Consider the following 109,944-nt stretch of genomic DNA (forward strand, 5'->3'; position numbering starts at 1 on the left):
TTGTGTGAAATGTTTTGAGAAAAAAATATGCCACAAAAATAAAATCTTGGAAGTCTGTTCAATCTATCCTCATGTGTGGCATCAACGCGCAATGTCAGAATACGCCGATTCCTGAATTTTCACCTGCCCCTTCAATCAATATTTTTAAGTCATGAATAGTTACACGCCCGTGGAATAAAAATCAGCACAAGAAGGCACACACTGTCATCATTATACAGACTCGTCAACTTTACTACTCCATAAAGATGTTCAAAACTTGACATTGAGTAGATGCTATCACATCTCTTTCCGGCTTTCATCAATAATTCAATGAAATTAGTCTGTCATCCCCTTGATTAATGTAAATTTTCTTCTATTTTTTTAATGTACAACTTTGTTAAACAAGGGCGAACCATTAATGGAGGAAATTGTACAGCATTGTGCTTGTTGTAGGCCGCATGCTGCCACATAGAAACACGGAGAAGCAGTTAAACCAACGAAGAAGAGGGGCGTGGCATACTCACACAGAACGAGAAAGTAGCGTAACTTTGGTGAAATAAATGACCAGTCGACTCAGCACAACTCTTAAAATAAGATTATAGTATGCCTACTAACCTGATTAATCACTTCCGAATGGAGATGTGGTGTCCAAGTAAAGGAGTTCCCTGTCTTTGACATGCTAGCACCAGTGTTAGTCATGTCCGACCCTTGGCAGTCCAGTCAAGTCACAATCAAGCAAGGAAATTATGACTGGACTATGGCAATAATGAGCCTGCCAAAAAGATAAAGTAGCCCTAAGACGGTTGCTCAACTGTAATGCATGCACTGCAAGAGAGTATTAGTTCACCACACTTGGATTGTATGAACATTGAATGAAGGCTAATTTAAGTGGACCAACAATATTGTTTTGGGGTAGCATCTAACTCAAATAAGCATTTTCAAGGCACTGGCCGAGGAGCAACTACTAATTTATTTTTATTTTAAATAGGTTGAAAAAAAATAGTATTGACTAAAATGAAATACTTGTATTGTGAGACATTTTTCAGCCTTATCACCCAGCCCCACTAAGAACAATATGTCTAAAAAGCCATTTCTTGAATTTTTATATTGACCTGATTGTTTGACTTTTTCATAGCTGCGTTGACTTCTTAAAGATTAAGTATTATTTGTTGAAATGAATTTACCTAACTTCAGCCTTTCATAATATATCGATATCGGCCAATATGAAACACTTGCGGTGATAACAAAATTTAAATTAAGATAAATGAAAAAAAAAACAGATTTGAAACGACAAAGTATATTTCCAAAACAAATTGTAACAAAATATGCGTATTTATGATGAAAATATCGTTAACGTTCAGCTATTCGATACATGAATTTTTTGGGTTGCTTTTAAATGCATTATTTCCGCTCTGTCTGCTTTATGACAGCTTGTATGGTCCCACAGAGCTGCAAGGTCCGACTGTGACATAGAAAAATTTGGACCGATGAGGAAAATAAATCCTTGAACGATGGCGATGGCAGAAGTGGTTTCTTGGAGCAAGTGCTTTGTAGGGCACATGGAATACCTCTGAATGGGAATAACTCCACCAAATCTGAAAGGGGAGGGGCAACTAATGTTGATTGATTTACAATACGGGTGGTTTGAGTTACAAGTGTGATCACGGATTCAAAATCTTAACTCTAGTCAGGCACAATATTGCGTCTACTACAAGTAGAAACTGTACTCTTTCTTGAAATGAACCCAAATGCGCACTTCCCAGGACTTGAGGCAAACGTGCAGACGTCATGCCTCTGTTTGGTAAATCCCACAAGACTCCGGTGGAGATCGTCAAGACCCTCAAGGAGAACTTGGCCGTGCTGGTTAAACAGGACAAGAAGACAGACAAGGTCGGTGCAGCTATTTGTGCATGTGTGGCTCCACCATCTCACTTGCCAGTACCAAGTTGAAGTTCCATTCAACCACCTTGTCCTGCAGGCATCTGAGGAGGTGTCCAAGTGTTTGGTGTCCATGAAGGAGATTCTATATGGGAGCAACGATAAAGAGCCACACACGGAGACGGTGGCCCAGTTGGCCCAGGAGCTCTACAACAGTGGCCTGCTGATCACACTGGTGGAAAATCTGCAGGTCATTGACTTTGAGGTGAGAAAAGAGAAATGTTGCAGCTCGTGGCCAACGAAGCATTACCTCAATGCTCACTTAAGTCTGATTTGCTGCATGTGCTTCCAGGGCAAGAAGGACGTTTGTCAAATTTTTAATAACATCTTGAGGAGGCAGATCGGAACCAGGAGCCCCACTGTGGAGTACTTCTGCTCCCATCAAGAGGTTCTCTTTATCCTGTTGAAAGGGTAGGTCTCCCTCTCTCTCTCTCTCTCTCTCTCTCTCTCGCTCTCTTTCTGTTTTTTTGCATGCACATAGACACAAAGCTTGGGCATGCTTCAATGGCCTCCAGTGATTCATGTCCGCTTTGGATTTAAAGGTATGAGGCACCCCAGGTGGCGCTCAACTGTGGGATCATGTTGAGGGAGTGCATCCGCCATGAGCCACTTGCCAAGGTGGTTCTGTATTCGGATCATTTCCATCGATTCTTCGGCTATGTCGAGATGTCCACCTTCGACATCGCCTCGGATGCCTTTGCCACATTCAAGGTACCCCAGGCCTTCCCTAAAGTCAATTTGCTTCCATTTGCCGTATATAAAGCAGCTAATTCAGACCGAAAGTCAAAGTCGGTTTTTGGTATTGTTGTTTTTGCTTGCAGGATCTCCTGACAAGGCACAAAGTGCTTGTAGCAGAGTATCTCGAACAGAATTACGACGCGGTGAGTGATTGTGCGATCCAATGGCGAATGTTTTGGAGCTAAATATGAACTGTGTTGAACTTTTGTGTCACTGCAGGTGTTTGCAGACTACGAGAAGCTTCTGCACTCTGAGAACTATGTCACCAAGAGGCAGTCACTCAAGGTTTGTATACTAGCAGTTGGTGACGGTACCCAGTCATTGTAGCCGCTGCAGGTCATCATGTGACGTGTGGGCCTCTCCTGCAGCTATTAGGCGAGCTATTGCTGGACCGACACAACTTTACAGTGATGACACGCTACATCAGCAAGCCGGAAAATCTCAAGATGATGATGAACCTGCTCAGGGATAAGAGTGCCAACATCCAGTTTGAGGCCTTTCATGTCTTCAAGGTAAAATTAAGACACAAATACACAATAGGTGTGTATCCATTCATGGAGAAGTGATCCTCTTAAGCCAGGCAAATGTATACCATTTTTTTTAACATGTTATTTGTGAAAATGTAAGCGAACTCACACTGAATAAGGGGAAAAGTGTAATTACTGCTCTGTACTCGAGGTGACCCACACAACACAACACACTATATTTCGGATAGCTCTACAGACAATTACGAGTCCCTTCAACGCTGACTGGTGAAAGGCAGCACACTGCCATCAAGGCATTTGGAAGATACAAAGACTAGTTAGAAGATAAGAAATGGAGGAAGACAGGTCAACACTTTGCTTACCTGGTAACTACATTGGACTGACTGTCATTTTGATTGACACTCCGCACAACCTTTTGCTTCTCTATTTGCGTCTGGCAACAGGTCACGTTCAGATCATTGTACAAACATAGACACTGTGGAAATATTGAACATGTTTAAAATGTACAATTGTCGACCTTGACCAGTTTCCGTCAGATTGAGACAGGAAAAAAAAGAAACATAAATCACTGTTAGCAAGAGATTTTCTCAGGATCGTTAACTGTAAAAACATCTTACATCTATCTTACTTTAATCGGAAAGGAACAAGCTAAATTTTGCCTGGATTATATGTCGGTGGTTTCCCCTCTTTATGGGGGTGTGGTTGAGGCGACTGCATGGAGGAAAATGAGCTTGCCTTGTATCTGCAGAAGGAAGGCTTGAGTGAAACACTGGTTGTTACCAAAATTGGTTGACCATCGCGTGTCTTTGTTTTGACGCGTCTTTTCACAATTACAGGGAGGTATTTGGGAAATTCGCTGACAGCTGACATGATATTGGCTCTTCGACAGCTAGCGTTAGTTGCTGCCTTTTCAGATGGTGATCATGCTTTTGTTATTTTTTAGCACTGCTGCTTGTTTGCTGTGCTGACCGACCACGTGTTGAGTTCAACGCGGCGTTTGTGTTGTAAATGCCAAAAAAATGCTTTTGGCAATATAACACAAAATACAAGTTATGGTCATCATTGTGTTTGGTAAATAGAACGCATCAATCTTTCAAGTCGGTATCTCACTGAGCAGTGAAAATTTGCGAGTGTTGTGCGCACTACGTGACTTTTGTTTTGAAAGCTCAGTTCAACCAACCACATTCCTGCTTTCAAGTTTGGAGTTGAGCAACATCTAACGCTAGCCAATGACAATCATCTTGCAGAGAGTGAGTGGGAGGAGGAACACCCGCAGAGCGAGCGAGGCATGCACGCACGCACCTGCTTCTGCCTAGACAGCACACATGCAAAAAATCCACTTACATGTCCCAAATAAATATAAATTGTTTTAGGACTATACGTGACCATATTCATAGTTTAAAAATTACCAATGGATAAAATAGCAGAGCGTGTGTTTTGAGATGAACTTTCAGTCACCTTTTTTTTTTTTAACCTAAGCCATTTGACTTCAGACGTTCCATGTGACCTGTGTGAAAGGTTGTGTGTTCAAAAGGTGACTGTGTATCCGGGCTCATCCTCAGGTGTTTGTGGCCAACCCCAACAAGACACAGCCCATTGTGGACATCCTTCTCAAGAACCAAACCAAATTGATTGACTTCCTGAGCAACTTCCAGAAGGATCGCACGGACGACGAGCAGTTCAACGACGAAAAAACCTACCTTATCAAACAGATCAGGGATCTTAAGAAACCGGCGTCCTAGAGAAGGCCCTTCGCCCTCAAGTTCAACTGTTTATCAATTGGAACCTGTAGAGAAAAAACTATTTAAAAAAAAAAAAGCTTTGTATTTTCTTTTTCTGCTTCACAGAAAATGTGTGCAAGAATAGTTCTCAATCAACCACCTTTTGTAAATTTTTTTCAATCATTAGTATGTAGCAGTGCCACGACGCATTTGGTTGGCAGCATCTGATTGGCTGATTGGGGCAACACCATCTTGCGGCAGCGAGAATGTGTACCACCCACGTGTTGACATTTTTTTGCAGTTTATCAAATTATTTTTCTGCACATTAGTTACCCCTCATCACTCTACTGGATGAACTAACCAATTTTTTTGTGTGAAGGATGAGTTTACTGGTTTAAAAGCCTGTGGGTGTTATCGTATGAATGCACATCAGATGTTGCCAACAGTGATGACTCTTGATTTCCAAATGAAGGGGCTTTAATTGGGCTAACACTGCTTCTTCTCGCGGCACCTCATAGCACTTTCTGTATTTTAAGTTGTTTGAAGGAAAAAAGTCTGGGCTAATCAATGTTTTCATGCTGTTTTGTGTTTTTATACAATGGTGCAGTGACTGCGTGTCAAGCCGTTTGGGTCCGATTCAGATGTTGAGTGAAACATTCAGAAGTGCCATTTTAGTTTTGCTGTGTTTTTCTATTTTGTTTACGTGTATCGTTAAAGGGGGAGCTTAATTGTCAACGCAATCTACTCTGGACTGGATTTTTGATGTGATTAATACGCAGTATACAAGTGTAATCAAGAACATTACAAAGTGGAGTGGCTACTGAAAGGCCCCAAAAGACAAAATGTGCAAAATCATTGAGCATGAAAAAGTAGGTTCATAAATGAGAAATTGCATCAGACACGACCCTTAAGCTTTAATAAGTTTATTTCCCAGTAGATGTTTCACCAAGTCTTGTCTGCATTCTCTCTTGTTGCTAGCTTTTCATCTCGTATGTGACGCAGCTTCATTGCGTAATATACTGAGAATGAATAAAAGAATGGAGTCTCAACATTTTGCGTCCCTTCATTTGTCACAAGGTTAGGAGGCAGGATGAATTCACTCACTGCAGACAAAAGCACCATGAATAAAGCATCATTATCAGCCAAGTGAAATTGAGGAACTCTTGATTGGATTCAAAAAGCTGTGGAATCCAGGTGCATCCGTTGTTGCCATTTAGCAAGTGTGCAAATCCTATTACAAATAGAACGATTCCTTATATAATTTGAAAAAAAACAAGTGACCTTTAAAACATACTTTGAAGATTAAACACAATTGACACACATCCATACATAAAAGTTAATTTGCCACTTACATAACAACCAAACCCACATCAGGGTTATATCTTCAATATACTGTAAGAGGATGCTTAATGAGGTCAAGATGGTCATCTCACTTTTCATGTCTCAATGCTGATCCAAAGGGCGTATGTGCAAGTCTTCAGAAGATTTACACTCCCAGTTCAGTTCCAATGTGCACATATGGTGCCGCTGTTCTGGAGGTGACACTCAGCTGACGGGGGGCAAGTTGTAAGATCTGTTGTCGCGGAATCTCTTGATGCTGTGCTTCTCCTGCGCCTCTTCCCTGCTGCGCTTGCCAGTGTGACCGTCTGGAAGCAAACATCTGGCTGTTATGAAATGAGGCAGGTCAAGTGCAGCAATTTCACATTTTGACAAGATGGGAGCTTACTGGTGATGTTGAAAGGAGATACTACAGGGTCTCTTTGCCACTGTGGAAACAGACATGTTATTCAGAGGATTCTTGAGGACCATAAAATTGGGTACTTCTTGGGCTAAACCTCTTTTTAATCAAGTTGCGCAGCGACTTTCGGTTTTAGTAGTACTCAGCTTTTGGACTGAGGAGGGCACAACAAAAAAGGGGAGGAAAGCATAAGTTTGCTCACTATTAACTTTTGGATTCCCTTCAAATTGCTAAATCGGAGGTAGGAAATGTCTCCTTTATTCTTGTCCCGGTCATGGTCGGTGGTGTAAATGTGTGTGATGCCGGCACTTCTTATCAGAGGGACACACTCATCACATGGACATTTGGTCACAAACAGCATGGCGGCTTCCTCTGGGTTGATGTCACGAGTCCTAGAAACATCAGCGCCGTCAAACTGCTGTCAAACGCAACAGCGTTACCACTGCATGGTCGATACCTGAAGGTGAGAGCATTCTGCTCAGCATGGATAATGTAGCGATACTTGCGCCGCTTTCGATCCTCCTGTTTGTCATCCATGAGTGGGTACTCTGCATACTGCGAGCCCGCTGGATAAGCGTTGTACCCACAACCCACCAAGGACAGACGACCATGTCCATTAAGGGCAGCCTGGGACAAGAGAGGGACACTTTTTTTCCCTCTGCACATGTTCATTAGAGCAATTCTTTGACAACGTCCACACAATTAATATGTATTTAAGAAACTAACTTACTAAGTGTCTGTTAGCCCATATAACAGCACCTACACCCACTTTAGGGTCCTCTGAAATGATAACCAGAAGATGGTTACAGGACACAAACTGACACATAGAACAATATTAATGGTGAGACATTACATAAAATGTAATTGTACGTTTAAAAAAAAATGTCTGATGTACCTGCTCAGGGTGTAATTGAAAGAGTAAAAGAAAAAAATTAAAAACTGATTTTTTACGTGAGACGAAGTAATGCGCTATGTATTTTCAATACTTGGGGTATTTTGACAAAAATATTTCACTGACATGTTCAGATACCTGTTTCAAGATGTAAAAAAATGCATTAATCTTGCACTTGCACTGCAAATTTCCCCAATGTGGGACTTTTAAAGGACATCTTTATCTTAAAACTTTCAGCCATTTTCCCTCCCAAAACAAAAGTTGCTAGCTTGAGCACGAGCCAAATTAGAGCATTTTGACTCATCTTTCTAGGGTCACAGATGTGTTTTATGCAAACACAAACTATCAATGCGGCTGGTCTGCTGTCCATGTTTTTTTTTACACTTCCCAGCTAAATGACCAAACCATAGTTGACCAGGCCCAAGACTTTTCACCATCCATTGCCATTAACAAAAAAAAAAGTTCACTGCAACTGACAAGAGTGCACATTAGAATTCCTGTTGATGGCATTTTATTACCGGCGCTTTAACGGAGTTCAAATGAGAACAGCTACTTTGAGCAGACCTGTTCTGTAGGCAAGAAGTCTGGCTTGGATGATGCAATGACGGGCGACTTCTTGGGAGACGCCCTCGTGGTGAGGGGGCGGCGACGAGCTGGTGAGTAATGTCCCAGGGGCCGCAGCTTCCCTGTTGCAAAGACATCAGAATTCTTTTAAAAAAAATAATAGAAGGGCAGGGTTAACAGCAAGCATTTCTAACCGATGAAATCCATAGTGTCGTTGTGGCACCCCGGCCGCCACGGCAGCCAGAACTTTCACCACCTCCCTCATGTTGTCTCGGAGGTTGGAAAAGTAGGGCTCCACGCAGAAGTTCTCCAGATGCATTTGGTTCAAAATCTCTCTGTGCTGATGGGAGTCCTCAATCAGGAAGCGTTTAGAGAAATCTTCAAGGTGTTTCGCCTGTTCACTACAAAAGAGCCCAAATCAATATTGTCATTCTGGGTGCACCGTTTTATCAGAATTGGACAGCAGCAAAACACAAAATTACAACAAATTCAAACACCTTCTAAAGAGCTCCTCTGTGTTCAAGCCGGGCTCATCATCGGACAGTGTCACCATGAAATCACTCTCCCTGGACGTCTCGCCAACAAATTGCACCATGCCAGTCGCCAAAGGTTGGAGCAACAAGCAGATGTGCGAGCGGCTGTTGGACTTAAGCTTCTCTGTAGCCACAGCATCCAGCGCGGCTTCCTCAGGGCTGTGGCCAGCAGGAGCGTGTGCGCCAGATCTCAGCATGCTGACCTCGGGGTCTCCAGGCCAGAAGGAAATCTGACTCACTCCAGCTGTAAACACAATCCACTGGATTGATGTCAACATTAAATCACGGTAGGATTAATACCCTAAAGACACCTGATTAATTACTCAAACTCATGACAGCTCTGCACACCATTGATGATCATCTTCAAGCAAGTGGCACACGGTCGTCGAGAGAAGTACAGCTGACAGTCGGCCAGGCGGGCGGCATGTTGGATGACGGCTGCCTGGCCCGCGTGGAGCTCGTCGCCACTATAGTGGAGACCCACCACCTTACTGTCCCGCACCACCACGAGACCAACGCTGCGGATCTAGAACAACATAGATTAGACAAAACTCATTCTTACTGAAATGTGAACAATCTGCTGCTATTTTTATACCAACCTGATTGTTGTCGTCCTCTGGTTGCTCCTGAGGAAACAGCTCCAACCACAAACTCAACAAGCTAAACAGGTTGATCTTGGACAACCTGGGGCCATGACCTGCACCGCGAAAACATTATTCATATTGCTGCTCTATTTAGTTAATCGCTGGCAAACAGGCCCAACCTTGCACAACGCTGATGGTCTGACAGCTGGAGTCTCTTGTGAGAGGCAATGCCTGATCCGATTCGGCTGGACTCGCTCCGCAGCTTCCTTCCATCCAATCAACGTGCCGCAGACGCCGGCCACGGAGTACCTATCGCGTCCAATAGGGCCTCGGACAGACGCCTTAGACTTCCCACTCGGGTTCCTCGACCTCAACGCCAAGTGAAAGGCGTAGTTGTGCCGTGTTTGTAGAACGTTATACAGACTGGAAAGTACGTGAGCGTCAAACAACCCTCTACGAACGCCTTGCTGTCATGTTTCATGCATAAAAACACTTATCTATGGTCCGTAATTATTCCTAGCAGTAACGTAGCAACAGACAGTAATACTTTGCTAGCTTAAGTAGTAAAGGTCGAAAGAACGTACGATGGCCCTTTCGTGCGCTCACCGTCGTGTGTGTCAACACAACCAAGACGATCGTTCTTACAGAAGGCTTTTCGTATCTGATGTTAAACACGACGTAATATTTTTGGTCTCTCGGCGTTTGCAAAGAACATGGATTCGTTTGTTGATCACCGAGTTACTTCCGCAAATAAAGAATGACGTCATCGCGTGGGCGTCTGTCATAAAACGCGCACACACACACACAAAACTGTTGCAGTACTTCTCCCCAGCTTCGTAGTATTACGACCAAAAATTGCACCGAGAATAACGGCGGTTTACTTATTTATTTAGTTTTACAAGTCAGCTTTCGGCTTGCTGCACCAACAAGGTTTTACTTTAAAACAAGATTAAATCATGGTTTAAATTTAAATTCCGTTGCACTAAACTTTAAACCTTGCTTAAAATTAAGACAGATTAACATTTAAACCTCCCGTTATTCATTACTGTTAAAGCAAGTTTAAATTTAATTCTTTTAAAGTGATAGCTGGGAAGGGTTTTTTTTTCGTTTGTTTTTCTAAGATTGCCTGTATATTTAACTCTATTTAATTCTCTATATTTAATTTCATACAAAGTGTTGTTCACAGAGTAAAAATCAAACAAAACAAGGAAAACAGTGAATTAATAACCAAACCAAAATATCCATCAATTAATATTAACCAACTAATTAAACAAAATTTAAAAAGTATGACTTGTTTGTCTATGTGTGCCCTGGGATTGGCTGGCAACCAATTCAGGGTGTATCCCGACTCATGGCCGAAGTTAGCTGGCATAGGGTCCAGAATGCCTCCAATCCTCATGAGGATACCGTTTTGGATAATGGATAGATTAATTAATCAATTCATGAATCAATTAATACCAATACAAATACAGCAGACACCATAACCTCCAGAACAACATCAAGTCTCATCTTGAGTTAAAAACCAAAGAATGTGTCTTAAGATGAGTTTTAAAACATTTTAGGGGAAATAATTATGTTCCTTGAAGAAAATTGAACGACAAGCTCAATTCTCTTGAATTTTATGAGGAGGAATCTTTGGCGAGATATCAGTTTACTCTGGAAAGAGTTTTGGAGCTGTTGGAATTTGGTCACCAAGCAAATGAGAATTACTTGGTCGATAAACTTAACGTACTCAATGCGTGTTCATTTCTATATTCAAGAAGGAAAATGTTCAAATAAAGACTCAACAACTGATCCAAATAAATTCTGATAGTCTCTTCAATTCTCTGGAGTTCAAGAAATAGTACAAGTAAGATATATTATCCCAAGGCTTAGTGTCTTCCGGCTTTCTGCAATCTTGTCTTGGTATGTGTGGGTGTGTATCAGCGTCCAGATCTCAAATTGTTGTGCATACGTGTTGGTGCCGCAACTGGGCCCCCTTGAGCCGCCATCAGGTCCCCGTTGTGCAAGTCTTTGTGCTCTTTATCGGTGTAGCACAATGTGAAGTGCTGTCACCTGTATAAGTAGGCTGTTTGTGTGTGGCGCAAATGTAGAGCAAAAATCATGGACAATCGACAGAATTCAAGACATTTAAACTAAGAAATGAATAGAACTTGAGAATATAAAACCAGTACACACATCACTTGTCATTACTGTGTACGGTACGTCTGGACTCATTTGATGAATGCTTTTTCTTTCATAAATGTTTAAGACCGGCAGTAAATGAACCTGGTAATGTTAATGATTGACATCCTGCCATGTAAATGCTTAAAGACCAAGTGTGAAGTGAACTTGACCAACCGTATTTTAATAAATCTATTTTCAGTAGACTCACAGTTTTTTCTTTTTTATAAACGCAAACGTCCTAGATTCATAGTGAGACCCGTTGCAATGCCCTAACATCGAAAATGCTTTTGTGCAGCAATCTCCGGTATTCTTCGGGTATAATGGAATTTGCAGAATGACGAGTCCTCAGTCGCCATTGTATTGCATTGTTGATTGGTGAGCTGCTTTAAATGCCATTGTTTTTGCGTCTTTTGGCAAAATGCCTCGGCGCGGCGATGCATTGTTTGCATTCCGGGAAGCGTCTGTGTGAGTGGCCCAAAAAAAAAAAATGAAATTGGGCACGTAAATGGACCAATTTCGTTCTGGCAACGAGAGTGAATTTCAAGCCAATGTCGACGAGTGTTCTTTACCACAAGCACGTCAAAGATGTCCATTTTCTCAATCGTTTGGTTTATTATAAAGGCTTCACCAAAAGGTAGGTGGGATTTACAATCCAATTTGCAAAATGTGTGGTGTGTTGCTTGTATTGTGACAACTTGTGTGTGACTGTTAGCTGTAATTTATCTACATAGAGTGCGCATGTGCTGAAGAATGGTGAGAAAGGAGGAAAAAGGGCGCGAGGGAGATGCATTGATGTTGAGATTTTAAAGCATACTTCACTTTGTCTAACAGATTTCATTTAAGTGATTTCTTGATTCAACAAAAGCTATCCCAAAACTCTGGTTTTTCACATAGGGCCAGATAGTTTTGTATTGTTCTCTCACAGCCAGGCCGAAGTAGGCTGCCTGACAGCGTGGAGGTAGAATACTGCCTGTCACTCATTGTGCTTTAATTTGATCAGAATCAGAATCAGAATCAGAAATCCCTTTATTGTCATTGTACTCAAGTGTGCAACGAGATTAGAGAGCTCCCCTCTCCAGTGCAATACAACAATAATTCAGATAAATATATAAATTAGATAAATAAGAGAATAGTTAGTGCAATGGAAAATAATACTGAATAGGATATGTAAAAACACATCACGTTGCTGTTCTGCAAGGTAAGGGTGGTCGTGTGTGAGAGTTTAGAATGGAGATGGCTCTTGGAAAGAAACTGTTTCTCAGTCTATTGGTCCTTGATTTGATGCACCTGTAGCGCCTGCCAGAGGGCATCAGGTCGAACAGGTGTGAGTTTGGGTGGGTATTGTCTTTGACGATGTTGAGAGCCCTTCTGAGGCACCGGGCGGTGTAGATGTCTGACAGTGAGGAGAGAGGGCAGCCAATAATCCTTGGCGCTGTTTTGACCGTCCTCTGGAGCCTCACTCTGTCCGCGTCAGTGCAGCCGCTGTACCAGGTGGAGACACAGTACATCAGCAGGCTCTCGATGGACGAGTGGTAGAAGGCCAGCAGCAGCTTCCTGTCCAGGTTGAATTTCCTGAGGACTCTCAGGAAGTTCTGACGCTGGTGGACCTTCTTTACCACTGCTGCGGTGTTGTGTGTCCAAGAAAGGTCATCGGAGATCGGTACTCCCAGGAACTTGAACGTGTGGACCCTCTCCACACACACGCCTGCGATGCAGAGGGGGGGGCGGCACCGTCTTGTTCCTCCTGAAGTCGATGACGATCTCCTTTGTTTTTGCAATGTTGAGTTGCAGTCTGTTGTCCTCGCACCAAGCCGTCAGTCTCTGGACCTCCTCTCTGTTGGCTGTCTCGTCACCTTCCGAGATCAGACCGACCACTGTCGTATCGTCAGCAAACTTGACGATGGTGTTGTTACCATGGGCCAGGCTGCAGTCGTAGGTGTAGAGGGCGTATAGGAGAGGGCTCAGCACGCATCCTTGAGGGGAACCGGTGCTCAGCGTACGGGTGGAGGACGTGTAGGGGCCGAGCAACACAGTCTGGGGTCTGTTGGTCAGAAAGTCCTTAATCCAGATGCGTGTGAGGGCAGGGAAGCCGATAATGTCCAGTTTGGCGACGAGGATGTCCGGGATGATTGTGTTGAATGCCGAGCTGTAGTCCACAAAGAGCATCCTTGCATGGCTCTGCTGTTGTTCCAGGTGGCCCAGCACAACATGCAGAGCAGTGTCGATGGCGTCCTCAGTGGATCTGTTAGCCCGGTATGCAAACTGGTAGGGGTCCAGAGTGGGAGGAAGGCAGTCCCTGATGTGCTGGAGAACCAGCCTCTCGAAGCACTTCATGATGACTGGTGTGAGAGCAACAGGACGGTAGTCATTCAGGAGGACTGCAGGTGACTTTTTGGGGACAGGAATAATGGTGGAAGTTTTCAAGCAGGAGGGGATGACTGCTTGAGCCAGGGAGCGGTAGAAGACCCTGCAGAAAACATGTCACAGTTGGTGGGCACATGCTCTGAGGACCTTGCCTGGTATTCCGTCGGGTCCAGTAGCTTTCCTGGGGTTAATAGCCAGGAGCGCGCGCCTCACATCGTGTTCCTCTACGGTGAGTGGGGGGGAGTTGAGGCATGAAGTGCGGGGGTGTGACGGTTGGGGCGAGTCAAAGCGAGCGAAGAAGCAGTTAAGCTCCTCTGCCAGCGATGCAATCGGGTCTACAGAGGTCGTGCTGCTGCCTCGGAAGTTGGTGATGCTCCGTAGACCCTGCCACACCTCCCGTGGTGGCAAGGTGGGCCTCCAGCCTCCTCTTGTAGTTTGCCTTGCTAGCTTGATGCCTTTGCTCAGGTCAGCACGAGCCACCCTGTACTGGGCTTTGTCGCCTGACCTGAAGGCAGCGTCACGGGCCTTGAGGAGAGAGCGGTCCTGGCTGAACATCCAGGGCTTCGCATTTGGGAAGGTCCGTATGGTCCTGTATAGGGACACAGTTTCCATGCAGAACTTGATGAAGTCCAGTACACAATGCGTGTAGACATCAAGGTCCTGATGATCAAAGAGGTCCCAGTTGGTGTCTTGAAAGCAGTCCTGTAATTCACTCATGGCGTCATCACGCCAGGTTTTCAGTCTTTGTGGTGGGCCTGAATGTGCGCCTGAGAGGGGTGTACGCAGGTGCGAGCTGCAAGGACAGGTGGTCTGACTGGCTGAGGAGGGCGAGTGGGAGGGCCCTGTATGCGTGCTTGATGTTCGAGTACACATGGTCGAGAGTGTTGTCTCCCCTCGTTGGGCACTTGACATGCTGGTGGAACTCTGGGAGTAGTCTTTAAATTGGCCTTATTAAAGTCCCCCGCTACTATGTGGACGCCATCAGGGTGGGCCCGCTTATGTTTATTGATGACGCACGCGAGTAGCGAGAGCGCCGTGCTAGTGCTAGCGTCGGGCGGGATGTAAACAGCTGTGACGATCACTACCGTTAGCTCCCTCGGGAGAAAATAAGGCCACCACTTAACGGACATGAACTCTATGTCGGGGGAAGAGTGCTTCTCAACGATCGTGCTATCGCCACCCCAGTTCTCATGCACGTAAGCACAGAGCCCCCCGCCCCTTCTCTTACCGGTGTCCCTCGTCCGATCCGCGCTATGTAGCAAGCGTCCAGCCAGCTGGATGCTAGCGTCGGGGACGTTGGCGTGCAGAAGATCAGCAAAACTAAATATCCATCCATTATCCAAACCACTTATCCCACAAAACTAAATATGCTATACAAATTAATTGCATTAACTTAACTATGAAAAATCAGAACGCATATTTTAAGTGTCTCTAAACAATGTAGATGTGAGGACAGAGCAGGCAGTAGTAATACATTTGCGTTTTTTACTGATGGACGGTTTCCATTCCTGCTTGTTTTTGTTAGGGATAGAGCAATCTGAGGTGTCTGCAAGTCTCATCTCGTCCGTATACAAAGTAACAACGGAATTTTCATTTCTTTTAATTTAAGTGAAATTGAGTTTTCCTTTTTACTCTTTTTAAGCAAGATGAGGAGTCTCTTATTCACCTGCCTCACCCGAATGCACGTCCTTTTAGCCAGATACCCTACATCGCTCATTGTTACACAGGCAAACTACTCCACATTACTTGAATTACAACTACTTAAAATATTGCACCTTTAATTAAAAAAGATAAATGTTGCTGTGATTTTCAGCTTGCCCCTTTAGGGGTCATTACAGCAAGTCCCCTTTAGTCCCTCAAGGTTCATTCAACTTTTTCCCCCTCAAATGTGCAAGTTTCACCTTGGTTAAATAGAAACTTTTCTTCTTTTCGCAGACAACGTTTAATGTAAATCAAAGTATGTTTTTCCTTCATATTTCTTTTTTTTTATCCAAACAAGACATTTTTTTTCCTAAAATATTTATGACAAAAACTAAAGCGATAGAAAAATTTCATCTTCGGTTGAAAGCCAAACAACAACTTAATATTTGATTATCTCAGCATTTGTCTCATTTTCCAGCCCAGCAGCCCAAAGAGGAAAACGCTTTGGTAGTGTATAAAAACATGCACAAAAATTAAAAAAAAAAGAAAAAGAATACATATTTACATTAAACAGGATTTTGACTTAGTTTTCTCACCATGAGAACTATCAGAAGACAGGCTCGGGAAAAAAAGTCACTTATTTTTGCTGACTAGAGTTTTAAAGCTTCATAACATGCAACAAATACTTTTTTTTATTTTTGTACAAAGAGAAACAGCATAGAGCAGTCATGTACTCTGGGCCGAATAGTTTAACTAGCATGCTCTTTGATTAAAAATTGAAAATTAAAAATACATCCCACATCAGAAGTGATCCTAAACATTGACCCAAAAGTGAAATCCATGCAACAAAAGTCCCACAGGCAGACGGAAGTAAGCATAAAAGTCCTGAAAACGTCTCAAGAGGCACCCACTGGCTCATCCAGCACTTTCAAAGTTGCTTACTAAAAGGATAGAACTACTTAGTACCTGAAGGCTCCACAATAGCTTGCTCTGATGATAAACCCTTTCAGCGTATTTCCGTCAACTTGACTGAAGGTTGGTGTCTGAGTCACCTGAGTGAGGTGGTTGATACAAAATCTGAAGCAAAACTCCTCCAGGTCCTAGAAAACAGGAACAAAGTAGAGTTGAGGAGCTTCAACTCAGCAAAATAAAGCTCATAGTTTATCTTTAGTACACCAGAGGCCCTATTTTTGTTCCGGGCGCAGTCTCACTGTGCGCATGGGTGGAGTTTTCTTTCTTTTAGTATTTCGCTTGACTATACACTGGTAATAAGGGCTGGAAAGGGTCTTGCGCTTTCGAGTACCATCGCGGGATCGAATGTAGTGTCTTCCTTGCCATTCCTCATTTGCATCATAATTAGGGAGGTATGGAGCACACGCTCGAGTACGCTGTGCTTGACATGCAGTATCAGAAATTCGCATCACTGCAACGTTTGCATGACATTGACACTGCAATATCTCCCCTTTCGAATGATGTATCGGCTGTGCGTGTAATGTGGAATTGGAGAACGCCTTGCACCTCCCGATCGCGTCTGTGAGTGACCAGTTTGTCAGAGGGTCGTTGGTGTCTTTTAGGGTAAGTACGGCCAATAAGTAAGTCTGACTGACTTTTGGTGATGGCTGAATGAGCCCTGAGTTGAGAGGGCTATCTGGCATAGGCCCCTGTTCCTGGGACATTATCCATTTCAAAGGTTTGCCCCTGAGGCTTTTCTGGGGATGGATGTTCCTCTTGACGGACCTCTAGCACTGAATTGAAGGATGTAACACGAGGTGAGTCTTCACCTGGGCCGGAAGACTCGAGTAATTGATCAACATGTCTCCTCCAAACGAGGTGATCGTAGTATTCCACTGTATATGACATGGGCCTGTTTTTGTTGCAGGCATCCACTTAACACCACAGGCATGGTTCAGAGCAAGAACCTTATCCCCCGCCATGAAGGACTGGAACTTTGCATTTGCCCGTTGTCCAACCTTTCTGTTGGTGAACAATCTTTTGTCTTCTTTTCCCTCCCAGGCTAACAGTAGGATAACGGCACGGCGAACGACACTTAGCTTCAGGTTGTTAAAACAAATGGCGTTAGCGCAACAAAATCAGCACCTTACTGTTCAGCATGCCTCGTCATGTCACAAGGTTTCCTCCCAAACAGTAGCATGTGTAGTCCAACACCACTTACTGCTTTGGCGTGAGAGAGAGTGGGCGTCCATTTCAGATAACGGGGCAGTCGTTAACGGTGCGCATCGCGGCGCGGCATGTGCTTTTAGTCAGGGCCGCTTCTGTTTCCATATATGTAGCTCCACCGGTGCATCTGCTCACTTTCCCTTTTGATATGTTGAAGTGGTCATGATCACCGTTTTTGGACGTTATAAGCAATGAAAGTACAATATTTCCAATGGATAGTTTGTCCGTACCTTCAATTAGTCTGAGGAAAACACGTAGAGAGCGGAGGGGGCCTGGCTATATTGCTCATTAAAAGTGGGCATTTTTCAATAAATAAATACAAAAGTAAGTGATAATTTCAGTTTCCTTATAAAAAAATATGTAAACTGAGCTTTTTAGTGAAAAATGGCCATTCTTGGCTGGACAGATACCTTAAGCGTTCTTGACACTTAAAGGTGATAGGGCTCTCTTCTCCAGACGACATGACGTGACACGACATCACCTACCCCACAAGGCGAAGCATCACATGCAGAGGTAGTTTGGGGTCAAAGTGTGCAAGGGGGTCAGAGTCGACAAGGGCCATCTAAACATTCTTAAATGCTGACTCAGATCGGGCTGCCCACTTACATGGTGTAGTTTCGTTAAGTAGTATGTGTAATGGTTTTAACATATCAGCAAGGTTGCGCACTAACTTGGCATAATACTGTATGCCAACAATGCCAGAGAAGTGCTCAACTGAGTCACAATCCTGGGAGATGGAGCCTCTACGATAGCCTTTACCTTTGATGGCGCTTTTTGGAGTCCTGTGCTGTCAATCACATGTCTCAAGTAATCAACATAGGATCAGAAAGATTCAAATTAGTCTCATCTGACCTTCAACCCATATTCTTCCATACGCTATTGGGTTGCCTCCGGATTTTGTAAGGGGGACTGCTCATCAGGACCGGTGAGAAGCAGGTAATCAAGGTAGCACTGAACCCCTGGAAGGCCACTCAGTATCTGGCCCATTGTACATTGGAACAGAGCTGGAGCAGAGGTGATTCTGAAGGAGAGCATCTGATACCAGTAAAGTCCCGTTTGAGTCACAATAGTCAAAATCTCCTGTGAATCGCATTCCACATTCTTTTGAAGGTATGCTTGTGCCAAGTCAATTTTGCAATTATTTCCCCTCCAGCCAGGCATGCGAAAAGAATCAGTGAGGCGTAATGGATACTTTTCAGTTGACAAAACTGGATTCAAAGTGACTTTGAAATCACAAATTCTTGGAGTTCCATCCTTTGTCATGACAGGAACAATTGGAGTAGCTCGGTCACTTGAGCTTACAGGTGGTATGACCCCCACTCTTTCCAAATCTGTCCTATTCTACTTCGACTTTTGGTTTGATGGCATATGGGACGGGAACTCCGTGGTTTAACCCTCAGTGTAAGTAATGTTTTTTATGCTCCCGAGTTAATTATTAAAAAAACTTTGGAAAGCTTTTTCAGGATCTCCCATAAGCAGGTTGTTTCTCCTTCCCTGATTACGAACACTTGTTGCCAATTCAATTTGTTCTTTAGCCACTGGCGGCCCATCAAAGCTGGATGAGCCCCTTAAACGACTTTTGGAGACTGTGTTGGAACGTACACACATGTACCAGTGTCCACCTGCATGCAATCTAGCACATTCTCAAGTAACGGTGTGACCCACTATCCGTCATCACGGTCGTCAATAACCAATACGACATGTCTTGTGTCTTCCTCTGACTCACAATCACTGCGTTCATCCAATCAATACACAACCGTGGCCATTTCTAGAAATAGCCCCAAACATGCTAGACTAGACTTGCACTGACACAAAAATTAAGTTATGCCCGTTTTTACGGTGAGCGCACAGGTGCCAAGCTACCAAAATATGGCCCAAGGCGTCACCTTCCGCATTTGTAAAAACAGAATAAAGTATTCATAAAAGCAGAGTTTGTTAGTCATTTGTAAAAAGAAACAAAGACTTTAAAGCAATAGAAATGTCCAGAGGTATACTGTACCTCTGCATCAAATCGTTTGGCAGCAGAAAACAGCGTAAATGCATTTCTGACCGTGATTCCTCTCTTGATGATCTGTTGACACAGATGCTTTAAGCGGCTCTCACAGTAGGAAGTGGCCAGGTCCAGCAGGCCTGAAGAACAAACAAAAACAATGCATATGCACATCTTTGGGCAGGCGGAGCATTTACAGGATAATAGATAACCAATGGCATCCTCAGGTGGAAGGTCAACTGTGTCTGTGTAGAGGAACTGCAGGAAGGAGCGGTAGATGGCATACGAGAATTGGCTGATCTCAATCACTTCCTGACGACCTTCCACCCACTGGGAGCGGAACATTGAGCGGAAATGCTCACACCTTGAAAAAATTTACATGAATTAAAGACAACATTGCACAGTGATGGATATCCTAATCGTTTGTCTTCACACGCACACATGCACGCGCACGCACGCACCTGATCTTCAGCACCGCTTTGTGAACATGGATGCATTTGCCTTCAATGTTAAACTTGAGGTCTGCCGTTTCTGGACTGTCAAATTCTTTCCTCAGTGCCTCCGCAACTGTCAGGAAGTCATCATGCTCTAGACCAGCATTAAAACATGCATTGATTTGTGCATCCATTGTAAATACAACAAATACAAATACAATATTTTGGTGTTTCTCACCTACAGACACCAGTCTCCACATAACCGGTGGCGAAGCAAAACAGGCAAACACATCATCAGTGTTTGTAAAGTAGGTGAGTCGTGGGATGACGATTGCTTGACCCCGACACTGACCCCACATATACACCTGGCCACTTTGCGTCTTGGCTGCTGATGTGTTCGTCGAATGGCATGCTGCCACCTCTACAAACCTGAAGGATTAACAAATGCTGTTGGGAGTAATGTGCGTATTTCCCACAGACGCCTTGTTGTCATATTGTTGAGAACAGTGTGTTGTCATGCAATAACCTCGGCAGATCACGAACTAGGAAAATAAGACAAGCAGCAAAGAATGGAAGCTTCATTTTCATGGCAAATCCTCAAAATGAAACAATACCGTACTCTTAATTAAAAAAAAAAAAAAAAAAATTTCCTGTCAGGATATGTGCTTCTGATTGCAATTAATTTGGGTAAAGTTGGCAGGATTTAATCCCTGCAATTTCCCCCAAATGTCTGCTTCTAAGACTAAGTGATTCCAGGAGGGTCGGATGCATGCTTTGTGTTCCCTCTTCAAATACAGGAACTCAGTTCTTGGTTCCACTCATCTTGCCGTAATAATTTGGATTTGTGGCTCCATTAAAAATTATGTGGCAAACGCTAAAACTGGAGCCATGGTAAAATAAGAGAACTCGTGCAGCTCAACGAGAATTCCGCAAAGCCGAACACAGGCAGAAAAAGACAGACTGCAGGTCTCTTATCAAATCCTAAAAGACTGCTGGCATTGTTACCAAAGCAAAGTGAAAGAGTACAAAAGGGAACAATTGTCAAATCTTATTTAGGAAAATCATCGTAATCCGCGTATTCCATTTCAAACTATTGCTTCAAGTTACTTAAGCCTCGTCAGCCGATTTGCACTCTTGACCTGAAATGTGCAGGAAATTTTAAGTTTTTCACAGACAAGGTCGCTACAGACGGCTCTCATTTCGAACGCCATATTTGACCGATTTGTCTCTGTTCCTAGTTCTGCAGTGTCAGATTTCTTTGAGGCGGTTTGTCATTTTTGGAGGCTGTAGTAGGTTAGGCAAGTCCCCTCTCTTGTCTTTTAAAACTTGTTTGACGACATCTTTTGGATTCGATGGTACTATTTTCTGGTGTCTACTGTAGGTTTGTTACTAACATTAATTTGTGTTTTAATTTGCTGTTTTCACTGCTACTGAATTATTGCCGTTTTGTAATGCTGTATGTAAAGTGCGTTGTTACAGCTCTGACTGTTGTAAAATGCACTATACAATAAAGTTGTATTGTACATTGTATTGGACGGTAATAAAAAAACAACCTTAAAGGGACAGTGTGTAGAATATTTAGAATTTTAAAAGTTCACTCATTTAAAAAAAAAAAAAAATTCAATATGCAAAATAAAAAAAAGTTGTTATCTATGTACATTTTTTATTTAAACATAGGTCTAGTAATCGCGAATGTAATTACATGGGTGGCGCCTCACCATACACGACACTGTCATGTCTCGCCAGCAATGTTCTGCTATGGATACCCTAAGGAGAGGATCATGTGTTTGCAAATTTACTGGACCAATGACTACAGCATGTGTAACAATGAGTGCACTTACTTTATCACTTGAGAGAATAATAGAAGTCATTTGTGATTTGCTTGCACCTCTGTTGAAAAAATTTGGGTAAGCTTGGGAAGTGTGGTCTCTGTGAGGCACCGTAGTGTGCATGCTTTAAAAAGAACGGACTTCGAATTTAAAGTTGCATTCTATTAGGTCACCACTAGATGGCAAAAGAAATTGTACCCACTGTCCCTTTAAAGTGGTGTTATCTGATTGATATATATATATATATATATATATATATATATATATATATATATATATATATATATATATATATATATATATATATAAAACAAATGAACATCATTATCTTCCCGCCGTGCACCAACAAGGTACTTTACGAACAATACTTTCCAAACAGTTTTGAGCTTTTTTATAATTATGTAAAATTATTTTGTACTGTACTGGCCGTTTGTGGGATACAAAAAAAAACAGTACAAAACACTATTTGTACTGTAGCTGGGGCTTCAGCGACAACACGAGAAAAAAAAAAAAAAAAAAAAAAAAACTTTGGACAATGTGCTCTAACGGACGACTCCTTCCCCTACCAGTCCGTTTATTTGAGGTTCCACTGTACAAAATGCAGTGTTCTTTTTCTACATAGGAATTCAGTTATACCTCTCTTCATCAGCCAGCACTTGCACAGGGCTAAAACAATTGTTCTTGTCACCAGTTCCCAACTGGCCGAAAGTGTTTGCGCCCCACGAATAAAGCAGTCCTTTATCTGTTACAGCAAGGGAGTGACCATAGCCTGACACGACCTACAGAAGAAAACATTTTAAAAATTTCTGCTGCTGCCTGCATCCATGAGGGAGAATCACAACACACCAGGAGCCAATCATTACCTGCTTTATACAGGACTCCTGCAGAGCTGATAGGCGACAAGGCATAAGCTCGTTTCTGTTGTTACCAACACCCAGCTGCCCATGGCCATTGTAGCCCCATCCATGAATCTAGACGCAAACAAAGTGGTCACAGAGCAGTGTTGACTTTCGCTAATTTCACAACGGGTGCCTCACCTCTCCATTGTCCAGCAGAGCCATGGAGGAGGATTGTCCACATGTGATGCCGATCACATTCTTACCCTGCAACGAGCCGCCCACCTTCATGGGGAAAGCCTGGACAGCTATGGACCCTGAACCCACCTGGCCGCAGTTATTAAAACCCCATGCAAAGACCTATCATTTGGGAAAATGATAGATTCTAATGATAGATGCAAATACTCAAGAATTGTCTTGATGGGAACGCTACCTCTCCATCCTGCGTAAGGACCATGGAGTGATGTGCACCACACGCCACCTTTTTTACTTTCTTGTTCTGAATGTTGGCAGTGACCAGCACCTGGGACAGTTCCTGGTTGGCCGTCCCGATCCCCAGCTGGCAGAATCCATTGTGCCCACAAGCAAATAGCTTCCCGTCTAAGAAAAGGCCATGTTTTAAGTGCAGTTTTGTGCAAAAGTTGCATACCTTCGCAAAGCTATGAATCTTTCACCTGAAGATTTCGTGAGCAAGCTACTTCCTGGTCAATGGAAAATTAACATGCCGGAACTGACATGTATGAGTTTTAGCGCAAGACAGTACAAATCAATTATTTTAGTGTACTAGTATATCTGAATCTTCGTACTATGCATTTAATGAATTTTATGCACATTTTTTATTGTAATACTATACATGTTGAAATGACAGTTGTGGAAAAAGGTTCAATTAAAAAGCTTGTGCTAAGACCTTTTTTACCGCACTTTTATGGGGGGGTTGTTTTTTTTAAATACAGTACTACATCATGAATATGAAGTGACTCACCCTCTGTTGCTAGTAGGATGTGTGGCCCACTGCCATAACTCAGGCTAACCACCTTCTTCCCGTCAAGGCAGCTCAGCTGCTTCGGCACAATGGTGCTAATACCATCTCCTGTTCCTAGGCAGCTACTGCAGTTCAAGCCGAACACAAATACCTGTGAAACATTAATACACAACATCTCAGTTAAATGAATAAAAAAATGAAAGAAATAAAAATAATAAGAATTCATTAACAATAAAAAATATAATTTTCGAAATAAATGTGTTTTACAGAATATCTGCTGTCATTTGGGCAATTTTTACTTTCATTTGCAATTAGGGCTACAACTAACATCCATCCATCCCTTATCTGTACCGCATCTTCTCACTAGGGTCGCGGGGGGTGCTGGAGCCTATCCTAGCTATCTTGGTACACCCAGAATTGGTTGCCAGGCAATCGGAGAGCACACATAGACGAACAACCATCCGCGCTCACACTCACACAGAGGAGCAATTTAGAGTGTCCAATCAACCTGCCAACCATGTTTTTGGAATGTGGTTGTAAACCGGAGTACCCAGAGGAAACCCTCGCAGGTACGGGGAGAATATGCAAACTCCACACAGAATGACGGAATCGATCCCACAACCTCTGCACTGTGAGGCCATTGTGCTAACCAGTCATCCTCCGTGCCGCCTACAGCTAACAATCATTTTAATAATGACATTATTTCAAATTGACACTGCAGACACGTACTAATTATTATTCAGTTTCAGGTTTGGTCCATAACATGTCAGAAAATAAGCGATAATGTGGATCATTCATTTCAAAAGTAAAAGCTTTTTATGATTTTATATTTATTTTTCTTATTTTGATTCAACACGAACAATCCACCTTCATGGAGAACTACAAAAATTGGATAATATTTACTAGTGAGAACGATTAATCAAATAATTTCTAGTCATTTGACAAATGAATAGTTGACACTTCATTTCACCACTACTTGCGGTCATAAATTTGAGATGAAATACAGTTTGGCAGATAATTATCAGTCGTTTCAAATAAGAGGTTGTTTATTTTACAGTAAAACTAAACAAAATAGGAAAATTACACATTGTGTATAAACGCAACCACATACTAGCTTAGGAAATTACAAGGCTAGGGAATAGCATCAGTGTGGTGGAGTTCTAATGCTTAATTAAAAAACAGGTATTTGAACACAAAAGGTGGAACAACACACACGGCCAGACAATATAACTAAGGTAACAACTGAAATTGAAAGACATGGGAATGTAGTGAAGCACCTTCTTGTCGTTAGTAATGTAGATGGCTTCATTAGCAGATGCTCCAAAGACACAGGCCTGTTGGATTGTGGCAAGCTCCTCAGTGCTCAACAAAAGGAGCAGAGGCCACTTGCTAAAGTCCAACATAACTTGCCTACAAACGCCAAGGCTGCAAAGAGACAGGGGGGGGGGGGGCAGTGAATGCATCTCGGCCCACAATTGATGCAGAAGATGCAATGATGACAAAGAACAGATGTACGATTTAAGCCAATGGTGTTAAAAGTCCTCTCAAATTGTAATACAGAGTGTAGCGACTACTATTTGCATGCATGTGTTACAAAAACATGTTCCTTTGATTCTTAGTAATATTTTTTTTACTTGTAAACTACACTGTCAGATGAGGCAGGTTGTGTGGAGTTATTCCTCCGTCATTATAGAAATACATTATCCCTTTGTTGTTCCTGGAAATAGCCCGACACAATACTAGAGCTGTGTAGCACCATTCCACCAACAAATTGTGGTATGGCGAGATTGTCAGTCTTCCAAGGCGCTCTTCTCATTGCTTCCATCTTTCAAGGTAACTAATATTTCCACCCCTCCCACCCACACACTCAGTCTCGTAGATACAAGTATCTTGTCAAATTAAGACCTCTCATTAGAAGCCAAATTCAACTGCATGCATTCTTTAACTCGAAACTGATAAAATAAATCCAAATTAACAAATGTTACTAATTATAGGTGGCTTCTTTGCGAGTTTGTTTTTTAGCTGATGTCAGAAAGCTTGTTTATGTAGCAACTTATAACTAGTTACTTGAGAAAGAATTTGCGAGACTAAAAAAATTAAGCAAGTGTAAACTTCTTTATTTATATTGTGCAGTCACAACAGATGAAGATGCTTTATTTTAATTCATCAATTACATTTTAAATATTTTTTTAAGTATTGCATGTATTTACTTGTATATATAACTTTGTTCATTATCTAGAGGTTTTAGTTACTCGCAGTAGGCTTTCTTTTAATCAACGAACGGAAAGCAACGGTTTTGTTTTGTCCCAATGTCTAAGACTTTGTTTGGAAGTGTGGTTCCTACCTACAACATCGGAACTGGAAAGATGGCATGAACTTGCAGACGGTGAAGCGATGAAGCGAGCCACAACTGTGTGCAAATATTGCGGCTTCTTCGAGTAGAGAAAACGTCTTCGCATATAACCATTTGTAAAAAGATCTCGACACTTTCGTCACCAAACGCCGTCATAGTGATTGACGTTATACGAAGGCCACACCTGGGATGTAATCGAAGTCAGGTGCGTGCGGCTCAATATAAATAACCATTACCCACTCACATTATTTTTGCACCGTGCTTTTAAACGAATAAACACGTTTGTTCCGCGATCTTGCTTGGCTTCTACCCACAGGAAACTATTTAAAGTGGACTTATTTGTTTCAGGCTTAAACGGTTGCTGTGACGAAACAACCTCACTAACAATTTTTCTTGCTGTGTATTGGCGTCAGTGAGTCACATAGTCGCTAGAGGGAGACAAAGTCTGCGTAGGAAACACGGACAATATGTCTTCACCTTATTCACCTTATTCCTAAAGGCGCTCCGTGCGTGCGCATGCGCACCAGGCTTTGGTAGGTCGTCTCGACGTGTAGGAAGGAATTTCAGATACCCCCTTTTTAATTTTTTTAAATAAAACGTTTGATTTAATATGTTAATTGCAGTAACAAATATAATTATATTTAACAATTTTTTACTAAAACAATATAACGCTAGTGGCTAAAACAACACAACAGAGCATAGAAAACAAAACTATCAAATTCGGGCTGTCAAAATTAAAGCGTTAACTTGAGATTTTTTTTTTAATTCACGCGATTAAATATTCAAATTCAGTTTTAATTACTTCCAAATTACTTTTCATATCTTGCTAAGTCAAATTCCAACATTATACCATATTGGCTGTACATCTTTTGCACATCATCTCAGAACAAAACACCCTGCATAAGTTACCATTCCCTAAGTCCTGACTTAAACCCCTTTGACAACATGTGGACAATGCCGAAGAAACAAGTCCATGTCAGAAAGTCGATAAATTTAACTGAACTACACCAATTCTGTCAAGAGGAGTAGTCAAAAATTTAACCTGATGCGTGCCAGAAGCTTGTGGATGGCTCCCAAAATCACAGAATTAAAGAGAAAAAGTCGTAAAGTCATAAAACAACCAAACTTCCGGAATGTTTTTTATATCTGAGAAAATCTGAGTTGGACAAATAACTGGAAACTCATGAGAGCCATGACATTACAAACTTTAGACAACATGAGATGGGCAAAACAAAAAAAATGCATCAAAAGGGGGTGTGCCAATCTCCATATACTCCACACTAACAGCTTAACTCTGGAGAAGGCTGATTGCCAAATGAAAGCCTACCTAGTGGTAGACTTGCTTTGACTGTTGTGCGGGCAGCATAGGTTCAGTTCCCGCTCACTGAAGGCGCATATAGTTGTTCATCTCTGTGTGCCCTTCAACTGTCTGGTGTCCATTTCAGGGTGTAGTCCACCTTTCGCCTGAAGTCAAATGAAATAAGCTCCAGCACACCCCGTGACTCTGCGTGAAAATAAAGGGTGTCAAAAATGGCACGGTATGAAATTTACTGCTGTGACAGTGTAACCAGACAGTTGTGACAATAGTGTAAATAATAACTATAAATGTGTAGAGTTTTGCAATAAGTGAGTTGATCATTTGGAAATTGAGTGTAAAGTAGTAATACCTCGCTACTTCGTGGTTCACCTTTCGCGGGTTCAGTGCTTCGCGGGTCTAAAAGATATTCAAAAATTAAAAACTTTTTTGCCCGGGCACGATCGGGGCTCTCCATTCGCTCCGCTCCGCGGGGGCATTGCAGTTTCGCCGAGCGGCACGACGGGGCGCTGGAGCGGTTAGACGGCCGGCGTGCGCCAAAGAAGAGCGTGGGCGAAGAGGAGAGTGGACGAAGAAGAGCACGTTCCCCCGGGCACGATCGGGGGCGACGTTTCGCGCGGTTCGGACCGTACCAGATCTCCGGCCGGCGTGCATGGCAGTTAAGCCGAAGAGGAGCACCTTCCGCCCGGGCACGAGCGGGGCGACATTTCGCTCCGTTCGGGACCGTACGAGAGCTCCGGAGGAGGCCGGCCGGCGTGCGTGGCAGTTAAGCCGAAGAGGAGCACCTTCCGCCCGGGCACGAGCGGAGCGCGAGGCTGTCAGTTATGAATGAATAAATGAATAAATAAATAAATGAAGAATGCCACCTTTCATTTGACAGGGCACACCGGGCGGCGTACCAGCAGGTAAAAGTCGAAGTAATTAAATAAATACAAAAAGAAGTAATTGAATAAATACAAAAATAATGACTGGGGAATAAAAAAATGATAAGTTTTAATAATAATTAGTTTTTTTTGTTATAACATGAAATTCACTCTCTCTCTCTCTCTACCCGTATTCTATATGGTGTACTGTATACAGGGGGGTATACTGTATACCTGTATAGGTTTTTTTAAGCATTTTTGAAGGAGCGCCGCTACTTCGCGGATTTTCAGTTTTCGCGGGTGGTCTCGGTCCCCATTAACCGCGATAACCGGGGTATTACTGTAGTTTGTTCTGTGTTAGAAAATTACAAACTCATTACAAAGCAGTGTTTTTGCTTTTAGTTTTGCAAATGTTGCTAATTTTGTTTTAGAAATTGTGCTAAATGAATCAGAGGGGCAGTTAGAAAAAAAAACTGTAAACATTTTTAAGATGACAATGATAATAATTCATGAAATTAATTGATTTCTTCAATGATTCAAAGGAAGTGCCCCACGCTACTGTTATATAAATGAAATAGTGACATGCTCTACAAGCATCCACGGAACTTAGGAAGTTTCCTGCGCCTCATTTAAATTCACCAAAATCAATTACACCACCTGCGCCACAATTTTTACCTGCTTTTTACGTAGTTTAAAATCAAGTCTACTTTAGGTCACCAAATTGCTAGATGTGCCACAGGCGTGCAACTGAATATGAAGGAATGTTTATTGAGGCATAACACAGAGACCAAGACTTTTATTTTTCAACTTCCATGCCATGTCTGCTTCTGGGTCTAAATCCTGCTCCTCACGTGACAGGACATACTGACCAGTCATTAGTTCACTAAAACATATCTCACTGCACAACTGTAAATTTATTTATTTTTGCGCAACTGCACATTGATATCTATATTCTATTGCAAAGCACTTCTAGATAGATGCAAACTACATTTCGTTGCTCTGGCGTGTGCAATGACAATAAAGTTCTATTCTATTCTATTCATTGACCCAGCAGACAGACGGAATCCATTGAGCGCATATGTCACCACATGCTCGTAACCATCCCTCCACCTCAAATCAAGTAGTACTCGTCTCACTGGCTGCTACTTGGCCTTTTCACCGGGAATCCCTTGTGTCGCTCCTCCTCAATGGGTTGCAAAGGCCGTTGTTGGAGTTGAGTCACCGTGGAAATGAGAAGTAGTTAGTAAATCAACCTTTAAAAGCCAAACTTACTCCAATGCGTGTTCGTTTTTTGTACTCAAGAAGAAAAGGGTCAAATAAAGACTCAACAACTGATTAGAGTTCCGATATTTAGTTTCTTCAATTTCTGGAGTTCAGGAAATAGTACGAAGACAGATATCTGGGCGGCTTTTTCTTAATCTCACGAGAAACTACACTTGGGCGAGCACAGTCGAAAAATGCGCACCATCTTTCAGCCCAGCTTCAGTTTTTATAGGAGTTTTTTTATGTCAAGGGTAATGTAGGTTGAATCGGTTGAATCGGTCGTCCTCGCTCCCTCCCACGGCACGGGTCCACGTCCAAGGGAAGGTCCTCCCCAGGTTAGTCATCGTCTGGATAGTTGATTCCCGTCTGGTCCCCAAGACTGGCACGCCAAGGCTGGCCTTCTCCGGCGGGCAGTCTCTCCGTCTCTCTCCCTGCTGGCATTCCTCTGTAATCTTGTCGGTGTGCATGTGTATGCAGGTATACGTGTATGTGTGTGTATGTGCAGGTGTGCGTATGTGTCTGTGTATGTGCAAGTGTGTATGTGCGTGTGCTCCGATCTCCAATTGTTATGTCTTTCGGAATGTGTTTTTTTTGCGCTAGCGTCTGTGTGAGTCCTCCAGTGCCCAATTTGGTATTTTGCATCTCTACAGCCAATGTGGAGAATGTGCTTCGTCGTCTTTGTCCATGAAGTGCTGTGAATGTGAGGGCAGCTCATGGAAATGCTATGTGCATAAATTTGTTCTCACCACTGAGAATTTCAATAAAGTTCACACATTTAAACTAAGTACTATAAATTTAGCATATGAGAACAATATAATAAATCAGTAAACATCAGGCCTACAATTCCAGTCATTCTTTTGACCCGTGCTTCTAGTTTCATTTGATAAATTCTTCTTGTTTCATCAATGTTTAAAATATTCAGTAACTATGAACCTGCTAACTTTAATAATCGACATTCTGTCCCGTATGTGTTTAAAATAATGCCAGTAATCGTAATACAATCTTTCACCGCCGCAAGCCCCAGTTTGGCGGTTACTGCCCTTAGCCTGCTGAGCTCACCCACACACTTCGTGTAAGCTCTGTCTTTTCCTCCAGGTCTCTTGTTTGCCTTCTATTTTACCGCCAGATATTTTTTTTAGACTCTTTTTCTCATTGTGGCGATGGCCACAAGAAATGGCTAACCTCTTTTCTGATTCTGATTCCAATTTTGACACTGATTTTGTCTTTCCTGTTCTCTTGCTCCAGCGGCGCAAACCATGCGGCTGCTCTCCAACATTGTTTTGGTGGCGCAATCCCTATGACTGACCCCCAACCTTGCTCCAGCTCCCTCACCTCCTTTGTGGTCCCTGAGATGGCCACCAGACTGGCCCCACCCAGAACCTCTCGTCTGGCCTTACCTGATCTGGCGATAATTTTGTTTTCTATTTAGTATTTTGCAGAGCTGGGCATTTGATCCTCGTTTGACGGTCAGTCCCCCACCCTCTGGCCACGACCTAGGTACCCTTCTGGCCTCGATCATCCGTCCTTATTCATAAAAATTGTCGGCCCTCGACCCAGTTCCGCCAACCGCCCCACACCAAAAAAAGCATGACGCTGCCATGGGAGAGATGCTTTCGGCAGAGATTTATTTAAAGATCATTAGCTGGCTAATTTACTATTCCAATCTGCTTACTTTATTATGGTCTTATTATGGTGGTAAGTGTTTCGTCAAACAAAGTGGGTTATCCATCGAGAGCCTGCTGACGTACTGTGTCTCCACCTGGTACAGCGGCTGCACTGAGGCGGACAGAGCGAGGCCCCAGAGGACAGTCAAAACAGCGCAAAAGATTATTGGCTGCCCTCTCCCCTCACTGTCGGACATCTACACCGCCCGGTGCCTCAGAAGGGCTCTCAACATCGTCAAAGACAATACCCACCCAAACTCACACCTGTTCGGCCTGATGCCCTCTGGCAGGCGCTACAGGTGCATCAAATCAAGGACCAATAGACTGAGAAACAGTTTCTTTCCAAGAGCCATCTCCATTCTAAACTCTCACACACACACACGACCACCCTTACCTTGCAGAACAGCAACGTGATGTGTTTTTATGTATCCTATTCAGTATTATTTTCCATTGCACTAACTATTCTCTTGTTTATCTAATTTATATATTTATCTGAATTATTGTTGTTTTGCACTGGAGAGGCGAGCGCTCTAATCTCGTTGCACACTTGAGTACAATGACAATAAAGGGATTTCTGATTCTGATTCTGATTCTGATTATCATCTCCTTCTTTGTCTCCTTTTTCTTTGCCTCATTCTTCTTTCTTCTTCTCCACGAACATGCCCAATGCAAGTAAGTACGCACTTCTGCGCTTTTGATGCGTTCTGAGGCTATTTTTATTGTTTTCCCAATTCACATAGAGTATGTTGTGATGAACTTTTGGCCACCTCATAACCACATCACATGCACGACAGCCGATTAGTGGGCCGGACTAAAAACCACCACCTTGCTTAGTTGAGCCCTTTTTTTAAATTTGTCACCGCCACCCCAAAATTGGGCATTCGGTCGGGCCGGAAGGCCGGACCCTTCCACCCCTGCCTAGCTAAAGTATTTTGTTTCATGTTCTTTTCGTTAGCTTATTGTGTACACCTGTGCTCGTTTACCCGATCATTTTGTTACCCAATCCTAACACTACCTATTTAATACTAGTGATACTAGATACTAGTGTTCTCTTTGTCGAGTCTTTGATGCATGTACCGAGTAAACTGGGAGCGCTTATTTGAAGTGTGCACCGAGCAAATGCTCCGATGTAGTTGGTCACAGTTGAAGAACACTTTGACCTTATTACTCTGAAAAAGGTAAGAGAAAAAAATTTCCGTTGGAATTGAATGTGTATTTCAATGGGATGCATTGTTACTATATAGCCTATCTTTTCATTTTAAGGTAAAGTGCCTGTTATGTTTCAAAGAGCTGGGATACAACAACACTTCATCAATGCTGAGGCATTACCGAGCATGAAAAGGAGATTGGCCATGAATAACCCAGCACCAGTAAGCAAAATAATGCTTCATGAAAATATTACCATTAGTAAAATTAGTTGATGCAATGATTACCTCAATAGATTCAGTGACATACGTTTATTATGTAAATCAGCCCCCAATCATAGAGCGTTTTTTTTTACGCATATACAGTGTACCTGCAACTCTGAGGCCACTGGCCAAAGACCAATACAGGTTTACAGCTTGCAAATGGGCTAATTTAAAATTACTCACTATGTCTCTGTGTTTTGTAAATTCATTTGGATATGCGAGTTCTTTAATCGCCCTGCCGGTCACACATGCTTCAATAAAAGCCAGCGCAAACCCACATAATGACTTGATTAAATTATATGTCATCAAATTCTGACAAGGAAAGAAAATTAGAACGTTAGGCATGTATGTATTCAAAGCATTTTGATGTCTTTAGGTAGACTCTTCTAGAGGCACCCATTGTGGGTACAGGGGTATAGGCCTATGTCTGGAGGCCAGAATGTCGTTGGTTCGAATCTCGCAGTCGATAGTAAGTAATAATTGATGTTTACTTTCTCAACACAAGTTTGATTCAATATTCCATTTTCTAATTAGTACGTGATTGAAATGTCAGGAAACGGGTGTACTGTGGATGATCCACGATTCCCAGCCCTTCTCTGTTGTAGAGGACAAGGGGTTCAGGAAGCTTCTTGCTGCTTTGAACCCTAGATATATTCTCCCTACCAGACAGGTGTGTATGGCTGGTTCTGAAAAAAAGCCAGAACTCCAGTTTTAATATGCATGTGTTCCCTTAAATGTTTTGGCTTTGAAAGCCACAGTCGACAGGAGGTATGCGGAGTCCATGGAGAGAGCCAAAGTGCTGGTATCAACTGCGTCAGCAGTCAGCCTCACGTCTGAAATGGGGACATCCATTAACATTGACACATATTTGGCAGTGACCGGGGATTTTATTGACACCAGCACAACTTTAAAAACGGTTCTTCCAGATGTGGTTCATTTTCCACAAACCCATGCAGTGGAAAATTTTACCCATGCCAAGACCAGGCTCATGTTGGAGCGGGGTGCACTCGTCTGGTGACTAATGTGGCAGAAGACATGGGTGTATGCAGCTGACAGCACACAATTTGTGTGGCCCATTCAATGAATCTAATAAGTAAGAAGGCTGTCGACCAAAACCCTATGCTGTCAGATATCTGCACAAATGCATGGAAAATAGCGGGATACTTTAAGAGCTGCGAAGATGAGAGCCTTCTTTTACTGTTACTGATCATAATTTTTCCTTGTTGTGGTGGCACATGGTAATCACAATTGTTGGCAAATCTTATAGGTGCGGCTAACCCAGGTGCAGTTACAATTGGGCTGCACACCCCTGAAACTTGTGCAGGAGGTTGACACCAGGAACCGCACTCTCGACTGATTTATCCCCACTCACTTTGGCGCAGCACAACATCATAAGGGAATCACTTAAAGTACTGACACCCTTCAACGATGCGACAATGGAGCTGTCAGACGAGAGGAGGGTGTCGGGCTCAAAGGTGATTGCATTATTATCCATGTTGTGTTATTCACTGGATGGGGAGGAGATTGGCCCTCTGCAAAAGCCAGTGTCAAGAGAAATGGTGAAGAAGTTGATAGGACAACTCGGGAAGAAATTAAATGCTATCCAAGCAATGAGTGTGCTATCATGCCAACACGACTGGATGCCCAGTTAAAAGAACATCTTCTCGCCCAGCAGACTGGAGGAGGCAGAGAAGAGACTTGTGGCAGAATGCTGCTTCCCACTGCCTCCAGCGTCTCCTCCACCTCCACATCCCCCTCCTTCAGAGACCAGTCCTCAACAACCACAACAAATGCTCCTCTTTGTACAAATAAAGGTTATCGGATGGATTATTGTGGTCACATAGTGAGCCTGATTTTCAGTTATTATGCTTGTTTGTTTCTCTAGGCAGGAGAATGTGGCATTGTTTAGATGACAGTGCACCACAGACGTGTCCCCGCTTCATCTGTTCCATGTGAAAGTTTTTTTTTTTTTTCAAAGCCGGGGGCGATTCTCTCTCTCTAAAAAAGAAACAGACTGAGCCCCATGACAGCCGAAAAACTTTTATTTTTTAATAAAATGAACTTTTTGTGAGTACATTTTCTATCCACAACAACGCAGACTCAATTACTGTTTTCCCGCATCCTCTCATGTCAATTTCATGTCATAATGAGTGTGTAACCCTAATTAAAATTTTGCACGAGAAAACCTCTTCCGTGCATGCCCATATACTTTCTGTCCACTTGGTGGTGCCAGAGGGGATTCAACCACATTCGAGGTTTCGCCACGTGAGTCAAACCAATTGCATGAAAAGCGTCAATGCTTTAAGAAACTTCATCTCACCATCACTACACACTTCGTGTTTTTTCCAGTTCTTCGTCTCGTCAGTTTTTTTGGATTTAATTATTTGCTTCCTTCATTCTTTGTTGGGTCATTGTCACATCGAACTGTTGTTTGCTGTCTTAGTCCAAGTCAAGCAGGGTTCGTCCACCTATGCCCGTTCACCCGAGCCCTTGTTAGCCACTCAACTCCCTTTATACATTTTGTGTCTTGTCCAGGTGTTCCTCGTTGTCTCCTCTGTTTGTATTTAGTTTCTTGTTCTCTTTCAGTCTTTGTTGGTTTGTTTTCAGACTCCATCCAAGTTTCCCTTTGTGACTGGTTATTCCTTGATTTATCTTGCTGTATCAGTTGCTATGGTCCATTTGTATACGAGTGAGTATGTCACCTTTCTTTTCTGAATTCAGTTGTGCTCTGTTTTTACTTTAAAAAAAAACTTTTGCTTTTCAAATTCCATGCCATCTCTGTTTGTGGGTCCAAATCCTGCTCCTCACGTGAAATGTATTATCTTATCTACCTCAAGCCAATTTTTAAATTATTTATCTGCAGAGAACTAAAAACGCAGACTTCTTCCCGGTTCTGTTATCACTTTATTGCGCAGTGTGGAGCGTTCACTTGTAGGACTTGGTTTTTAAAATATTGGGGTTTAACTCCCCCGTAACAGTTGTCCAACCGATTTGTGCATACCCCAGTATAGACTAAAAATTGATGGCAAGAACACATATGAAAATTCACGGTCAGTGGTATACTTGCAACTCACGCCTGTGGAATATTTGCGCGTCATATCTCTTATTTTGAAGGTTGCGCACCGGATATCATGTAGTGGTTGCTCGATCCCGCTTCTTCACAGTTTGCTTCAAAACGACTCGGCCGTGCACCTGTCCTTCGGTTGTCTGGAGAGCAGGAACTGAGATTGCCTACGAGCTCTCTTTCTGACCACTTTATCGCAGCAGGACCCGCAACGTGCTGCCTTTGAGAGGAGGAGAGGAGGCGACAGTGCAAGAAGCGTCGAATTATGGATTATTGAGAAGTGGAGGTCGAAAGACGGATCAAATATTCATGAGGACTCTTGCGGATGGAATGGAGCGCTGAGTGGGACAGTGCAGAGGTTCCCTGCAGTGATTCCTCTCAGTGAGCAGAGGAGGAGGACCAGCGCGGCTGATGCTGCTGTCGGATTCTGCATTTAGCGCGTGTGGGTGCGCGTGTGCGTGCCTTTGGAAAGCAGCCTACCGCTGCAGTTGTTGCCCGCTCTACTGATACAAAGATGCCACAGACTTGCTGACGGACACCCGGGATCCGCATCCCGCCCACCTACCCTTCCTCCACGCACCCCCCACCCCCTGGACGCAACGAGCCCTGCCATCCCTCCGTCACTAATATGCAATGTTTTTTTGTGCAGAAGCCGACTGCTGCCGCGTACCGCCGACTTCCCACTAGCGCCGGCGCATGTCTGTCCGCCGCTGCCGTTCCTCGCCCCACGCCGCGCGGCACACGACGACGCCATTTGAAGAGGAGCGCTCGGGGGCTTTTTGCGCCGCGGCGGGAGCGCGGCAGCAGCAGCAGCAGCGGCAGCAGCAGCGACCGCTCCTCCTCATTCACCACCTCCTCCTCCTCCTCCACTGCTGAGCACCACCGGCCTCTCCAGCAGCTCGAGGCTGAGGTCGTTCTTTTCCAGCCGCCCGGGGACCACAAGGAGAAATACGTTGACGGGGGCCAGAAGTCGGGCGACGGCCCGGGGGTGCTTCTTCTATTCCTTTCTATGGTGCAGATTGGTGGAGCCAAGCACTGTCGAACTGAGCCCAACAGCTGGCCGTTTCGGCTGGGATGCAAACAGGGGGGCGGGCCGGCCCCCATGCGGTGGCAGAAATTTAGGCTGCCGCATCCGGTGCGCCTCTCGTCTCCCAATTCCTGTTCTCCTTCCTACTCCTACTCCTCCCCCTTCTCGGCCAAATCCATGCGGTTTATTTGGAGCAACATCTTCAGCAAAGGATCTCATATGCTGCAGTGTCTTTGTGGCAGGAGCCTCAAGAAAACCAAGAACCCAACTGGTGAGTTTGTGTGTGTGCGTGCAGAGCCAATTAGAGAGACTTTGCGTTGCTTGCACGACTACTGGTTGCTGCTGTTTTCTCTGCAGTTGTGCAGCAAGTGCAAAGGAGGGAGGACAGTGCGTGTGCCCGTGTGTAGGAGGATGATAACCTCATACAGTGGCAGTTGCACAAAAAGTGCGTGTGTCGGTGATGCTGCAGAAAATCAGGTCTAATGCTGAATTCGGTCATCCAAGATCCACTAACCTTCCTAAATAAGCAGTGCATGGATTTATTTCCACTCCCATTGCGAGACACGGTCGTAGAGAGCAAGAAGTGTGTTTGTTTGTGCTTGTTTCTGTAGTGTGCGACCACAAACATCTCCCCGCCCCCAGGAGACACATGGCCCAGTGCGATGCTGCGCTCATCAGAGCTCGTCAGGCTGCTGACTTCACAGAATCAAATTGTGTTGCTGTCAACTTTTTCATTTGGTCATGCCCTAATTCCGCCTCCTTAGCTCAGACTTAGGACAGATGTCGCTTGGCCTGAGTGCACCGATGAGTTCCTCAAGCTATATTCATCTGATCACATTTGCAAAACGCTTGCACCATGCAGAACAAATAGTTTGCTGTGAAGTCAGGTCAAACATTAGACGTGGTCATGTTGCCGTATTGACATGCATCAAGACCCTGCCATATGCAACCTTAATTAGTTGAAGCTAAACATGTCGGTTAAGTTGTACACGTCAGCTCAACTCAACTTTATTGATAGAGCACAATTAAAACAAAGTGCTATGCATAAATAAAACCAGAACATAAAACACCTCAGCTCGACTTCACTAAATTTATAGAGCACTTAAAAAATACCACAAAGTGCTTTGCATAAATAAAAATCGAACATAAAACACAAGACACAATTATAACACGCATTAATAAATGGGGCACAGCCGCCTCACACTTTTGAGTTTTGGTGTTGGGATCCAGTCTTCGACCTTCCTATATGGAGTTTGTATGTTCGCCGCATGCTTGCAAGGGTTTATGCTCCAGTTTCCGCCCACATTCAATTCACAATTTGGGCTCTGGGTTCATTTCTCCATGTCAAGGCAGCACCAATCTAAAGCATTGAAAATTGTTTGCTGTCCTTGCTGATTCAATGTTAATGTTGTCTCTCTCTCTCTCTTTTTTTTTTTTTTTTTTTATGGCGGGGGGGATTAGATGGTACATCGTACAAAATATGTGGTCATATAAGTTCAAGTTGGGCCCAAGCTTCATTATGATGATCTTGCATTTCTGAAGTGCTTGTGCAACATCCCTTCAGTGATTTTTTAGCGCATATTAGTACTTTGGCGAGAGAATGCCATGATTTTTTTTAGTGTAAAAAAAATCAAATTGAGTGGCATAACAAGGCTACAACAAGGAGTTGGGCTGTAAAAAGTATACAGTTTGGGGAGAAGCACATTTTCTATGTTTGTCAAGATAGCTTACTCAAACCAACAATAACCAAACTTTTACATCTGCGTAATGGTTGCTTTGAGTGTGAATTGATTAGTCATGCCTGAATTGAAATGTTCTGTTGCTACGTTCGTAACAACGCAATGGAAATTACACCAGATTCCGCTGCGAGAGTGTTCGTTATTAAAAGCTCACTCCCCGGAGCCTGCAAAGCTGCTGACTCCACAGCCCGTGCTGCCAAAGCGGCAGCGTAGCTTCGAAGCCCAATAAGTGAGGACGGCCATCGCATTACACATATACCGAACACACACTCACACACTAAAATAAATAACCTTATAAAAACTAATTAGTTAAATGGCACAACAGACATTTTTAAATAATACTTTACATTTTTTCTTAAACCTTTGATTATTGTTATGGAAACAATTCTAAATATTTTTTTCTTTTCGATATTTTAGAAACCCACTTTTTTAACTTTACCTTGAAATTTTTGTTTAAATGTTGTTAATGTCCATTTTTGTAATTTTTGTAAGCTACTTTTGTTTTCTCAACTTTGCTTTTGAATGTTGTTAACTGTTTTTTGTAAATGCTTGTAGGTGTTGTGTCTTTGCTTGTGCGACACCCATTGAGTTTTCTTTGTGTATGAAATGTTCTATAAAAAAAAAAAAAAAAAAAAAAAAACCCTTACCTAATATGATCACACACAGAACTACATTGGCACAGGGAGGAGTCATGGAGGACTCTTGTGCACCACTGGAATTTGGTGAGATATGGCTTGCATCTGATTGTCAACATGCATCGTAGACAAAATTATTTTTATTGTTAGTTAGAATCAATTGAAAGTCAATTGCAAATTCAGCTGTAGTTGTGACATCAAGCTTATCAAGCCTAATCACATGACTACCGCACAAAAATAGTTGGCTCCGATATACTTTTGAAGTAACATAGATTACATTTTGGCGCACATGTGCCTAAATGGTTGAAGAAAAATATTACTCCATGATTTGTTAATTCAGCAACCACAGCTAAACAGGCCGTCTTGGGGGCGAAACAGTCCAGCCCTCCACAATTTTTATGAATAAAGCCGGAGGATAGAGGCCGGAACGGTACAGAGATCGTAGCCGGAGGGGATTGACCGGCAAAAAAGGGTCAAGTGCCCAGCTTTGTCAGTAACGAAAGTAATATTAAAATGGCAGTCTTGCAAATATCTGGGAAAGGCTAATTTGGTTTTACCTCTTGGCTCACTCCACTTTCCAATAATTACTTTCAAGTAATACAAGTCTTATATGATGCACCTTTCCTGAAGTGATTCATAGCCCCCTTCCTGCTTTTAATCAGCCAGTTTGCTAATTAAGCAAGCAATAGTGTGATGAGAGTACGATTCATATACCGACTTGGGGAGTATTGGAATACATGTACCGACGTTACACATTCAAAATACAAAAAAAAAAAAAAAAAAAATCTAACTGTATTCCATTACAGTTACAGAAAAGAACACAGCGATATCTCCTCCAAACGTGGCCATTTTGAAAGCAGGTAGCACGGTTGAAAGCAAGAAGTGCTGACCGGTATGCACTGTTTATTTTGGTTTACAAAGAAAAGGCGAGGACTGTTTTGTATGGCTAAGCTACAATAGCTGCACTGCTACTGTATGTTATAAACGGTGAATATCGGTCACCCCTTCCTTTCTTCCATGCTGCCTGCTTTTCAAAATGGCTGCATTTGGAGGACACATCACGGAACGATATTTTCTGTAACTGCAATGAAATGCAGTTAGATTATTTTGCATTTTGAATACGTAATGTTGGTACGTGTATTCCGTTAGTCCTGTCTAATGAGGAGGGGAATATGAGGACATGGAAATTGAAAAGTAAAAGTCGAAAATATGAAAATACTACGCAGCTAGAGAATGTGGGACTGAAGGCAGAAGACATGGAAGAAAGCATGACGCACTGACAATATTGTAACTCTATCTTAAATACTCTAAAACACCAGGCCTGTATGACATACACAATACAGGAACAATGCATAAGGTAACCATAGCAACTTCATAGGATATAAATCCGTATATAAATCCATGCACTGGATTGGTCACCAGGGCATATATAGCAGGAGATAAACAAGCATCCACAAAACACATTCATCCACCCTAACCTTAAGGACAATTTATCTGTAGTGTCTTCAATGAACCTTGCATGGTTGTTTTGGGAATGTCCCAGGAAGCTCGCACCTGTCTACTGTGCCGCCATACATTTAGTTTTTGGAAATAATATTTTGAAAAATAAGTAAAGCTGCTTCCTGATATCGTGTCATGTCATTATCCACACCGCTTATCCGGTGCAGGGTCACAGGAGGGTGCTGGAGCCTATCCCAGCTGACTAAGGGCGAAAGGCACACTACACCCTGAACTGGTCGCCAGCCAGTCACAGGGCAGACATAGACATCGTCACCGAGTGCGAACTGAACCCACGCTGCCCGCACACAACTCAGGCGAGTGTACCAGTACACCATCAGTGACTTCTGCCTGATATCATTTTCTGTAATAGCTGTATTTTGATCAATGGTCATCCAAAGATTATTGGTGTAATCACAATGCAAATCTGTGAATGTTAATTCAACACGTAGGGTGTATGTTTTAACTTAAACATTCACAGGTTATCATACCTGTGTTTAATCCTGGCGAGTGCGCTGTTGTTGACCTTTCTTAAATCATCATCTCATCTTTTTAGGCCTGAGTGGGCGAGCGTCATGATCTGTCTTTGTTGTTTTTGATTCAGTATTTAGTTTCATGTTTTTGTTTGGTGTGTCATTTGTGTTGTTTTACCCAAGCCCCAGTGTTAACCAATCAGCTCCTTCCAACCCTTTGTGTCTTGTCCAGGTGCTCATCGTTGTCTTGTTTATTTGTTTATATTTAGTTCCTTGTTTGCTTTCAGTCCGTGTGGGTTAATTCTGTCAGGATGCGCTTGTAGGTTGAGTGTTAGGAGGACCCAATTCCAGGGAAGGGGGGCAGGAGAAACTTAAGGGAGCATTTAATTGACAAATCAAAAACAACAACAGCAAACAACCAACTTGGAATAAATAAAAAGTACAAAACAACTGGGAGCAACAAAACATTGAAAAGGTGAGACAGGCAGGAGGACAACTGACATAGATATGGACATGAACATCTGACAGGGAAGTGAAGTGACAAGAACTGAAAGCAAACAGGGAACTAAATAGAAACAAATTAACGAGATGAGGAGCACCTGGATAAGACACAAAGGGTTGGAAGGAGCTGATTGTTTAACACTGGCGCTTGGGTAAACGCATACTGGTGGACACAATGAGCATGACGAGACACACCAAACACAAGGAAAAAATCTGAAACTCAATACTGAACCAAAAACAACAAAAACAGATCATGACAGCAAGAAGTCATGATGTGCTTCATTGTTTGGATTTCAAGTCCACATTCGGACGTTGGGCCTTGGCTTAAGATCCATTTGTAGAGATTGGCTTTTGTTCATCCGTTTTTGCAGCGAGTCCTGTTCAGTCTGCGTCCGTTCTTCCTTCCAATGAGTGGTATTTGTTGAAACTTTTCATAAGGAGGCAGTACGGCAGGATATTGTATTTGATTAAACTTGGCAAAAAATTGTTGTAGACGCACTGCTTCCAAGTCAGTTTGTTCAAATGGGGGACTGTGACAAAACTCTTTCATGATTTGTGTTCATGCAGTGTGGGACGAGGGTCAGCAATCTTTTAAAGCCTTTTGTCGTTTGGTATTGATGTCTCTTCGTATATGTGTGGGGGCTGTGACAATGAAGATGATGATTGCTTCAAGAAATGGGATGTATGAATGATTCTTTGTGTGCCAGTCCAATTTCAAGTAATCACAGAATGTATTGTAAAGACCCCGACAGTGTGAGTGATCCATCTAGAACATTCAGGTAACAAAAATTGTGTGTTTAAAGAAGCATTGTAACACACTTTGAAGACCTTGCTGATGACACCATTCATTGTGAAAGATCCCGTCTAAGTCAGTGTCATGTGTCCCACGTGGTGTGACCTAGATCGAAGAGTTGCCCTTTTATAGCCCATGGTCGTATGCACATGCTTGCTTGGCTTCTCTGGAGAGTTGCCATCAAGGCAACGTGTTTCATATTTTATTGAAACGCTAACGCGTTTAGCAATGGGGTTCGTGCCAGCTCTGATTCTTGCAGCCAAAAAGCTGCTCGCTCACAAAGTGCGCTCCCTCCATGTTTGCTTCGCTTGCTGACAAATATCAGATTAGATTGCAAAGTTTTCCTGCAGCTTTGCAAACTTTGCCTGAGCTGCTGCTGCAGTGCTGAGCTGACAGGATACTGACAACCACGGTGATGTATGCCCTCTGTGGTAAGCCCAAAGAGATGGTGCGCATGTGTGTTAGCATGAGTGCACGTGCGTGCGTCAGTGTGTGTCTGTGTCAGTGAGCTCATTAGTTCGTTGTCTCTTTGTCCAGCAGCCTGACTCTGCAAAAAAAAAAACAGCATGACTTTGCTGTGCCAAACTCGCTCTGTAGAGGCCAGGTCATCTAATATATGAAATGAAACCAACAAAAGCACAATGTTTAACGTCACAATGAACTATAGAGTTCCTCTGCATGGTCCTGTTTCGTCGCTTTTACACTCATTGCACCGTGCCAGAGAAGTTTACGATTTTGAAGGACAGAACTGACCTCAAGGGATTTTACGACTGCGTTTGCAGTACATGAGAACAAGATGATGCCATGATTTTCAAGATAGTCTGCATACGTGTTTGTGACAGGTTTCTGTCGGAGCAAGAGAGAGTGCTGAGTGTTGTTTTTCCAAGGGCACTTAAAGAGCGGCGAGCCATCAAAGGCTCCACAAGGAGGTGTTTTCACTGACGTGGTGATAAGAAGCTGGGAAACATGCCTGCACTTTCAGATCCTCCAATTCCTCTATGCGGATCACTGTCTTCTCTGAATATCTCACCACTATGAGGAGCTTTTTGCCCCTAAATAAAACATACCATATAATTATTTATTATTCAACACTCTGCAAGTCTCTTGCCGACTTACTAGATACGTGTTTAATTGACGACCTGGTGAAGGTGTGAGGAGGCGGCTTGGTTTGTCCAGGATGTCACTCATTCTCACTCACACTTGAGGTCAAGCTTTGTTCTCCTTTTGCCCGATGACAGCCCTGTGTGACATCACTGCATGTTTGTGTGAGGCCTTAATCGGGACCTGCAGATCTTTTAAAAGCACAGTGCGACCAGTTTGTGAGTTTGTGTAAGTCATGGACTTTGAGTTCATCCTAAAAGTTGCAGAGAGGCGCATACGGGCTGCATTAAATCAAACAGAACCAGGTAAGAGCTTGTTTTTAATGCAGGGAAAAAGGTGCCTATTTCTATCTGAAGTTGGTCTCACTAAAACATTAAATTCTCTTGCTTGACCAATTATTCATCCTATACGAAGGTGAGAGCTTGAGCCTTACAAAATGTTCCGTGGATAAAAACTGTGTTACTGCTTATTATTTGTTTGCATGGGTGCAAATTTGTCAAAACTATGACCCACCATTGACAGCTTGCTGGACAAATTACCCATTACATATCATTATGAATCTCAATATTCTGGGAGGCTTGGAAAAGAGAGAAATATTGCCTCTACTGAAAATATGTCTCTCGTTTTTTCAAGTTTAGTTATTTTTATTCGCTTCCTAGTGCAAAGATCTCAAGCAATCTTATTGTCCACAGCCACAGTTGGATTGTTTTGTTTTAACTTTATGCAGCCGTACTGTGGTGTGAAATGTACGTACGTCACAATTTGTATTAATTTCTGCCAACTATTCTGTACGTCTGGTCTGACATTTTCATTCAATACAATAGCGCTGACATTTTTATATTCCCTGGAGCTACTGACCACATAAACAAAACATAGGTCTCTTGGAGTGTTTTGCATATTTAAGTGAAGAATTGGCACAATATTGCAAGAATACAATACAATACAACTTTATTTGTATAGCGCATTTCACAACAGCTGGAGCTGTAACGAAGCGCTTTCCATATGGTGCATTATAAATTAGTGGGAAAATAGAACACAAATTAAAATACAAAGACAATAGATATCAGAAGAACAGCTTGAACAAAGGCCCATTTCCAGAAGGGCTGTCTCTAAGCTCGGGTATCATTTTCACTTTAAAGGGGAAGTCATCTTAAAAATTTACGTTACATGTTGGTATCATGGACTGTGTTTGTTGTTTTTGGATTAGTATTTAGTTTCATGTTTTTCCTTGTGTTCCTTAGTGTCTTGTCATGTTTGTTGTGTCCACCTGTGTTTGTTTAGCCAATCCCTTGTGTTGACCAATCAGCTCCCTCCAACCTTTTGTCTCTTGTCCAGGTGTTCCTTGTTGTCTCGTCAATTTGTTTGTATTTAGTTCCTTGCAGTTCTTGTCGAGACAATGTCACCTATCAAGTGTCTGGTTTCATAGTCGTAGATGTAGTTATTTAGTTCAGTTCAAGTCCTTTTTATTTTGCACTTTGATCTTTTTGTTTATCCGAGTGGTTTGTTTGCATTTTTACTCTATATGAAATATTGAAAGACTCCGTGCCTTCCTTCCCTGCATTTGGGTCCTCCTCCTCCTCAACCGTAAAAGTGACAGATGACCGAGAATAAATATTTCAGATTAATATTGCATTCTTTTTAATACGGATTAAGCAGCAAAATTCACCTTTTTTTTTTTTTAATTCATTTTGCCTCTGGCTATCGACTGAACATGTCATCACAATTGCTCAGGGCTCAGGTAGCAATCATGAGTTTGATCATGACATTCACAAGCTGAGCACTTATTACATGAGCCTTGAGCATCTGTGATGTCAATTTCAGTCGACAACAAGTGGGTCAAATGGCCGCCCCCTGGATTAAATGAAGGCTACAAGTTGTTCATATTTCAGAATGAAGTGTAAAATGCTTGTCTGTATGTGCCCTGGCTTTGGAGGGCAACCATCGACTGTGTGCGCCGCCTCCCGCCCCGAAGTTATCTGGGAAAGGCCCCAGCTCACCCATGACCATATTGATGATAAGCAATATAGGGAAGGGATAGGAAATTGCCGACTAAATGTACATGTGCCGTACATGTGACTCATGACTGAAAGAGGAGCAGGCCAGGATGTATGCTGCCTCATTCTAAATGTCAGGTGGGATCATCTCAAGACCAACCTCCTTGCCCCTCATGACTCTGATAAGATAAGTGCTCTCGTCAGTGACTGAATGGATGGATAGTTTTGTGTCATGCTGGTTAATGGTCCAGTGCACTTGAAATAAAAGATTGCTGTCGAAAAGGACATCCTACTTGTAACCTTAAATGCTTTTCAATCCGGCTCACAAAGAATGTGAAAGATGGCTTTAAAATCTTGTCATCAGTGTTGACAGATTTCCCTCTGACATGGCACAAAGAGCACTGTTTGCTCTGTGCATGTATCTGTACTCTGTTTAGTGATCCACCCAACTCGCACGTTCTCCCTTGCTGCTAAAGTTGCCTGTTTTTCCAGGAAAATTTGGAACATTTTTGTAGTGACTATAATACGGAAGCCTGATTTTGCATGTTTCTCAAAGAACTTATATTGTGCATTATTGAACCACCACCCAAAAAAAAAAGGTTGTGCGCCACTTTCCAATGTACTTTAAAATTGGGACCGGAAACCGTGAATTTTTCACGGTTTTTCTTTCTTACCATATCTTTAACTGTTGCTGAATTTTTTTGATGAGCTGCGTGTCACCATTTTTAATCAAATCTGTACCACTTTTTTTTTTTAATAGGGTCACGTATTGTTTAGTCTTGCAAACCACACCCACTAAGAAAGTGGGTCTGGAGATCCGCCCACCACCAAGGCTGGGCCCCGGCTCAAAACGAGGCATCCACTCAAATTTGTATCTTTGCTGTGACGTGTCCTTCAAGTGCAACGTCACTCTTAGTCGGCGGAAGTCCACAACCGAATGATAGAATGTTAATTAATCTAATTCAGCATTAAATCAGTTCTAAATAACCAGAAATTCTTAGTCATTAAAATCCCTGCTGACATCACTGGAAACAGTTCCTGTATTTTCACGACTATCAGGCTCACCGTATTAAAAGGCGCGGTCTCTGTTACGTGTCCTGATTTTGTATTTAACGCATACGTGAGGCTCATTGCATCATTGGGTGCTGGGATGGTAAAACATACACCAACTTAAAACATACGGTAGCGTGTACAAACACTTAAGCGTACATTAGCATGCATGCCAGCATATAGGTTTTTTAAAAAGGCAACGGGAGCAAAACTAAGTTTGGTTGAACTTTTTTGAAGTGTTTAAGATGACAGCTTCCCTCTTGTCAGTGTCAGTCTTGTTGCCATGCAACATCATAGACACATTAGCGGCTAGGTGGGCTAACGGATAGCCCCAGCATCCACAATCCATTCACAAATTGTGGCGTAACTCACCGTGGGTGCCTCCCAGTCTTAGTAAAGCTGTGATCACCATCTGTCATCCGTCGCTCGCATGCTGCTTGCAAATTAACTGTGAAAGCCAGATTGTGATTCCACTGATGTCTAACTGTTGAAGTTCCTTTGTTGAGCTTCCCAGAATGATGGCAAGTTCCGAATTCATTTGCTGCACTACAATACCTACTGGAGGCATGCCTTTAACATCCTCTTTCACATCCGCATACTGTGCTCAGTCACATCCACCTTTCCTCTACTATATTTTCCTGACCATAGGGCTCACTTTAAAGTCGCAAATCTTCCCCAAAACAGACAAGGCGCCCTGTCCTGCGATGCGCCTTGTGTACAGACTGAGACCCATAGATTTGTACACATGCTCTTCACTCGAGTGATGGGCCTGAATACCCCATTGGGCATTTCAGAATGCATTTCAGCACATCCTGCTGGATGAAGTGTGATACTACTGTGTGCATTTGGTGATGGTTTTACACAATCAGAACAGACCAGTCTGTACCTGTGGGAGAAAGCTGGACAAAAGGGCAGCTGTCCACGATGCCCTAGTTTGTCTCATCATTCATGTTATTGCAAGCAAGAAACATCACATGTTTAGTCAACAGGCTGAAAAAAAAACACTGCCCAAAGCACACCACTCACATCTCTCTAACCAGCCATCTGATTGGCTGAGGCTGATAGGCTCCCAGAATGCCTCAGTACTCTTTTTACGTCATTTTTATTTCTTTTTGGGAAATGAATGGCATGAGAGAAGCATGTTTTGCGTTTATTGTATTTCTTTGTTTCATTGTTTGCTTGTATGCTGTTCAGTGACAGCTTGGGTTTTGATTTAAAACCGTGACTCTAAGGAGTGTGGTGACTAGTCACATCCCTCCCCTGACATTGACTATGTTGACATGAGTGTTTTTGTAGAGTCAATGGTACCACTATTGACAAAGATGCCTCTCTTCAAATGAGAACTTGCACGCGCCTCAAAGTGCGACGCGCCTAGTGTGTGTGTTAAATACAGAAATAGCCCCCACAACTGATGCTGTGCCCTTTGACACGGCGTGTCTTTTGGCCGTGTGTCACCAGGAAATGCTCCCCGTCGGTCAAGTGAAGCGCTGAAGAAAGTCACATTGACAGATTTTGGTACTTGGTGCACACACAAGGTGCGCCAAATTATTAGGTGCCCCATCCACGGGACTTAAAAAGAAGGTGCGTTTTTTTTTCCGACATCATGTCCTCTTTTCACTGTCTGTTTGCTCAGGTTTGCCCCGCCTAGCAAATGCGCTTGATGAGACTATGACTAGAGTCAATCACTGGGACAGCAACATTTTCAAAGTTCAGTTACCGGTCAATGTAATGTGTGTGTGTGTCTGGGTGTGACTATTTGCTCAACTCTGCAAGGGTTTTCTGAGTGTGCATGTTTACTTAGATTTTCTTGAGCACACTTTGGAGTCACAAAGCTTTCCTCATAATCCATATGGTTCATGGTGGAACCAAATTGCTGTCCACAGTGACCCTTTTGGCATGTTATTCCGTAAGTCATCAATCTTGTTGACCCTAAATCATTTACTGACGAGGGACGTGGACTTGCGTCTTGCTATTAATTTACACACTGAGGGGACGCTCCTCCATGTTTGAAATCTTTGTGAGGCTACGCTCACAGTGTCATGTGACAGGCTCCTGTTCGCTTTGCGCAATGACTGTTTGTTTATCACTTGCTCCTCCATTGCCATCAATGCGCACTCATTTGCCAAATTAGTTTCTCACCACTTCCTCCTACTTTGCGTCCATCGACTGGCTGACTTGTTTGACTTTCCTTTTCAAGGCAGTATGAAAACTTGATAATGTAAAATTGAAAATCATAAAAGCAACACTGTCGATGATATTGATGACGATATTTATCACCCACCGCTAGTTCTTCGTTATTTTCCTCGTCCTGCTCATTGACCTGGATACATTGAACTTATTTCGTGTTGTTGACCAAATTTTAATAGTTTCTGTAATCCAATCATTGTGGCGTTTTAACTTTTTTAGCATTACTCCTGATATGAATTGCAATGACTCTAATTTGCCCATTAATAATTCCTTATGTGAGATAGATTCCAGCCACCTTTATTTTTGTATTCTTCACACAACATTGGTTGAACTGATATGATGGATTCGGACGATGTTTAGAATGGGTATCCAGTTGATCGAGTGTAGTCAAATAAATTATGGACTTCAGGTGTTAGTTCTTTCTTAGAACTTTTAAAGAACACCCCCCGGAACCCGTCCGCTCCAGGGGAACTATTTATTTTGAGCATTTCTTGAGTATCCAATATTTCCTGATGTGAAATGGAACTAATAATTTATGAAGTCTGTTATCTTGAGCTTTATAACGCTTCAGCAATACCGTTGTGTTGTGCGGCTTTTTTTAGGAATAAGATGTTTTATTTGTATCTGTTTTGGCCTTTATAAGTTGTAATGCGTGTCGATGACTGGCTTTTGCAACTTGACTTTTTGCAGAGCTTGACTTGATTAAAGATAACCTGTGATTTGACTCGCCCAAGATAGAATGACTTTGGATTAGTTTACCAACACATGTGGAATTTCATCCCATCTTTGCTCTGTAGTAAAGTTTTTATTTGGGTTTCGTGAGAAACGCTTGCATATATAAAGCAAAATGAATAAGGGGGGCGACACAAGACTGAGAGGGGGGAAAAAATAATAGAATGAATAATTTAGTCTGTCTGTTCCCTTTCTACTTCCCCTTACTGCTGGTGATGTTGTGAGGTGAGAGGAGATAAGGTAGCAGGATGGGAAACAAGGAAAGGAGATAACATGTGGACAGAAGTAAAAAATGTGGGAGGTGAAAACAGCAGAAAGAAGATATGCGAGGAAGAAAACAGACATTTAATGAATTGAAAGGACATGTGATGTAGTAGTTTTGCAAGTGCATGCCTCTTCTCCGCATTCAGCAAGTGCTTTCTTCCCTTACTCAGAGATCCACCTGCGTCACTTATCACTGGTTACCCTGGTAACAGTGGACTTCCCCCGTGCCTGTGCGAAGCTGCGCGTGTGGGCGGGTGTCTGAGTGTGAATTATGACTCATCCTGCTCACTTCACAGTGGCTATCCTCACACTCCACCCGTGTGGGGAACACCCTTGCAAAGCTGTCTCCTCTCTGTCTGCATCCTCCCTCCTTGCTCGATTTCAGCATCACGTCCTCTCTGGGCGAGTTGCTTGGGTCAAGACAGAAAAGACAGAGTGTGAGAATGTTGTCTTTGCCAGAAACAAGAGCTGTAGATTTGAAATAATTTATCCTGTATATACCAGAGGTGGAAAGTTGCTCAGATCTTTTTTCTTAGTTATCTTCGATTTATATTTTTCATTGCACTTGGGCATAAAATCTGGCGCATTTTGATTTTCATGCCTGGATGAGCCTTGTGCAGCTTCTTTTACACGCGCATGGTGCACCTGACAATCTAGTGAATAAAAGTTGACTAATCTCTAGACCACATCAAATCAAAGTTTGACGCCCTGTTAAACCTTAAAGTGATAATTCTAATGAAATTCAACCTCTTACCTTTTTTTGTATTTTAAAAGAACCAACTGCGCATGTCAAACTTTGAATAAGTCATCATTGTTCCAAGCGCCCTAAACTGCAACTTACCTCATAATATGAGATAAACAAACCCATTTAATCCATTGTTAACTGTATGGTCATCTTATTCATCCATCCATCCATCCATCCATTGTCTGTCCCGCTTCTCCTCTCAAGGGTGCTCGAGCCTATCCCAGCTATCTCCGGGCTGAAGCTGGGGTACACCCAGAACTGGTTGCCAGCCATCCGCGCTCACACCCATACCTAGGGGCAATTTAGAGTGTCCAATCAACCTACCAGGCATGTTTTTGGAATATGGGCGGAAACTGGAGTATCTGGAGAAAACCCACGCAGACACGTGGGGAACATGCAAACTCCACACGGGAAGGCCGGAGCTGGAATCGATCCCACGACCTCTGTACTGTGAGGCCATCGTGCAAACCAGTCGCCCACCATGCCGCACTTATCCTATACATTAAAAAAAAAGGATATACGATATGATTGACAATGTTTTTATTGTAATAAATTATTTTGTGGGCGGTACGGTGTACCACGCAGAAGTGCAGGGTTCAATCCCGGCTTTGACCTTCCTGGATGGAGTTTGCATGTTCTCCCCGTGCCTGCGTGGGTTTCCTCCCACATTCCAAAAACATGCATGGCAGGTTGATTGGACACTCTAAATCGCCCCTAGGTATGAGTGTGAGCGCTGATTGCTGTTTGTCTTTATGTGCCCTGCAACTGGCTAGCAACCAGTTCAGGGTGTACCCCATCTACTTCCCAAAGACAGCTGGAATAGGCTCCAGCACGCCCACCACTGAAGCGGATCAGATAATGGATGGATCGATAAATTATTTTGTTTTGTTTTTTTTACTTTTGTTCTTGTCAAGGTGGCATCTTAACGCCCCCTCTTACAAGGAACATGCATGTGGCATGAGCAGCAGAATTGAGCAGGTGGCTTGTGCACAAGAACATTTTCCTAAATCTCCGCAACTTAGGGTGACTTCAATCAAAGTCGAAACAGTTGCACCACCTCCAAATTGAAGTCTTCCAATTTTAGAACAAGTGTTCCAACTGGATCAGACTTACAGTCAAGAAGCACTGTTACAACAAATGATATCCCTAAAACAAATTAGCCTGCCTTGCTTTCTAGGCTATAATATTATAACAATGCAAAAAGGAACAAACAACAAAAACACATGCATCTGTTGTTTAACACATAACGCCCAGTGCTGTCCTAGCACATTCTATATGTTCAAGTGTGAAGCAGATATAAAATGATAGTTATTGCAGATATAGTACAATGAAAAATGTTATCAAAATGTATAGCAAAGTGCACGTAAAATCAAAATCCTTCTTTGAATCAGGACCAAAATGAAATAAAGCGAGTTAGGAAGTATAAACCCATCTAATCTTTATCGACGTGAAGACAAAAGTGCACCATTCTGAATAATGTTCGATAGGGGACGCCATTCTACCTGTGCAGCTGCAGAGGATGAGGAGGGGTGTACGAGAATTGGAGCATTGTCCTTTATTATCAATGAATGCTCAGTGTGTCTCATTTGTGAGCATCTTTGTTTGACTCTGAGTCTGTTTTCGTGTTCTATGTGTGTAAGTGTTTATTGCATGAGACGTGTCTGCGGATGAAAGAGTAATCACTGAGCAGAATTAATCCTTTGGCGTTTACAGCGTTGCTATAAAAAGCAGCAGAAGTAGTGTGTAAATGGTGTACATTTTTAATGTACGTTAAGATTCGGTTTCTTTTCAACTATTCCACTTGGTGTGTGACATGGACGGAGTGCATCTATGCATTCCAGTATTCATCCGGGAGACATTTCCAGCCAAAGTGACACGACTTGTTCAGTAACAAAAGCAAGATAGCAAGCAAAAGAAGCACAAAAAACAAACAAACAAACAAGCAAACAAAAAACAAAAAACAAAACTAAACAAAAAAAAAACCCATCCCAGCTATCAACTCCTGAAACCACGCCACTGCGCTTACACGTACTCTGGCGCTCTCAAGTGGCCTTCCACGTAATAGTGTTTGTGTTGCTCGCTGTCCATGGTGCTTAAGCGTTTTTGCCACGCGTTCTATTGTATGTATGACCAACCAGCAAAATGTACACGTTGGACGTGTTGAGATGATAATTGTGAGGTTCGTATACCCGAACCATGACTGTCACAACTCTTACACGTGAGGAAATACGATCAGAGTCCACTTACGTCGTGTATCAACTGAGCATGTTTGAAAGGGGAGCAGCAGCAAACCGCCTGCATTTTTAATACTCTACCATACAATACAATTTTATTTTTAGAGCGCATTTCACAAAACACTGACTGCCATTTGGTAACGGGCTAATGAGTGAAGGAGCTGTTTAGCCTGCTTAACTGCACAGTGTAGTTAAGTCGGGAAAAATGATACATGCACATCAATAGATCACGTGGTTCAATGTCTTTCAAATGACAGTTTAAAGTCTCACTTGAGATGACTTCATCATTGGAGCCATATTGTTTTCTGTTTTTTGAACAACCTTTATGCGTACATGTGCAGTCTCATAGTCAATTAGAGCATTTCTGGTGGGATAGATTGTGGTCACCTATGAGCATGCATTTCCAGTGATTAATGTGAATAAAGTGGTTCACACAACCGCCTCACAGTGCCGAGGTCATAGGTTACAATCCGGGCTCTAGCCTTCCTGTGTGGAGTTTGCATGTTCTGTGTGATTGGGAGTGTGAATGGTTATTTGTCATTGTATGGCCTGTGATTGGCCGGCGACCAGTTCAGGCTGCCTACTGCCCAATGACAGCATGGATAGGCTCCAGCATGCCTGAGACCCTTGCGAGGATAAGCGGCCCATTGAATGCAACCCAGAAGTTTTTCTCACGCCGCCATATTAAAGAGCATCTCAATTGTCTTACACACACATGGAGGTGCAAGGGTCAAGCATCGGGGAGCTTCAAAGCGCTAACTTAATTCGAGGGACATCTGATGTATCCTCTGGTGGAGTCCTGTAACGCCTAGATGGTGACGTATGAAAACTGAGCAGGACCCATAACAACACAGGACTTCAAATTACATAGTTATAATCCGTGTTTGTGTCGATTCTTGTTTATTGTAGTTTGATATACATATTTTTGTCTGTTTATCTAGGGCAATATTTGATGAAAAAAAAATACACTGAGCCAAACCTGTTGGTTAGCAGTAATTAGGCTGCTATTTCTGAAGTACATTTGGCCACTGAAATAATATTAAAAACGTTTTGATGTTTCTTCACAGTTTCCCCATTCAATGTAATGCATAAGCGGCATAACACCATTTTTTGGCATATTTATAAACCCTTCCTAGTATGCACTGCACACATTGGGGATGAGTGGCTCATCTTTGTATCAGCAAAGTTGTGAAGCGTATCAGTGTTGATATTTGACTTCTTTTTAATCCCACTTCAAACACAAAGCATAAAATGGACATTAGTGGTGATAGTATTAATTCTGATATGCAGTCAGTGCATTTGTGACATGTGCAATTGATGTGATGTCATCTTTAGTTGACGTCTCCATGAAATGACGACATCAAGAAATGATCATTTCATCACTCAGAAATATGTCTATTTCCTCCTCAATGGAATTTCTAGCGGGCGGTGTAAACAAAGTTTTAGGAAGGTGCAATTAGACAAATGAGATGAACTGTTTATCTCCACCCACACTCACAAGTCTTCTCTAAACCTGATCTCTGTCAAAGTACCAAAACCGACCTTTGGGACTCAGTATGGTGCCTCATGTTACCAGAAGAAGAAATAGAAGGAGCGAGTTAGCTTTTCTGGTAATGGCATTGCAGTGCCAAACTCTTCTCCTTGTCATTCGGTGAGGCACATAATACAGACACTCAACACGAATAATTGTTTCTCCATTTGTGTCCCACAACACCAAGAGTATCAGCTCACTTTCCAATTGGCCATTGCACCGTTTCATGTCACAATCACAGAGTCTGATTGGCAATCCTAAATTTTGAAGAGGTTTTACGGTTATGATTTTTGGCCTCAATCTTTTTCTGAAATGATTGCGGAGACAACACACTCCACCCCACAGGATCATCTTTTCAAAACATCCAATATTCAAGACTGTGCTGACGTTGATCAGAAGGGGTAATCGGCCTCAATTTCAGACTTAATTGGTATAGTTACACTCTACTCATTATTGCTTTACTGCAGGGGTCACCAACTGTGTTGAAACTGAGGCCCATTTATTTGGAACTAATTATTGTATAGGGTTATCAGTTAAATATGCACTTCTGAAATAATTCTGTTCGAATTATTTTTAATATGTCTTATATTATTGTGTCATATATTATACTACTACTACTACATAATACTTTCTCACAATAATGAGGAAGCAGATCTTAATCAATAGTCAACACTCCCCCCCCCCCCAACAAATTGCTGCCATGTCCACGTTTTCAAATAATCACCTCTACAATATTCCTAGAAAATCACAACGACCTATTAGTGGTGCGCTGTTTTTAGAACTGACCCGCAGGCTGCCCATGTGGTCCTTGGGCACTATCCTTTACCTATAGTTATGGTACTATTGGAAGCAATAAAGCTTTCGAACAAACGCATCATTGTGGTGCAAATGCATTTTTTTACATAACTGGTTTAAAAAATACAAATAATACGCATTCAGTCATTGATTTTCTGAACTGCTTTTATTCTGAATAATATACCTATATATTAATTTTGTGTTCCGATGACATCACCCACGATGACGAGCTGTTTTCATGCTCGCTGGGCGCGTGGCTTCAGCGCCTCTGTGAGACTCCACAGATCGCCCAGCAACGTCCAAGCAGCCTCTGGAAAATCACTATGGTATCCCTTTTGTTGCTTTCAAAATAAACGTTTCGCTGCTTCGCAGCTTTGGCATTTAAGGATGCGTGGTGAGTTTATAGTACATATGTGCTGCTCTTGTCTACAATATATAAATTTTTATAAACTACGTATCCTCAATCTAAGTTCACTGTGGGTTGGAGACTTTCTCCTCTGATTTTGGGCTCGAGATGGGGTACATCCCGGAATGGTCGCTAGCTAGTCGTAGATCACAAATAGACAGAATCAACCATTCACAATCACACAATCACTGATTTTTCTTTTCTTTTTAGTTTTCACGTTACCTAAGAAACATGTTTTTTTTCAGGAAGCCGAAGTATAGCCTTTTGCCCACGCAAGCATAGGAGGAACGTGCAATCTCCACACAGAAAGGATAGAGCCGAGACTCGAACCCGAACCTCAGAACTGTGAGGCAGGTGCGCTAACCACATCTCTCAGCGTGCTGCTGAGTAAATTTGAACACAAAATGAATTTACCACAAAACCGTCAGCAATTAATCTTGGGTTTTGTATTGTAACCGGCAGACAGACATAGGAACGTTTTATGCAAAGCTCCTTGCCCTTAAGTGGAGGCGGCTGCTCATCCACTTGCCTTCGCGGATATATCTTTAACTTTGAAAGTCCAAGCACTCGAGTTCCGTCGTGACTGTGTGTGTCTCACGTTTGTTTTACACACCTGAAGCGGCTCGCGGCTGCACGCGCACCTCGCGCCCCTCGCAGCGCAACACAATCAAACGTTTTGTTGGGAAAGTGGTGTCCGGATTGTGTCCTTCAGAGGGTCGCGTTTGCCTGACGGCCATGGGGAGAAGCACAGGCAAGGCACCTCGATGAGCGCATGCAGGTGCCATTCATAGAGCGCTGCTGACAGGCGGGGCGGCGGGACGTGACGGACAGGTAAACCGCTGTGCGTTTGAAGCCAATGGCCCGTGGCCGTGACGCGCAGCGGCGTGAATAGCTCGGACTCTGAAGTGATGGGGCCGTTGTAGCCGGCAGTGCCGCGACTGTGGGGTGCGGTATCGTCTGCGATCCGAGCCCCGGATCCGGAGAAGACGAGTGACGAGACCGGAGACGCGGGCGGAGTCGGCTCTGCTTTTGTGTCGGCTGTCTCGGCGGGGACATGGCAGCGGCCATCGCCAGCGGTTTGATCCGCCAGAAGCGTCAGGCGAGGGAGCAACACGCCCACCGACCAACCACTCACCGGCGACGGAAGAGCCCCGGCAAGAAGCAGGGGCTGTGCAACGGTAACCTGGTCGACATCTTCTCCAAAGTCCGAATATTTGGCTTGAAGAAGAGGAGGCTACGGAGACAAGGTGTGCGCGGACACACGTTAATGCACACGAACACGTACTCGTGACACACGCGCGCACACGCACACGCACCCACACACACACACACCCACACACACGGCTCGGCTGACAAACGCGCGCAAATATACGTTTTACGCGCTTCGCGCTGACATACATGCACGCATTTGGACGCAAAATCTCGCACACCCTAGTTTTCGCATGAAGCCTGACTGACAGATTCGACCCTTTCCTTTCTGTGGCGAACACAAACACGCGCACACGCACTGTCATGTCTTGTAGCGCCCTGTGGTTCACTCGTTTCCGAATGCATCCATTATTGAAACCAGAGATTGGTCTGTCTCGCCTCTCTCTTTCAATGTCTGACTCATTGCATGCATGCATGTGTACATTTAAAAAAGCTGTTTTATTGACTGATTATTTCTCGACTGTTTTTTTTGTTTATTTCTACCTTGAATGTGTATGGTTTATTTTTTGTTTACGCGGAGCTCAAAAACTGTTTGCAGACGTTTAAATGTGTGATCGTACTGTACTCAATCGATTTTGCGGGAAGTCAACCAGGACTCTAGAGAAGCAACAATTAACACAAGGGATCTGTTTTCCCTCAGCTCTTCAAGTCCTTGTCACAGTTGAAGATTTTTTTTCTGGCCCCTCTCTCCCTGCTTATTAATATAATTTTTTCAATGATTTCACATGCATTTAATTCAAACCTCCGTTCTAGTCTTTACATCTCCACCTCCTGCCTCCATTTGGTTTCACGCTAATCCTCTCCCTTTGCCTCAGATCTCGCCATCGCTCCTTCCAGCCAACACCCCCCAGTACACACACAAAGCTTGGCAGTGTTTGTGAGCAACTTGCCAACATCCCCGACAGGCTTCCAGGGGTTTTCTGAAGGAGACATTCAAATACATATGGATTCATACTGGCTTTTTATTAGATGGGCAAGACAACAGCTGTCTAATTGTGTATCATTTTTATTTCAAATAATTTAAATAATGCTAAAAAGGTATCCCATCTTCTCTTACTGTAGCTCATGTTTAATTGCAAAATGAAGGAAAATTAGAAAATTGATGTTGTGCTATTAATTATTGCTGGTCAGCTGCATTGCTTTTATGTATCTTAATATGATGGACAGGCTTTCTGTGCACTGAGTAGTGCACAGAAAGCCTGTCTTGCCTGTCAGCCTGACTTGAAGTGGAATGACATGCAGGTATGGAAAGTCAATGGCTTACTCAGGCGCTATGCTCCGCGTCGCGTTATTGTCAAGTATAGGCATCCGAGACATAGAGTCAAAGATGGTTCCGGCGTTTCTCATTTGACAGTCACACATGTGCGTCACTGCTGCCCTATTGGAGGTGATGTTTTTGCATTTGTTTCAGCAAGACATCTATGGTTGTCTCATTTGTGATGGTGGAATGACACTCAAGTGGTTTTATTGTCATGTGTCACATATAAAATATAGCTGGTGTGTGTGTGGGTGTGTGTGGGTGTGGGGGGGTGTGTGGGTGTGTGCGTGTGTGTGTCTGTTTGTGTCTGTAAAACCCTGGATTGTGGCTTAAATGAACAATGACAGACAGTACAACTTTCACAAGAGCTCAACGGATTGGCCCACCACAACGTGTGTATGCATGTGTGTGTTCTAGCTTGTGTGTAGGGGTGTGTGTGGGTGTGTGGGTGGGTGGGGGTGTACATGTGTGTGTGTGTGTGTGTGTGTATGGGGGAATACCCCTCTACTGGAACACTGTGGAATCACGAGACTGTTGTCATGGAAACGCGAAGATGGGAATTTCCCTAGTAACAGACAGGATACAGAGATGCTGGGAATAAAAGGGAATATCACCTTGGTGACTGTGGAAAGAACAGCGCGGAGCCTTGTTTAAAGGAATAAGTGGATGTTGGACAGTTGAATGGACAAATGATTAGGTGCTGCTCCCCTGTGGACCACCATTGACTCATTTTCATCAATTATACAGCAAGCATCACCAATCCATCACCAACATTTAATTGTGATTAAAATCTAAACTGAGTATATTAATAGCCCATTTACCTCTAACTCTTCCGCTACGCATCCTGTCTGAATTGATTACCCAAGTCCGTAATGTGGCCTGAGGAGTGCTTGTTTTAGCCTGACGGTCAGACATGAGCATGTAAAAACGAAACATCAAAAACTGAAGCTGCGTTCAAAGTGTGACCTTGACAACAGTGCAAGGTTACACTTTTCCTCAAGTTGGAAACCCATTTTAATGAGATCATTGCAACTGTCTCAAATTGTTGCCTATATCTATGCTGTCGTCATAATCAAAGCAAGCAAATTAAGATGCTGCATGTGCATATTCATTTGCAACTGCGCTCCATGCCATGCTGATAATGTGTCACAACACGAACACACTTTGTTGCAAAGCTTCACATCTCGTCTTCCCTCCTTCCCGTCACAAAATGGAGCCCTCATAAAGATGGACCCCCGCCCCCCTACGCCCTCTCCCTAACTGGGTCAGCCTTGGTTTTGTCTCTGTGCATCACCTTGACTCTATCCGTATTTCTCTGCCTCTCTGACACACCCTCAAAGGGGATTCCCAGGATGCTTCGGAACAAGGGTTGTGGCCATATGCGTTTTTCCATATTCCTTTATTAGTTTGTGATTTAAAACATCGCCTCCCTTTGACCCGAAAACCTTATCAAAGTTTTCCAAGTGGAACAATGGCCAGTAAGGAAAGGATTAGTACGACAATCCTGTGATGGATTTGCTGCGCTTGACTGGTCCTCTCTGCAGGAAGTCCCTCAGGATGGCGTTGAGGCTGTCACTACGCTCAGGCTGAATCTCAAATGGGCCTTCAACAAATTGTTCAAACTGGATGTAAATTTCTCAGAACTCTATAGTAATTATTTAATTCCAGAACATACTAGTACAGCTTTACAGTTTGATGTGATCTAATACTGTATCAAAAATTGCAACTAAGACAAAGCTGTGTGATATTTGCTCCTCTCATGTTAATACAAAAAAAGAATATATAAAGCATAATGCATCTGAAGGTTTGGGTTTGCTGTGTGGCGTTTCATGATTTTGTGGTGTTTTCTACAGCTATTCAGGTTTTCTCCCACATTTCAAAACTCTAAATTATCCCGAGCATTGAATATGAGTGTGTGTGCTCTTTTTTTTCTACATGTACCCTGTGATCGGCTGGCAACCATGCAAGGAGGTATCCCACCTCTTGCCAAAGGATAGGAGCCTGCTCACTTGTAAACCAAACACAATGTTTAACACATTTACAAGTAATGCAGTGGTCCACCAAACCTGAACCATTTTGCAAATATATCCCTTTTGATATACGTAGCTCTTCTATTGGAATCACACAAATGCATTTATCTCCAGCATTTACCCTTCCCATTTACTTTTATTTCCAACCGTCCTCTATGTTGTTTTCCTCTAGAACCGCAGCTGAAGGGCATAGTGACCAGGTTGTTCTGCAGGCAAGGCTTCTATCTCCAGATGGGCCAGGATGGAAGTCTGGATGGGACCAAAGATGACAGCACTAACTCCTGTAAGCAGAAACAAACAAAAAAAAACCCTAACCGTAAACTGCACACGCACTGAATCAACAAGTGTCAGGTTTTGGGGGGGGCTTTGTTGACCCTCTTTAATTGGACCTGGCAAATGGCGTTAGATTGATGCCACAATTACATAAGCGTAATGTCAAATACCGCGTACAAAAATGAGTTTCACATGTGCGTAATGTGAAAAACCGCGTACAAGCAACAATTACATAACCGTAATGTCAAATACCACGTACGAAAACATGTTTTGTATGTACCAAAATGTGACCCACCACACGCTCGCACAAAACAGGTTTTACACGTATGGATTCTGTCTCCTCTCCTCTAATTATTAACCAATCAGGAGCCGGATATGGGGCGGATTCTGATTGGCTGTTTACTGTCCAATCGCATTTTACAACAGCACGACGTCTGGGAAGACTCAAACACAGTCGATAGAAGGGTCTTCTGCATTCAAATATGCTGTTCTTATTATTTTAGTAATATTTCAAAATTATATACTTTTTCTAATATCATTGTTTGGTTCAACAATATTGTTCCTTTCGTTCAATATTCTTCTAGAAAGTTTTTTGTTTTATTTGTTTTTGTTCTTTTAACAATGAAACATCACCTCTTGGAGTTGAGCATTTGCGTCTTCATCATTAGATTGCACCATTGTTGTTTTTTTTTTTTTAATAAATTTAAAAATAGCCATATACAAACAATTTAGGCACATATTGAATACAAAAACTGCACAGTTGAACAACAAGGGTTAGGAAAGGAAGTTAATCAAAAAAAAAAAAAAAAAAAAAGAACCATGTGAGGAAAATAGCCTCTGGGCATTTTTGTTTGTCATGACATGCAAGGATTATTTGTATAACTTGAGGTCATTCATCCAACCGTACCATGGTGGGAGGATGTGCGTGTCCGAATGATTCCTGGAGCCAAATTGTCTGGGGCTTTTTGCCACTTTTTATCACCCGTGGCTAACAGGTTTTAGGCCCAACCAATCTACATGTGTTTTGTGGACTTGGAGAAGGCATTTGACCGTGTCCCTCAGGGTGCTCTGTGGGGTGCGCTTCAGGAGTATGGGGTACAAAGCCCACTAATACGGACTATTCGGTTTCTGTACCACCGATGTCAGAGTTTGGTCCGCATTGCCGGCGAGGGTTGGACTCTGCCAAGGCTGCCCTAAGTCACCGTTTCTAGGCCCAGCCGAGGCAATGAGTGGTTCCGGTTTGGTAGCCTCAATATTGCATCTCTGCTAGTTGCAGATGATGTGTTATTTTTGGCTTCTTCAAGTCGTGATCTCCAACTGTCATTGGAGGGGTTCGCAGCTGAGTGTGAGGCGGTTGGGATGAACCTCCAAATCTGAGACCATGTTTCTCAGTCGGAAACAGGTGGAGTGCCCTCTCCAGGTCGGGGAAGAGATCCTGCCCCAAGTGGAGCAGTTCAAGTATCTTGGGGTCTTGTTCGCGAGTGAGGGGTGGATGGAACGAGAGATCAACAGGTGGATTGATACAGCGTCTGCTGTAATGCGGACACTGCATCGGTCGGTCGTGGTGAAGAAGGAGCTAAGCCAAAAGGCGAAGCTCTCAATTTAACTGTTGATTTGTGTTCCTACCCTCACCTATGGCCACAAGCTGTGGGTTTGTGTCTGAAAGCACAAGACCGAGGTTACAAGCGGCCAAAATGAGTTTCATACGAACGGTGTCTGGGCTCTCCCTTAGTGATAGGGTGAGGAGCTCGGTCATCCGGGAGGGACTCCGAGTCGAGCCACTGCTTCTCCGCGTTCAGAGAAGCCAGTTGAGGTAGCTAAGGCATCTGATTAGTATGCCTCCTAGACGCCTCCTTGGTGAGGTGGCGTGTCCTAACGGCAGGAGGCCCCGAGGAAGACCCAGGACACGCTGGAAAGGCTATGTCTCCCGGCTGGCCTGGGAACGGCTGGGGATCCCTCTGGAAGAGCTGGATGACGTGGCTGGGGAGAGGGAAGTCTGGGCTTCCCTGTTGAAGCTGCTGCCTCAGCAAACCGACCCCAGATAATGGATGGATGGATGGATGCTTGCATTTTTCAGTCCTCCCAGTCATTTAGAAATGTACAGTTTGGCTCGGCATGTTGATTAACTGGATGCGAGCCATCTTTGACTCCCGGCTTTTGACGCTCTGTTGGCAGGCTGAGAACGGCGTGATGCTTTGTAAACAGTTCATACAAATGTCATTAGTGCCGAGCATCAGGCGGTGCAAAGTCCCCCTTAAAAATGCTGTTTCTTATTATTCTTACGATGATTGATTTTTCCTATTTGGACCCTTGACATGCTTTTCATATTATAACATTTTTACCCACCAATTTCTGAAAGCATGTGCATTCTGGTGATATGCGTCACGATCGTCTGCTCAGAAGTTAAAACCCCAAAGTAGAGCCAAACACAGAATTCATCCGCAAATACAATACTTTATTAAACCAAGCGAGCGTGAGAACGTGAGCAAGGATAAATGCAAAAAAACAAACAAAGGACTACATCAGCATAAGGCTGACGCGAAAACAGGAAGCAACATAGGTGGATGGGCCGAGCGTAATAAAAGCTTGAATAGGAGACAAAAATCCAAAACAAAAATGATTGGAATGGAAGCATAGTAAAAAACTAACAAAATAACTCAGCCCAATTGGTGTAAAGACAGGTGATTATAAAAAACGCAAATAAGGCCTGATTACACAAGAAGGGACAAACAGATCCAAATCACGTTGGTTGAGAAACAGAAAGGACAAAAAAAATCAAATCTAGACCAAACCGGAATTGCCTACATGGGAGGAAGTGAAACTAATATATATGGTGAAAAAAAAAAAAGCACACGATCAAATTAGGTGAAACTGGCCAGCACTTCTCCAGCACCAATATACCCAGCTGATTGGAATGCCAAGCAGATGTGCACTGGAGGCTCCGCCCATCCACCAGGCTCAGGGACTAGAAAAATACCACAATCAGCCACAAAACACAGGAACATGACCGATATGTATTGTAAGGGTCCACAACACGGCAGCCTAAAGTTGTCTTCGTTGCATCTCCTGAAAAGTAAGAAAACCTTTGACACCAGTTTCAATAATTGACCTAAAATTAGGTGCATGTCCATCATAACAGGACGCAAGAACCCAGGCACAAAATGTAAATGGAAGTCGGACGTTTTGTTGGAAGCTGCTATTTGGGCAAATTGTAGGGCTTGTGCCACGACATATTCAGAGGGATTTGAGCCCCAATTTGAGGCGGGTACGCTCTGTACATGGCCGACACAAAATTGCCAAGCCTATTCTTTGCCTACACCGTCTATCGTGTGTGTAGCATGGTGTGTAATTTTGACGATCATTTTGAGCACCCCCCCCAAAAAAACGGGCTGCAAGGCCAAGTTCATCACTTACAGCTTTAATTTTCTCTTCTAATCAGGTGGAAGCATTTCTGCTATGGACGATCAACTTTGCACATTTCCTATATTTCTTGTGTTCATCGCTTAGTGTTGTGTGTGTTGGTTTCGAGAGCGGTTGAAAAAGTACTTGGAAACAGTCTTGATTAATGAGGACTCTGCCTTCCCTCGCATAATCAAGCCTTGATTGGAGGGAAGACGCACTGCAAAAAAAGAGTCATATCTGCCGTCAAGCCTTTCATCATAAGTTGTTATTGTGATTATATGCACGCATATCATTTGCAGCATAACAGAGAGCTACTTCCATGAAAGATACACTATGTGGACAAAAGCAGTAAGACTAATGGCAAGCAAACATGAACGGAAATGGAGTTCCCTTGTAGCTACAGCAGCTTCCACTCTCCTGGATAGACGTTTGACACGATTTTAAAGTAAGCAAAACAATCGCGAGGTCACTGATGTTCAAGGGTGTTTGATGAGGCTGTGGTCAGGGCTCTGAACTTCTTTCGCACCAAACTTGTCAATCATGCCTTTATGCACTCAGACCTAAAAAAAAAAATGTCATGGATTTGTCCAAAACGTATGGACTAAGAAGCAACACTGATCGGGCACACCATTCAGGAATTGATTAATAATAAGACTTATTCAATGACAATATTCTTGTGTCACTTGTGTAAAGCAACTCTTCCAAGCTCCATCAGCACATACAACCACGTCATATCTTTTTGTGCAGCTCTGTTCAACTTAATTCCAGTGGGACTTAGAGTTGTGGCCATCCAATCAGTAAAGACCGGTCTCTACATCGCCATGAACGGAGAGGGTCACCTCTACTCCTCGGTAAGTAAATGCATGTAGACATACAAACGCGATCAAAATCAAAACAGTGAAAGCACAAATGACAAGTTGCCAACTGTAAGAGGACATGGCTGAGCTGAATAAAGATTTTTGACATTTTGACACTTCAGCACCCTCACAGCAACTCCCGCTCCCATCGGGACTTCCTTTAAATAACTGAAGTGGAGTCCCCCTCTACTTCCACATTGAATTCTAGAATCCTGTCAAAGTGATGCGTGCGTGCGCGTGCAGGGAGCCACACACTGAAATCCAGCCTCTGATTCATGATGTCAGCACTGCTTGACATTTAATTGGCTGCTGCTAGTTGGCAGCTTGTCATGCGCAGCTGAAGAGATTCTCGTTAAACTTCACAAGGTCTCTATCTGCCAAGCGGTTCAGTTTAATCCAGTTTGTGGTGGTGCGCAAATTTTCCCACAAAATTGCAGGAGACCAGTATACACTAGGAATGTACCATGCAAACCTTTTGCAGCATTCCTTAGGATTTCATGGAGCTACGGTGTCACCTGGGCAGCTACACTTAAGTGTGCTGCCTGGTGGAAATGTGCCTTACTGTAAACGTGTATGTTTTTCACAATTTGCAATCATTTCCAGGTGTCTTCATATAAAGTCTGTGTCTTTCTGTCAAAATACACAAAGGATACAGAATTAAAGTACATCTAATATCTTTTTCTACACACTGCTTGAAGGTTCTCAGTTTCGGGGGAGGCAGTTCTGTTTCAAGCAAATGCTGAGTTTGGCTTTTGAAGATTGGGGCAGAGCTAGGGAATGCCGCAAACGTATTTACTACCTTGCTATATTTACTGAAGCTACTTTTCTGATCCCTTTGGGTATTTTTTTTAAAGTGATGAGCAAAAATGAATTAATATTTTGTTATGTTATTCTGTGATTTTATATTTACTGAAGCTACGTTTCTGATCCCTTTGGAGATTTTTTTTTTTTAAAGTGATGAGCAAAAATGAATGCATATTTGTGATGTTATTCTGTGACGCACACAGGCCAAATAAAGACAAAAACTAATATAAAGACAACAGACACACGTATGCACACAGTGTGGGACACTTGTCATTGAGGTCTGTGGGACTGAAAGGTATACAACACTGTTTTATTTTTTAATTTATTTTGCTGCGTGTCAGGCGTGTGAAACCTGTGTGTGACTTGGAACCAGTAAGGCCGTTCTCAACATTGTTTGGCTGACTTGGATGGACTGGGCGGGCCTAAAATACTGACGAGAAATCGCAGTCGGATTAAATCACTGATGAATGCTAAATGGAACTTTTAGATTTAAACTGCTGGTTATCAGAAGCTCACACTAGTAACTATGCCAATCTGTGCTGAAACTGCAGTGCAACTCTGCTTACCTTTTAGCTTTGACTAAACTGACACTACACTCGTGTGTGATGGTGTTTTTTTTTTTTTTTTTTTATATTATAAAATTTTGTAGAGTTGGCTCACAGATATTGCCTTAGAAAGAGTTAGATAAGAGATTTACTTGGCTTTTAATTTTACACTTGATGGCTGAGAAGTCACTCCAACTATTGGTAAACAAGCAGTTAATAAATCCCCATTCATTTTCAACACCACGCCCCCTTTAACATTAATTAAATAATGTATTGGCATTTTTTTGTAGTCTCTTGTCTCACACTAGTTTACTCTATAGCTCAAATGAGATTGCATCCCTTATTGCACTAGAATCACTCTTTGACTTTGAATCCCACAATTGCTATTGCTACACGAGATTCTTTAGCCTCTTCTTGCAAATTGTTAATGATGTGCTGCAAACTTAGTGATACATGGCCGCACTGTTCCATGAATCCCAGATTCCAAACATCTGGTTGTGTGTGTGTGAGATGAGGGTGTGAACAACAGATGGCTCAATGTGCAATGAGCTGCAGCCTGATAATTATGGACCATGTCACAAAGTGCGAATGAGTTTGGCGCGTGAGCAAGACAAGCAGTAGAAGGGAGTGTGTACTGTGCATGAGTATCAACTACATGCTGGCGATCTTCATACACGGCATGTTTTTGTTTTTAATCAGAATGTATCAAAATGGTGTATTTCGTCATGCTGGGCTCAGTGAGTCCAACGGAGGCCAGACACCATCATTTTATGACTGACTTTAATCCATCTTTTCCACCCTGCTGCTCATCCTGTTGCTTTTCATCTGTGTATCCAAAAACATTCATGGTAGCTTCATTGAAGACAATAAATCCCCCCTAGGTGTGAAAGTGTGTTATGAAACCATTTGTGCCCTGTGCCAATGTGCTGGCAACCAGTTCAGAGTGGCCCTCACCCCTCGCCCCAACGACAGCTGGGAGAGGCTCCAGCTCACTTTAGACCCAAGTGAGGATAAGCAGTCTCAAGCAGCGGTGTCCAACTCCAGTCCTTGAGGGCCCCAATCCAGCATGTCTCTGATGTTTCGCTCCTCCAACACACCTGATTCAAATGATCAGGATCATTATCAGGCTTATCAGTGCCTGCTGATGAGCCCTCGAGGACCAGAGTTGGACACTCTTGCTCTAGAGCAGGCGTGACAAACTCATTTTTGTGGACGGGCCACATCGTAGTTGCGGTTTCCCTCAGAGTGCCATTATGACTGTGAACCCATAGAAATGTATGGTCACCTTACATTATCACATACACACAACAAATTGATGGAAAGACAGTCAGCCATTGTTTGTTCAACAATTCTTCAATTAGTTTTAAAAGGGGAGGATTGGTAACAAATAAATGACAATATCTGATATCTTAATATTGTTCAAAGTGAACAAAAAGTGAAGAAAAACAGGAAGTTGACACACATGATTTGCCCTCTGCCAACTCTGGCCTTGAGTTTGACACCTGTGTTCTAGAGCATGGCTGAATAAATTGTAAATATATTTGTATTCAGAATATACAAGCAAATGTGATTGTCTTTTTTAAATTCAAATGTCACGCCATCTCAGCAATTCACAGATTGTCCCCCATTCATAAAAAAAAACAACAAAAAAATGATGGCAATTATGGAATACTCAACACAAACCAGCCAAAGCAAAGTATTAAAACGTCACTCCTTCAAACAGGTACTCTAAAGTGCCTGTAGATTTCTTTGTTGCCTCATTCCACGTGTTACACTAACCAGAAAGTACTGCTAAGGCCATGTAATTGTATTATTTATCTTTTTATTCCTGAACTTCCTGCTGAGCAAAAGAACATTTTCTTCAGGTTGGTGCATAAGCCAGAACACGTGTGTTGGTGTTTCCATTCAGAACACTGTCATTGCGGCACTGAGATGGGTGAACGCGATGCCTTTAGTATTCAGCGAGGTGAGAGGGAGGAAAGCACTTATACCGAGTGGAACGTGAATTTTTCTGCATGTTTTCGTATGCCATCAATTTGAGATGTCATCTTACGAAATGCCCACTGTGACACAGTCTTCAATCAGCGGCCTGTAGTCTCACTTTTAGCAAGACTGCACAATTCACAGGATTGGAGGCAGTCAATTAGCCCTCAAGTTTTGTTCTCTTTTTACCTCCACCAAAGAGGCTCTGCTTGCAGCCAGTTTATTTGTCAGCAGAATTACGCAAAAACTGTCTCCAGCAGCGCTCTTCACTCCTTTGGTCTTGCCTCCTCCACACTACTCCTCGTCGCGCTCACTGGCTCCTTTTTCTGTGGAACGATTTGTTTACCCTCAATCCCCAAGGGTAATTATTGCTGTGATAATAACTGGAAACAAACACACCCACAAACTGAGAAGTGCACACAGACACGTGTGTTTGCCCACACATCAGGGTGAAAATCAACTTCCACAAACTGAAAGAGTGCATGCTACATTTTTAAACAAGGGGTTTTGAATGATAATGAATATTTGAAATCATGAACCAGTAAAACTTGGATTGTAATACATAAATATATTTACTGTATGGCAGAATTTCTCACGTTTATTGTAGGTTGTACTGTCTGATAAAGACATGCTATGTCAGAGGTCCCCAGTTATTTTCTCTTTAACGAGCCAATCAATTTTGGCTTATTGTGCTAAAGCAAATTAATTTTAAATTTGAACATTATATCAATTTGAATTGAATTTGCATACACTGAAAAAAATGTTCATTTGAATTAAGTTCATTTCTTCATTAACTCTTTGCATGAAATAAATTAATCTGGCACCTGATACATTTCTGAATTAGATTACACATCTGCTTAAAAATTTAATAGGAGCCAGATTATTTTTATTTTGTGCAACCCCTTGATGAAATAAAATTGAGTAAATTCAACCAAAACATTTTTTTTCAGTTTAGCACTAGAATGCAATTTTCAAATTGTAAAAACCGCAATTTTAAAAAGACAAAAAAAACAAAACATTCCTGATATATATATATATATATATATATATATATATATATATATATATATATATATATATATATAAATTTCTAGCCTCGTTCATTCTGGTGTTTGAGCAGTGAATCTGCCAGTCTGCCTTCAGCCTATATCTGCCCTCACAATCACATCTCTCAGGAATAGGACAACTTGTGACCTTTCTGTCATTCAATGGCTGCTCGGGTTGACGCCGCCACGCACGTCAGCTTGTTGCTTTGAACAGTTTACTTTTGGATGCCACTCATAGTTGTTGCAAACCAGAAACCAGTTTAGGCACAATTTCATCACTGCTTGTCTGTTTTATTGATTAGTGTTCACAGAAGAAATACAAAACCAAGTTCTCGAAAACATTTAATACGGGTGGGATGAGGGCCCGTACCGGTGATTAATGCATTACTCATTATGAGGGAGGTGACTATTTATGAAGGTGAACTAATCCTAATTAGGATTGTTTGGCCTTGAAAGAGGTATACATTACTCAGTGCCATTCTTGTGTGCACTGTTTTTAGTAGGGCTGAACAATTAATCAAATTAAAATTGACATTGCATTGTAGTAGAATGCATTTTCAAATTGCAAAAAAGAAAAAAAAAAAAACTCTACTTTGTTTCGGTCAGTCGATGTGTGGTCCTCTAACAGGGTAGACATCATAAACATTTGACTATTCTGGAGAATACTGATTTTATTTCTAATGAACATTTGAAAGAGGTGCTGAAGCGGCTGGAGCTAACTGATTGCCTGCTTGAAAAGGTCATGCAACAAAATATTAGTTAAAAGTGCCCTAATTTTTTCCTGGCCAGTTTAATTAGTTTGTTTTTTTGAAAAAAATGAAACAATGAAACAATTCCTGACATCACTTCGTTCATTTCCAGTATGTTTTTTGATTATGCTGTGCATTTTCTTCAGTTACAAATAGTCTTCACCGTGGGTTGTTCATTAATTGAATGGTAACAACAATTTTGTCCAGGACTGTAGTAATGTAATCTGTTGTGCAATTTGGTGCACCAAGGAAGCGTGATGTTCCTCATATTTGTGGCCATTTTTGTGTTTGATTATGTACGGAACATAGAGGACTCAGTCTTGTATAAGTACTCTACGCATCTATGACAAAAAAAGATACCAGAGAACAGCCCATGTGCACTTTGAGGGGGAAAAAAGTGGTGGAAAAAATACAAGATAGTGAATGGAAGATAAAAAGAATCTCCCGCTGTTTTTCCAACCAGCAGGCTGCTGTTGGCGTTGTGCTGGCTTTGTGATTTATCCTCCCTCTTTTTCTTCAGGACCCAGTTTCACTCTGCTCTGTGCTCTTTCATTCATTCTTTTGCCCTACTGCCATTTAAAAATGATGACAGGACCACACAGCCGAGCGCTGCTAAAATGACTCACCTGGCTTCAGCTTGAGCGTCAAACAGCTTTTATTCTAAAAGCAGCTTTGAATGATGCATGGCCTCCCTGACCGGCACAAACATGAGCTGGGCACTGCGCGCATCACAAAAGATCGTCTTCTTCAACAAATGAATAATGAAGCTTGGCCCAAGGTCGAACCTAAATATGTATTACAACCTATTCAATCCCCCAAAGATCCTGTGACTGTTTGGAATCAGAGCAGTCGTGATTGGTGGCGGCATGCTAGTGTCATAAATAGAGCATTCAATCTTCATCACCTGCCTCGTTTTGTCACCAACCAATTATTTAGTTTCATAGCTGTGCAAATGCTCCTCAACCCCTCTCCATTCATCCCCTCGAGCCACAAGTGTGTGTCTGTCTGCGTGTGTGTGCGTACATATAGTATGATGTACTCACAGCTGCTTAGTACCACCCAGTGACGACTTCCCACAAGAGTGTTCTAAAAGAACAAGCTAGTGTGGAAGAACATAAATTACAGAATGGTTGTTAAATTACTGAATGGTCGTCGTTTACATTTCTTTATGTCTCGCGCTAGCAGCCGAATAACCACCCCACACACACACACTCACATTGACCCCTCCCTCTCAGCGCTGGTTGGTTGCCACGGCTACGTTGTCGCCTCTCTTCCTCATGTTGCTATGAGACTCGGACCGGCAGACCTGAGCTGAATGACAATATGTCTGTGGCTCTGGCACGAGGCCCACAACAGCCAATAAGACGAGACCCAGACAAACATATCAAACAGGGTTTATTTGAGCCTCCATGGAACATGTGAGGGGCACTTCATTCCCACATATGTTAATCGGCACAGACAGTTCATTCATGGGAAAAGTTGACTCCAATATTATTCCACCTTGTTCTCATTGCAATTTCTGAGCAGGAGTATTTAAATGACTTGCTGAAAACTTTGTGGCTATATGAGATGGGTCAGGATGAAATCCATTAAACTTATAATTCGATCAGAGGAATTTGATAAACCGTTCCCACAGGTGTCATAATAAAAGGTCTTGCGTCAAAATACAGTATAAGTAGCACACATAGCATTGGTTTTGTGGGGCTGCGGCTGTGTCTGAGGCAAAGGACAATCACAAATTTCATTACCATGATGTAAGTGGAGCTAAGCTATGCTGGAAAAAGGTTTGGTTGAAATTACTCAAATAGATTTTGTCAATTGGTTGCACAGAATAAAATCACTTGAAGTCAGGTATATTTTCTAAGTAGACTATGCATATCCTTAAAATACACTGGATGCAGATGAGAAAAGGAATTTGAGTAAAGTCAAAACATCATTTTGTCAGTGTATGCATACAACGAAGCTTTGGCCCATTCAGCGACTTTGTCGCCTTAGGTATAGAGAAGTAGATGAAGAGGAAAGTAGAACTCAGCCTCGAGTAACGTTTGAACATTGGACCACCAAATTTTAAATCATTTGTTCTCTTCGCGGTAGCCTGATTACTTCTTTGTGTTCGGGACAAAAGAATCAATGTGAACATGTCACCTTGGACACTTTATTGACTGTTTGATTAAATATTGTAACTCATCAAAATAAGCAACATATGAACGTGTTTCAGAGAGGCGTTCTTCGTAAAGCACTTGTTTTTTTTTAAGTCCCTCTTTGGAACTATGTGACATTTTTTCATCTTGTGTGCAGGTTTGTGAGATTAAGGAAAGAGTAACAACTCCACAGTGCTTCCATAATATTATGTTTCATGTCTTTTCATGCCTGTATCCTCAGGAAATGTTCACCCCGGAGTGCAAATTTAAGGAGTCTGTGTTCGAGAACTACTATGTGATCTACAGCTCCATGCTGTACAGGCAAAAGGAGTCTGGCCGTGCCTGGTTCCTTGGCCTTAACAAAGAAGGGCAGGCCATGAAGGGCAACAGAGTCAAGAAGACCAAGCCAGCTGCACATTTCCTGCCTAAACCTATAGAAGGTAAGCCCACTCACCTTCGTGTGCAGGTGTGTGTGTGTGCGTGCGTGCGTGCGTGTGTGCATGTGTATCAATGTTCCTGAATGCCAACAGATAGTTGAGCAAGCTTTTTTTCTAAATGTCCAGGGAAGCAGCATCACTGATTTTTAGTAGTAGCAGATTTTAATGAACAATAATGCTGGCATTTGCTACATTTTTTCTTTCCTTCATCATTCCCTCATCCTCATCTACCCCCTGCCCACTCCTCTAGTTGCAATGTATCGAGAGCCTTCACTGCATGATGTAGGGGAGGCGGCGTCTAAGATCGCCGGGGGCCCGCCTTCCAAAAGCACAACCAGCGAGCCAGTGGTCATGAATGGCGGGAAGCCTGTCAGCAAACCCGACAAGGAGGCGACATAGCCCAACCTCTTGCCATCCCCACTTCCCCTTTCCATCCACAAGCAACCAGAGGCCAGGAAAAGTCAGCGATTCTGCAACAAATGCGAAGAAAAAGACTCAAAGTCAAGTTGACTGGTTAACAGTGAGTGCGCACCTGGCACCCCACTGCTCATTATATGATAGATGTGGTGTTGTATGCGGGCTAGGGCCAAACAGGAAGAAAATGAAGTGTGACATCCCCTTGGCAGAAAGGGTATTCTTAAAATGAAACAATGATACAAATGTTTGATGTGACAGTCTGTAAGAGGTCTGCTCATCCTTCTCTGATCTTGCTCAATTGACCGGTATTTGTATGAAACACACGCACGCACGCACACACACAATAGCTCCACGCAATGCATTTGAAAGCACCCTGACCAAGAAATATGATGGAGTGTTGAAGATGCATCCGATCGGGTGCACTATGTTCTGCATCCGACCACCAGCTTAGCTCTTTCTTGACGGTCAGGCATGTTTCTTTATTTCGTCGTTTGGTAGTTGTTTTAAAGATACAAAACACTGATGAACACCAAGCTGCATGGTAGTGCGGATACAGAACAGATTTCCATTGGTACCACCCTGCCAAGCACGCACCTTAAGAATGCAACCGCCTCGTTCCTAAGTTGCCATTCAAGAATTCTGACAAGGACTTGCTTACATTGGCAGGCAGCAAGAACTGAAGAGAATTCACGTTTTGAGGACGTAAGCAAATGAAGCCGGAGCGACGAGCTAAATTATTGTTTACATGGAATAGCAGAGGATGCATAAAATGTAGCGAAAGGGAAATGTGCAAAGCTACATTCTAGTACAATGGCTTGTACCCTTGATGCTTGACTTAAACGTCTTGGACCCCGAAATAACATAAATCAGCATGGCAATGTCTTGCACACCACACATGGTGATTGTACCTCGAGGGACAGAAATGACTTGCATTTCTGACAGTGTATCATAACCTGCTGCCTTTCCCATTAACTTGAATTTTAAGGTAGGAGGGTAAAAGTGAACAGGGTCAATCATGTTTAAAGCCACAATATGTCGAGGAAGTGACACGCGATGTGTGACATGCAGGTATTTTTGTGATATCAGTTCTGAACATGGTGGCTTTAAATAGCCCGTGAGGATTTGACCGTAAATATAGCGAGAAATATAGAGATTTTCGCCTCAATCAGAATTTGTAAGATCACCCTGAGTGGTTCAATGAAAGCAAACCAAATCAATTTGTCACTGTGACCATCAACATGGCTCCAATCTGTTCAGGACTTGAAGCCTTGCTCAAGAACTTTCGGGAGCTTTTTGTTCACTCACCAGTGAACTAAACTGGTAGCTGCTTTTAAACCATCCCTTAGAAGGTAATAATACTGTGATCCTACTCGTCTTGTTTGTGCCAGTGAAAGAAACGGGCGTTCTGTTGTGGCTCAGGATGGCGGTAGAGCAATAGAGCAGGGGTGGGCAATCCAGTTTTCACAGGTCAAAACGAATTTGTACGGACATGTTTATTATAATAGGACACATAAGAATGTCTCATTGTTAGTCATTGTGGTTTGATTTGTGGATTCCGGGGCTTGCATATGATGAGGTGCTCTGGGATTAATTGTGCGACTTTATGATAAAGGACATGAGATTATAAATCAGTGGTGATGTGTGCTGATGGAGACTTCAAACTGGAAGTGGAACTTCATTCAGATCACCTCTGGTCCTATTCTTGTTTGCTCTGGTGGTGGATAGACAGATGAGAGCAGACTCTGGAGGTTTGCCGTTTGACATTGTGATCTGTGGGGAGAAGGCGGAAAAGAACCTAGAGAGCTGGAGCAATGCACCGAAGAGACGAGGAATGAAGAAGGTAAGGCGAGCCCTCAGTGAGGATAACCACAAAGACAGAAACAAGGCTGTGTGACTTAACAGACAAGTTACATGACCACAGCAACACGTTGTGGGGACCACAGGCCAAAGCCGTGAAACCCAAGGCTTTACTTCACAGAGGCAAAAATATGTGAGCAGACAATGCAGTGTGCCGCCATCTAGTCATCTTGTTCAAATGTTTGCGGTCCAGTGATGCGTCTGCTCTGCACCTACAACAACTAAATCTATGCGAGCTGAGTATTCTTATCACAAAACTGTCATCTTGAAATGTGTGAAGTATATTTCTGCTGTCCTCTCAGTGGGAAGTTGTCGTAGATTGTCTGATGCGATGCCATTTGGTTTATACGGTGAAACCTTGAAAGTGAAACACTCTTACGGTTCTACTATTTGCATTTGCGCACCATGTTTTTTTTATATAATGAAAAAAGAAAACACAGTCTGTAGTTGCTCAATGCAAGATCGCAATTAAGACAGCATCAAAGGAATAACTTCTCTTTCATTACACAAACACTCATTACAAAAGCAGCAACAGCCTCACAATGAGGTTTTAAAAAAAGAACAACACAAAAAGTAAAGAGTATCCACCTGAAATGATGGATTTAACACTAATAATTGGGACGATTTTGAGCCTGCTTTCACTTTTCCGATCAAAGTCAGCAACGGCAGATTATAGGATGTCCCTAAAAAGGTTATCCAATCCTTTTTTGTAGGAGTGTTACGAGAAGAGAACTTTTGTTCATTGAACTTGTTCAGGTACAAAATTGACTTCTATAGACGAGTAAAAAATGAATGATTATTGTTTCAGTTCACAATTTACATTGTCAATGATCTAAAGGACCTCCTTTATTATTGATGATTGATTTGACTTGTGCTCCCCAAATAGTAGCCACATAAATGTAATATATTACATTCTATATTGCTGCGTTATGTTCCCCAGAACACTGTTTTTGCACATGAAACAACTACAAGTAAATCATAGGTTGACCTGCGCCTAAGAGGTTCCACTGTCGACCAACTGTTTACATTTCTTGGGTCCCGTTCACCCTACACAACATTCTTAAAAGTAATATTCCACTGTGAGGGCCATCTGTTGATTGGCCAGTGTTGTGTTTGTCTTTTGTAGATGAAATGTGGATCTTTTCCGTGTATTGTAGCACAAATGGTTGCTAGGAAACGATCAGAAAACAATTAAGCCCTGACAATCATGTCTATTGTCATTTTATCCAACCGGGAGAGTTTGATTGATAAAATGGATTTAATGCGGTCCATCCCTACCACAGAAATAAACAAATTTTATGCGTTCTCTTGAGAATATACCTGAGCTCTAATCATAGGCCAGAAAAAACTGTGTGCTTCAGGACGGGCTTCTCAATCTTCAATTTGTTTGGTTCGCTCCGAGGGGAATGCTGCTTTTGAAGAGCTCTCTCATGTTTCAAGAATAATTCACTGGGCCATAGACCATAGAAGCAGCTGTAACAGGGTCTTTAAGGTTGCTAATCACACATCCCAATTAAGGTGAGAATCTCCATAGTTAACCTGCCTATCACCAAAGCCACGATTATGAGCTCAGACTGAATGCTCTTTGCACAGAAAAGGAGCATCTTTTTCATTTTCATTTCCGTTTGCCGCTACCATGGAGGTGTGTTGTAGCGTGGACGTGCGGACGCAGCTAGTTAGCAGTGCGGGCACGTTTTAGTGACAGAAGGGCATGTGACGGATAGAACTGTGTTCATGATGTAGCCTGTCTCCTCCTTCAGGTTCACTCTGTTCATCGAACAGCTTTACTACTCGCATACAACAATCCTTTGCTCCACTGTTGTGTTGGCTGTGATGAGGTTAGAAAGAGCGCTTATCGCCACCTCCTCTCACCGCTTGGACTCTTTCCACTTGTTGCACGTGATGTAAAAAAAAAAAGAAAAAAAGGTCCAGTGACATGGGGCGGTGGTGGCTAATGCATGAGGTCATGTAGGAAATATGAATATAAAGCAGCATATAGCCAAGGGGAGGGTTAAATCCATTTGTTAATCCAGCCTAAACCAAGCATTCACATCATCATGATCAGTTCAAAATGTGATCCTTATTTATTATGTTATTATTAAAATGTATTATTTTAAATAAAACTTCTTGTCATCTGTCAATTTTAAAGTTTACACTGTATGTGGCTCCTGGGCACTCATGTTGTCCCACTGATATAGCCCATTTCTGGTTTGTCCCTGTTTTTTTTTTTGCTTGTTTTTTTGGGTTTTTTTTTTTTCATTTGTTGTCTTTAATGTATTTTTATTTTAGGTTCAGGTAAAGATCAACAGCACCAGTTATTAAAGCAAGCTGATGTCCACCGTCGCGCCAGTGTTAATCCTGTACAGTTGCAGTAAATTGGTAGCAAAATGTGGCAAGTGCTGACTGTCTTTCAAGTGAGGTTCAGTTTCTCTAACATTCATAATATGCAAATATTGTACAGTTTGTGTCCAATTTATTGTATACACACAGATCCGAACAATATTAAAAGACATTTATAGAAAGAGAGCATGACTTGCTTGAAGTTATTTTTCCATACATACAGTTGGTAAATAAATAAAAAAAAATACATTCCACATTTAGATAAGCTAATAAGCAACCAATTATGATGCACTTCGACTTTACACACACATGGCCTAATGAATGTGTCAATCGTGTCATGTCATCATCAGAAATCAGAGAAATCAGAAATCCCTTTATTGTCATTGTACTCAAGTGTGCAACGAGATTAGAGAGCTCCCCTCTCCAGTGCAATACAACAAAAATAACATCAACACCGCTTATCCTGTACAGGGTCGTGGTAGCATGCTGGAGTCCATCCCAGCTGATTTTGGGCAAAAGGTAGATTACCCCCTGAAATGATCACCAGCCAGTCACAGGGCACACACAGACACTGAGTGTGTGATTTGTTTTTGCAGAGCAGAACTAAAAAAGATGGTTTAAGGCCTTATCTCTCTTCATTTTAAAACCACGACTACGAATTGTTCTCTACACTCGCATGCAAGACTCCAGCAATATTTAGTGCATTGATCATCAATGCTCCCACCTCTTCGTTCTCCCGGAATTCACCTCCTAGCCTTTTGTTCCAGACCATAAATTCTCCCTTTACACTTGCTGTCTGGCTGTCCCAGTGCCTGTGTGGTCTTTTGCTACACCACCATCAACATTGTGAGTTTCTCCATCCTGCCATCTGTGTATAACGAAGCATAATTTATCCTGGCCCACTGACTGTTCCCAAATCTACAAAAACAATCTGGACTTTGAATTTAAATATGTTGCTACACACCTGCTTATTCTTTGGACTGGGCTCATTTAAGAATATTCTCGTGGTCTAGTGTGTTGCCTTTTACTCCAACCGGTTGTTCTTTCATCCACCCCATACACACTTTCTGAGTTGCAGGTGGTGTTGCAAGCTTGGGGCATCTGTCTGCTTCATTATCATTAAAGATAATAGGCACACTTCCACACACACACGCACCCCCCCCCACACACACACGCGCATGCACACACCCACACACACGTACAAGCATGCTCTTTCACTATCACGGCTGTCATGTCCCATTTGGCTGCTACCACATTGAACCATATACAGCAGATAGCCAACTGTGTCTTTCAGTTGTCACTTTGACCAATGTTGGAGGGACGTTTGTCACCCCAGGCCAGATTGCCTTATCTATACGCAGAAGTCTTAATGTGCAAAATAAGGTTTCTGCACAGCAGCAAGATTATTTAAAGGTCTCACACATATAAATCACTTCACTGCAACGCCCGGTGGTCTTATTGGCAAACAATGTTTTGTCGCTCGTTTTTAACTGAACGCCAAACATGCTGCCAAGGAAGAAACGGTCTGGCTACTACAGTCATATATTTTTATACATAGATAGGAAATAGGTGAGAACTGAAAGGAGACAGTGTGGAAATTTTAGAAGCTGTTAGTGTTGCGGTTCGGAGAACCGTGAGTTGGGAAAATAGGACCCAAGAGCGACCGGGGTGATGTGAACAGGGTTTATTGAATGAGGAGGCAAGGGAGCAGCACGATCGGGAACCGGGACTGGGGAGCGGGAGGTGGAGCGACGCAGCGGGTCGGGCGCGGCTGCGGGAGCGAGGATCGGCTGGCAGGCGGCGAGGCGGCGAGCGCTGGAAGTGGGAGGCAGGCTGGCGGAGAAGCAGCGGGAGCGGCGCGGGAGAGGCAGGTGAGCGGCGTGGCGGGGGGAGCGCAGGCGAGGTGAACGCTGGTCAGGAACGCGGAGATGGGCACGGGAAGCTCGAGTTCGGACGGGCACAGGACGGCTGGAGGGAGGACAAGAAGACACGGAAGTCAGACAGGCGCGAGCATCGACACGATCAGGCGAGCATGCAGCGTGCAGGGACATGAGCCAATACCACGTAAGGTAACAGGATAATCCGGCGTCTGGCTCCTGGCGAGGCTGGGTTTTATGCCGGTGGTAATTGCCGCTGATGAGCAGCAGGTGCGCAGGAGCCGACGCCTACTCAAGCCGGAGGCGTGCCTGGCTGGAAACTGCCGGGGACCTGAAAACAATAACAACACTCGCCAGGCCCCCCAAACCCGAACCACCACAGTACCCCCCCCTCAACGGACGCCTCCTGGCGTCCTACCCGGCTTGTCCGGGTGTATGGCGTAGAACTCCCTGATCGGGGAATCGTTCAGGAAGAGCTTGCGAGGGATCCACGAGCGCTCTTCTGGGCCATAACCTTCCCAGTCTACCAGATACTGGAACCCTCTACCCCGGCGCCGCACGTCCAACACTTTGGACACCGTGAATGCCGGGTGATCGTCGATCATCAGGGGGGGTGGAGGGGAGACGGTCGGAGGGCTCAGAGGGCTGGAGGAAACAGGCTTGAGAAGGGAGACGTGAAAAGTGGGATGAATCTTTAGGGAGTCGGGGAGCTTGAGCCTGACGGAGCATGGTTTAATTATTTTAGTGATTGGGAAGGGGCCGATGAACCGGGGAGACAGCTTACGTGAATCAGTCTGCAGTGGAAGGTCGCGGGACGAGAGCCAAACCATTTGGCCGGGCCTGTAGTCTGGGGCCGGGGACCGATGGCGGTCGGCCAAGCGCTTGTTCCTCTGCGCCGTACGAGTGAGAGAGGCTTTCACCTCGGCCCAGACTCCTCTGACCCGACAGAGATGCTCCTCGACGGAGGGGACAGCCACGGCGTGCTCCTGGTCACCGAACAGCGGGGGTTGATAACCGAAACAGGCCATGAAGGGTGACATACCTGTAGCGGCGCAGGAGAGGGAGTTATGGGCGTACTCGATCCAGGGCAGGACCTCGCTCCATGACACCGGGTTACGGGCCACCACGCACCGCCGTGCCGCTTCCAGGTCTTGGTTGGCCCGCTCGGTCTGCCCGTTGGTCTGCGGGTGGTAGCCGGAGGAGAGACTGGCCGTGGCACCCCACCGCCTTGCAAAACTCTCTCCAGACTTGTGATGAGAACTGGGGGCCTCGGTCGGAGACGATGTCCACCGGAATTCCATGGAGTCGGAAGACGTGCTGTGTGAGGAGTTTGGCCGTCTCCAAGGCGGTGGGAAATTTGGAAAGGGGAATGTAGTGCACACCCTTGGAGAAACGGTCGATGATGGTTAGGATGACGGTGTGCCCGTTGGAGGGGGGAAGACCGGTGACAAAATCCAGGGCGATGTGGGACCATGGACGACTCGGGATGGGCAGGGGACGGAGGAGACCGGCCGGGACCGAGTGAGAGGCCTTACCTCGCGCACAGACTGAGCAAGCCAACACAAATTCGCGGGTGTCCTTTGCCATGCTGGGCCACCAGAAATGCTGTTGGAGGAAACGGAGGGTGCGAGTAACGCCCAGATGGCAGGTGAGCGAGGACGAGTGCCCCCACTGGAGAACCTGAGACCGCGCGGCGTCGGGTACGTACAGGCGGTCGGAGGGGTCTGGCCGAGGGTCAGGTTGCTTCTGCTGGGCCTCTCTTACGTTCTGCTCGATTTCCCAGCCGGCCGATCCCAGGAGGCAGGAGGGCAGGATGGGTTCAGGTGTGTCTGGACTGGCGGGAGGCAAAAACAAGCGGGAGAGGGCATCAGCCTTACCGTTGTTGGAGCCGGGTCGAAAGGAGAGGGTGAAATTGAAGCGGCTCAGAAAGAGGTTCCAGCGAGCCTGGCGAGGATTCAACCTCTTGGCGGACTGCAGGTAGGCCAGGTTCTTGTGATCTGTCCACACCAGGAAAGGGATCGTGGTACCCTCAAGCCAATGTCGCCACTCTTGGAGGGCCCACACCACCGCCAGCAGTTCACCATTTCCGACGTCATAGTTCCTCTCAGCCGGGGACAGGCGTCTGGAAAAAAAAAAAAGGCACAGGGGTGAACCTTCTGGGATACGGGATCCCGTTGGGAGAGAACGGCTCCTGCTCCGGTGTCGGAAGCGTCCACCTCGATGATGAACTGTTGCGAGGGGTCGGGGTGTTTGAGCACCGGGGCACTGGTGAAGACCTCCTTGAGATGGGAAAAGGCGTGGGACGCCGCCGGAGTCCACTGGAAAGGGGTGGACGTGGAGGTGAGCGCGGTGAGAGGACTGGCCACTTTGCTGTAGTTACGGATGAAACTGCGGTAAAAATTGGCAAGCCCCAGGAAGCGTTGTAGCTCCTTGCGGGTTGCGGGCGTGGGACACTCCACCACGGCCTGGATCTTGGCGGGGTCTGGCTGGAGTTGCCCCTGGGAGATGATGTAGCCCAGGAAGTGCACCGAAGGAACATGGAACTCGCACTTCTCGGGTTTGACGAACAGGCGGTTCTCAAGGAGGCGCTGGAGTACTAAACGGACGTGTCGGCGGTGATCTGGAAGAGAGCGGGAGAAGATGAGGATGTCATCCAGGTAAATAAATACAAAGCGATTCAGCATGTCACGGAAAATGTCTGTCATCAGGGCTTGGAAGACTGCTGGTGCGTTGGTGAGACCGAAAGGCATCACGAGGTACTCAAAGTGACCCAGGGGAGTGTTGAACGCCGTCTTCCACTCATCGCCCTCTCGGATTCGTACCAGGTGGTAGGCATTTCGGAGGTCCAGCTTGGAGAAAATCTGGGCTTGGCATAGGGGCTCGAAGGAGGGGTCAATGAGGGGAAGCGAGGATTTATTCTTAATGGTTATTTGATTAAGGGGCTTGAAGTCGATGCAAGGACGAAGCGAGGAGTCCTTCTTCTTCACAAAGAAGAAACCAGCTCCCAGGGGGGATGAGGAGGGCCGAATGAGCCCGGCCGCCAGCGAGTCGCGGATGTAAGTCTCCATAGCCTCCTTTTCCGGCCTGGAGATATTATACAGGCGGCTGTTGGGAAGAGGAGCCCCAGGGAGAAGGTCGATGGCGCAGTCGTAGGGCCGATGGGGAGGAAGAGTGCGGGCGAGGTCCTTGCTAAATACCTGGGCGAGGTCGTGGTACTCGGAGGGCACGTCGGGAGGAGTAGGAGCCGGGTCCGCGGAGCGCAGACACTGTGAGTGGCAGAATTCGCTCCATCCTGTGATGGAACATCTCCTCCAGTCAATGGCCGGGTTGTGGGTCTGGAGCCATGGGAACCCCAGCACCAAGGGAACCTGGGGTGAGTTGATGATGAATAGCTGGATGGACTCCCGGTGGTTGCCTGAAACGATGAGGGTCAGGGGGGTGGTCTGCTGGGAAACCTGGGCGATAAGATGACCGTCCAGCGCCACTACTCGCCGGGGGGAAGCGAGGGGTTCCATGGAGACTCCTAGTTGGCGCGCCAGGGCTAGGTCCAGGAAACTCCCATCGGCTCCCGAGTCGATCAGTGCAGTAACAGGGAGTGACTGGTGTTGCCACAGAACACGTGCAGAGACCGACATCCGAGATGAAGAGCCAGTGGCTGACGCAAGAAGGCTCGGCGTTGGGCTCTCAGTCAACGACGAGCCTGATCTTTTGGCTTGGCGGGGCAGGTGGCTAGGAGGTGTCCGGAGTTTCCGCAGTAGAGGCACAGTTGCTGGGCAAGGCGTCGCTGACGCTCCTGGGCATCCAGATGAGTCCTTCCCAATTGCATGGGTTCCTCCGGAATGGCGGGGAGCTGGACCGGACCGGGAGGGCTGGCCTCGGCGAGGGGTGTGGCAGGACGAGCGACTGGCCTGGTCGGTCGCCGTGACCGGTCGGCCTGCCGGTCCCGTAAACGGTTGTCGACCTTGATGGCTAAGACGATTAACTCCTCGAGGGTTGAGGTTTCGTCGCGGACGGCCAGTTCGTCCGTGAGGGAGTCGGTCAACCCGTTAAGGAAGACCTCGCGGAGAGCGGGCTCGTTCCACCCGCTCTCGTGAGCCAGGATGCGAAACTCAATTGAAAACTCGGCTGCCGAACGGGAGCCTTACCGGAGAGCGAGCAGCCTCCGGGACGCTTCGCGTCCTTTGACGGGGTGATCGAACACGCGTCGCAGCTCCCGGCAAAATTCAGGGTAGGAAGACATCGCCGGTGACGAAGCTTCCCACAATGCCGTAGCCCATTTTGCGGCGCGGCCGCGGAGCAGGTTGACCATGTAGGTGATCTTAGCCCGGTCGGAGGAATAACTAAGGGGTTGCAGATCGAAAACTAGCGAGGTGATAAGGAGAAATTGGCTGCAAGAGCCTAAATCCCCGGAGTAGGGCTCTGGTGTGGGGACATGAGGTTCCCTGCTTCCCGGGAGTGACGTCGCGGGAGCAGGGGGAACCGGGGAAGAGCCGGGGGGGTCGGAGAAGGAAACGAGCGAGCCAACCTGGTTGGAGAGGTGCGTGAGTTGGCGGTGGAATGCCTGGAAGGAGCCCGTGAACTCCTGTAACATCCTCTCATGGCGCCCTAGCTGGCTTCCTTGGAGGGCGAGAGCCTCCTTGAGGGGATCCGGGGTCGCTGGGTCCATTGTTGGGGCCGGATTATTCTGTTGCGGTTCGGAGAACCGTGAGTTGGGAAAATAGGACCCAAGAGCGACCGGGGTGATGTGAACAGGGTTTATTGAATGAGGAGGCAAGGAAGCAGCACGATCGGGAACCGGGACTGGGGAGCGGGGGGGTGGAGCGACGCGGCGGGTCGGGCGCGGCTGCGGGAGCGAGGATCGGCTGGCAGGCGGCGAGGCGGCGAGCGCTGGAAGTGGGAGGCGGGCTGGCGGAGAAGCAGCGGGAGCGGCGCGGGAGAGGCAGGTGAGCGGCGTGGCGGGGGGAGCGCAGGCGAGGTGAACGCTGGTCAGGAACGCGGAGATGGGTACGGGAAGCTCGAGTTCGGACGGGCACAGGACGGCTGGAGGGGGGACAAGAAGACACGGAAGTCAGACAGGCGCGAGCACCGACACGATCAGGCGAGCATGCAGCGTGCAGGGACATGAGCCAATACCACGTAAGGTAACGGGATAATCCGGCGTCTGGCTCCTGGCGAGGCTGGGTTTTATGCCGGTGGTGATTGCCGCTTATGAGCAGCAGGTGCGCAGGAGCCGACGCCTACTCAAGCCGGAGGCGTGCCTGGCTGGAAACTGCCGGGGACCTGAAAACAATAACACTCGCCAGGCCCCCCAAACCCGAACCACCACAGTTAGTCTTGTATTCATAAACAGCATTTCCATGATGAGAGTCACCCACTGATACATATAAATTCTAAATGTAGTTGAGTATTACAATACAATACAACTTTATTGCAAAGCATAATAAATATACGACATTGTGTGTACAGTATCGATACAGCGTGGTGTGGGCGACAGCCAGTTGGTCACTTCATACATCAATATGTAATTTTTATTCTGAGCGCTCTCGTGCATTTTTGCTGCACAGACTATCTTTACATCCCCATTTCATCCACAGATGCAAATTTTGATTTATAATGCAATAAACTATATACACACTTTATTGATACGGCTTGGTAATAGAGGCAGGTCAGCTAAATCTCACGTCTGTCCAGAAATTAATATTTTGGTTGTAAACTCATGTAGTACATCACATCACCACACATTGCAGCAACATATATATTAATTACAGTAACAAGCCATTGCAGAATTCCATTACTAAACAATAATGAATGGAAAGGAACACCCCCCCCCCCAAAAAAAAAAAAATTATCAACTGTAGTTCTAAGATGAAACTGTTATACATCCAGAAGGCCAATAACCCACCAAAACTTCATGCCAGGTGTAAAATATGTTCAACATTTGTGTATGAACTGTGATATAAACAACACATTCACATAAATAAAAATATATTTAGTAAAATGTGCATGATATCCACACTTTAAATAAGACAGGTACAACTATTACGATTTCCTTATAGTACATGCAACATAAAAACGTATTGTATTATACATTTACATTTGACATTTTAATACCTTCCATCTTCAATATTATTCACTCATCGCTCTTCTCATGCACTCTAACTGCAGCTTTCTAGTCCTATGTTATTCATACCTAATGACCCTACCTCTGTCAGGTTTCGCCGTTCGGCGAAGAGGGCGGGTGGACCCAAAGAGCGAGGAAGCAGGAGAAGGGTAAACTAAGGGAGTTTATTAAATAAATCTAACGAGGACAAACAACGGGGCGTGGACAAACAAACGTGGCAGGATGAAAAATAACAAGGACGCAACCAAAACGTGACTAACAGAAAAGGAAGTCGAGGAACATAAGCCGGGGGCAAAACGCTGAGGGGCGTGACGGGAACGAGGACGTGAACAAGAGCATGAACTTGACAGGAGCAAACGTGGTCGTGGAAGTCCGGAAAGTGCGGCAGCAATTGCATAGGGCAGGCGTAGCAGGGGCAATGTTCCGACAATGGGTTGTCGGAGTGAGGCGTTTAAATAGTCCAGTCAATAGGGGAGCAGATGGGAATCAGGTGTGTTGATAACGGGGAACAGGTGCGTGGCTGGTGAGACAGTGCTGAGGGGAAACGCCCCACTCAGCTGACAAAACAAAAACAAAGTGCACATGGCAGGGAGGTGACAAAAACAATAACAAAAGCGCATGCAGACGAAAACAATGACAAAACCCCTGTCATGCCCGACGCGGATCATGACAGTACCCCGCCCTCAAGGGACGGATTCCAGACGTCCCAAAGAAAAAAAAAAACAAACAAAAGGAAAACCATGTCCAAAACGAGGGTGGGCGGAAGGGGTCGGGAGGTGGGTCCAAGGCCCGCGAACGAGACCGGTCTGGCGGATGTCCAGGGGGCCAGACCAGCGAGTGCCGACGGGGCCATTCGGGCGGACGTCTGGGAGGCGGGACCAAGGCCCGCAAACTAGGCTGGTCTGGCGGATGTCCGGGAGGCCAGACCAGCGAGTCCCGTCGGGGCCATTCAGGCGGACGTCCGGGAGGCCCGATCAATATGTCCACCCGTGGCCATTCAGGCGGACGTCCGGGCGCCCCCGAGACAGGAACGTGGAGCGGCGGCTGGTCGTCGAACCCCGCCGAGACAGGAACGTGGAGCGGCGGCTGGTCGTCGAGCCCCGCCGAGACAGGAACGTGGAGCGGCGGCTGGTCGTCGAACCCCGCCGAGACAGGAACGTGGAGCGGCGGCTGGTCGTCGAACCCCGCCGAGACAGGAACGTGGAGCGGCGGCTGGTCGTCGAACCCCGCCGAGACAGGAACGTGGAGCGGCGGCGAACCAGATGCAGCCGAGACCGGAACGTGGAGCGGCGGCTGGTCGTCGTCCACCGCCGAGGCAGGAACTTGGGACGGGCGCAGGCCGTGCGCCGTCGGGTCGTGGCCTTGAGGCGGAGACAGGGCGTGCTCCGCTGGAACGGGGACTTGGGGCGGACGTAGGAAGTGCTCCGCCTGAACATGGACTTGAGTCGGGCGCAGGAAGTGCTCCGCCGGGACATGAGCTGGAGGCGGCCGCAGGCCGTGCTCCGCCGGGACGTGAACTTGGGACGGACGCAGGGAGTGCTCCGCCTGAACGTGGACTTGAGGCGGGCGCAGGGAGTGCCCCGCCGGGACGTGGACTTGTGGCGGGCGCAGGACGTGCACCGCCGAGACATAGACTTGGGGCGGGCGCAGGTCGTGCACCGCCGGGACCTGGACTTGGGGCGAACGCACGACGTGCACCGCCGGAACATAGACTTGGGGCGGACGCCGGACGGGCTCCGCTGAAACGTGAGCTTGGGACGGACGCACAATGTGCTCCGCCGGAACGTGAACTTGGGACGGACGCACGACGTGCTCCGCCGGAACGTGAACTTGGGACGGACGCACGACGTGCTCCGCCGGAACGTGAACTTGGGACGGACGCACGACGTGCTCCGCCTCAACGAGGACTTGGGGCGGACGCAGGGTCTGCTCCGCCTGAACGAGGACTTGGGGCGGACGCAGGGTCTGCTCCGCCTGAACGAGGACTTGGGGCGGACGCAGGGTCTGCTCCGCCAGAACGTGGACTTGGGGCGGACGCGGGACATGCGCCGCCGGAACAGGGACTTGAAGCGCCGGAACGGGGCTCAGCATCTGGCGAGGAGCCGGAACGGGGCTCAGCATCTGGCGGGGAGCCGGGACGGGGCTCAGCAGCTGGCGGGGAGCCGGGACGGGGCTCAGCAGCTGGCGGGGAGCCGGGACGGGGCTCAGCAGCTGGCGGGGAGCCGGGACGGGGCTCAGCAGCTGGCGGGGAGCCGGGACGGGGCTCAGCAGCTGGCGGGGAGCCGGGACGGGGCTCAGCAGCTGGCGGGGAGCCGGGACGGGGCTCAGCAGCTGGCGGGGAGCCGGGACGGGGCTCAGCAGCTGGCGGGGAGCCGGGACGGGGCTCAGCAGCTGGCGGGGAGCCGGGACGGGGCTCAGCAGCTGGCGGGGAGCCGGGACGGGACGCTGCAGCTGGCGGGGAGCCGGGACGGGACGCTGCAGCTGGCGAGGAGCCGGGACGGGACGCTGCAGCTGGCGAGGAGCCGGGACGGGACGCTGCAGCTGGCGAGGAGCCGGGACGGGACGCTGCAGCTGGCGAGGCGCCGGGACGGGACGCTGCAGCTTGCGAGGGACCAGCTCCGGAGGCTGCAGCTGATGTGGGGGCGGCGTGGGTTGCTGCGGCTGACGTGGAGGCGGCGTGGGTTGCGCAGCTGACGTGGAGGCTGCAGCGGGCCGGGCGCAGCCGAAACGGGGGAACTGATCCCTATCAGCCTGCCGCCATAGGGAGTCAGGGGAACGGGAAACATGAGGGACCGTGACTACTGGTGCTGGTGAACGTGAGCTATGAAACGCAAGGGGAACGTGACTAGGAGCGGAAACAGACTGTGGACGTGGTGAACGACGTGGCCGTGATCTACGTGATTTGGGACGAGGTGAACGACGCGAGGTAACGTGGGAGGTGGTCTCAAAACGGTCAAAAGAAAAAGGTGACGGAAATTGTTCGGGGGGAGGAAAGTGACGGATCCTAACGGAATCTGTGTCATGCTGGGCATACAACTGGTCATAAATGTATTCAAAGTCATCCTCGTGATCTGAGTCTACTAAAATGTGAGGTGGTGTAATGGCATTGCGCTCAAAATCTTCTTGGTAATCTGAATCTATAATAAAATGGGGAGGTATGACAGGTGGGTAATCCTTAACATTATCATGAAACGCAGGGGAGAAAACCGGTGGGGAACGAAAAATAGAACCTACGTGAAGGACGCGGGATTGGTTGGCAGGCTGAGGGGGGTAGTCCGAGCAGCGACGACGATGACGTCGCCGAGAGCTTCCCGCTGGGTCCGTGGTTGGTCGGAACATTCTGTCAGGTTTCGCCGTTCGGCGAAGAGGGCGGGTGGACCCAAAGAGCGAGGAAGCAGGAGAAGGGTAAACTAAGGGAGTTTATTAAATAAATCTAACGAGGACAAACAACGGGGCGTGGACAAACAAACGTGGCAGGATGAAAAATAACAAGGACGCAACCAAAACGTGACTAACAGAAAAGGAAGACGAGGAACATAAGCCGGGGGCAAACCCTGAGGGGCGTGACGGGAACGAGGACGTGAACAAGAGCATGAACTTGACAGGAGCAAACGTGGTCGTGGAAGTCCGGAAAGTGCGGCAGCAATTGCATAGGGCAGGCGTAGCAGGGGCAATGTTCCGACAATGGGTTGTCGGAGTGAGGCGTTTAAATAGTCCAGTCAATAGGGGAGCAGATGGGAATCAGGTGTGTTGATAACGGGGAACAGGTGCGTGGCTGGTGAGACAGTGCTGAGGGGAAACGCCCCACTCAGCTGACAAAACAAAAACAAAGTGCACATGGCAGGGAGGTGACAAAAACAATAACAAAAGCGCATGCAGACGAAAACAATGACAAAACCCCTGTCATGCCTGACGCGGATCATGACAACCTCGACTCCGAGAGTCGAATTATAGGCCAGTGTCAAATCTCCCATTTATCTCGAAAATTCTTGAAAAAAGTTGTTGAATAACAGCATAATTAATACATGGCATACAGGAATATATTTGAGCTCTTTCAGTCCGGATCCAAGGCTGATCACTCTACTGAGGCGGCCCATGCAAAACTAATTATTAATCTTTTATTAGCTTTGGATTCTGACTTGTCATCAATATTATTATTATCAGAGGTGAACATTTTGGCAGGTGCGTCAGACCGTCACTAATATACACTAGATTTTCTGAGAAATGACGACTGATGACAAACTTAAAAAAATAACGCATTAAGCACTGACGGAAGTGGGTTTTCACTCGTCAGTTTAATTGTCACTAACTGGGTCAAGTACCTCTCAGTCCATCACTGACGGACACCCATTTCACTGACGAGTGACGGAAACATTTTTAACAGCAAACTTGCTTGAGTAGACTGCAATGACAGAGACGTACAATGGATGTCAGTTTGCAGCAAAGAGACAACAGCATTAGAATCATCTGTTACAGCAAGAGAACAACCAATTACCGAAGTAAGAGGTCACAAAATTGTTTTAAATACGTTTTTACAGAAATTTTATTTTTATTAAAGTTTTTTTTTTAATTTTGGAAAAAGTAGAGTTAGGAGGTTGTGAAATGCTATTTTGCCGCCCCACAGACACTCAATTTCAGAAGATTGCAGTAATGGACCAAAAGTTGTTTACCAACCGCTAAAATGCAGAAGAGGACACGTTGCCACACGGTGGTCGTTTGGTTAGAACGTCCGCCTCACAGTGCAGAGGTCCAGGTTTAAAATCCACGCTTCGGCCTTCCTGAGAAGCGTTTGCATTTTCTTCCTGTACCTGCTTGGGTTTCCTCCAGGTACTCTAGTTTCCTCCCATTTTCCAAAAACATGCAAAGGAGGTTAATGGAACATTCAAAATTGTCCCAAGGTGTGAGTGTTAGCGCGAATGGTTGTTCCTCTTTCTTCAGGGTGTACCCACCTACTGCTGGAATAGGCTCGAGCATGCCCATGACCCGCGTGTGGATAAGCGGTTCATATAATGGAGGTTGGAGACTATTACCATTTTTTTTCCTGTTCTTTTTTTCAATTGATTGCAGATTGGGGGACGTTTATTTACGGACACGCACTTAAAATAAAATGACAGACTGATGATTGCAGTTTCGTTCAGCTTGAAATAATGCCGGACTGACGATGACGGACGGGTGCCCAGCCCGCTGATTGAATGACAAACTTGAAAAAAGTAGTGAATGGCACACCTCTGATTATTATTACTCGACCTCAGTGCTGCCCTTTGATCATAACATTGTAGTGGATCGCCTCTAAATGTGTATTCGTATTATGTGCCCCACAGTGGCCATCACTTTCTTGGTTGAGATCTTATCTCTCAGTGTGGGCGCTCTGCGTAATGCATGGCAATGTGACCTCTGAGTACTGTAATGGAGTGGAGTGGAGTCCTGCAGGGGTCAGCACTCACCTGCTATTGTTCAGCATTGACATTCTGTACTTCCGCTTAGTGCAGTACTTCTCAATTCTGAAACCATTTCACGGCCACACAACTCTCCACCACGTATATAAATAGTATCATTTGTCTATAAAATTGTTAGAAGTCCACCAATGCATAACAGTGTATCTTTTTTAGCCTTTAGGAAAACAAAAAAACACTAAGAAATAGAGATCAACTTTCCACAAAGAATAACTCAAACACTGTTGTTTTTAATTCTGTAATGGTAAATATTTGAAGAGCATACATTTGCCTGAAATATGTGTAAATAAATAATAGCGACACTGCCTCCTTATGTGGTGGGTGTGCAATTACACTTTAGACTTCATTCTAGTAGGAAAAAAAAAAGCATGTTCCCCAGGGTTGCATGCGCCCACCCGGCATGACACCGTAGGCAATTTGCATTAGCTTACGGTCCACATTTAAAAACCTAATGCCAAGTAAACTTGACCAACCGTATTTTATACAATACAATACAACTGTATTTAAGTAGTGCATTTCACAACAGCTCGAGCTGCAACAAAGCGCTTTCCAGAAGGTATAACAAAAATGAGAACACAGTGTACAAAGTGCTGTGATTTCAAAACCGCTATAAAAGTAAAGGGCCATAAACGTGCGGTGTATTGCGTCTATTGTGACAGCTTGTGAGTCACTGACGGCTATGATGTACACGTATGTGGAGTGCGCATGGGTTGAATGAGGATTTTGTGTTTGAACAAGGAGCCGAGGAGAACGAGCGGGCGAGTGTGAAGAAGAGGGTAGAACAGTGTTGAAGTGTTTATATATATATCTATATATATCTTAAATACCTTACCAATCACACCGTATGAAAACTATAACGTTTGGTCTCAGTACTAGCAGATTAAATAGTAGGTAATCTCACCGTGCGACGGAGCATCACATTCAAAACAATCATGCAAAGCTGATTTTTCCAGGCTATATATTTTACCATTCTTCCAGTCTCAATGAGTCTAGTCTCCACTCCATATACGGTGTTTTGCCAAAATGTCCTAACCGTGCGAATTGTCCTACTGGAGGCTGATTTGTCAGCCACACAATATTGTCGGTCTCCTGAGCATCTGGCTCATACATGTCTGTCCAACGAACAGAATTCCAACAAGCTCCTCTTTCTCCAACTCTTCAAATAATTCAATCCCCTCAGATCCGTTTGATATTTTGTTTTCTGAGTACATTTCTAACTGGACTAATACAATGTCTATGTGAGCGCTGCCACAAAGCCCTTGGTATGAACTCACATTCAGGGTTTGTTGCTTGGCAAAATCTAACTTCGGAAAAACTTTTTATTTTTTCATATTAATATTAATCATTTTGTCAACTATAGGATTTTTTTCATGCTTTATTATTAGTATTATGTGTAATTAATTTACTTATAAGACAAAAAGATTTAATTTGGCATTTTCTGAACGTACTTCACACCAGGTCTTTAAATTTTTGTCACTTACCAATAACATATTACATGGCTTAGCTCCTTCCTATTTTGCTGATTTAGTGATACCGTACATTCCGCCCTTGAACCTTTGTTTGCAACAAGCTGGTCCTTTGGTGATGCTGAGAGCTAGAGAGAGATAGAGCTATCTCTTCAGGCTCCAGTGCTCTGGAATGCCCCACCTACAGAATTTAGAGTCATTACCTCAGTAGAAATGTTTCAATCTTAACTTACGGCTTCTACTCTTGCATTCAGTTAAACCGCATGTAGGTCGGTTACACTACCGCTTCTCCTTTCTCTTTGTACGCCAAATGGAGCAATCAAAACATTTTAGAAATATTTATCAAAGATGGAAGTGCCAAAAGTCTTATTTGCTAAATTTAACACCCTTTTCTGTGAGCGTCCATGTTCCTCCTTTTACCTGTCCATTGCCTTTATCCATCTTCCTCCAGCACCTATTCCTCCAATCATCACTCCCTCCCCTCCATCTATCACCTCTCCCTCTCAGACTGGAAGGCTGATGAAGAAAGAGAAATGTGGAGATGGGAGGTGAGAAAGCAATCATTTATCTCTTAGGTGATAAGTGACATCTGGTGGATGTGTATGCACACACGCACACCGCTCACACGCGCCTACACACAAACAACACTAACACACACACACGCCCATGTGCGGGTTCAGCTGTGTGCCTCCCAGCAAACACACAGTCAGAATACTGATTAACCAATCAGGGCTGGCTTCTGCCTGGCACCAGAGATGCTTGTTTGGTACCATGACAACCATAAAAGCCTCAGCCAAGTCTTTCACTGAGGATGGATGTGTACACAGCCCTCCAGCTTAGACTGAGGAAAATTACTTTGATCTGCAATGATCAGCCTTCAACAAGCTGAAGATTGTGACCTTTGCAACTGTACTTGTAAAAAGACCAAAAGAAATTCCTGATCTGTAAAATGCAGTGTTACACATTAACTTACACACAAGTGAATGAGCCCTTTATATTACGAAGCTGATGAGATAAGGTTTAGCATTGGCTAACTTGCATCTCATTAAATTAGTACATTGCAAAAAAATATGAATAGAAATACAGACTGACTGTGGATTCACAACATACATAGCAATATAGTTTATTGTATTTCTTATTCATAACGCTGTATTGCAGCTGACAGCTAATTAAAACAGAAAATTCACCATCTCAAGAAAGAAGAAGAAATGATCAAAATAATTTCTGCTAATAGATATTGGATGGGAATTGGCCTTCTGAGAAGTGTTGTAATGTAACACCCTCCTTTGTGTTTAAAGCCGCTGCTCATCAGTCGCATTATTCCCACCAACGCTAACACAATGCACATTCATTCAGGAGCTGCTATTGGCCACAGCTCACACCCAGTCACCCAACATACTGGGACTGCCTTCCGAAGCCTGCCTTGAAGTTCAATATGGCACTCGTACCCTTTCATCTGCAATGTTCCGATGATCCCTTGAATCTTATATGTTCCTTTGTCCTTTCTATATTTCAAAGACATCACATACAAACAGGACAACGCAAATAAAAAACAACTGTGGGAAGTGCATGACTTCACCATCGCTACAGTATTTTCCTCTTTGCTAATTGAATCCATATAATGTGCCACTTTCAATTGTTGAACTGAGCTACAAAAATACTCCATTATGATATTTGAATTTATTGAGATTTATTGTTTACATACCCCACATTTATGATGTGATATATTTCCAGCCTATTACTGTTGTGAAAGCATATCAGGACATTGAACGGGTTAATGAATTGCAAAGATCCAGCTAATATTTAATTTTTTTCCAGCCCTGCACGAAATGACCCTATCAGGAGAACAGCACAGCATGTTGTTTTGTTCATAAAAATCGGTTTCCTCCCACTCTGGTTGAAGTTCTTTAAAGCCACTGTGAAATGAAGAAATGAGAGAGTCGTTTCTTTCCAGTCCATCCCCCGCCGCCCAGACACTGGTTGCTTTATTTTTTTGTGCCCATTTTTCAGACAAGGAAGGAGAAAATGGATTGATGGAAATCAGTGAATCAGAGATCAATACCAACTGCAATTCCAAGATCCAAAATAAAAATATATATAATTTTAGGCTTTTTCATCTTGTTAATTGGCAATGGAAGTAAACATTTGATGTGTCACATCCCCAGCGTCATGGGGCAGGGGTGGTTAGCACATCCGCCTCAACGTTCTGGTTGGGGGTTTGAATCCCAGCTTCATTCTTTGAGAGGACTGAATATGAGTGAGACCTGAATAAGATAAATGATGGAAGGATGGATGTTTAACAACTCAGAGCTGCACTTTTATTTATTTATATACAAAGTACAGGGGAAATGGACATAAAAGGGGAAGTCAACCAAAATAAATTCTTTGAAATATTACGTTCTATGTGTCTTCACTAGTTTCATCACAGCATTCTTATTCATAATATTTGTGGTATATGAGTTAAGCAGCAAAAACCACCCATTTTTAGCCATCACAGGGAGTGGCCAATTTGTCACATCTGCCAACTGAATACAACATCAGTTACTCGGGCCTCAAGTAACAATCAATCCCGGTTCACCTGTTTTCTGATGATGAGCCATAATTGATCATTAGCTAAACCCTGGGCAACTTTGGGGGAGAGGTGGGGTAATCCCTGGAATGGTTGTCAGGCAAGACAAAGAATAGACAAACAGCCATTCGCAGTCTCAACTATGTCCAATGAAAAGTCGTAAATGAACCTAAAATGCAGGTTGGTATGTGCAGGCAGAGTACTTGCAGAAAATCCAATGAACACATACATTTTGACTTATTTTTATTGTAATAAACAGTGAGATTGCAGAAATAACTAATAAGAAAAAAAGAAAGAGAAAACACAATTATGTCCTCTGTGTGATGTGTCTCACCTCTTGTTTGTTGAAACCACTGGCAGATTTTTCTGTGCCATACTGCCATGATGGCACATACAAACATATACATACATACATATATATATATACACACATATATATATATACACATATATATATATACACATATATATACACATATATATATAAACACATATATATATAAACACATATATATATATATACACACAAATATATATATATATATACACACACACATATATATGTATATATATATATACACACATATATATATATATACACACATATATATATATATATATATATATATACACACACATATATATATATATATATACATATATATGTATATATATACGTATATACATACGTACATATACATACAAACACACAAACAGAACACATGAGGCGTTGGGCCACAAAATATTTTCTCATCAGTAAGGCTGTTTGATAGTTTCCTGGTGCTGACGTCCACTGAGTTGTCATCAGCTGGCTCCCACTAAAGTCAGATGGTTGAGTGCAGCGCAAGAGCGCTCCACCAAGGCATGACATTATCGTGAAATGACGTGCTGGTGGTCTGGTATGATGTCATACAAAATGTCCAAGAGTTTGATGTCAGATATTGGACATCCGTCGCCCCCTTGTGGCTCCTAGGGATGCTCGCAGCCTTGGTTCTCTGGCCCTGAGTACAAAATTTGTTGGAATGTGTTGAGTTCTTGGTAGGAGTAAATGCGTTGTCTAGTTCTGGGCACAGCCCATAGGTCCTAAATAACATTTCTTCATACACATTATTCATTATATTACTATTGTTCATTATTATTACCATACCAACTTTTTAAAAACTTCTTATAATAAAGAGCACCTTAGGTGTAAACCGAGTTCCAAAAATCGTGTGACTTTAATGAGCGCTCCTCATATTTATTTTGTATTTAATTATTTAATCTTCAATTAATCTAATTCATATATTTAATTAAATTATTGTTGTATTGCACTGGAGAGGGGAGCGCTCTAATCTTGTTGCACATTGAGTACAATGACAATAAAGGGCTTTCAGATTTCTGATTCTGATTCTACTCAGTGTGTGTTCGCACCATCTGTTGGTAAAGTTTGAAACCACAGAGCGCAAGCCTGACTGAGAGCAATAAAAAGTGTTTGAGCACCCTCTGTTGGTGACGGTTTCAGACCACAATAAGTTGACAACAGACCATTACGTGAGAGTGATAGAACGATAGAGAGATGGATAAAGCGATAGATACATAGATAGAGCAATTGATAGATAGATGGCAAAAGACAGGCTGCAAACGCCACAGCACAACATTGAACTTCAGTGTGATTGCAAAAGCCACAACGGAAGTGACTGAATCTCCAGCGAGACGGAAAAGCAAAGCCGAAAATGTAAGAAAAATTAAGTCGCTGGTTTATTGTTATTGCAATATCAGAAAATTATTTGATGTGTTTTGCAAATAATTTATCTTGCGATAGTCCCGCGGTTTGTTCTCGTGTACGACGGTTTCAACTTGTATGAGAGGATAGCTGTCATGTTGCTAATGTTGAGTTAATGTTAAGGTAAAACAAGGGTGAGGCAGTAAATTGCGGAAATTGAAGTTGGAAAATTAGGATGAAGTAAAATTTATTTATTTACATCGAGCTTTTCAAAGTATTGTAGCAAAGTATTGTAGCGTCTTCATCAGACACGATGTCAGACATTCATTTAGTTATCTCCTTTTTTTTATTCTGACAACATTAATAGTACAGTATTTTTAATATTCTGTGGACAATAATATCATGTGGACGCAAGGTTTAACATTACAATTGTTAAGATTTACATTACAATAATTAAGGTTTAACGTGACTATTCCACCTGAAGTCTTTTCCATCCTGCTGGAGTTTCGGGCTCATCTACTGTGGCTTTTGCAATAGCACTGTAGTTCAATGTTGTTGTGTTGTGGCATTTGCAGTTGTGCCGAGGTTCAGTGTTGTTGTGTTACGGAGTTTGCAATTGTTGTGACCTTTCGCGGCCACCTTACATGATGACCAATTATATTAATCTGAAGCAAGTCAAAACACATATAGTAGGAGCAGGACTAGATCCGTTTTTTTATTTCTTCCGACTCCCCTTTGAACATGTAAACACTGCTTATGATGACCATTTCTGTCTCTTTTCAATATTTTTAATTTCTACTAAATTATTTTCAGTGATCTGTTTATATGTTCAACGAACAAACAAACAGCCATACCTGTAATGTTCATTGAAGTCAAGTCTGAAGCTGAGGAAGCGAAGACTCTCATCTGAGCTGGTGGTCAGCAGGACCAGGAACTGCTGGACAATACTCTGAGAAGAGCAGAACACACAAAGAACATGACAAAGGGAACAGACAAAACAGGTGGCGGTAATAAGTGGGAAAGCCTGCAACCTGGTAAAAGTGTGTGAGGATGCGGAGTTGGGAGCACATCTTTGGTATAGTTTCCTGAAACTCCCGAATCCTCCTCTTCTCCTCTGCTTCTTGTTCAGCCGTCACCCCCCACTGACCCTGAAATTTTTTTTAATTTTTTTTAGAATTAGTTCAGTGCACGGTGGAGATTTTTGGTGGTTTCTCTCTCTTGGTTGTCGCACCTCCTCCTCGTTCTGCTGCTTCTTCTCCTCAAACTGCAACTGGAGGGCCAGTTCCTCAAGTGCAGAACGATATAGGGAGTCCTGAGCATTCTGGAACTCGATAATTTGGTCAAAGATGGCCCTCAGTTGGTTCAAAAGAGACTTCAAAAGGTGGGTGGAAATCAAGAGTGGATTACAGAAAGTCATTTTACCAACGCCACACATTCCACAGGCAGTACTATTATGTTACCCTGCTGTTATTGTCCAGCAAGCATCTAGTGATGATGGTGTCGAGGAACACTTCATGTGCCGCAATGATGTGATCTAGGTCCTGTGCTTGCTGTACTTTATTCCATAGCTCATCCCAGGAACACTCCAGCACCTATAAAGACATGAAAGACGATTGAAATGGAAATCCTCTGCCCTATTAATGATGGTCACACCTCAGCACAGTCCACAGGGGTCCATCCTTGATGGAGTCATCTTGACATAAAATGCCCTTTTAACAACGTGACTGCAATAGCCTTGCTAATGGCCTGACCTCAAAGGTGATGTAGTACTGCATCTGATGGATGAAGTGGACCATCTCGGACGCCAGGATGTGACACTGATGCAGCACGCCGGACAGCTCTGTAAGGGAAGTGAGCGCCAAAGATTAACCTCGCAAAGGATCTTAGTAGTCAACATTTTTTGTGCGTTTACTAACCAGGCATAGATTTGAGCAGCTTGGCATTACACATCTGTCCTTTCCAGATGTCAGTTAGTATGTATTCCATTCTCTTGGCCCTCCACAGAAAGTTAAAAACACGCAGGTAGTGGCCCATACATTCCCTCGTAAACACCTGTTAGACATACCTTTAGGAACACAAATGCCAGACACACAAACAACTGTATGTAGGCGTTTTACCGTAGCAATTGGTCCATCAACATGGTAGTCCAGGCTGAATACATCCCAGCCAGTATCGCCAGGCGACACCTCGAGCAGTCGCACATCCAACCGCTTGAGGATCTCCACGTTGTCATACTGTGCGTTGGTTGCTCTGACGGCTGTCTCTAAGATACCAGTCAGGTTGTGTTGGTACAAAGTGGTGGCAGGTCTTGCCAGCTCTGGTCTGCAAAAAAAAAAAAGTTGAAATGCAAGAACAAGAAAAAAATTACCCTTGTCCAAATTAATCCCGCGTAACCTTTGCTGTTCAGAAGCAGAAAAAAGAGCAAGACTGCTTACTTGAGCAGATCCATGAGGTGTCTGATGAAGTCGCCTTGGCCCAACAGCAGATATCTCCTCATGGCCTGCAGGTGCTCCAGCAGCAGATAGTTACGGTTGAGAACATCCAGCAGGTATTTACTGGTGTCAAAGTAGGCAGAGTCAATCTTCGCCTGAAATGCCCCTTCAAGGTCTGACAGCAGTTCCGCTGCTACAAAAGAGAAGGTTGGGTTGTTGTTTTGAGTCCCCAATACACAAAACACAAACTTTTTTTCGAATTTATAATATTCTCTCACGGATCTCCATTCAGAACTGCTCCAATTCGAAGATAATATTGCTCAGCGTGGATGGATACTGTCAAAGAGGTATTAATCTCACCACTGGGTGCTATTATGACACACTGGAATGTGGAGTCATACTTACGGGCCTGCTTGCGCAGGAATGCACAACCTCGAACTCCTACCAACACAGCCCAGTGTCGAACCTATTCTAAAAAGTGCTGAACCAATTGATACGTTGCAATTGCACCAACTGGGATATTTAGCGTTTGAAACAATTGTGAAACCATGGTCATGTAATTCCAATGAATAAAACTCTGAAATGATTAAAAAGCCCTTAAAAGTCCTTTTTTCCAAGGGTACACAATAGCAAATGTGGCTAGCACCAGATTTGGTTCATATGCTTTTGCTCTTTGTCAAGCTAATTTAATTTTATGTTAACATGTCAACTGACATCATTTTAGCAAATCCCATTTGAAATACTGAGAGTGCCTGACAACAGAGCGCAATTTGGCTCAATCGCTGCGCTTTCTGTACTCAGGTATCAATCTAACTATTTGTCAGTATATGCCACATTATCGTTCAAACTATGCATCTCAGTACAGCACGTGTCTGACACTGAGCGTAGGCATTTAGCTTCATTTATTGTATGAATAATCAATGTAACAAGACACATCTGGGCAACAAACACCCTGCTCAGTCACATTTTCAGATAAATAGAATTCAAACACTTGTCAGAATGGTGCAGTCCACAGCAAAATACAGCCAAATAATGAATATAATGATACTTATTGCAAAAAAAAAAAAATATATACTGAACATGATTATCTTTATAAATGTGGTGCCACATGGGCCACAGATGAACCTGCCAGCTGCAAATAAAGGTGTGCTGTGTTTTTCCCCTTCTTTTGTAAGCAGTTTTATGTTCGCAAAGGTCTGCACTACTGATGAGGTTCAAGTTATGCCCTTCAACAGAGAGGCTAAAAGCTGCAAATCCTAGCTAAGCGGGCCTTATTGATAGAGAAGGCAAGGACAGTGAGCGGGAAGAGAATTGATCACTTACACCCACCGGAATGTACTAACAAAGAAATATCAATAGGCACGAAAAAGGTCCTACCATCTTTGGGTGCATCTGTAGATTTGGACGCTGGTGTGATTTTGCCCGGTGGCGTTCTGTCATGGCAAACTTGGTGCAGGAAGTTGATGGATTTTCCAATTAGCAGAACCTGCAGGCGGGTGTCAACGAGAACGCGGCTGATGACAACACAACTGCCTGAGGATGAAAGTTGCACTTAGCGCAGGAAATAAATGCGCGTTTACCTTACGAGCTTGGTCCATGGTGATGAACGAGGGGATCATTGACTTCCTGAGAGAGTACTTGTCGTGCCACAAGCGATCAGTTTTCACATTTGGATCTGATGCCACAAAGAACTACAAACACGTATAAACGAATGGTTAATCAATGCACGACTGACTCTGCTTTTGCAGATGTGTGTGCATGCACCTCATGGTAAGTGTCTTCAAGCTCTCCATCATAGATCCACCGATACAAGAAGTTAAGGATGGGGTGTGACACCAGGCTGAGGATGTGTTGCACTAGCGCCCTCATCTGTGGGTCTCCCGTTTTCCCATAAGCGTGAACAGCTGAGGCCAGCTCCCCACCTTTCCGGCCTGACACCAACACAATGCCAATTGACATCCCAAAGACCCAAAGAGGATTGAGGCACAGCACAATCCACACAAACAAAGCTACCTTGACAGAAGTCGACGAGGGCGGCAAGCGTTTTGAGCCGGACTTTGGGGTCATACATCCAAACCAGGAGCCTTCTGAGGGTCAGATTGCTCTCAGTACATATGTTGACTCCCTGGTCATCTTCTACCTGCATCTACAATGTACATGCATGTAGCAAACAGAATAGTGTTAGCTACAAGTGTTAGCAAAATATGTGTAAGAATCAGCTTTTATACCTGAGAGTGAAGGACAGACAGGAGTCTGTAGTATTCCTTCAACTCCTGGTGGAGTGATGCACAGAAGCTCTGAGCCGGAGGAGGAAACATGTTAGTTAGACAAAATGCATTGGTGTGGTGTGGATTGAATTAAGGTCAACTACAAGTCAACTACTAGAATCAGAAAGACACACCTGTCCAACTAGTCCAAAGGCCCGGTCGAGGCTCCTGGCATCTGTGTACTTGCGAACTTTATTGTGGAGCCAGCCAAGCTCAGCCAGTCTACTGCTGGTGTCCCTCAGGGATTTGCTCACCGTCATCTGGTGAGGCGCAAGGGAATGACATGAGAGACAGAAAACAACGATAGAAAATGGGCAGCTCACATGGTTTGCTTTTACATGAATAGCATGAGCACAGAGGAGAGATTGACTGGCGAAGGTCAATGTGGCTTTTTGCCAAAGAGCTCCCTATTGATCTGTGGCAGTTTTACGATCAACCCAGATTGTCTGGATATCAAATCTTCTGCTGGACAGTGTAGCTATTTGGCTGCCAGGATGGCCGAGTGGTCTAAGGCGCCGCGTTCAGGACCCAGTCTCCCCAGGAGGCCTGGGTTCGAATCTCGAATTTCCCCATTGTGGGACTAATAAAGGGCAAATTATTATTATTATTATTATTATTATTATTATTAAGGGTTGTAGGCTGTCAACATTGATTCCAAAATCTGCTCAGAAGAATTTCAATACTCAGAAACTTTAGTGGGGACAGCCTCAGTTATGCACTAAACTGGGATTCATGGTATTGTGTTCATCTTCTTGAGGTACCTTGCTGTCTATTCTGTAACAATTATCTTGGTTGCTCATCTTGATGAACTTGCCATCGATGCCCTGGAACACGTATAGGATGTCGCGCACCAGTGCCGCCTGGCTCACCTCACCTACAGCACGATGACCAAATAAAAGCAATAAGCACAGAGGATTTACATTTATATGTGTTGCAGGTCACTGTATCAGCTTGAGATGAGTCAGACTTCACCCAAGGCAAAGGGGTCCTTTTTCATGAAACCGGCTGCACAAAATAGTCCCGCAGTATTCATTGAAATGACTAAAATTGTCCCACAAGTGAACCCACCGCCTGCATCGCCATCCTGCCTAAGACGGACTGCTCTGGTGCTGGGCTGCGAAGTTCCAAGGGTTGGGCGAATGGTTGCGGGGCCCGGAGCTGAGGAGGGTGACGAGCTTGCAGGAAGAGCCCAGGCCAGTCGAGACACCACAGGGGCAGCAACTCCCGCCGCAGACTGAGAAGGTTGACTGAAAAACCCACATATCACAAATGCCATTAGTTTAGTTCTCTGAAAGTTTGAATTGCAGACTTAGCAAGCACAAGCAACACGTAAAGGTCACCGTTAACCGCTGCATTATTAATTCATCTTTGTCTGATCTTTACATTTGTTTATTTAGGATGTTTAGGATCATCATCCTAAACATTACAGAGGGCAAACGGTGCAAAAATAGAAGAATTTGAGAAGAGGGGAAAAAAAACCTTTTTCACAGCACTTTACACATTTGACCAGTGTAAAAACAATCCGAGCTGAGTATGTGATGACAACGGGTATTAATGTATGTGTGCATCCAAAAATAAATAAATCGGTCTTATATTTTATTGCTCACCCTGCCAAAAGTGTCTGCGGTGTTGGCGTGGGTCCGTTGAGTGTGTACACTCCTAGACTTGAGATCCCACTGGTGGCCATGCTGGCTGCCAAGCCGCTGCTCCTCTCTCCATAGGTCAGGGTCAGACTCTGGGGCCGGGCGCAGTAGAATGGAGTGGAGTGGGCATCTCTCGGGAGCGCCTGGGCAAACAGAGCCCCATAGTTTCCAACCTGGAAGGCAAGACAGTATTGTTATCAGTGGACTGGAACAGAGAAACATCAAGTACAGAAGAGCCAGAAGAAAACTAGTCCCACCCTACTGGAGGGCTTGCGGGGATCTTCAGAGAGGCTGAGTAGTAAGTAGAGAACAGACCAGCGATGCTTCAGAACACCCTGTCAAACATAAAAGACAAACATAAAAAGCCATGAACCAAGGTTAATGAAAGGTGACATAAACAGCATCATACCAGACTTCAGTCAGCTGAACCAGACAGAAGTGGACAATTGCAACAAATGACAATTGGCGACTGACCCTTGCATAACTACCAACTCTCTACAACAACAAAACAAAAGTCACATCTTGTGTTCTTCTTGTGAAAATGTTTCGAAGCACCACCTAAATGTCGGTCAAAACGATGAGTTTTGTTGCAATGGCCACTTCACCTTGAGTACAGTGCAACAACAATTTTGAAAACTGAAGGAAGGTGAATTTTATTGGGGTTAGTTTTTATTTTCTGTGTGTGGGTAAAAATGCCTTTGAGGAACATTTTGTGTTATATTGCCTCGTGAATATCTGGTTTCAAATTAAAGTAAAACAGTATAATTACATCATTTCTACACATATCTCCTCCACCCTTTTGTTTCATACTTGGCGAAGCCCCTCTTCGATTATCAGACACGTTTCTGTCATGTTTTGGTGCGGCACTTCCTGTTTTTTCAGGTGGCTTGGGGTTCTCTAGATGGCGGCGCCTTCTGTAACACACCTGTGCTCAATTTGTGCCAGGTGCAGTTTTAAGCTCAGCAGTGGCAGAGAGGACTTGTGGATTAGTTTTATGCTTGCTGCTTAGGTTCATGAGATGTGAGTTTGATCTTATTATCATCAAGATCGGGGGTCCTAAAGAGCCCCAATCCAGTCTGTTTTCGATGTCTCCCTCCTCCAACACACCTGATTCAAATGATCAGCACATCAGCAATCTTTGCAAAAGCCTGACAATGATACTGATCTTTTTTATCTCAAGAACCAGACTTGGGCACCCCTGGCCTAGACAGTTAATTAGTATTATTTTCTGGTGGAGTGAACCCACCTACTGTGGGTAGTTTTGTTCCGTTCAAACAGGATTTTGGTTGTTTAAAACACGGATGAAACATTATTTGTAAAATCAGCAGTGTGGTAATTAGAATTGGTCATGTAGTTTTTTAATCCATGCAATGGTTGTAACCAAAAATTATTAAAATTGATTAATCAATGAATCATATAGTTTTTTATTTATTTAGTCATAAAGAGGCCATTATTTCAAATTGACAATACAGTATAAATGGACAAACATAAATTGATTAGGATTCAATTACTGGTTTGGTCTAAAACATGTCAGAAAATGGGCAAAACTATTGATCATTGTTTTCCAAATTAAAAGCAGATATTTGCACATATCCAATTTTCATTCAACACAAAGATAATCAGTCTGCTTTCATGGAGGACTATGGAAATATGAAAATATTTATATACATTTATTTTCTGTAATTCATCTGTGATGGAGGATTTTAGAGGCATCGGAAGAGCTACTGCCACGTTTTTCCACAAAGATGGTGGCCACGTCACACCTTGTTACAGTAGCCAGTTACTTAAATGCCCAATTGCAACACTGGAGAATTCAGTAAAATATGGTGTAAATCTTGTGCCGCACACAAAATGGAGAAAAGGTGAAAGCGTTCTCGTTTTAGAAGCAATTTTTCAATTAATCGCCGACTCTCCCCAGCCCAATTCACTGACTGCAGTGTCAACATCCATCAAAAGAGGGTGCTAATAAACTGTGAAAACGGTCCTGATTGGGGTACAATGGATTTATGAGGCCTCTAAATCTCTGTGAATGAAGAAGATGAAGAAGCTCAGAAATGTCTCAGAGAAGAAATTTGTTTTTGTTTTGTTCCCCAGCCCTAGTTTTAAACAATACAATATCCAATAAAAGTTTATTATTTTAGCATTGAGTATAACAAAATGGCATAATTCAGTAACAATGACAGTAAAACCATTAATTTAAAATACAAATTAATGATACTAACACATATACAGCAGACACCAGAAAAACAGCAGAACAGTGAACTGTCTCAAGTTGTGCCGAAAGCCAAAGAATAAAAATGTGTCGTCAAACCAGTTTTAAAATTGGAGAGAGAGGGGGCTTGCCTAACATGGATTGTCATTCCAGAGGGAAGGAGCGGCAAAAGAAAACGCTCGATCCCTTCTGAGGCCCTTATTAGTCCTCGGAACCTCCCTCCAGTAGCGTCTGGTCTGCAGTCCTGAGGCACCGGGCAGGTGCGTTAAGGTGGAGGACCCAGGAGAGGTGGGCGGTGCAAGGCCATTTAATGGATCATCACACCTCGCTGTCCACCAGCCGCTCGAATAAGGGCTCGGGCTGGTCCTGCCACTTGCTGGGTGCCCGATGCCGCAACTCCATCGCACTAACTCTAAACTGCACTGGGAGCCAGTGCATAGAGGGTCTAGGTTAGAAGGCAAGCAGCAACATTTTGCACCAACCAGACACATTTGAGGGAGGACTGACTGACTCCAAGATTAAAGAAGCTGGATCTAACAAAGCACTGACTTTGATAACAGTGGAAGGAAATTCCATGTTTTCGTACAATGGAACCTAGGGGCAGCAAATACAGCGAAATAAGCAAGGACCCCAAAATAGAACCCTGTGGAAAACCATATGACAAGAGGGGCAGAGCATGACTCAGCACAACCTATCCATCCATACATCATCTGTACCGCTACTCCTCACTAGGGTTGCGGGGGGTGCTGGAGCCTATCCCAGCTATCTTTGGCCAGTAGGCAGGGGATATATATATAATATAATATAATATATATATATATATATATATATATATATATATATATATATAAAATAAATATAATATATATATATAATATATATATAATATATATATATATATATATATATATATATATATCATATATATATATAATATATATATATATACACACACACACACACACACACCCACACACACGTCACATGGTAGGATGTGGTTTGTTTCATAAAAGCACGCTACACTATGCTCTACATTGTTGAGACTTTTTTTTGGGGGGGGCGAGGCGTCACGTGCCAGCAGTTTGCACAGCCTTCCCATGTGTCGTCTTTTTTAAGTACCAATACTTTAAAACTGGCATTTTAAAAGCAATGAAAAAAAAAAAAAACTTTTTATACAGCCCTCCGCACAACTTGTCTTGTGAAGTAATTTCACGTCTGCGTACCACACAATCTGCACGCGGCTCGAAGTGATGACGTAGCGGATCTAATGCGTTCCCCATTTCCTAGGGGGATTGTTACTGTTTGGCTTCTTCCTCCCCAAACAAGATAAAAGGGGAGGGGGAAGACAAAGATAAAGTCTTTAAGGGGAAGTAATTGGATTGGGCCTAACTGAACACTTCACCAAAGACGTGATACAAAAAGCAAAGCGAGACAAGCACAAAAGCATGTTTTGAGTGGACAACAACTGTGTTGAACCTTGTTCACCAAGCTAGCGAAGAAGACGTGCCGAACCACCGAAAAAGTGTGGTTTAACCTTCACTTCTTTGAAACATATGACCAATAGTGTTCATTTTATCAGCCATTTTTAAATTTAATCTCAATTTAAGATGAGTTTCAATTGCGCGCGTTAGTTTTTAACACATTCAGACTACCTCATCCTGTGTGCACCGGACAAATGACCACATATGAGAGCCCCCACCAGATCATCGCGTTCTGCTGCCAAGAGGACGACACAACCACACAGTTTGTTGGGGAGGTGGACTAAAAGAAACGTGCACGCAACAAGGAAACAGTTTGTGACTCTCGCCTAATCGTCACTACTAACATTGACTAGTCGACTAGCAAAATAATTGCTTGTGGCAGCCCTACTCTGCAGTATATGTGAATCTGCCAGTCGACTGTACCAACCTGTGTCTGTAGTTTTCTATGCAACTCTGAGAAGAGAGCAGCGTCTGCCTCTCGCCGTTGCTTCAGCACTATAGAGAGTAGGAAAACAAGTTAATATCAAGGGGTAAACATGCAGCCTGGTTGGGAAAATGGCTGTTGTTCTTCATTGACATATCAGCTCAAACTCTGCATGTTGTTATAAAGTGCCAGTGACGACATGCACCTCTAAGGCTGCCAGACAATCTGTGCTCAATAAACATGTCATACTGTAAATGGAGCGCTATTTTTACAAGAGCTTTGATTGATTGTTTTTCAACTAATGGTACAACCCAGGCAACTTTGATGGGACGGCTGGGAATTTACTCTCATAGTGTTTCAGCATTTTCTGTAGAGTGCAACATAAAAAGCTTTAGTACACTAAGAAGTATGTCTCAAAAAGCACTTGACAACAGTAGAGACTGGACATTGAAGCTAAAATAAGAAACATTGCTGTGTTGTTATTGGCAGACGGTTTTAGGGAAATTTCGACTTACATTCTTTCTTGATCTTCTCCGTCACCAGGAATTCATCCCGTTCAATAGTGGGAGCGTAATTACTGCCAATGACTCGCACTGCATACTGGAACTGTTGAGCAACTTCAGCTGACCAGATAAATAAACATTGAGGAATTACACACACAAAACACCTTACAGTAAAGTCACAATGTTTGCCTCTGAACATCTTACGTATCTTTAGTATTGCTATTTAGGTTTATATTTCATTGTTGTTTTTAGTTGTTGATCTGCACAAATAATGCAAATTTTCCATTTGCCTGCACACAAACCGTGACCTGAGGCCGGCTAAATTTAATACAATACTATACAATATAATTTTAGTAATATAGCGCATTTCACAACACCTGGAGCTGGAACAAAGTGCTTTCCATGAGCAGTCATATAAATTAGCAGGTAATTAGAAAACAAATTAAAACACGTAAGCACATTTACATTAGATACCAGAAGAACAGTAGAACCGTGACAGTCTCATTTTGAGTCGAACGCTAAAGAATAAAAATGTGTCTCCAAACGGGTTTTAAAGAATGGACAAAGAGGGGGCTTGCCTAACATTTATTGGAAGCTTATTCCATTGGGAAGGACCGGCAAGAGAAAAGGCACGATCCGCCCTGAGGCTCCGCCTAGTCCTCAGCACCCCCAGCAGCATTTGGTCCGCAGACCTGAGGCAGCGGACAGGTGCGTAGGAGTGGAGGGGATCGGAGAGGTACGCTAGGGCGAGGCCATTTAAAGCTTTGAAGACGAACAAGGGTTTCCCAATTAAGAAAATAAATAAAGAGAACCGGCAGAGCACAGCACAGCCTATTAAAAAAAATGTGTGTTTTGGGTGAAATAAAAAACACAAATGAAGAATTGCTCGTACTTATTAGGTAAACTGGGGACACCCAACGAAAGCAGTGGGGAAATGAATAGAATTTTGTCAGAACCTGTGCCATCACACAAGAAAGCGACAAATGAATGTGCCGAATGTTGACGAAGATTACGACCAAATATTTACATCGCGTGATGATACATCTTATGCACACATAAATTCATAATTTAAACGGGGTTCTGATTAAGAGTAATGCTAATGTACCTTCGCTTTTCCCCGTAATTCTGCAGCAGAGGCTCTGGAGGAGCACGTTGGGTGATTTCTGGTCGAGGGTCGCCATTCTATCCAAAGCTGACGCTTTGTGTGGTGTAAATTGTGAATATATGTCACTGTGTATAACGCAGCAACGCTTTCAATCACCCATCACTAGCAACGCCATTTTGCGACGGTAAGTCAAGTTCGCGTGAACAAGTAACAAAAAACATCGACCAAAGCTGGAGCATGAGAAAGTAAAAGAATACAACTATGTCGTTTCTAAAAAGAACATTATTTAGCAATGATATAACGTAACATATAACACACTTCCAATAGCAGCTAAAAATCCGAACATTCAGAATTTTCAAAAGCAAGTCCAGTCAAAACAGTCACATTTACCGAGTTTGGGTAACGGTTTATTATGAAATGGTTAGCCGGATATTGATGTACTCGCTGAAGTGACTTTAACGTTTCTGTTCAACACAACCCGCCGAAAAGCGTATCCAGGAAACGCAAGATGGACAAACGTGGGATAACATTTCCGTCTTGAAACATTAACGTAATTATACTGCGAACAATTGTTCCTAGCCATATCGCCACTTTGTATTCGAAATTATTATTGGATTAGTTATTCAAATAATGTATGTTATTAAGTTGTAGTTCAATATAGTGTGAGAGAGAGAGAGAGAGAGGGAGAGAGAGAGAGAGAGAGAGAGGGAGAGAGAGAGAGAGAGAAAGAGAGAGGGAGAGAGAGAGAGACAGAGAGAGAGAAAGAGAGAGAAAGAAAGAGAGAGAGAGAGAGACTCAGTGACGGAGCTAGACTTTTTTCCTTCGGGTGGCCAAGACTATCTCAAATGGTCTGCAAAACAAAAACTTGGTTACCAATTATCAACAATCAACATATATTTTTATAATGAATAAAATTCACACACGCACACACACACATAGACACAGTTACTGTATTCACAGTTACGCTCTTATACATAAATAAATAAATCATTAAAAAAAGAACTGAGGGCAGGGGATGAGTTGTTCAGTCAGATATCTGTTCTATACTCGTACATGGGTTCCTTCATTCGAATTTTGGACTAAATCTTTGACCCAGCCCATGTTTTAATGAAACATCGTCATCGGTACCTTTTCAAAGACACCACTCTGAATATCGATAAATGTAATATTACCCAAAAGGATTCAACAAAAAATCTCGGTGTTATATTTGACGCAACTATGTCATTTCAAATGCACATTAAAAATATTACTCGAACTGCGTTTTTTCATCTGCGTAACATTGCTAAAATTCGCCCAATTGTATCAACTTGTTACGTCTCGCCTCGACTATTGTAACGCTTTGCTCTCGGGTCTCCCCATGTCTAGTATTAGAAGTCTGCAGTTAGTTCAAAATGCAGCAGCTAGACTCTTAACTAAGATGAGAAAGTTTGATCATATTACCCCGATATTAGCCAATTTGCATTGGCTTCCGGTCCACTTGAGATGTGATTTTAAAGTTCTGCTACTTACTTTTAAAATATTGCACGGCTCAGCACCTTCCTATCTCGTTGACCTCGTGGTACCATATGTTCCGTCCCGAAACCTTCGCTCACAAAATGCTGGTCTTTTAGTGATCCCGCGAGCCAAAAAGAAGTCCGCAAGTTCTAGAGCGTTCTCTATTCGGGCACCAATGCTTTGGAATGCACTACCCTCAGATATTAGAGGCGCCACTTCAGTAGAAATGTTCAAAACACTATTAAAGACGCATTTATACTCTTGTGCATTTAGCTGAAATATTTGTTGGCCTGTTTACTGCCGCTTTTTTTTCTCTTTTGTTTTCTTTTCTGCCCCCTTTTCCCCCGGCTGGGGGATTAGGTGACGGTGACCCACTAGGAAGTTTAAGGCATTGACCAACTGGGCATGCACCTGTTCCAGTGATGTCGTCTTCCTGCAGCGCAACATTTGATCAATTTATTTATATACTTTAGCATCTAATTTAATTATTGGTTGGCCTGTTTACTGCCGGTTCTTCTCTTTTCTGCCCCCTCCTTCCCCTGCTTGGGAATTAGGTGATGGGGACATGCTTTGAAGATTACGGCACTGACGAACCGGGAAGGGACCTGCTCTGCCGAAGT

General features: G+C 43.9%; 5 protein-coding genes across 11 annotated transcripts in view; 2 read left to right on the plus strand and 3 right to left on the minus strand.

The window, feature by feature from the left end:
• cab39l (calcium binding protein 39 like) overlaps nucleotides 1-5,910 on the plus strand; it is a 16,315-nt gene extending 10,405 nt beyond the window's left edge. The window contains exons 2-9 of the mRNA XM_088290239.1: nucleotides 1,743-1,869; nucleotides 1,958-2,122; nucleotides 2,210-2,328; nucleotides 2,460-2,628; nucleotides 2,739-2,798; nucleotides 2,875-2,940; nucleotides 3,024-3,167; nucleotides 4,703-5,910. Coding sequence (XP_088146365.1) covers nucleotides 1,768-1,869; nucleotides 1,958-2,122; nucleotides 2,210-2,328; nucleotides 2,460-2,628; nucleotides 2,739-2,798; nucleotides 2,875-2,940; nucleotides 3,024-3,167; nucleotides 4,703-4,882 — 1,005 coding nt within the window. The 5' untranslated portion in view covers nucleotides 1,743-1,767 and the 3' untranslated portion in view covers nucleotides 4,883-5,910. The remainder of the gene's footprint in view (nucleotides 1-1,742; nucleotides 1,870-1,957; nucleotides 2,123-2,209; nucleotides 2,329-2,459; nucleotides 2,629-2,738; nucleotides 2,799-2,874; nucleotides 2,941-3,023; nucleotides 3,168-4,702) is intronic.
• Nucleotides 5,769-9,935, minus strand: cdadc1 (cytidine and dCMP deaminase domain containing 1). 2 transcript variants are annotated; one of them, XM_088290238.1, is made up of 11 exons: nucleotides 9,352-9,935; nucleotides 9,188-9,285; nucleotides 8,937-9,114; nucleotides 8,553-8,832; nucleotides 8,250-8,456; nucleotides 8,056-8,177; nucleotides 7,330-7,379; nucleotides 7,057-7,226; nucleotides 6,588-6,991; nucleotides 6,295-6,507; nucleotides 5,769-5,964 (listed from the first exon to the last, which is right to left on the minus strand). In XM_088290238.1, exons 1-9 carry the CDS (start codon nucleotides 9,443-9,445, stop codon nucleotides 6,742-6,744), a joined length of 1,449 nt encoding a protein of 482 aa, XP_088146364.1. In that variant the 5' UTR covers nucleotides 9,446-9,935; the 3' UTR covers nucleotides 5,769-5,964; nucleotides 6,295-6,507; nucleotides 6,588-6,741. The 2 variants fall into 2 exon arrangements, with proteins under 2 accessions (XP_088146364.1, XP_088146363.1); XM_088290237.1 differs by having other exon boundaries at nucleotides 5,769-6,507.
• A 6,059-nt stretch (nucleotides 9,936-15,994) lies between these two features.
• rcbtb1 (regulator of chromosome condensation (RCC1) and BTB (POZ) domain containing protein 1) lies at nucleotides 15,995-26,119 on the minus strand. Of its 5 annotated transcripts, none has more exons than XM_088290692.1 (12): nucleotides 25,937-26,119; nucleotides 24,870-25,017; nucleotides 23,593-23,743; nucleotides 23,044-23,210; nucleotides 22,812-22,937; nucleotides 22,638-22,745; nucleotides 22,411-22,553; nucleotides 20,184-20,374; nucleotides 19,973-20,099; nucleotides 19,724-19,875; nucleotides 19,521-19,651; nucleotides 15,995-16,443 (listed from the first exon to the last, which is right to left on the minus strand). In XM_088290692.1, the coding sequence occupies exons 1-12, from the start codon at nucleotides 25,963-25,965 to the stop codon at nucleotides 16,303-16,305; spliced, it is 1,614 nt and encodes a 537-aa protein (XP_088146818.1). In that variant the 5' UTR covers nucleotides 25,966-26,119; the 3' UTR covers nucleotides 15,995-16,302. The 5 variants fall into 5 exon arrangements, 4 of the variants coding, with proteins under 4 accessions (XP_088146818.1, XP_088146820.1, XP_088146817.1 ...); XM_088290694.1 differs by having other exon boundaries at nucleotides 19,572-19,651; nucleotides 22,812-22,970; XM_088290691.1 differs by having other exon boundaries at nucleotides 22,812-22,970.
• A 9,522-nt stretch (nucleotides 26,120-35,641) lies between these two features.
• On the plus strand, nucleotides 35,642-76,767 carry LOC148340914 (fibroblast growth factor 14-like). Of its 2 annotated transcripts, none has more exons than XM_088290136.1 (5): nucleotides 35,642-36,821; nucleotides 59,897-60,007; nucleotides 64,147-64,250; nucleotides 71,766-71,964; nucleotides 72,212-76,767. In XM_088290136.1, exons 1-5 carry the CDS (start codon nucleotides 36,152-36,154, stop codon nucleotides 72,358-72,360), a joined length of 1,233 nt encoding a protein of 410 aa, XP_088146262.1. In that variant the 5' UTR covers nucleotides 35,642-36,151; the 3' UTR covers nucleotides 72,361-76,767. The 2 variants fall into 2 exon arrangements, with proteins under 2 accessions (XP_088146262.1, XP_088146263.1); XM_088290137.1 differs by lacking the exon at nucleotides 35,642-36,821 and adding an exon at nucleotides 55,855-56,474.
• A 17,014-nt stretch (nucleotides 76,768-93,781) lies between these two features.
• tubgcp3 (tubulin gamma complex component 3) lies at nucleotides 93,782-108,257 on the minus strand. Its single transcript, XM_088291874.1, has 22 exons — nucleotides 107,831-108,257; nucleotides 106,738-106,845; nucleotides 106,226-106,293; nucleotides 102,363-102,440; nucleotides 102,070-102,278; nucleotides 101,531-101,709; nucleotides 101,224-101,336; nucleotides 100,597-100,722; nucleotides 100,424-100,492; nucleotides 100,209-100,341; nucleotides 99,960-100,126; nucleotides 99,776-99,886; nucleotides 99,573-99,681; nucleotides 98,199-98,388; nucleotides 97,881-98,085; nucleotides 97,680-97,815; nucleotides 97,515-97,603; nucleotides 97,224-97,355; nucleotides 96,995-97,135; nucleotides 96,795-96,911; nucleotides 96,618-96,712; nucleotides 93,782-95,062 (listed from the first exon to the last, which is right to left on the minus strand). The coding sequence occupies exons 1-22, from the start codon at nucleotides 107,904-107,906 to the stop codon at nucleotides 94,996-94,998; spliced, it is 2,718 nt and encodes a 905-aa protein (XP_088148000.1). The 5' UTR covers nucleotides 107,907-108,257; the 3' UTR covers nucleotides 93,782-94,995.
• Between the last annotated feature and the right edge of the window lie 1,687 nt (nucleotides 108,258-109,944).

The sequence above is a fragment of the Idiotropiscis lumnitzeri genome, chromosome 3 (genome assembly GCF_059441095.1).
Source record: "Idiotropiscis lumnitzeri isolate Australia: NSW breed Sydney's pygmy pipehorse chromosome 3, RoL_Ilum_1.0, whole genome shotgun sequence".
NCBI lineage: Eukaryota > Metazoa > Chordata > Actinopteri > Syngnathiformes > Syngnathidae > Idiotropiscis > Idiotropiscis lumnitzeri.

Bases quoted from the DNA above. Each gene is read 5' to 3' on its own strand.
- cdadc1 (XM_088290238.1), bottom strand. From the start codon at position 9,445: ATGGAAGGAAGCTGCGGAGCGAGTCCAGCCGAATCGGATCAGGCATTG. The intron at 9,286-9,351 runs GTTGGGCCTGTT...TTCGCGGTGCAG, and splicing joins GACCATCAGCGTTGTGCAAG to GTCATGGCCCCAGGTTGTCC. The intron at 7,380-8,055 runs GTCTGCTCAAAG...TTATCATTTCAG, and splicing joins ACTTCTTGCCTACAGAACAG to AGGACCCTAAAGTGGGTGTA.
- rcbtb1 (XM_088290691.1), bottom strand. From the start codon at position 25,965: ATGCCATCTTTCCAGTTCCGATGTTGTAG. The intron at 25,018-25,936 runs GTAGGAACCACA...GTCTCTTTGCAG, and splicing joins TTCCAGTTCCGATGTTGTAG to CCTTGGCGTTTGTAGGCAAG. The intron at 23,744-24,869 runs GTGCTTCACTAC...AATGTTTCACAG, and splicing joins ACATTACTAACGACAAGAAG to GTATTTGTGTTCGGCTTGAA.
- LOC148340914 (XM_088290136.1), top strand. From the start codon at position 36,152: ATGCAATGTTTTTTTGTGCAGAAGCCGACTGCTGCCGCGTACCGCCGA. The intron at 36,822-59,896 runs GTGAGTTTGTGT...GTTTTCCTCTAG, and splicing joins GAAAACCAAGAACCCAACTG to AACCGCAGCTGAAGGGCATA. The intron at 71,965-72,211 runs GTAAGCCCACTC...CCACTCCTCTAG, and splicing joins CCTGCCTAAACCTATAGAAG to TTGCAATGTATCGAGAGCCT.
- tubgcp3 (XM_088291874.1), bottom strand. From the start codon at position 107,906: ATGGCGACCCTCGACCAGAAATCACCCAACGTGCTCCTCCAGAGCCTC. The intron at 101,337-101,530 runs GTGGGTTCACTT...ATCGTGCTGTAG, and splicing joins GCAGGATGGCGATGCAGGCG to GTGAGGTGAGCCAGGCGGCA. The intron at 95,063-96,617 runs GTATGGCTGTTT...TTTTGTACTCAG, and splicing joins GACTTCAATGAACATTACAG to GGCCAGAGAACCAAGGCTGC.